At 47.5% G+C, this 123361-nt stretch overlaps 2 protein-coding genes across 12 annotated transcripts; one reads left to right on the forward strand and one right to left on the reverse strand.

Moving 5' to 3' along the window:
- Positions 1 to 16075: 16075 nt before the first annotated feature.
- Positions 16076 to 56541, reverse strand: LAGE3 (L antigen family member 3). 6 transcript variants are annotated; one of them, XM_063936578.1, is made up of 4 exons: positions 56436 to 56541; positions 28845 to 29022; positions 19856 to 19984; positions 16076 to 16396 (listed from the first exon to the last, which is right to left on the reverse strand). In XM_063936578.1, the coding sequence occupies exons 2-4, from the start codon at positions 28898 to 28900 to the stop codon at positions 16279 to 16281; spliced, it is 303 nt and encodes a 100-aa protein (XP_063792648.1). In that variant the 5' UTR covers positions 28901 to 29022; positions 56436 to 56541; the 3' UTR covers positions 16076 to 16278. The 6 variants fall into 6 exon arrangements, with proteins under 6 accessions (XP_063792648.1, XP_063792652.1, XP_063792650.1 ...); XM_063936582.1 differs by having other exon boundaries at positions 28845 to 29018; positions 56436 to 56540; XM_063936580.1 differs by having other exon boundaries at positions 56401 to 56488.
- On the forward strand, positions 56341 to 84067 carry RIBC1 (RIB43A domain with coiled-coils 1). Of its 6 annotated transcripts, none has more exons than XM_063936572.1 (8): positions 56341 to 56523; positions 66680 to 66798; positions 66888 to 66969; positions 69584 to 69928; positions 76930 to 77048; positions 77134 to 77361; positions 81795 to 81961; positions 83862 to 84067. In XM_063936572.1, exons 1-8 carry the CDS (start codon positions 56451 to 56453, stop codon positions 83941 to 83943), a joined length of 1215 nt encoding a protein of 404 aa, XP_063792642.1. In that variant the 5' UTR covers positions 56341 to 56450; the 3' UTR covers positions 83944 to 84067. The 6 variants fall into 6 exon arrangements, with proteins under 6 accessions (XP_063792642.1, XP_063792644.1, XP_063792646.1 ...); XM_063936574.1 differs by having other exon boundaries at positions 56489 to 56584; XM_063936576.1 differs by lacking the exon at positions 56341 to 56523 and adding an exon at positions 56593 to 56677.
- Positions 84068 to 123361: the final 39294 nt, after the last annotated feature.

The raw sequence follows: 123361 nt of genomic DNA on the forward strand, positions 1-123361 counted from the left end.
AGTTTCTTGTTGAGGCGGGATGCCATCGTGTCCACCTGTGGCAGTTCCCACCGACTTGCAACCTGTGCGAAGACTTCTTGATGAAGTCCCCACTCCCCCGGGTGGAGGTCGTGCCTGCTGAGGAAGTCTGCTTCCCAGTTGTCTACCCCCGGGATGAACACTGCTGACAGTGCGCTTACATGATTCTCCGCCCAGCGAAGAATTCTGGTGGCTTCCGCCATCGCCACCCTGCTCCTTGTGCCGCCTTGTCGGTTTACATAAGCCACAGCGGTGATGTTGTCTGACTGAATCAGAACTGGTTGACCGCGAAGCAGGGTCTCTGCTTGACGTAGGGCGTTGTAAATGGCCCTTAGTTCCAGGATGTTGATGTGAAGGCAAGTCTCCTGACTTGACCACAGACCTTGGAAATTTCTTCCCTGTGTGACTGCTCCCCACTCTCGGAGGCTTGCATCCGTGGTCACCAGGACCCAGTCCTGAATGCCGAATCTGCGGCCCTCGAGAAGGTGAGCACTCTGCAGCCACCACAGGAGAGACACCCTGGCCCTGGGGGATAGGGTGATTAACCGATGCATCTGAAGATGTGATCCGGACCATTTGTCCAGTAAGTCCCATTGAAAGGTCCTCGCATGGAACCTGCCGAAGGGAATGGCCTCGTATGATGCCACCATCTTTCCCAGGACTCGAGTGCAGTGATGTACTGACACCTGTTTTGGTTTTAATAGGTCCCTGACCAGTGTCATGAGTTCCTGGACCTTCTCTATCAGGAGATAAACCCTTTTCTGGCCTGTGTCCAGAATCATGCCCAGGATAGGCAGACGAGTCATAGGAACCAACTGCGACTTTGGAATATTCAGAATCCAGCCGTGTTGCCGTAACACTTCCAGAGAACATGCTACGCTGATCAGCAACTGCTCTCTTGACCTCGCTTTTATGAGGAGATCGTCCAAGTATGGGATAATTGTGACCCCTTGCTTCCGCAGGAGTACCATCATTTCCGCCATTACCTTGGTAAATATTCTCGGAGCCGTGGAGAGACCAAACGGCAACGTCTGAAATAGGTAATGACAATCCTGTACCACAAATCTGAGGTACACCTGATGAGGTGGATAAATGGGGACATGAAGGTATGCATCCTTTATGTCCAGAGACACCATAAAATCCCCCCCTTCCAGGATTGCAATGACCGCTCTCAGCGATTCCATCTTGAACCGGAACCTTTTTAGGTACATGTTCAGGGATTTTAAATTCAATATGGGTCTGACCGAACCGTCCGGTTTCGGTACCACAAACATGGTCGAAAAATAACCCTTTCCTTGTTGAAGGAGGGGAACCTTGACCACCACCTGTTGAAGATACAATTTGTGAATTGCAGTTAACACTATTTCCCTCTCTAAGGGGGAAGCTGGCAGGGCCGACTTGAGGTATCGGTGAGGGGACATCTCTTCGAATTCTAGCTTGTATCCCTGAGACACAATATCTATTGCCCAGGGATCCAACTGGGAGTGAACCCACTTGTGGCTGAAATTTCGGAGACGCGCCCCCACCGGGCCTAGCTCCTCCTGTGGAGCCCCAGCGTCATGCGGTGGATAAAGTGGAAGCCGGGGAGGACTTCTGTTCCTGGGAACTAGCTGTGTTGTGCAGCTTCTTTCCTCTGCCCCTGCCTCTGGCAAGAAAGGACGCACCTCGGACTTTCTTGTTTTTCTGTGATCGAAAGTACTGCATTTGGTAATACGGTGCTTTCTTAGGTTGTGAGGAAACATATGGCAAAAAATTTGACTTCCCAGCCGTAGCTGTGGAGACCAGGTCCGAGAGACCCTCCCCAAACAATTCCTCACCCTTGTAAGGTAAAACCTCCATGTGCCTTTTGAGTCGGCATCACCTGTCCATTGTTGAGTCCACAGGACCCTTCTGGCAGAAATCGACATAGCATTTATTCTAGAACCTAGTAGGCTAATGTCTCTCTGAGCATCTCTCATATAAAGGACTGCGTCTTTAATATGCCCCAGGGTCATTAATATAGTATCCTTGTCTAAGGTATCAAGTTCCTCAAATAAGGTATCCGTCCATGCTGCTACAGCACTACACACCCAAGCCGACGCGATTGCCGGCCTCAGTAAGGTACCTGAATGTGTATAAATGGACTTCAGGGTAACCTCCTGTTTGTGATCCGCAGCATCTTTGAGGGTAGCCGTATCCTGTGACGGCAGGGCTACCTTCTTGGATAAGCGTGTCAAAGCTTTGTCCACCCTAGGGGAGGATTCCCAGCGTAACCTGTCCGTTGGCGGGAAAGGATACGCCATAAGAATCTTTTTGGAAATCTGCAGTTTTTTATCTGGAGATTCCCAAGCCTTTTCACATAACTCATTGAGCTCGTGTGAGGGGGGAAAAGTTACCTGCGGCTTCTTTTCCCCATACATATGAACCCTCCTGTCAGGGACTGGGGTTTCCTCTGTGATGTGCAACACATCCTTAATTGTTATAATCATATAACGGATGGATTTAGCCAATTTTGGCTGTAACTTTGCATCATCGTAATCGACACTGGAGTCAGAATCCATGTCGGTATCCGTGTCAATAATTTTGGGATAGTGGGCGCTTCTGAGACCCTGTCGGCCTCTGCGACATAGGATCAGGCATGGGTTGAGACCCTGACTGTCCTGAGGTTTCAGCTTTGTCTAACCTTTTATGCAAGGAATTAACATTATCATTTAAAACCTTCCACATATCCATCCAATCAGGTGTCGGTGCCGTCGGCAGAGACACCACATTCATTTGCTCCCGCTCTGCTTCCACATAGCCTTCCTCATCAGACATGTCGACACAAGCGTACCGACACACCACACACACACAGGGAATGCCCTGTTTGAAGACAGTTCCCCCACAAGGCCCTTTGGTGAGACAGAGAGAGAGAGTATGCCAGCACACACCCCAGCGCTATATAACCCAGGAATAACACAGTAACTTAATGTTAACCCAGTAGCTGCTGTATATTGTGTTTTTAGTGCCTAATTATGTGCCCCCCCCCTCTCCTTTTACCCTTTTCTACCGTGATCTGCAGGGGAGAGCCTGGGGAGCTTCTTCTCAGCGGAGCTGTGGAGAAAAAATGGCGCTGGTGAGTGGAAAGGATACGCCATAAGAATCTTTTTGGAAATCTGCAGTTTTTTATCTGGAGATTCCCAAGCCTTTTCACATAACTCATTGAGCTCGTGTGAGGGGGGAAAAGTTACCTGCGGCTTCTTTTCCCCATACATATGAACCCTCCTGTCAGGGACTGGGGTTTCCTCTGTGATGTGCAACACATCCTTAATTGTTATAATCATATAACGGATGGATTTAGCCAATTTTGGCTGTAACTTTGCATCATCGTAATCGACACTGGAGTCAGAATCCATGTCAGTATCCGTGATCTGCAGGGGAGAGCCTGGGGAGCTTCTTCTCAGCGGAGCTGTGGAGAAAAAATGGCGCTGGTGAGTGGAAAGGATACGCCATAAGAATCTTTTTGGAAATCTGCAGTTTTTTATCTGGAGATTCCCAAGCCTTTTCACATAACTCATTGAGCTCGTGTGAGGGGGGAAAAGTTACCTGCGGCTTCTTTTCCCCATACATATGAACCCTCCTGTCAGGGACTGGGGTTTCCTCTGTGATGTGCAACACATCCTTAATTGTTATAATCATATAACGGATGGATTTAGCCAATTTTGGCTGTAACTTTGCATCATCGTAATCGACACTGGAGTCAGAATCCATGTCGGTATCCGTGTCAATAATTTTGGGATAGTGGGCGCTTCTGAGACCCTGTCTCTGTTGGCAAATGTACTCATATATACAGTTGGGCACTGTATATTGAAGAAAAATAGGCGGCACTCCAAGGACTTAAATAAAGTCATACTGTATTAAAAAAAAAAAATGTAATGGTGCAAAAAACAACGTTTCAAGGCTCAACAGCCTTTCCATCAGGTTATGCATTATAGGTGAGGTGAAAAAAACAGATGTATTTTGTTTATTTTTTTGACCTCACCTATAATGCATAACTAGATGAAAAGGCTGTAGAGCCTTGAAACGTTGTTTTTTGCACCATGAAATTTATTTTTTGAATACAGTTTGACTTTATTAAAGTCCCTGGAGTGCCGCCTATTTTTCTTCAATAGAGGTCCTATCACAGGCCCCAAGGAGGATTACCGTTTTTATATATATATATATATATATATATATATATATTCACAAACTCACACATGTAAACACACATACATGCACTCACACATGTAAACACACATACATACATACATACATACATACATATGTACTGTACATACACAAGCCTACATACATACATTCATATCATAAAAAAACACACTTAAACAATGATTTCAAACTTACATACAGGGGGCCGGCCGCGGCAGAGTGAGGACAGAGGGAGCTGCTGTGGCTGAGCATGCGCAGCCAGCAGCTCCCCCGGGACATTCTCTAAGCAGAGAGCTGCATAGCTCTCTGCTCTTGCTACAGCTCCGTCCGCGATCGCGGCTTTTGCTTTTGTTGAGACGGAGACAGCTGTGTCTCCGTCTCAAACATTTTTTGGGGTCATCAGGGGGGATTTCCAGGTACTCGGAACCCCCCCCTGCGTGCGCCACTGGGGGGGGGGGGGGGCAGATATAACATGTGCAGAGAGAGTTAGATTTGGGTGGGGTGTGTTCAAACTGAAATCTAAATTGCAGTGTAAAAATAAAGCAGGCAGTATTTACCCTGCACAGAAACAAAATAACCCGCCCATTATACCTTATAAAGGGCCAATGTGTTACACAGCACAGTGCAGTGAGTCTCATAATACCATAAGGTGGGGAAAATAAGAATTTACTCACCGGTAATTCCATTTCTCGTAGTCCGTAGTGGATGCTGGGTACTCCGTAAGGACCATGGGGTATAGACGGGCTCCGCAGGAGACTGGGCACTCTTAAAAGAAAGATTAGGTACTATATCTGGTGTGCACTGGCTCCTCCCTCTATGCCCCTCCTCCAGACCTCAGTTAGGGAAACTGTGCCCGGAAGAGCTGACATTACTAGGAAAGGATTTGGAATCCAGGGTAAGACTCATACCAGCCACACCAATCACACCGTACAACTCGTGATAACTATACCCAGTTAACAGTATGAACAATAACTGAGCCTCTCTCAACAGATGGCTCATACAATAACCCTTTAGTTAAGCAATAACTATATACATGTATTGCAGAGAGTCCGCACTTGGGACGGGCTCCCAGCATCCACTACGGACTACGAGAAATAGAATTACCGGTGAGTAAATTCTTATTTTCTCTGACGTCCTAGTGGATGCTGGGTACTCCGTAAGGACCATGGGGATTATACCAAAGCTCCCAAACGGGCGGGAGAGTGCGGATGACTCTGCAGCACCGAATGAGCAAACTCAAGGTCCTCCTCAGCCAGGGTATCAAACTTGTAGATAGAATTTTGCAAAAGTGTTTGAACCCGACCAAGTAGCAGCTCGGCAAAATTGTAAAGCCGAGACCCCTCGGGCAGCCGCCCAAGAAGAGCCCACCTTCCTCGTGGAATGGGCTTTTACTGATTTAGGATGCGGCAGTCCAGCCGCAGAATGTGCAAGCTGAATCGTGCTACAGATCCAGCGAGCAAAAGTCTGCTTTGAAGCAGGAGCACCCAGCTTGTTGGGTGCATGCAGGATAAATAGCGAGTCAGTTTTTCTGACTCTAGCCGTCCTGGAAACATAAAGTTTCAGGGCCCGGACTACGTCCAGCAACTTGGAATCCTCCAAGTCCCTAGTAGCCGCAGGCACCACAATAGGTTGGTTCAAAGGAAACGATGATACCACCTTAGGGAGAAATTGGGGACGAGTCCTCCATTCTGCCCTTTCCATATGGAAGATCAACAAAGCCGCCAATTCTGACACACGCCTAGTCCAAGCTAAGGCCAAAAGCATGACCACTTTTCACGTGAGATATTTTAGCTCCACGGTCTTAAGTGGCTCAAACCAGTGGGATTTTAGGAATCCAACACACGTTAAGATCCCAAGGTGCCACTGGAGGCACAAAAGGGGCTGAATATGCAGCACCCCTGTAACAACAACGTCCGAACTTCAGGCAGTGAAGCCAGTTCTTTTTGAGAGAAAAAGGGATAGGGCCGAAATCTTGGCCTTCATGGATCCTAATTTTAGGCCCATAGTCACTCCTGACTGTAGGAAGTGCAGGAACCGACCCCCCTGGAATTCCTCTGTAGGGCCTTCCCGGCCACACACCGAGCAACCTATTTTCGCCATATACAGTGAAAAAGTCTTGCTGTCACGTCTTTCCTAGCCTTTATCAGCGTAGGAATAACTGCATCCGGAATGCCCTTTTTCGCTAGGATCCGGCGTTCAACCGCCATGCCGTCCAACGCAGCCGCGGTAAGTCTTGGATCAGACAGGGTCCCTGTTGCAACATGTCCTGACTGAGAGGCAGAGGCCATGGGTCCTCTGAGAGCATTTCTTGCAGTTCCGGGTACCGAGTCCTTCTTGGCCAATCCGGAGCAAAGAATATTGTTCACACTCCTCCGTTTATTACAATTCTCAGCCCTTGGGTCTGAGAGGAAGAGGAGGGAATATATAGACCGACTGGAACACCCACGGTGTTACTAGTGCGACCACAGCTATCGCCTGAGAGTCCCTTGACCCAGCGTAAAACCTTTTTTATCTTTTTATTGAGGTGGGACGCCATGTAGTCCACCTGAGGCAGTTTCCATCAATTTGCAAAACTGCGTGAAGACTTCCTGATGAAGTCACCACTTTCCCGGGTGGAGGTCGTGTCCACTCCCGGAATGAACACTGCTGACAGTGCGCTTACTTGATTCTCCGCCCAGCGAAGAATTCTGGTGGCTTCTACCCTCGCCACCCTGCTCCTTGTGCCGCCCTGGCGGTTTACATGAGCCCCTGCGGTCTGACTGGATCAGAACCGGTTGGTTGCGAAGCAGGAACTCCGCTTGACTTAGGGCGTTGTATATGGCCCTTAGTTCCAGGATATTGATGTGAAGGCAAGTCTGTTGGCTTGACCACAAACCTTGGAATTTTCTTCCCCGTGTAACTGCCCCCCACCCGCGGAGGCTTGCATCCGTGGTCACCAGGACCCAGTCCTGAATGCCGAATCTGCGGCCCTCGAGAAGGTGAGCACTCCGCAGCCACCACAGGAGAGACACCCTGGCCCTGGGGGATAGGGTGATTAACCGATGCATCTGAAGATGTGATCCGGACCACTTGTCCAGTAAGTTCCATTGTCCTTGCATGGAACCAGCCGAAGGGGATGGCCTCGTATGATGCCATCATCCTTCCCAGGACTCGAGTGCAGTGATGCACTGACACCTGTTTTGGTTTTCAATGGATTCCTGACCAGTGTCATGAGCTCCTGAGCTCTCTCTATCGGGAGATAAACCCTCTTCTGGTCTGTGTCTAGGATCATGCCTAGGCGAGGCAGATGAGCTGTAGGAACCAACTGCGACTTTGGAATATATAGAATCCAGTCGTGTTGCCTTTTCACTTCCAGAGAAGGTGATACGCTGTCCAGCAACTGCTCTCTTGATCTCGCTTTTATGAGGAGATCATCCAAGTATGTGATAATAGTGACACCTTGCTTCCGCAGGAGCACCATCATATCCGCAATTACCTTGGTGAAATTGGTAATGACAATCCCGTACCGCAATTCTGAGGTACGCCTGATGAGGTGGATAAATGGGGACACGAAGGTATGCATCCCTTATGTCCCGATTCATTTCAGGCATGCAATGACCGCTCTTAGCGATTCCATCTTGAACCTGAACCTTTTCAGGTATATGTTCAGGGATTTTAATTCAATATGGGTCTAACCGACCCGTCTGGTTTCGGGATTATAACATGGTCGAATAATAACACCCTCTTGTTGAAGGAGGGGACCCTTGACCACCACCTGTTGAAGATACAATTTACGAATTGCAGTTAACACTGGCTCCCTCTCTTGGGGGGAAGCCCACCGGGTCCTCGGTGAGGGGGCATCTTCTCACAGTCCAGCCTGTATCCCTGCGATACAATTTCTATTGCCGGAATATAAGGCAAAATATCAGAATTACCAGCTATAACTGTGGAGTCCAGGCCCGAGAACCTTTCTCCACACAATCCTCAGCCTTCCATATGCCTCTTAAGTCGGCATCATCTGTCCAATGTATATTCTACAGGACACGTCAAGCAGAAATCGACATAGCTTTTGTCTCTAGGACCCAGTATACTCATGTCCCTTTGGGCATGCTTTATAATTATATATCTATCACTTAAGACAGCATTTTAAAATATTTATATGCATACTAGGGTCTCAATCTCTGCTGATAAGGTACCTGTCCACGCTGCCACAGCGCTATAAACCCATGCCGACACAATCGCCGGTCTGGGTAGTATACTAGAATGTGCAGCTATCTGCAGGATCCCTGAGAATAGCTAGTGCAAACAGGACACCCAAGGGGAAGATTCTCAACACATCCTGGCCCTAGTGGGGAAAGGATACAGCCTGAGAATTATCTTGTGGGAAGCTGCCGTCTCTTGTCTGGAGATTCACACTCTTTTTCCTCATGAGAGGAGGGAAATTTACCTCAGCATTCTTTCCCTTAACATGTGTACTCTCGTGTCAGGGACAGATGAGTCATCAGTAATATGCAAATCATCTTTTATTCCAATAATCATATATTGAATATCTTTTAGCCCTCTTGGCTGTAACTTTGCATTATCGTAGTCGACAGTGGAGTTAAACTCCGAGTCGATATCAGTGTCTATTATTTTGGATAGTGAGCATTGTGAGACTCTGAAGGACTCTGTGACATAGGGACAGACAAGGGTAGATTTCCTTTCTGTTCCCTAATCCAAACAGGTGTCGGCGTTGTTGACGGAGACACCCTCCCACACACATCCGCTCTATCACCTCCTTAGAGGAGCCTTTTACCTCAGACATGTCGACACACGCGTACCGACACACCACACACACAGGGGATGCTCTATTTGAAGACAGTTCCCCCACCAGGCCCTTTGGAGAGACAGAGAGAGAGTATGCCAGCACACACCACAGCGCTATATAATACAGGGATGTACACTATACTGAGTGATTTTTCCCCTATAGCAGCTTATATACACAGTTTTGCGCCTAAATTTATGTGCCCCCCCCCTCTCTTTTTTACCCTTTGTGTACCAGGATACTGCAGGGGAGAGCCTGGGGAGCTTCCTTCCAGCTGAGCTGTGAAGAGAAAATGGCGCCGGTGTGCTGAGGAAGAAGGCCCGGCCCCCTCAGCGGCGTGCTTCTGTCCTTTTATGTACTTTAATGGCGGGGGTTAATGCACATATACAGTTTATCAGACTGTATTACGTGCTTTTCGCCAAGTAAGGTAATCTAATTGCTGCCCAGGGCGCCCCCCCCCAGCGCCCTGCACCCATCAGTGACCGGAGTGTGTGGTGTGCTAAGGGAGCAATGGCGCACAGCTGCAGTGCTGTGCGCTACCTTAATGAAGACCGGAGTCTTCAGCCGCCGATTTTCAACTTCTCTTCGTTCTTCTGGCTCTGCAAGGGGGACGGCGGCGCGGCTCCGGGACCGGACGACCGAGGACTGGGCCTGTGTTCGATCCCTCTGGAGCTAATGGTGTCCAGTAGCCTTAGAAGCCCAAGCTAGCTGCAAGCAGGTAGGTTCGCTTCTCTCCCCTCAGTCCCACGTAGCAGTGAGTCTGTTGCCAGCAGATCTCACTGAAAATAAAAAACCTAACAAATACTTTCTTTTCTAGGAAGCTCAGGAGAGCCCCTAGGGTGCATCCAGCTCTGGCCGGGCACAGATACTAACTGAGGTCTGGAGGAGGGGCATAGAGGGAGGAGCCAGTGCACACCAGATATAGTACCTAATCTTTCTTTTAAGAGTGCCCAGTCTCCTGCGGAGCCCGTCTATACCCCATGGTCCTTACGGAGTACCCAGCATCCACTAGGACGTCAGAGAAATACTAGAAAACATATAAAACAATTTGAAAATCAATAGTTCAAAAGACTGGGGGGGAAAAGTTTCAAAAGAAAAAAAATCAGTATAATCTGAATTGCCAATAATTAAAAAATGTTGTTTCAAATGCTCAATTTTAGGTATGTTCACATTAATACCCATTTTCCACTGCCACCCAGTTTATTGCAGGGACTACCTGGGTTTTATTTGGTGTAAAGGGGTCCTTGAAAATAACCTGGATCTAGTGACTCGAGAATCTGGTAGCTACTAGGGTCGGTCCTGGGAAGGACCTGGCTAAGGATGCAGTGTAAACGGCGCTACCCTGGTTATCTGACCAAAGTTATGCTTAAAAGCTGCAGAGGTCCGCCTCAAGGGAGTGTCTGTGAGTAACATGCAGGGCAGACACGGGTTCAGTGTAAATGGGGCCAACCTAGGAATAACCTGGATCCAAGGCACTGGCGTAAATCTATAATTGGTGCAGTGTGTGCGGTGTACACGGGCCCCTGAGTCCAGGGGGGGCCACAACTGCACACGCTGCACCCATTCTTTTAATACTCACCCCGCCAAAGTCCAGCGTCGACATTACCGGCGCTGTTAAAACCCATTGAAAATGGTGCAGCGGCCATTTTCACGGAGTTCTATATGTGCAGCAGAGAAATAACTGGGAAAATGGCTGCTGCGCCATTTTCCTAGAGATCTGCGCATGAGCAGTAGAGTCTGAGCCATCTCGTGCTCAGACTCTACAGCGCTCCAGGGAGAGAGGAGTGGGCCCAAATGGAGGAGGCTGGACACGGGCCTAATCTCTTAAAGCGCCCCTGGTCCAAGGCGCAGTGTTACAGACATTCCTCTTTTGAGGTCAGCGGTTGACCGAAAGTGACCTCACCGCTGACCACAAAGTTCCCACCATTGGTTACAATGGAGCGCATAGGCGCTACATTGTAACACTGCCGTGTGCCGCCTGTCAGACAGTACAGGAGCACACAGCCGATCAGGAGGGTGCCACAACGTGGCGCTCCCTGATTGGCTGAAGAAACCCACTTAGACATCAGTCAGAGGGGGTTTCTGGCATTCGGGGAAAGGGGTCCCATGTGAAAACATGGGTCCCCTTTCAGTTCGTGGTCGGGTGTCCCGTTTTTTTATTTTTACAAGTACGTGGATTACAAATGGATTATCCGAGGAGCCCTCTACACTGGATTTGGTGAGTAGGATTTTTTCAACAGGTACACCATGGATTCTACTGGAGAAGAGGACCGACCCTCGTGTGAACATAAGGTAAGTATGTGTATATGGTGGTGTGTATGTATGCATTAAAGTTATACTTTCAAGGTGTGTGTGTAATGTCTTTATTGGGGTATTTTTTTAGTAGTACTACAGGTACCAGCGGGCCCGGTTTTCCGCCGCATGCTGGTACTTGTGGTTCTCCAAGTACCAGCTTGCAGGGGAGGCTTGCTGGGACTTGTAGCACTGCTACTAAAAACAATATTCATTACTTTCAACAAAGGCTATCAGCCCCCCATCCGCAGCCCATTGGATGGGGGGGGGGGACAGCCTCGGGCTTCACCCCATGCCCTTGGGTGGCTGGGGGGGGGGGGACCCCTTGATTGAAGGGGTCCCCACTCCCCCAGGGTACCCCGGCCAGGGGTGACTAGTTGGATTTTTGATGCCACAGCCGCAAGGCACTGTATAAAAGTGACCCCCGGCTGTGGCATTATCTGTCCAGCTAGTGGAGCCCGGTGCTGGTTTCAAAAATACGGGTGACCCCTACGCTTTTTGTCCTCCGTATTTTTGGAACCAGGACCAGGCGCAGAGCCCGGTGCTGGTTGCTTAAATATGGGGGAACCCCTGTCAATTTTCCCCCCATATTTTTGCAACCAGGGCCGGCTCAAAGAGCCCGAGGCTGGTTTGGCTTAGGAGGGGGGACCCCACGCAATTTTTTTTTTAAGTTTAAACATTTTTTATTTTTTTTACAAGGTGCACAATGAAGCCCTGCACGGATCTCTCAGATCCGGCCGAGATTCATTGTATTAAAGTCGGCAATGTTTTACAAGTCACTCACGTAAAACACTGCCTAAAAAAACGAATTACATCGACATCGGAAAAACCGAAAATGCAGAACACGGCAGCTTAGTAAATTAGTCGTAATCAATTCAAAAAGTTGCATATTTACACTTTCGATGTCATTCGTGATTGAACTTTGACCTCAAACGGGAAAATACGATTCTTAGTAAATTTACCCCATTGTCCGCGTTTGCTGGAGGTGCGGGATGCCGGTCGAACTTAGACTTTTTTTTTAAAATGGCAATCATTTACAAGGCAAAACCATGCATTGTAAATGATTGCTGCTTTAAATTCAAAAAAAAACAACAGAGTTCAGCCAGCATCCCACACCTCCGGCAAACTCAGACTCTATTACATAAGCCCCCAAATATTTATTTTGTTTATTTAAAGTTTCTTAATTGTTTAGGCAGTCAAGTTTAAAGGATTTGCCCACCAGATATCTGATTGAAAATGAGTTTACTTTTGCCTTCTCCAGCTTTTACTACATACTGTACAGGACTTTAACTAACTTAATTTTGTATATTTCAAGTTTTCAATAAAATTTAGCTTACTTCCATTGCCTTTGCATACGACACAGCAAGGCTCTGTATATTGCATTTGAATTGCATCCACAGAGCTGTTTTGTGTCATGTCTAAAGGCAATGATAATAAACATCTCTCACTAGATGACTTAAGGCTTTGATGAGAAGCACATATACGGCGGGATGTAACGCTGTCCAGCGGCCATGAGGTATGCCGGCTGAACGCGGATGGTTTTTTAAAGCGGCGATCACTTACAAGGCAAATTTGTAAGTGAATGCCCCTTTAAAAAAAAAAGTAGTTCATCCAGCTTCCTGCACGGCCGCCAGACTCAGGCGGCATTACAGTACATCTCACCAGTGGTCTGTAGAAGTAGTAAAGTAGATTTAGCATTACTACGGTATCTACTGGTTTGTTAATATTATGTGTACTAAACTGGTGTGTTATACTGTTTCAGTTTGGCGCGTGTTGGGAAGGTGGGTCCTATGATCGGCCAGTACGTGGATTCACAGTGGAGTTTGGCCAGTTTCACCATACCTGCAGAGTCTGCCTGTATCTGCGCATTCGGCAAAAACACCTCCAAAAATGTCTATTCTGTCATAGGTGAGACCATTACCTCCCTTTCCCACATCCCCCAGCCTCATACTACAGATGGGATAACCATGCTCTTTTCCATAGCGGTCTGCGTGGACGGAACGTTTCACAAGTATGTCTTCACCCTAGAAGGGAACTGTAACCGGGAGGCCTTTGATGGATATCTGGACATCTGCTATTGATGTGGCTGTGACTGTGTGTTGAAGATACAGAGTCGGGCCTGATTATTTGAGAACACTATGGGAAATGTTCTGCGAGTCTGCCCGTATTTTTACAGCGGCAATCATTTACAAGGCAAAAACAACCTGGTAAGGCCTTGCAAATGGTTGCAGATTTAAAAATACGGGCAGACTCACATAAATTCCCGAGCAGTCTGCACCCTGTAGGCCAGTGGTTTCCAAACTTTTTTGAATCACGGCGCCCTAAAATATCAGAATTTTTTTCACGGCACCCCTCGGCCAAAAATTTCTTATTGAGAAATGTAGAAAGAAATATTACATTAAGTAGATCGCATTTATATGTCATCCTTAGGGTCAGTTGTGTGGTGAGGGACAAGATTTGTTTCTGTTTGGCCACATATATTATGACTGGCAGCCACCAGCACTGGTTTTGCCTATTATATTGACCATAAATAATTTGAATTGGTCCTGGACCACCAACCCAGGGCACCCCTGCAAGTGTCCCGAGGCACCCCAGGGAGCCACGGCACACAGTTTGGGAACCTCTGCTGTAGGCGATTATATGTTGCCCTACAGTATGTAGCAGATCGTTCACTTAAGAGAATATATGGACATTGGGCACTAATGCTGTGTTCATGCTGTATTATTATTATTGTATATAGGATGGCATTGCTTGTATGTATTCTTGTAACAACTGATACAGTACAACTGGTTTTGCATAAATCAGTCGCTTAATTTGTCCAATTATGAAGCATTTTTTAACTCTCACTTTTGTTTCATGACACCAGGATAACTGGCGCTCACAAATGGGGATTGTGTAGCTATCACCATAGTCGTACAACCCCTCTACCCTAGTACAGAGACTACTCACCTGGTCACCTCTGCGTTGGGCACTGTTGTTGTCTCCTTCCAACCTCACAGCCGGCTCTCAGGGAAGAGGCAGCCAAGTTCTGAAGCCAAGATGGCTAATGTGAAACTGCTTTATATACAGAGTAGTTTCACATCGGCCATCTTGGATTTAAAAAAAAAAAAGTCTGCCTCTTCTCTCAGAGCCAGCTGAAATGAGGGGAGGATATACATTAAGTAGGAGTTTGGGCATAACAGGTATGTGAGAACACACCCTGCACACGCATATTGCTACCCTATGGGGCAACTTTACTAACCCTTATAGACTGATAAAGTGGAGAGATAAAGTACTAACCCGCTCCTGTAACTTTTCAAACACACCTTTCAACATAAGTTAGTAGCGGATTGGCTGGTACTTTCTCTCTCCACTTTATCATTTTTGGAGGCTTAGTACAATATGTCTTATACACCTGTTAATGCAAAATAATGGCTACATCAGGATTTCCCAAACTTGTTCATCAAGACACCCTACAAGTCTAAGTGTAAGGACATACATGCTTGTGCACATATGGTATAATCAAACTGACTGAGGTACTAGTTACCTGTGCTGAGGCATGGATGTTAAAAACCCACTGGGCAACACTACATGTGTGATTGGAAATGGTTCACATTGCTTACAATAGTTGGTATTGCCTATGGGTTGGGTATGTTATCTCGGCGGTCAGCATACCGAAACCGTGAGCCCGGCAGCAGAATACTGGTGGGAGGGCGAGCGCAACAAGGCCCCTTGCAGGGTCTGTGCGCTCACCATAGGTTCTTTACCCACTCTATGGGTGTCGTGGACACCCACGAGTGGGAATAGACCCTGTGGGTCAACATTCCGACTACTGTAATTTTTAGCGTTCTGGGTCCCGGCGTCGGCATGCTGACTGCTGAGATCCCGAGCGCCTTTAACCTAACCGCATCCCATTGCCTATATCAACAACAGAGAGCCCATCATTTTCTGGTAGTTTAGAAAATGAAAGCAAGTGTCTGGTCATTATGGGTCAGTTACATGTGAAAAAGATATACCCCTTTCATACCGCACAAATAACCTGGTATCGACACAAGTCAGTGTGCGGTGTGAAAGCGCCATGTCGGATTTCCCGGGTCGCCTGACCCGGTAATTCAACCCGGGTTATAAGCAGTGTTATTCCCGGGTTGAATACCGGGTCAGTGGCTCTGTAGACGGATTCCCGGGTCGAGCCGATCCGGGACCCGTTTACAAGATAGGGAGAAGCGGCGTTGGAGATGAGCTCATCAACCAGCGCCGCCTCCACCTCTGCTGCCGGCTCTGCCCACCGCCGCTATGGCAACCAACCTGGCAATGTGCCGGGTCGGGAAGCCACCAGAAGAGGTAGGAGAGTCTCCAATGCCGGATCCCATCCGGGAAGGACCCGTTTCCTATTCCCAGGTGGGATCCGGCTTTGGAGATGTGAAAGGGTTATAAGGTGCTAATTAAGTCACCTGTGGCCAAGCATGGATACATTTAAAACCTGGACTGTTGGGGTGCCTTGAGGACCGCAGACAGGTTTATATTAATCATTAACAATGAGCAAAATAATATCAGTAGGAAGAGACAAAATAGAAAACACAGGGGGGCTTCTAAAACAGGCAATAATAATGAGAAGAGATAGGAGGTGGGATGGGCAACTTTCCAAGGAGGCCACTGGCTACATACTAGCTGGGGACAAAGGGGTTTTATTTTTAATAAAAAAAATAAATCTTATTCTACAAGTATATCAAATCACAAAATCTGTATACAGATAACAGATAAGTAAAACAGCATCTTACTAATATAGAACATAGTTTACCATTCAAATACAACAGGTCATATAATAGCAGACAGAAACTATTAAACATAAGAAATGTATTTATTTTACATAAAATCTACAGAAAAATATTTTACAGTCAGATCTAATTACACGCGACAAGAAAGAGTCTCTGTGCTACTAGGCGCTGACAATGGCGTTACATCTCAGCAGGCTGCTGTACTTTGCAGGGTGTCACCCAACAGAAGGACTCGTCATCAGCGCAGCAAGGTGCCTGTAGAGGGCGTCAGGAGTCGGACACTGCAGGGCCGAATCTGTCCATTGTCTGGACCACAAGTGAGAGGTGCTCTAGGAAAGAGCTGACGGACACTCGGAGGATGCGGGCTTCATCTGCTTGCCAGTGTCTGCACAAATACAACATTACGCTGGAATCAGAGAGTCATTCGAAGATCACGTTGGTTAAATAACATGGGGGCAGACATTTTGCCAGCTACACCAACATCTATATAAGAATGCAGTCTACCCATACACTGAGGATACATAACAGCACGGCGCTACCGCTGCCTGTGGGTCAGCAACATGGGAACACTTGGGGGTTACTTAGGCCGTATTGCAGCAGTGACATTCATGCACGGTTGTGACGTCTCACCATAGAACAAAAATCTAGAACTTAAGGATGAGACAAGAAAAGCAGAGGATCCCTGCTATGTGGCGCTAAAACAGATCAGAGCTGCCCTAGAAGGTCTACCCTCCTAGATGTCACCAAACATCTGAATACATGAACAGATACAAAAAATTTTTTTTGGAAGGTATACCGCCCTGGGCGCTTAAATTAAATAATGAAAACAAACAATATAGTACAATCACTTATTCAAAAGGCTTCGGTGTTATTCCATCTGTTGATAGTTTGCTTGATTTCAATTCAGAAAGATGCAGTGCATGAAATAAAGAAAACATATATATATAGTGTAACACAGTTTAAAGTGAACAAAAATTTCTGCGTGATTATATAACGTGATCTGGCATTGTGAGTGATAGTGTCTAAAATGTAGCCAAGGCGTACCCCACTCACTATGTGAAAAATGCAGAATAAACACATCAAGGTATCTTTAATCAATGAAGCATGGCGTACCCAACTCACAATGTCACAAATGGTTTGAAGCTCATCAAGGTATCTTTCTTGTGGAATTTGGACCTTTGTCTTCCGACCCAAGTTGTTTTGATCCACATATACTCAAAATTGAAATGAAATGGTCTCATTCATGCTGTGAACGGGTCCATTCGCAAATGAATATCCCACAATAGAGTACTCCAACTTTAGGTGAACATCTAACATACATTAATTTAAGTATTTACACTCCTGTGTAGTGATGTGTCTGACTCCCAAAGTGGGTCGGAAGACAAAGGTCCAAATTCCACAAGAAAAATACCTTGATGAGCTTCAAACCATTTGTGACATTGTGAGTTGGGTACACCATGCTTCATTGATTAAAGATACCTTGATGTGTTTATTCTGCATTTTTCACATAGTGAGTGGGGTACGCCTTGGCTAAATTTTGGACACTATATCACTCACAATGCCAGATCACGTTATATAATCACGCAGAAATTTTTGTTCACTTTAAACTGTGTTACACTATATATATTTTTTCTTTATTTCATGCACTGCATCTTTCTGAATTGAAATCAAGCAAACTATCAACAGATGGAATAACACCGAAGCCTTTTGAATAAGTGATTGTACTATATTGTTTGTTTTCATTATTTAATTTAAGCGCCCAGGGCGGTATACCTTCCAAAAAATTTTTTTTGTATTAGAACTTAAGGATGTTCGCACATAAAATAATACAAAAGGGCATCATAGTCCCAACCCTTTAAAACATAGATAGCTGTATGTTTTAACTATTAAATTGCTGTACATGCGCCTAAACCACAAGCTCCACAGGTTTTAATAAATTGCAGAAATTATTGTAGCCTTAAATGTGCTGGGCCGCTGGAGGTTTAAATTAAGTAAACATTCTCTCTGTTGTGGTTTTTTAAAGATCCAGCTGTGAAAGTAAATGCTGCAGTACTCACAGACTTAAAAAGTAGAACTTAGCCCTTTAGCTTTCAAAGGCAGTAAATGAGAGCACGATACAAGAGACTTCATATGCTGACTTTGGGTCTAATTTTGAGTTGATCGTAGCAGCAATTTTGTTAGCAGTTGGGCAAAACTATGTGCACTGCAGTGGGGGCAGATGTAACATGTGCAGAGAGAGTTAGATTTGGGTGGGGTGTATTCAAACTGAAATCTAAATTGCAGTGTAAAAATAAAGCAGCCAGTATTTTCCCTGCATAGAAACAAAATAACCCACCCAAATCTAACTCTCTCTGCAAATGTTATATCTGCCCCCCTGCAGTGCACATGGTTTTGCCCAATTGCTAACAAACTTGCTGCTGCGATCAACTCAGAATTAGGCCCTTTATCTCTCAGGGTGCTTACAACTTGTGAGGAGAAGCAGAAAGTAACTGCAAGGCCTATGAGTATGTTCATGTTGGTCACCAAAGATATGTATCATTATTAAGCATGCTGATCACTCACTGGCCAGACATCTGTCTCTCCTCCGCTGCATATCAGCGGTTCCGGTGTGTCTTACGAGCCGTGTTGGGCCCAGACGTCCGGGCAGATAGAGGTGGTAGAACAGAGTCAGAAATCTGGCCGTCAGTGATCAGATTGCAAGATTTGCATTGGACTCATCACGGATGAACCAAGGAGAGCAGTAATTAATGTATGGTTAGTAATTTACAATACCCTACTGGTGTGACGTGCGCAGGGATGGGTCTGTCCCTATACCTAATAAAGTTACTGTGACTATGTGCCCGAGTGGAGCATAGCCAAATACTCTCTCACTTCCTTACGGCACAGCCTTCAACAGCAGAATATGCACGATGTAGCACTCTCCCTATTTTGGAATCCTGGGAGATACCGGATCGGAGAAGCACTAGAGTAGTGTGTGTGTATGTATCATCTACTACTACTACTACTACTACTACTACTACCACCACCATCCTTTATTTATATGGTGCCACAAGGGTTCCACAGCAATTACAGAGTATATAAACAAATAAGTAAAACAGGACAACAGTGATTTACAGTTGAAGAAAATAGAAGACAAATACAGGTTACATAAACATAGCTGCATCAGCAGCCGACACTGAAATGAAGTAATCTCCCAACATAAACTAGGGCGGTAATTCAGATCTGATCGCTCCTCAGCGAATTTGCACAGGTTTGCGATCAGATAGTCGCCGCCCAGACAGAGTGAAAACGTGCCCCATGCAGCGGGGAGATGGGGGGAGAGCAGCGCTACAGCAGCGGCTATAGCAGCGTAGCCGGAGGATGTGTCACAGCCGCCGCTCACAGCAGCGTCCACCCGGCTCCAGCAAGCGAGACCTGCTGAAGCCAGGTGGATGTTGCCGTGAGCGGCAGCTGTGACACATCCTCTGGCTACGCTGCTATAGCGCGGCTCTCCCCCGTCTTAGCTCCCGCATCTCAATTCGACTTTTTTTAAAGTTGAATTGAGAGGGCATTGAATAGCCCAGGTCGGATCCACTCCGACAAATGAATGTCGGAATGGATCCGACTTCAATTGAATATACCCCTTACTCTGTAAAATAAAGACAACCTAGGATTAGGCGACAGCGTCTACTATGTAAAGCTGTGCGGCGCCCCCATCTGTCAGTGCGCCCTCTGTCTGACAGTGACCCATTGAAATATACTGCCTATGTGACAAACAGTGCCAGACTATTACACCCTGATCAGACAGCAGAACATGAGCCCCGGCTGCCGCAGCTGAGGTAAGAGCTGGAGCGGCGTCACTTACACATGGAGAACGTTGTCTGTGACGCTCAACGTCTTGCTGACGCCTCCTTTCCTGGGCTCTGCGTCCGGGCACAACGTGTCGTGAGCGATCTGGGCTTCTCCGGAGCAGGGGAAGGGCACGTGCAGCTGGCTGTATGGTTGTTATGGAATGTAAGAGAATTCTCCGCAGACAGTAACATGGCTCTTTTAGGGGTCTACTCTTAGCAGTACACCATCATGCCTGACAGAAATCTAAGGAGTAAATTTACTAAAACAAAGAATTGGTGATGTTGCCCATAACAACCAATCAGATGCGGTCTACCATTTTCTAAAAGGCAACAGAGAAATTATAGACTTCATCTGATTGGTTGCTATGGAAAGACGGCAGCTTCCGACAGATTTCGGTCGGAAGGGGTTCCGACCTATTCAAAAAGTGCAGTTTTCTTTCCAACAAGTCAGGAATTCCTGACTTGTCGGAAAACACGTGAATCGGCGGAATAGCCGCCGATCCGCGTGCTTCTGTTGAAAATGGGGCCAAATCTGACAGGTTTTGGCCCCCTTTCCAACAATCTCAATCCCACTTTAAAAAAAAGTCGGATTGAGGTGAGGAGACGGGGAGCGGTGCGGCGGGCTATGGGGAGCGGGGATGAGAGGTACCTTGACGGCCGGTCCCCGGCCAGACACCTCTATTTCTGCAGCGTAGCACTGGGTGACCGTGATGTGCAGCTCCCTGTGTTCTCACACACGGGGAGCTGCTGACAGCCGCACGGACACCGGCCAAATCAGACAGTCGGATTTGGCCACTCTATTGAATAGGGGTTCCGACAAATGCATGTCGGAATGGATCCGGCTCTTATTGAATATACCCCTTAGTGTACTAATGGCTGATAAGGCTCTGGTCAAACATAGATATATTGCATCCTCCTGACATTACTATCCTATAGATCAGCGGTGGCCAACCCGCGGCTCTCTTTCATCCTCCACATGCGGCTCGATGCGCTCCCGGCCACCGCTGCCCGACACACCAGACTCGCAGCAGCATGTCTCCAACGGCGGAGTGCATCTTCAATTCTGCGGCGGCCCGTGAGCCAATCAGAGCTCGTGGACCGGCAGCTAAGGCTCCTGATTGGCTGCCGGTCCGCGAGCTCTGATTGGCTCATGGGCCCGCGCCGAATTGAAGATACACAGCGCCGCCGGAGACGGAGGGGTAGGAGAGGCGCGCGCTGCGCTCTCCTTCCCCTCACAGCAGCGCGGTAAGCAGCACTTTTTTTTTGTTTTGTTTTTTGGAGGGGGGGGGGGGGGGGAGTGAGGCACTGGAGGCATGTGTATCTGCACTGTGGGGGCATATGTATCAGCACTGGGGGCATGTGTATCTGCACTGTGGGGGCATATGTATCTGCACTGTGGGGGCATATGAGGCACTGTGGAGGCATATGAGGCACTGTGGAGGCATGTGTATCTGCACTGGGGCATATGAGACACTGTGGGGGCATGTGTATCTGCACTGGGGGCATATCTGGCACTGTGGGGGCATATCTGGCACTGTGTGGGCATATCTGGCCTGTGGGAGGCACTGTGGGGACATGTGTATCTGCATCGGGGGCATATCTGGCACTGTGGGGACATGTCTATCTGCATCGGGGGCATATCTGGCACTGTGGGCGTATATTTATCTGGCACTGTGGTGGCACCCATTTTTTGGCATTTTTATATGTATGTGGTACTGTACAACATGACTAAACAGGGTTATGACACAAGGTCACACTCCTACAAACATCATACCGAAAGGTGTGTGCACAAAAAATAAGAATTTACTTACCGATAATTCTATTTCTCATAGTCCGTAGTGGATGCTGGGGACTCCGTAAGGACCATGGGGAATAGCGGCTCCGCAGGAGACTGGGCACATCTAAAGAAAGCTTTAGGACTAACTGGTGTGCACTGGCTCCTCCCCCTATGACCCTCCTCCAAGCCTCAGTTAGGATACTGTGCCCGGACGAGCGTACACAATAAGGAAGGATTTTGAATCCCGGGTAAGACTCATACCAGCCACACCAATCACACTGTACAACCTGTGATCTGAACCCAGTTAACAGCATGATAACAGCGGAGCCTCTGAAAAGATGGCTCCCAACAATAATAACCCGATTTTTGTAACAATAACTATGTACAAGTATTGCAGACAATCCGCACTTGGGATGGGCGCCCAGCATCCACTACGGACTATGAGAAATAGAATTATCGGTAAGTAAATTCTTATTTTCTCTAACGTCCTAAGTGGATGCTGGGGACTCCGTAAGGACCATGGGGATTATACCAAAGCTCCCAAACGGGCGGGAGAGTGCGGATGACTACTGCAGCACCCAATGAGAGAACTCCAGGTCCTCCTCAGCCAGGGTATCAAATTTGTAGAATTTAGCAAACGTGTTTGCCCCTGACCAAGTAGCTGCTCTGTAAAGTTGTAAAGCCGAGGCCCCTCGGGCAGCCGCCCAAGATGAGCCCACTTTCCTTGTGGAACGGGCTTTTACAGATTTTAGCTGTGGCAGGCCTGCCACAGAATGTGCAAGCTGAATTGTACTACAAATCCAACGAGCAATAGTCTGCTTAGAAGCAGGAGCACCCAGCTTGTTGGGTGCATACAGGATAAACAGCGAGTCAGATTTCCTGACTCCAGCCGTCCTGGAAATATTTTCAGGGCCCTGACAACATCCAGCAACTTGGATTCCTCCAAGTCCCTAGTAGCCGCAGGCACCACAATAGGTTGGTTCAGGTGAAAACGCTGGAACCACCTTAGGGAGAAACTGAGGACAAGTCCTCAATTCCGCCCTGTCCGAATGGAAAATCAGATAAGGGCTTTTACAGGATAAAGCCGCCAATTCTGACACGCGCCTGGCCCAGGCCAGGGCCAACAGCATGACCACCTTCCATGTGAGATATTTTAACTCCACAGATTTAAGTGGTTCAAACCAATGTGACTTTTGGAACCCAAACTACATTGAGATCCCAAATTGCCACTGGAGGCACAAAAGGAGGCTGTATATACAGTACCCCTTTTACAAACGTCTAAACTTCAGGGACTGAAGCTGGTTCTTTTTTGGAAGAAAATTGACAGGGCCGAAATCTGAACCTTAATGGACCCCAATTTCAGGCCCATAGACACTCCTGTTTGCAGGAAATGTAGGAATCGACCCAGTTGAATTTCCTCCGTCGGGCCTTACTGGCCTCGCACTACGCAACATATTTTCGCCAATTCCGGTGATAATGTTTTTGCGGTTACATCCTTCCTGGCTTTAGATCAGGATATGGATGACTTCATCCGGAATGCCTTTTTTCCTTCAGGATCCGGTGTTCAACCGGCATGCCGTCAAACGCAGCCGCGGTAAGTCTTGGAACAGACAGGGTCCATGCTGGAGCAGGTCCCTTCTTAGAGGTAGAGGCCACGGATCCTCCGTGAGCATCTCTTGAAGTTCCGGTTACCAAGTCCTTCTTGGCCAATCCGGGGCCACGAATATAGTGCTTTCTCCTCTCAATCTTATCAATCTCAGTACCTTGGGTATGAGAGGCAGAGGAGGGAACACATACACTGACTGGTACACCCACGGTGTTACCAGAGCGTCTACAACTATTGCCTGAGGGTCTCTTGACCTGGCGCAATACCTGTTGAGTTTTTTAATCATGTGGACGACTTCTGGGTGAAGTCCCCACTCTCCCGGGTGGAGGTCGTGCTGAGGAAGTCTGCTTCCCAGTTGTCCACTCCCGGAATGAATACTGTTGACAGTGCTATCACATGATTTTCCGCCCAGCGAAGAATCCCTGCAGCTTCTGCCATTGCCCTCCTGCTTCTTGTGCCACCCTGTCTGTTTACGTGGGTGACTGCCATGATGTTGTCCGACTGGATCAACACCGGCTGACCTTGAAGCAGAGGTCTTGCTAAGCTTAGAGCATTGTAAATGGCCCTTAGCTTCAGGATATTTATGTGAAGTGATGTATCCAGGCTTGACCCTAAGCCCTGGATATTCCTTCCCTGTGTGACTGCTCCCCAGCCTCGCAGGCTGGCATCCGTGGTCACCAGGACCCAGTCCTGAATGCCGAATCTGCGGCCCTCTAGAAGATGAGCACTCTGCAACCACCACAGGATGGATACCCTTGTCCTTGGTGACAGGGTTATCCGCTGATGCATCTGAAAATGCGACCCGGACCATTTGTCCAGTAGGTTCCACTGGAAAGTTCTTGCGTGGAATCTAACGAATGGGATTGCTTCGTAGGAAGCCACCATTTTTACCCAGAACCCTTGTGCATTGATGCACTGAGACTTGGTTCGGTTTTAGGAGGTTCCTGACTAGCTCGGATAACTCCCTGGCTTTCTCTTCCGGGAGAAACACCTTTTTTCTGGACTGTGTCCAGGAACATCCCTAGGAAACAGAAGACAAGTCGTCGGAACCAGCTGCGATTTTGGAATATTGAGAATCCAATCGTGCTGCCGCAACACTACCTGAGATAGTGCTACACCGACTTCCAACTGTTCCCTGGATCTTACCCTTATCAGGGAATCATCCAAGTAAGGGATAACTAAAATTCCCTTCCTTCGAAGGGATATCATTTCGGCCATTACCTTGGTAAAGACCCGGGGTGCCGTGGACGATCCCTACGGCAGCGTCTGAACTGATAGTGACAGCTCTGTACCATAACCTGAGGTACCCTTGGTGAGAAGGGTAAATTTTGACATGAAGGTAAGCATCCTTGATGTCCCGAGACATCATGTAGTCCCCTTCTTCCAGGTTCGCAATCACTGCTCTGAGTGACTCAATCTTGAATTTGAACCTCTGTATGTAAGTGTTCAAAGATTTTAGATTTAGAATCGGTCTCACCGAGCCGTCTGGCTTCGGTACCACAATAGTGTGGAATAATACCCCGTTCCCTGTTGCAGGAGGGGTACCTTGATTATCACCTGCTGGGAATACAGCTTGTGAATGGCTTCCAAAACTGCCTCCCTGTCAGAGGGAGACGTCGGTAAAGCCGACTTTTGGAAACGGCGAGGGGGAGACGTCTCGAATTCCAATATGTACCCTTGAGATATTACCTGAAGGATCCAGGGGTCTACTTGCGAGTGAGCCCACTGCGCACTGAAATTCATTGAGAACGGGCCCCCACCGTGCCTGAGCTTGTAAGGCCCTAGCGTCATACTGAGGGCTTGGCAGAGGCGGGAAAGGGTTTCTGTTCCTGGGAACTGGCTAATCTCTTCAGCCTTTTTCCTCTCCCTCTGTCACTAGCAGAAAAGAGGAACCTTTTGTCCGCTTGCCAACAAAAGGACTGCGCCTGATAATACGGCGTCTTATTTTGAGAGGCGACCTGGGGTACAAACGTGGATTTCACAGTTGTTGCCGTGGCCACCAGGTCTAAAAGACCGACCCCAAATGTCCCTTTTCAAAGGCAATACTTCCAAATGCCGTTTGGAATCCGCATCACCTGACCATTTTACTGGTAGAATTGGACAACGCACTTATACTTGATGCCAGTCGGCAAATATTCCGCTGTGCATCATGCATAAATAGAAATGCATCTTTTAAATGCTCTATAGGCAATAATATACTATCCTTATCTAGGATATCAATATTTCCAGTCAGGGAATCCGACCATGCCAACCCAGCACTGCACCTCCAGGCTGAGGCGATTGCTGGTCGCAGTACAACACCAGTATGTGTGTGAATACATTTTTGGATACCCTCCTGCTTTCTATCAGCAGGATCCTTAAGGGCGGCCATCTCATGAGAGGGTAGAGCCCTTGTTCTTACAAGCGTGTGAGCGCCTTATCCCCCCTAGGGGGTGTTTCCCAACGCACCCTAACCTCTGGCGGGAAAGGGTATACACCAATACTTTTTAAGAAATTATCAATTGTTATCGGGGGGAAACCCACGCATCATCACACACCTCATTTTATTTCTCAGATTCAGGAAAACTACAGGTAGTTTTTCCCTCACCGAACATAATACCCCTTTTTGGTGGTACTCGTATTATCAGAAATGTATAAAACATTTTCCATTGTCTCAATCATGTAACGTGTGGCCCTACTGGAAATCACGGTTGTCTCTTCACCGTCGACACAGGAGTCAGTATCCGTGTCGGCGTCTGTATCTGCCATCTGAGGTAACGGGCGCTTTAGAGCCCCTGACGGCCTATGAGACGTCTGGACAGGCACAAGCTGAGTAGCCGGCTGTCTCATGTCAACCACTGTTTTTTTTATACAGAGCTGACACTGTCACGTAATTTTCAACAGTACATCCACTCAGGTGTCGACCCCCTAGGTGGTGACATCACTGTTACAGACACTCTGCTCCGTCTCCACATCATTTTTCTCCTCATACATGTCGACACAAACGTACCGACACACAGCACACACACAGGGAATGCTCTGATAGAGGACAGGACCCCACTAGCCCTTTGGGGAGACAGAGGGAGAGTATGCCAGCACACACCAGAGCGCTATATATATATATATATATATATATATATATATATATACATACAGGGATAACCTTATATAAGTGTTTTTCCCCTTATAGCTGCTGTATGTTTTAATACTGCGCCTAATTAGTGCCCCCCTCTCTTTTTTTAACCCTTTCTGTAGTGTAGTGACTGCAGGGAAGAGCCAGGGAGCTTCCCTCCAACTGAGCTGTGAGGGAAAATGGCGCCAGTGTGCTGAGGAGATAGGCTCCGCCCCCTTTTCGGCGGCCTTATCTCCCGTTTTTCTGTATATTCTGGCAGGGGTTAAATGCATCCATATAGCCCAGGAGCTATATGTGATGTATTTTTTGCCATGTAAGGTATTTTTATCATGTTTTATTGCGTCTCAGGGCGCCCCCCCAGCGCCCTGCACCCTCAGTGACCGGAGTATGAAGTGTGCTGAGAGCAATGGCGCACAGCTGCAGTGCTGTGCGCTACCTTATTGAAGACAGGAACGTCTTCTGCCGCCGATTTTTCCGGACCTCTTCGCTCTTCTGGCTCTGTAAGGGGGCCGGCGGCGCGGCTCCGGGACCCATCCAGGCTGGGCCTGTGATCGTCCCTCTGGAGCTAATGTCCAGTAGCCAAGAAGCCCAATCCACTCTGCACGCAGGTGAGTTCGCTTCTTCTCCCCTTAGTCCCTCGATGCAGTGAGCCTGTTGCCAGCAGGTCTCACTGAAAATAACAAACCTAAACTAAAACTTTCACTAAGAAGCTCAGGAGAACCCCTAGTGTGCACCCTTCTCGTCGGGCACAGAAATCTAACTGAGGCTTGGAGGAGGGTCATAGGGGGAGGAGCCAGTGCACACCAGTTAGTCCTAAAGCTTTCTTTAGATGTGCCCAGTCTCCTGCGGAGCCGCTATTCCCCATGGTCCTTACGGAGTCCCCAGCATCCACTTAGGACGTTAGAGAAATGGGGCGTGGCTTTGTGACAACTAGGCCACCCCCCCATTTTTGCGCGCGCGCGCCGAAGGCGCGTGCATGATAGTGGCTCTTGTGCTTACCTATGGATCTTTTCTGGCTCTTTGCCTCCGACTGGTTGGCCACCCCTGCTATAGATGCTATTTTGTGTACTATCTGGAAAGTGACACTCTGTTCCAAGAGGCCAGTGAAGCTATAAATTGATAATAAATCTGGACAAATCACTTCTACATCCTCCTTTACCCAGATGATCTGTCTCCTAGCAGGGCAGAGACAAAGAGTGGCAGAAGAGAAGGTGGGTGCAGAGGAATAATGTGGGCACAGATTCAGCATATTCAATAGGGACTTCCCAGCATCCTCTACTGCATTTGTATAGAGAGTGAGAGTGGCGGCGGGAGCTTCCATTTTGTCCCCACAGCAGTACCATGAGAGCCCCTTCCAGCCTCTGCTGGAACAGACATATTATGAGTGTCAACCGACATCTGCACTTTTATACCTTCACCAAATCAGAGTAACGTGGAAGCGGCTGTACCTGCATGTGATGTGGCTGCAGCTCTGCTTGAGAGAAGAGAAAGAAGGCAAGCCATGGGAGGTGCAGAGAGAGCACTATCACTATGGGGGTACAGGGGTAGCGAGGAGAATCTCCAGATAGCACCACCATCAGCAGTAATTAGCCTGACCGTCACCTTATTATGACAAAACACAAATCCTCTAAAATACAATAGAAAGAGCTCAGGCTTTTACTGCTCACACTAAAAAATACAACATACTGTATGCTGATATCTCAAGCCGGGTATACACTAGCCGATGTGTGTACCCGGCGATATTGGCTGCGTCAGGAAACCGGTGGGGTGCTGGTATCGGCAAGTGCGTAGGGAGCGATGGCTCGGGGTCCATGCTGCAGCATGGCCATCGTTAACGAGATTCTCCCTCGTCTGGACTGTTCAGACGAGGGAGGGGGCGGGGGGGTCGCTAACTATGTTCGGGAGCGCGCATCGTTAACGATACTGAGTGTACACACTAGACGAGAGAGTAATAGATATTGCTCAGAATGGCTCTTCTCTTCTAGTGTGTATGGGGCCTCAGGCTGTGCAAAATGGCAAAAGAACTGTTCTACTTTATCCCTTACACAGTGAAATTCTGAGAGTATATTTACTAAACAGTGGGTTTTCAAAGCTTTCACTGCTGAATATAAAATGGCTACAGCACTAACTGCAGAACCAGCCTGATTTATTATATTGCCGGTTTAAATTCTGCAAATCGGCAGCTTTGAAGAGCCGCTGTTTAGTAAATATATCCCTGAGTATCACTTCTCTCATGCTTGTGTTTCAATGTTCCCAATGGAGCGTGGTAAGCAAAAAACAGGGACCATCCTCAAACTGACCTAATAGAGTACAAATCACCTAACTACAAATGGCATAACACACACACACACACACACACACACTCACACACACACGTTACATGTGCAACAGGATGAATTACCGGAAACCAATGCTAACAAGCATACACCCCCCTTTCCTGGCTCATCTCTCTCAACCAGAAATCCCTCTTTCTTCAGAATCAGATCACCAAACCATGTAAAAGGATACAACTGCAGTGTGGGCGCTGACATCATAACTGCTGGCAAACTGTATTCATTCACCATAGAGAGAAGATGCACACAATAGACCGACACCTTACGTCAACAACGTTGAGGAGGACTTCACTTCTGCAGCAATCAGATACTTTCGACCTGGAGAAGTCCAATCATTTGGCGACCCCTTCTGGCTGTCAGGAGAAGTGGCAGATACATAATCAACGTTATGCTAGGCAGTGTGATACATCTGCTAATTGAGGGGCAGATGTATTAAGCCTGGACAAGTGATAAAGCAGTGATAAGTGCAAGGTGATGTCAAAGTCAGAAAAATATCTCTATGCACACTACCATATTTGCACCTCACACAGGTCCGTGCTGCGCATGCGTACGCTCTCCCGTACGTGCGCATACTCACAGTCGCGGGCACCCGCAGGCGCATGGTATGCGTATTTACGGTAGAGTTTATGCGATCGTAGCGTGCGACTCAATCATTACATATTTTCACTATATAATGTATTTTGTAGATCATGGTCCCTTTGATAGATTCTGCAAGTTTGGTTAATATAGAATGTTCATGAACAGAGAAATCCCTCTTTGTTTGATACGAAGGGTCAGACAGGAGTAATACAGTGGTGTTTAGTATCCATCGGAAGAATATTTAATTAGAAATATTCCGGTGTTGGTTTGAAGCAGATCAATCGCTCGTGCGAATAGTTATGGACATAAGAAGTTTATGAACATTTACTTTATTTGCACTTTATTACCCATGCGGCGGGAAACCCAGTTTCCCTCCCACCTGAGCTGTTGGAAATAGTCACAGCCCACCTGTATGAATCAACCTATGACCTTTTGTTATAATGCGAAGCCGAATTCCTGTGTCCAATGAACAATGAGATTGTAGGGACCATTGAATTGTATTGTGTGTGGGGCATAAATAGGCAGGCCGACCGTATCCAGTTCACTCTCTTCAACGGTTCTCATTGCTGATAATCGGGAGCTGGATATCGAGGCGCATGCGATCGTTTCCCCTTGTGCGTAAGTGTTTCTCCGCAATCATATTGTCTTGATGTTATTGTGAGCCATTTCTCTCTCTCTCTCTCTCTCTTCTATTTCTCCCGTATTTTTCCCTTAATTGTATTGTATTGTATTTCCTGTGTAGTTATCTGGTTAGTTAGTCTATGTTATATTGTAGTGTATGCTTTGTACTGTGATTCTTTTGCAAGTATAATAGTCATAATACATATAATAGGTTTTGGACCCTAAGCCCAGGTATCTGTGTATTTCTTATAGTGTTAAGTATTCCCTGAGCGTCGGTGACGGTCAAGCAGCTTTGTAGTTAATCAGGTTACACCAGGTTGCACTTACACTCTGTCACCACACTAAGGTTTACTGTATATTTCGTTGTTAAAGGTATAGATATAAAGGTTTAACGTTATAAGCGTCTGCACCGCTGGTGATCTCCTCGTGGTCCCGAGCGTCCGCTACGCTATAGCGAATCATTACGTTAGTCGGCAGCCAATAGCGTGCCTGCCTGTGATCTCTGGGCCGTAAGCGAACGTGACGCTTGAGCGTCTCGACTACGGTTGAGCGATCGTTACACAACTTGCGTACCCTTACGGTACTTCTTACGGAGATAGCGTACAGTGTTCTTAGAATTCTTAAAGTGTTTTATATACGATAAATATTTAGCTTTATCAATTGCGGGCTCGTCCAGTCCTTCACATATCTGCACTAGGTAGATCAGCAGACATTATCCCTCAGCAAAGGGCGGGAGGTTGTATCCCTCGTAGTGCTGACGGGATAAGCGTCTGCTTCGCTTAGGTAAAGGGTGCTGAAGGAATCCGGGAACCGGAGGTAAGAGCAAAACGCTAGTGTCTTTTAAAACTGTTTATTTTTCTATCTTGCGTACACACGCACACATATACATCTGCATTCCTTTTTCATTTGTGTATTTTCGTATATCACTCTCCTGTCTGCCAGTTTTATAGTTGATAAAAGTGCTAAAAGAGATTTGCTGTTATTTCATAATTTAAGAATAGAGGTAATAAAGTTAAAATATAGACAAACACACAGTTTTGCCTGGGAGATAAGGCGAAGTCAGTGTGGTGTGTGGTAGATGATCAAGGATCATCTACATTGATAAAAGTATAAATTGTGTTACGGTGGATCTTTGCTTTGCGTGCACGTGTCCCTAACAAAGACTTGCGTACGCAATCCAAAGGCCGACGCACGCAGCGTATATTACGCAACGGAGCGTCCGGTTACGCCCACGTAGCTCAAGTCACGATAAGTTGATAAATAACGCAAAGCGATAAATAACGCAAAGCGATAAATAACGCAAAGCGATAAATAACGCGAGGCGAGAAATAACGCAAGTCTATTTTTGGGTGTCCGAAATTTAAATTAACAGATCCTGCTCCTAATTGGTAACACATCTGGTCTAAAGAAAAATTTCTGCGCAGAAATAGAAATAGAAACAAAAGTGTACATGTGATGAGTGAGTGTTTTTGTATTACATAAGTTTATATAACTTGGAGGTTGAACCAAAAGAAATCACCGAGTACTCGTGAGGAACATACGTGTAAGTGACATGCACGGTGGCTAGGGAGGCATCCTTAGTTAAACATACAATTTGAGCATTAGAGTATAGCGGACCAGGAGGTCGTATAAAACAAGACCAGGAGGTCGTATAGAACAAGACCAGGAGGTCATAGTAGACCAGCAGGTCCAGGTACAGTAAACAAGGAAGTCCGCTATACAGTCCACAGGCACAACACCGAAAAGGGTTGGTGCAACACCCATATAGGCCATACAAGCTCTCGCTGAAGGAATTCGCAGCCGCAATTTTCGATTCCATTGGTCTTTCCGTACATAAGCTTAGTTGCTTGTGTGCTGAACGATTGGACCGCACGTAATTGTGTACAGTAGTTAGTAATCTGACCTAGTACCATTAGAGTAAAGGGGTCACAAACGCTATTTGCACATTCTAACGTGATTTGTGTAATTTTTTATTTTTTCAAAAAGGGAAGTTCGCTGGTCACTCAGGAACTATCTAGCAACCCCACCTTTACTGGAAAGGGTAGTGCTCTTCGGATCACACTCGCATTTTCCAGTAAACAAAGGTTTATAGGTGCCCTGGGTCGAGTGCGCCAGCACCATATCGGTGTGATCAGGTCGCATTGGTCGGCGTGGGCGAGCGAGTGGGGTGCTCGGTAAACTTCACCGTCTGCCTATCGTGAATACCTTGGTTTTCTGTAAAGGTTCCGTAACACCTGCAGATTATGGGGGCCAGTTGTTCAGGAAGGGGGCGATCAACCTCGGTTCGGGTTGACTCTATAAACCGACCAATCAAGTCGGCAAGGTGCGTAATGTGTGAAAAATACGGAAGACACACAGAAGCCTTATGTGACGAATGGGAGAGAATGACTGTACATGATGGGGAGAAGTTCCCAAATATAGGCAGCTTTAGCCCAAAAGTGTTACAAAATTTAAGGAGGAGGATATGTCTCATTAAACCAGCAAAGAGACGAAGCAAACATTATGATTATTTGCAGTTATGGCAACAGGAAAGTGAATTACAAAGAGATTTAATTGACTTATCTGACTCTTATCTTGAGAGGAGAGACATGGCGATGGAGGGGATTGTGGTTGCGGAGAAAAGCACAAGGGTGAACAATAAAAACGCTCTTAGCAACTGTAGTATAGATAATAAGAATAAGTGTAATAAATGTAACAATGATTATTGTAATACTGTTGAATGTACAACTATTAACCTATGCAAGTTGCACCCCATGTCAAACTTCCCTCAGGAATACCAACAAGAAAGTGAGCCCAGAACGATGTCGGCACCTCTTCCAGAAGCCATCCTACAAGACATCCAGGTGGACACGACCAAATCGGTAAAGGCAATAATCAAACCCCCTAACGGAGGGTCAGGTGAGGTCGTGTCCACAGGTACGTACAATGTTTTATATCACGCACAAACAAATGTACCCCATATTGTAAGACCAACACAAGATGATGTAGCTGAGTTTGATCCGGTCAGGGTGATTGCAGTCCCCAATGGGAAGACTGACGATCAGGGAATCATTCCCGTTAAGGACAGTGCAAAGCGCTGTCTCTGGTCCCGGACCGAATTAAGATCAATTATGTCTGAATTTCCTGATCCTAGGAAAAATCTAGTAGCCTGTCAAAGATTTGTTAAAGAACTAGGAAACTCCACAGAACCCACCAACAAAGAGTGGCGAGCAGTGCTGAGGACATGTTTGCCCTCCAGTGTTGACCCTGAAAAATTCATTGCTGATTGTAAATTAGACACGAAGGCACCTTGTACGGAGGAACACAATCAGGAATGTATTAAGCAGATCAACCAACAGTTAGAAGTATATTTCCCAGCCATTGTCGAGTGGAACAAAATCTTCTCCATAAGACAAAACGAAGGGGAAAGTATTTCTAATTATTTCAATCGAGCACTGCAAATAATGGCTAGAAACACTGGGATCACAGACATCAAGACAAATGCACAACATAAAGGAATAGCGGTTAAGGTATTAATGAATGGGTTAAAGGATGAATTAAGTACAAGGGTACAGACCACCAACCCAGACTGGAGAGATATCTCGGTGGCCGCATTAAGAGAGGCCGTTATTAATCATGATCAGAATATCACCAGATACAGAGAGTCACTAAGTAACAAATTAATGGCAACAAGTATACAGGCCCTAACTACAAGACCACTCCAACAAAAGCCCCACACCACTGCGAAAAATTCAAATATGGAAGTCTGTTATAATTGCCAGAAGGAAGGTCATTATGCAAGAGATTGCAGGTCTAGAAGCACACACAAGGTATATGCACCCCCTAGACAACAACATAACCAGAATATCCAAGGAAGCAGGGAGGTACAGGGAAAGCGGTTGAGGGTGATGAGCATCCAAGCGTTTGAGGAGGCATCAAACCAGCCAAGACTCCATTTCACTGACACTTGGAGGAAGCCCAGGGTTTGTTATCATTGTAGAAGAGAAGGGCATTATGCCAGCGACTGTAATAACCCACATAAAGTCAGACCCCCTAGACCAAGAAATGAGCAAAATTATAACACACACGATTATAATCAGGGATCACATAGGAAGAATTTTGGGCCACACCCATGATATGTAGTCAGGAAAAGGTGATCATTAGGACTGATGGAAAGCCTGAGGTAACGGTTAATAAATTGGGAGGTCATTCACTGAAGACACAGGAATGACCGGGTGAAAAGTTGTAAATGTATCTGTGAAATGTTTCTTTTTCTATCCCCATCTCTGACGATTATTGGTAAGAATTCAAACATTGCATATCCGCTTGGTCCTTGCAGAAGTCTACCAAACCCCAGCATGACCTATCCACCACAATGTATTCTGGCCAGATACAGACAGTGGAATATGGAGGTGCTGGTGGGGAGGGACTGCTCAAGGAAACCATTAGACACGTAGATATGACAGCCTGATAAATCTGACAATGTTTTCTTTTTTTTTTTTTTTTTTTCCAAATATGTTTATTAAATACCTCCAAAACATGGTACAGAAATAAGGAAAGAAAAACCGCATACATATCAGACATATCGACATCAAAGTAAGCAGATAAGAAAGGTAAAAGTACACAGCATATATGAGTAGGTGGAGGAAATTTTCCAATTTTCCATAACAATCAACAAGAACAAATTGTAAACCACCAGAAGAGCGGCGGTCAGGCTATAATATATTGAGAATGGGACTGAATATAACTGACTAAAAACTGACACTCAATTCCGGCAGTTCAAATTAAGAAAAAGAAGAGGTAAAAAAGAACATCACAAAAACGTTAGAACAAAAATAAGCAAAAACACCTACCAAGAGCCACAGGCCACCGATCCGTCCATAGAAGTGTCCATCCAATCCGCCAGGGAAGAAACAGCAGAAATAAGAAGAGAGGGGAAAGAAAAGAAGAAGTGTGTGGAGAGGGAAGTACGGATGAAGAAGAGGGAGGGGGGAAGATAGGAAGCTCAGTCAGCTAGAGAAGCTTGGTTATCAAGTTGTCGGAGAGAGTACCAAAAGTTAGATTGGAAACATTTATGTATTGCTAGTTTAGTGTGGGGAGGGAGGGTACAAATGTATTTATCCCAGCACTTAAAGAGTGCAGGAGTCAGGGTTTCCTTGTGGATAGAGGCCTCCAGCCAGTCCATATTAAATAAGAAGAGTAACCTAGAAGTAGCCATAGGGAGAGTCGGAGAGGTAGGATGGATCCATTGTTGCAATATAGCTTTTTTTCCCACTGCTGAAAGTAACACTATCAATTTTTTATCAGTGCGTGGAATTCCAGGCTGGTCCGACAGATGACCAAAGAGGGCCCAGGGAGCAGTGCATTGAAAGGGGATGCCTAGTGTTGAGGTGCCATAATGGTGTAAGGTATGCCAGAATTTTTGAATGACAGGGCAGGCCCAGAGACAATGGAAAAGGTCAGCTTCTACCGTTGAGCATTTATTACATCCGGCCCTATCTGATATACCCATTAGAAAACCTTGTTTAGGCGAGATATATGCCCTGTGTAGCAGTTTATAGGCCATTTCCTGATATATACTAGCCGGTATTAGTTTAAGGGTCATAAAAAAAGTATCTAATAGGGTGTCTACTGTGAGTGTAGGAACTTGGGAGATCCATTTAGCTAGATCAGGAAAATCAGTGTGGGGGTCCAGTTCAGTGCGGATACGCGCATAGATAGAAGATATGGAGTATGTGTTGGAGCGTAATAGGGAGTCTAAGGGGTTAACAAAGTCTTTTCCCGTGAGGTGAGGGAGAACGGATGTAAGATAATGTATAGCCTGGGAGTAGTAAAATCCATGCAGGGGTGAAATTGCATATTTCTCAATAGCCTCCTGGAATGGCAAAGGAGTGTGAGTAGGTGTCATCAGATTATGTAGAGTCTTTAAACCAGAGGAGCACCAAGCACCAAAAGGCAAAGAGGCAGTACCATTTTGGAACTCCAGGTTTCCAAGCAAAGGTAGAGATACTGAGTAATAATATTTGAGACCAAGAGCTTTCCTAGCCATTTTCCACGCTCTAATAGTGGAAGACAATAGCGGGTTATCAAATTGTGAAGATTTTATTTGAGAGGGCCGGGCATGTAGGAGGTAAGCAAGAGAGAGAGGAGCACAAAGCTGAGATTCTAACTTGGTATCTGTGAATACATCGTTGCCACTGAGCCAATCCATAGCGAAACGTAGTAAGCAGGCTAGATTGTATTGTTTAATGTTTGGTAGGTTTACACCCCCTTGGCGCACCGATTGCGACATTTTTTTTAGACTTATCCTGGGGCGCTTACGGTTCCATATAAACTTGGAAAGCAAGGTATTAAGTAAAGAAAAGTCGGAGTTAGTGAGAAGAATGGGAGTCATTTGGAGAATATACAGGAGTTTCGGGAAGCTTGCCATTTTAAATAGGTTGCATCTCCCTAACATATTAAGGGGAAGGTTTTGCCATAGGCTAAGTTCAGTCTGTATTTTATGTATGATCGGGGTAATATTACGTGCATAGAGGGTGGAGAGATGTTGTGGTAGAGCCACTCCTAAAAAGGTGATATGCGAGGGGGCCCCATCTAAACGGGAAGGGTCTAATCCAACCCAGTCTCGCCTGGCCAAATATGGCCAGGGCTTCAGACTTGGCAAAGTTAATGGAGAAGCCAGCAAAAGACGAAAATTTGTCAATTGCCTCTACCAATACAGGAAGGGAGCGTTTAGGGTCAGAGGTACATATAAGTAGGTCATCTGCGAAGGCTATAACTTTGAGTACGCGATCCCCAACAACAATGCCTCTAAACCCAGGTAGCAGTTGGATATAACGAATAAAAGGTTCCAAGGCCAAATTAAAAAGCAAAGGGGAGAGAGGGCATCCTTGTCTGGTGCCTCTCTCAAGAAAAAAGGAAGAGGAGGCCACATTATTAACTACCACCTGGGCCATCGGAGCAGTGCAGAGGGTCCGCATTAGACTACAGAAATTAGTGCCAAATTGCTGATGGGAGAGCACTCTAAAAAGGTGTGGCCAAGCGATTTTATCGAAGGCCTTTTCGGCGTCTAGATTAATAAGAATATTGTCTTCCAAATTATGAAGGCGGGTATGGGAAATAGCAGCTATCGCCGATCTAATACCTTGTACAGATTGTCTGCCTTTAATAAAGCCTAACTGGGCCGGGGAAATGAGATGAGGCAGACAAGACTGTAGACGGTTGGCCATTAGTTTGGTAAGCAATTTGAAGTCTTGGTTAAGAAGTGAGATAGGGCGATAGGAACCCACGAGGGAGGGATCTTTACCCGGCTTGGGTATTACGATTATCCGTGCCTCATTGAAGTATAAGGGTATAGTTCCGGAGGTAAAGATATGATTATATAATTTGGCTAGAGTGGGTGTGAGTTCAGCATTAAGTAATTTATAATATTCAGCCCCAAAGCCATCGGGGCCTGGGCTCTTGCCGTTTGGTAAAGATTTGATAGTTGTGAGTATCTCTGACTCAGTTATAGACATCTCGAGAAGGTCCCTGTCATCTCGAGAGAGGACAGGAAGCTGAGCGTCATGCAAAAAGGATTCACCTGTCTCCACGTTATCTGGCTCTGCTGTATATAGGGATTTGTAAAACTGCATAAATTCGGCGCAAATGGCTGTCGGATCTGATATAATAGTGTCTGAAGATTTAACCACCTCAACCCATGTGCGCGTGCGGGGTCCCCGAGCGAGGTTTGCCAAGAGTCTGCCCGATTTATTACCCCATCTAAAAAATTTGTTCCGCTGGTAATCATATCGTGTCTGGGCCTGCTCTGTTAGGAAGGTATCATATACTTGTTTAGCAGTCAGGTATGCCTCTTTATGTGCGGGAGTGTCGGAACGCTTATACGTTCTATAGGTTGAGGTGAGAAGGGAGCTTAGCTCATGGAGGCGGGAGTTAAATGTTTTGCGTTTAGAATTTACGTATGAGATAATGTGGCCCCGGATAACAGCTTTAGAGGCGCTCCAGAACAGTGAGACATCCTCCGCCTGGGTCAAATTATCAGCAACGTAAGTGTGCCAAGTGTGTCTAAGGTGTAAGAGAAAATCCTCAGAGTGAGTAAGATAAGCAGGGAATCGCCAGCATTTGGAAAAGCATTGGGGCAACGCAAGCTTAAGAGAAATCATAATAGGGGCATGGTCTGAGATAATATTTTTAATCGATGTGTGAGTGACTTTAGGGAAGAGATGTCGGGATAAGAAAATATAATCAATACGGGAGTGCGTAGAGTGGGGGTGAGAGTAGAAAGAGTAATCACGAAGAAGAGGGTGATGGATACGCCAAGGGTCGGAGAGAGCAAGTTGTGAACAGAGGGAGGAAAGAAGATCACAGCCGGATTTGGAGGATGAAGTACTCACCCCAGACCTGTCCATGGACGGATCGATGACCGTGTTGAAATCTCCTCCTAGGATTAGATTAGAGCTCCCCCAAGAAGAAAGTTTCTGTAGGACAACTGCAAAAAAATCCTGTTGAGAGACATTTGGGGCATATAGATTAAGGAGAGTATACAAGACATTATCAATAATCACATCTAGCAAAATAAATCTCCCATTAGGATCGAGAAACCTTCTGCGTATCGAATATTGTAGGGACTTGTGAAAAAGGATGGCAACTCCCCTGGTCTTATTAGAATAAGGGGCCGAGATACAATCCCCGATCCAGGGGGCACGTAGAGTGTTACGGGGATCGTCCAGCCAATGTGTTTCCTGTAGGAAGGTGATGTGAGGGGTCAAACGGTGGAGGTGGGAGAGCACTTTCTTGCGCTTCACTGGAGCGTTAAGGCCCTCCACATTCCATGATACTATATTGAAGGCAAGGAGTGGGGTATCCTCCGCGGCGGGGGGAGTAGGAGCAGGGTCAGCTATATCAGCCTATACCGATGGATGGGAATGCAAGAAAAAATATACTAGAGGTAAAGTAGGGCCCCTGCCCGTCCCAGCGAGCGGGAAGGGGTTGACCCATGGAGGATCGGGGTCGGCAGGTCCGGCAGGTGCAACCAACAATATTAAACAGTAACATAAAAAACAAACAAGAAAAACAAGAAAATTTACAGCTCATTGTATACACAGAGCTGCGCAATTATTCCTCTCCACGTGACCTACAGATGGAGAAAAACATAAGAGAGAAAAACATGTATGCAAGCAATAATAACAGTGCAACAGTCAAGTGGGTAAACTCGAGAAGTGGGCCTTGGCGAGTGTTATGTCGTCGAAGAACAACGGCTTGCCGTCCTCGAAGACCCGCAGCCGGGCCGGGTATAGGAGAGAGAATTTGATTTTGGCATTAAACAGTTGCTTGCACAACGGGGCAAACTCCTTGCGTTTAGCAGCGACAATGGTGGAAAAATCCTGAAATATCAAGAGCCGATCTCCGTTGTAGGTTAAGCTATCCGTCTTCCGGTAGTGGTCTAGGAGTCGAGCTTTGTCGGCATAATTAAGGATTTTCATGATCACCGGGCGAGGGCGACCAGAGTTTGTTTTACGTTCAGGGCCGATTCTATGTGCCCGCTCAATAGCCAGAGGGGCACCTTTGAGATCCATGGCCAGTTGTTGCGGTATCCAGTTAGAAAGAAGATCAAGTAACTCATGGCCTTTGACCGATTCGGGGATACCCACCACCCGGAGATTACTTCTGCGTCCGCGATTCTCCAAATCATCTAGCTTCTGGGTCAGATCCGAAATGTCACTTTGCTGTGAATTAATGGTGAGTTGTGCTGCATGCAAATCATCCTCCAGGGTAGACACCCTCTGTTCGACGTCATCTAAGCGGCCAGAGTGTTGAGTTAATTTGGATAGAGTAGAGTCGATAGCTTCTCTAATGCCCGCCAGTTTTTCATCTAGCAGAGGGCCCAGCACCGCCGCAATATCCGCAGGTTTCATTTTGGGAGGCTTACTGGCCGGAGCAGACTTGCGTTTTTGTAAGGACCTGGAACGGGTGACAGAGCAATCTGAATCAGACGAGTGTCCCCACACAGTATCGCCTCGGGTTGTAGAGGCGGGGTCAGCAATTGACATCGGGGTGGGTATGAGAAATTTTTCCATAAAAATAAGCGGGCAACGGAGGACCGATTTATACAGTAGGAGTCGCCTCACGCGAGGAGTAGGCTATAATGAGGTCACATGGAGAGGAAAAAAAAGGGGGAAGTATAACAGGTTACATCCCAGCGAGTAATAGCTCAGGACCGGTAGGCATCAGTCCGTGAACAGCGCACATGGGCGAGGAGAAATGTCACACAGGTGTAGAAGCCGGCATGGGTTTATGGGTGGAGCAGGTGGAGCGAAGCAGTCAGCCGGAGAGTCAGATATGCCAGAAGGCAGTAGGGGGAGAGCTGGTTTTATAGTGATAGGAGCAGCTGAGATAATCAACACGGTGTGTGGTCCAGGGGTAGTGGGCAAAGCAGCTCCCAAGTGTTGTAATCCTGCAGCAAACAGAATAAGAGGAGGTCTCCCAGCCGAGAGAATATCTGGGTACCTCAGGGGTCACAGCAGTAGGTAGCAGGTTCCGAGATAGAGGTGATCGCAGCAGCACCTATTCCAGCAGGGGTGCAGGGTCAGCTTTCTGCAGGGTGAAAGCCCCCGGGTAGATGGCGGCAGGGCTGTTAAAGTTCGCACCTGTTGTTTCAAGGTGTAATATGATGACTCCCCTCCGGCCGCTAAACAGGAGACATGAGAAAAGGCAGAAGTATAGAAATATATTTATAGTGGCTGTGAGTTGTCTAATCTAAAAGTCGCCACAAGAGGGAGCTAGAGTTACAGCCATTTCTAGCTATGGAGTGAAGAGAGAGTTGTGCCAGTCACAAGATGGCCGCCGCCTGTGAATGAGACACGGATCCTCCGGAGGTCCCCGGGTCGTTAATCCCCGCCAGTGAGGGGGGGAGATCTGTCTTGTAAGGATGTGTGAGGTGGGGGTCGGAGGGCAGGCGCCCGGAGAGGCCGGGGATCGGCAAAGCAGAGCTCAAAGTCCGGGCGGCGCCAACCACAAGATGGCCGCCGGCCGCCAGTCACACTCGTCCCGGCTCTCACCACCCGCAGATTGTCCGGACGCCGGTCTCCTGTGAGGGTCAGTGCCTGATGGGTGAGCTCTTGGGTGCCAGGGAGCGCCGCTCAGGTGGGGGAGGGGGTCCGCAGAATCGCCGCACCAGGTCCAGCGGACCGACGGCTCCACTCTCAAATCGAGGCCCCGGCTTCTTGAGGAGGGGAAGGCCGCAACCTGCAGAAGCCCTGATAAGGGCTCCCCGGCTCCGCAACCGAGCCCCTCTGGTGCTTAGCGGTCAGGGGGGCAGGCGGTCCAGTACAGAGGTGTTTGGGGACCCGTGAAACAGGTTTTAAATAGGTTTTATGAGCGGGGCCAGCAGGAGCTCACAAAGAAGGCTTCCTCTCAGCTTGCAGGCTAGGCCACGCCCCCTGACAATGTTTTCTTAATGCTGACCATGTTTTAAAAAAAATGTTTAATTTCTCTTTTCCTATTGGTGTTTATTGTTGAGTTATGTAATATGTATATATGCACATGAATTGTTCTCTATCTCTTTTGTTTTTTTTGTTTTCTCTCTCTTCTCACTCATGTTTTCATGGTTTAAAGATGGTATGTCACCCCTCAGTTGGACCAATGGTAATGCCAGATTTTTGCTCCTTACAGAAAGATCGCTGGTTAGGAAGGAATATTGCATCACCAGAATGTTCATTTGGAAGACTGAAGAGACAGCACCTTTTGAGAGGACAGCAGAACAAGAAGAACAACAAGACGAGAGAACTTATTATCGTAACAAGTTCTCTCCCCCACAAACTGTTTTCTTATACCCCCATTACAAATTTCTTCTTTTCTCCTCCTGTAAGATGGACTTGTCCCAAGAGACTGTGATATGGATTTTCATGTTGACCCTGATGTTGACCAGAGCAGTCTGTTTCGGTGAGAGTACCAGTGAGGTCGAGAAAGGATCCAGAAAGGTTCTGATGACTGAGACGGAGGTGTAAATTTCCAATAGCAACCCAATCACCAAGCAAAGGCGAGTACCGGAAACGATCCAGCAGCCATGTTATCTGTAAACATTTTTCTTTTAAGGATTGTTAGCTGAAGAAAACTGTATCTGTAGGCTCTGTAACAATGAAATTGGGAAGTGTCATGGAGCAACCAAACCATGACCTTTTCGCATAGAGCAGATAGAATGCCTACAGATACAGAGCTTGTACGCCACATAGCCAGTAGAGGAAAATCTTTCCGGTATAGGTATACCTTAGGAAATAGGATTACTAGAGTTGGAGAGGTATCACCAGGATACTGTGCACATATCATACAACCTGATACGTGTACTAAGCAGATGGAAGAATTAGGGTTAGGAGATTTCACATGGAAGGTGTGTAATATGGTTATGTCCTACTCCGTCCCATATGTTCTCCCCGATGATGCATATTTCATATGCGGGAGAAAGGCGTACAAGTGGCTTGCCCCAAACTCTGAAGGATTGTGTTATATTGGAAAAGTATTGCCTGAAGTAATGACTGTGTCACATGACAAAATGAAAGACATACACCGTGGTGCCCAAGCTCCTTATACTCACACCCATTACGAGCACGTTGTTAAAAGGCACCTGATAGAGAAGACAGAGCATCCGGCCTCTGATCTGATAAGTGAATCCACCGGGATTCAATTCTTAATCGCGTTAGATTTCACCCGCACCGCTAGAGGAGTGCTGAATTATAAATACATTTCTGCGCTCGCAAATTTGTTAGATAATATCACTGAAATGTATGATGACACGTTTAGATATACTGGAAGGGAACTTCAAGCTTATAAAACAGAACTGGTGCAGCATAGAATGGTTCTTAATTACCTCACAGCAGTGACAGGCGGATATTGTGTTACATTGGCAACACAGTATGGCGTGAAGTGTTGCACGTATATCACGAATAGCACCGAGGATCCGGTCGAGGTCATAGACCAAAAGATGGACGATATTCTCCAATTGAAGTGGGAATTTCGCAGGAGACACAATCTCACTCTTGCTGCTGTAGGTAATGAGCTGACTGGTTGGGTGTCATGGTTGAACCCGCGAAATTGGTTTTCTGGTTTAGGAGACTGGGCTCAAGGAGTCATAATGGATGTTGGGAAGTTTCTCCTATGTATCTTAGGTGTTGTCATATCGATTGGATTGATATTTAGATGCGGTCAGGCTTTAATGAAGTGCAATCATCGTACTAGAGTAATGAGTTTAAGGAGTGAGGAAACTGTAATTAACCTGGACTTGATTTATGACCCAAATGTAGAAACAATGATGTGATGAAAATGCGATTTCTACGGTCCGTTTCTTTCACCTGTTTTTCCGTTTTCTCCAAGGTAACAAGACCCACTTGGACAAGGAAGTTGACGAGACGCTATACAGACAACGGATTGACCAAAGAAGAAGTTTTGACCACTGTAGATACGGACATTTGATGAACTTTGCCATGGATCCCCAGTTTCCCTAGAATTCTTAAACTTACGCTAGCCCAACATTTTTTTTTGTAAATCTAATGGCATTGACAAAGCTTTTTGCTCGCACCTAATGGGCAAAACAGCGCAAAGAAGACGACTTTCAACTGATACCGAACAAAACTTCAACCGACAGATGTACATTAACCTGACATAGAATACCACTGCATTTTCCATAAGTGTTCTTTATCTTCATCTCTACAACCCTCAGGTAATGACACACATAGTCGATAGGGAATACAGGCACAGATATCAGCAATCACATATCTCCCCCATTCATGTATCATCAACTAAAATGTGCTCCCCCATTTTGTTACAACCAAAGCCAAAAAGAGCTCGGTAAAGTTTGACAGCCCATCCACAGACCCGTACCACGGGATAAGAAGGAATTCACATGTATACTTCGCAATACCTCGAAGCTTGATTTACAACACGTACGGCACGATGATACATGACCCCCCAAACATGGACTCATACACACATGCTTCTGCTATCTCACTAGGTCATACCCTCTTCCCACCTACTCCTCTCTCCTCCCTTACCCAACCATGTAAATGTATTAACCCCTAACATATATTTTTCTCCTTTTGAAATGTTTTCAGGAAGTGGCAGTTATTGTTGACTGCCAAAGGGTGGACTGTCAAAGTCAGAAAAATATCTCTATGCACACTACCATATTTGCACCTCACACAGGTCCGTGCTGCGCATGCGTACGCTCTCCCGTACGTGCGCATACTCACAGTCGCGGGCACCCGCAGGCGCATGGTATGCGTATTTACGGTAGAGTTTATGCGATCGTAGCGTGCGACTCAATCATTACATATTTTCACTATATAATGTATTTTGTAGATCATGGTCCCTTTGATAGATTCTGCAAGTTTGGTTAATATAGAATGTTCATGAACAGAGAAATCCCTCTTTGTTTGATACGAAGGGTCAGACAGAAGTAATACAGTGGTGTTTAGTATCCATCGGAAGAATATTTAATTAGAAATATTCCGGTGTTGGTTTGAAGCAGATCAATCGATCGTGCGAATAGTTATGGACATAAGAAGTTTATGAACATTTACTTTATTTGCACTTTATTACCCATGCGGCGGGAAACCCAGTTTCCCTCCCACCTGAGCTGTTGGAAATAGTCACAGCCCACCTGTATGAATCAACCTATGACCTTTTGTTATAATGCGAAGCCGAATTCCTGTGTCCAATGAACAATGAGATTGTAGGGACCATTGAATTGTATTGTGTGTGGGGCATAAATAGGCAGGCCGACCGTATCCAGTTCTCTCTCTTCAACGGTTCTCATTGCTGATAATCGGGAGCTGGATATCGAGGCGCATGCGATCGTTTCCCCTTGTGCGTAAGTGTTTCTCCGCAATCATATTGTCTTGATGTTATTGTGAGCCATTTCTCTCTCTCTCTCTCTCTCTCTCTCTTCTATTTCTCCCGTATTTTTCCCTTAATTGTATTGTATTGTATTTCCTGTGTAGTTATCTGGTTAGTTAGTCTATGTTATATTGTAGTGTATGCTTTGTACTGTGATTCTTTTGCAAGTATAATAGTCATAATACATATAATAGGTTTTGGACCCTAAGCCCAGGTATCTGTGTATTTCTTATAGTGTTAAGTATTCCCTGAGCGTCGGTGACGGTCAAGCAGCTTTGTAGTTAATCAGGTTACACCAGGTTGCACTTACACTCTGTCACCACACTAAGGTTTACTGTATATTTCGTTGTTAACGGTATAGATATAAAGGTTTAACGTTATAAACGTCTGCACCGCTGGTGATCTCCTCGTGGTCCCGAGCGTCCGCTACGCTATAGCGAATCATTACGTTAGTCGGCAGCCAATAGCGTGCCTGCCTGTGATCTCTGGGCCGTAAGCGAACGTGACGCTTGAGCGTCTCGACTACGGTTGATCGATCGTTACGCAACTTGCGTACCCTTACGGTACTTCTTACGTAGATAGCGTACAGTGTTCTTAGACCTCTTAAAGTGTTTTATATACGATAAATATTTAGCTTTATCAGTGATAACGCACCAGCCAATCAGCTCCAATATGTAAATTGACAGTTAGAAGCTGATTGGCTGGTGCGTTATCACCTTGCACTTATCACTGCTTTATCACTTCTCCAGGTGATACATCTGCCCCTTAGTATCTAATGAAAAATTTATGAAAAAGAAATTTCAGATTTTTATTATCACTTGTATATAAAATTAGGATAAAAGGTTTAATTAAAGTATTTAGTCACACTGGTCTGTACTTCCAGAGGAGTACTGTAAGTATTTGTCCTGAGATGTCAAGTTAGAGGGTGATCTACTTACTCCTTAAAGAGTTTGGCAATTTCCCTGATGCCCATTCCTCACTTGTCAGCTTTAGGGAGTTCACAGAGGGAAACCGCAGGTGGTCAGTGTGGGGTGCGTGTCTAGGTGCTTATGGTCACTGTGCTTCTCAATAGTGCCCAAGTCACTAGGAAGTTATTGGGGGTGGGAGGGTGACATAGGCGCCACAGAGTCTGTACGGACTTCTTAAAATTTGAGTCCCCAGGATGAGAATAGGAAAGCATGGCCCAGCCAGAATGAGATATTGTGGGCACAACACAATTTTTGTAGTCACGCTCCAGCCAACATGCGGGGTCATTCCAACCCCTTTGCACGCAGCGGTTCTTCGCTGCGGTGCGAATGGGTTTGGAATGCGCATGCGTGGTGTGCGCATTGCACACTGCGCCATTGCCGGCGACCCGCAACGACGCTGAGAAGAAAGCGGTCGCAGCGGCGACTGCAAGACGATGGACAGCAAGAAGGCGTTCCAGGGCGTCAACTTACTGTTTGCTGACGTTTTCGGGGAGTGGTAAGTAAAACGCAGGCGTGTCCAGGCGAACGGAGGGCAGAGGTGTGACGTCAAAGCCGGCCACATCATCGCTGGATCCGTCGCACAGGGTAAGTATGTCCAGGACTGGTCTTTTTTTGCAGGAAACTTTTTAAGCATAGCAGTGCTGCACAAGCAATCGCAGCCCTGCTGTGCTAAAATACACTCCCCCATAGGCGGCGTCAAGTTGATCGCATGAGCAGCAAAAAGTTGCTTGGTGCAATCAACTCGGAATGAGGGCCATGGTGTGATGTATTATTGCCTGCTCTTCAGGAATGTCTAGGACACTAGTGGATGTGAATCGTAAAGAGTAGACAAGTATTGTGTGATTGTGCATTTTTGTGTCATCACACTGCAGTGCGAGGAGGCTGACGATGCAAATTTTGTTATTGTGTCACAGTGGGCAAAGCGTAATGACACAATTCTTGCCATTATATCCTACCTGACTTCCCAGAGCTCCCCTCCTGAACTCCCTACTGTAGACCATAGCAGCCTCCCAAGAACTCCATGACTATGAGGGCAAAAGGCATCAGACCCTGGAGATCCAAAATAACTTTCAGCAGTACGTGTGTTATTCCTAGAATAAGTTTTCTAAATGAACAGTGAAGTGATGACATCACAGCATACAGGGTGCAATGACATCAGAACTTACCGTATGTGCAAATATTAGTTACGGGACTTTATACATACATTATCATCACTGGTGTCTTATACTGTATGTTGTATAAAATAAATAAAGGAAGTTTGTAACCTATTTAAAAAGGAACTCCTACCCCATATTTAAGTTGTATTAAATAAAATTGTATTCCTTGGGTCTGATAGAACCAATTTAAAAATCCTTATTTTGCTGTTGAAACTTTATTTAAATAATTGATTCTATGGTAATTAGGGTGTAGTACGGTATGCCGGCGGTCGGGCTCCCGGCGACCAGCATACCGGCGCCGGGAGCCCGACCGCCGGCATACCGACAGTGTGGCGGGCGCAAATGAGCCCCTTGCGGGCTCGCTGCGCTTGCCACGCTGCGGGCACGGTTTATTCTCCCTCCAGGGGGGTCGTGGACCCCCACAAGGGAGAATGTGTCGGTATGCCGGCTGTCGGGATCCCGACAGCCGGCATACTGAAGACCAAACGGTAATTATGCAGAACTAATTACAGTGCTTTACAAGAGGAAGGACAGAGAACATGCAATTGCTGGACTGTATACGTGCAGGACATTCTAGGAGGCCGTTGTAGATAGGAGCTGAAAGGATGGAAAGGTGAAAGTTTTAAAAAGTGGTCTCTCCATTATTCATGTGTCTTTTTATTTTGTCCATACTGTGAAAATCTGCATTCTCCACTCATGCAGGGCACAGTGACCATATTAATGGTTCATCACAGAAACTTAAGGGCCCTACACACTGGCCGATATTAATATAAGATATGAACAATAATTAATGAACGAGATACCGTTCATATCTTTCAGTGTGGAGGTTCCAGCGATGAACGATGGGCAGCCCCGTGCTCGTTTATCAATGGTGCCCTGTCGCTTGTGCATGCAGGCCAATATGGACGATCTCGTCCATATTTGCATGCACTGCTATGGAGCCGGGTGACGTGGGGGAGTGAAGAGACTTCACTCCCCCCATCACCGCCCCCCGCAGCCGGGTCGCCCGTATCCGCCGTCGGGCAGCTCGGCGGTGGATCTTCCAGTGTGTAGGGCCCAATAGAATGTGACGGCAGATAAGAACCACTTGGCCCATCTAGTCTGCCCTAAACATATGTACATGAGCACTAGGGTTAATTTTCTGTTGGAAGCCAATTAACCTACCAGTATATTGAAATGGTGTGATAGATCGGTCATCCAGTATATAATAAAGAGGCACATTACACATATGTACTAAGGCCCTGATTCAGAGCAGTACGCATTGCTGATTTTGCAGCAGCTGAGCGATTATTAGTCGACTGCGCATTCGAGTGTGGCAAAGCAGAATTACTTGCAAACTGATTGACAGACAGGGACCGCTTGTGGACTATAACAGTGCGGTGACTCAAACATAGGCGTGTCGCAGCCTTTTTTGGGGAGTATTTCAGCCTGTGACGCAGTAGAAAAGGCTCTGGCGTCTTACATCCTGTGGCTACGCTGTGCTACCAGAGTACTCGAAGCTCTGATAATCAAATCTGCAAGGGCCGCTGCGTGTTTGTGCGCAGGCGCCGAGATTTGTGAGGCTGCTGGTGGCATCACAGTACAGTTCGTGTCCGTATTTCATACTTCATTACAGGGGGGGCCCAAACCACAAATAAATATATTTATAGAGTACAACTGTTTATTATCGGGAGCAAATGGACAATAAATAACTCCAAAAATAAAAAAATAACATTTTAATTACGCTGACAATAGTACATAATATTAAGTGGCAAATCTTATTTATAAACTGAACAAAGGGGGTAATAATAAGATTTTACTTACCGATAAATCTATTTCTCGTAGTCCGTAGTGGATGCTGGGGACTCCGTCAGGACCATGGGGATTAGCGGCTCCGCAGGAGACAGGGCACAAAAATAAAGCTTTAGGATCAGGTGGTGTGCACTGGCTCCTCCCCCTATGACCCTCCTCCAAGCCTCAGTTAGGATACTGTGCCCGGACGAGCGTACACAATAAGGAAGGATTTTGAATCCCGGGTAAGACTCATACCAGCCACACCAATCACACCGTACAACTTGTGATCTGAACCCAGTTAACAGTATGACAAACGTAGGAGCCTCTGAACAGACGGCTCACAACAATAACAACCCGATTTTTTTGTAACAATAAACTATGTACAAGTATTGCAGACAATCCGCACTTGGGATGGGCGCCCAGCATCCACTACGGACTACGAGAAATAGATTTATCGGTAAGTAAAATCTTATTTTCTCTGACGTCCTAGTGGATGCTGGGGACTCCGTCAGGACCATGGGGATTATACCAAAGCTCCCAAACGGGCGGGAGAGTGCGGATGACTCTGCAGCACCGAATGAGAGAACTCCAGGTCCTCTTTAGCCAGGGTATCAAATTTGTAGAATTTTACAAACGTGTTCTCCCCCGACCACGTAGCTGCTCGGCAGAGTTGTAATGCCGAGACCCCTCGGGCAGCCGCCCAGGATGAGCCCACCTTCCTTGTGGAATGGGCCTTGACAGATTTAGGCTGTGGCAGGCCTGCCACAGAATGTGCAAGTTGAAATGTGCTACAAATCCAACGAGCAATCGTCTGCTTAGAAGCAAGAGCACCCAGTTTGTTGGGTGCATACCGGATAACAGCAAGTCAGTTTTCCTGACTCCAGCCGTCCTGGAAACCTATATTTTCAGGGCCCTGACAACATCTAGCAACTTGGAGTCCTCCAAGTCCCTAGTAGCCGCAGGTACCACAATAAGCTGGTTCAGGTGAAACGCTGACACCACCTTAGGAAGAAACTGGGGACGAGTCCGCAGCTCTGCCCTGTCCGAATGGACAATCAGATATGGCTTTTGTGAGACAAAGCCGCCAATTCTGACACTCGCCTGGCCGAGGCCAGGGCCAACAGCATGGTCACTTTTCATGTGAGATATTTCAAATCCACAGATTTGAGCGGTTTAAAATGTGATTTGAGGAATCCCAGAACTACGTTGAGATCCCACAGTGCCACTGGAGGCACAAAAAGGGGGTTGTATATGCAATACTCCCTTGACAAACTTCTGGACTTCAGGAACTGAAGCCAATTCTTTCTGGAAGAAAATTGACAGGGCCGAAATTTGAACCTTAATGGACCCCAATTTGAGGCCCATAGACACTCCTGTTTGCAGGAAATGCAGGAATCGACCGAGTTGAAATTTCTTCGTGGGGCCTTCCTGGCCTCACACCACGCAACATATTTTCGCCACATGTGGTGATAATGTTGTGCGGTCACCTCCTTCCTGGCTTTGACCAGGGTAGGAATGACCTCTTCCGGAATGCCTTTTTCCCTTAGGATCCGGTGTTCCACCGCCATGCCGTCAAACGCAGCCGCGGTAAGTCTTGGAACAGACCTGGTACTTGCTGAAGCAAGTCCCTTCTTAGCGGCAGAGGCCACGAGTCCTCTGTGAGCATTTCTTGAAGTTCCGGGTGCCACGTCCTTCTTGGCCAATCCGGAGCCACGAGTATAGTTCTTACTCCTCTACGTCTTATAATTCTCAGTACCTTGGGTATGAGAAGCAGAGGAGGGAACACATACACCGACTGGTACACCCACGGTGTTACCAGAACGTCCACAGCTATTGCTTGAGGGTCTCTTGACCTGGCGCAATACCTGTCCAGTTTTTTGTTCAGGCGGGACGCCATCATGTCCACCTTTGGTCTTTCCCAACGGTTCACAATCATGTGGAATACTTCCCGATGAAGTCCCCACTCTCCCGGGTGGAGGTCGTGCCTGCTGAGGAAGTCTGCTTCCCAGTTGTCCACTCCCGGAATGAAAACTGCTGACAGTGCTATCACCTGATTTTTCGCCCAGCGAAGAATCCTTGCAGTTTCTGCCATTGCCCTCCTGCTCTTGTGCCGCCCTGTCTGTTTACGTGGGCGACTGCCGTGATGTTGTCCCACTGGATCAATACCGGCTGACCTTGAAGCAGAGGTCTTGCTAAGCTTAGAACATTGTAAATTGCTCTTAGCTCCAGTATATTTATGTGGAGAGAAGTCTCCAGACTTGATCACACTCCCTGGAAATTTTTTCCCTGTGTGACTGCTCCCCAGCCTCTCAGGCTGGCAACCGTGGTCACCAGGACCCGGTCCTGAATGCCGAATCTGCGGCCCTTTAGTAGATGAGCACTCTGCAGCCACCGCAGAAGAAACACCCTTGTCCTTGGAGACAGGGTTATCCGCTGATGCATCTGAAGATGCGATCCGGACCATTTTTCCAGCAGATCCCACTGAAAAGTTCTTGCGTGAAATCTGCCGAATGGAATCGCTTCGTAAGAAGCCACCATTTTTCCCAGGACCCTTGTGCAATGATGCACTGACACTTTTCCTGGTTTTAGGAGGTTCCTGACTAGCTCGGATAACTCCCTGGCTTTCTTCTCCGGGAGAAACACCTTTTTCTGGACTGTGTCCAGAATCATCCCTAGGAACAGCAGACGTGTCGTCGGAAACAGCTGCGGTTTTGGAATATTTAGAATCCACCCGTGCTGTCGTAGAACTACTTGAGATAGTGCTACTCCGACCTCCAACTGTTCTCTGGACCTTGCCCTTATCAGGAGATCGTCCATTTTCTTTGAAGAAGAATCATCATTTCGGCCATTACCTTGGTAAGGACCCGGGGTGCCGTGGACAATCCAACCGGCAGCGTCTGAAACTGATAGTGACAGTTCTGTACCACGAACCTGAGGTACCCTTGGTGAGAAGGGCAAATTGGGACATGGAGGTAAGCATCCCTGATGTCCCGGGACACCATATAGTCCCCTTCTTCCTGGTTCGCTATCACTGCTCTGAGTGACTCCATCTTGATTTGAACCTTTGTATGTAAGTGTTCAAATATTTCAGATTTAGAATAGGTCTCACCGAGCCGTCTGGCTTCAGTACCACAATATAGTGTGGAATAATACCCCTTTCCTTGTTATAGGAGGGGTACTTTGATTATCACCTGCTGGGAATACAGCTTGTGAATTGTTTCCACTACTGCCTCCCTGTCGGAGGGAGACGTTGGTAAAGCAGACTTCAGGAACCTGCGAGGGGGAGACGTCTCGAATTTCCAATCTGTACCCCTGGGATACTACTTGTAGGATCCAGGGGTTCACTTGCGAGTGAGCCCACTGCGTGCTGAAACTCTTGAGACGACCCCCCCACCGCACCTGAGTCCGCTTGTACGGCCCCAGCGTCATGCTGAGGACTTGGCAGAAGCGGTGGAGGGCTTCTGTTCCTGGGAATGGGCTGCCTGCTGCAGTCTTCTTCCCTTTCCTCTATCCCATGGCAGATATGACTGGCCTTTTGCCCGCTTGCCCTTATGGGGACGAAAGGACTGAGGCTGAAAAGACGTTGTCTTTTTCTCCTTTATACGGCAATACTTCCATGTGCCGTTTGGAATCTGCATCACCTGACCACTGTCGTGTCCATAAACAACTTCTGGCAGATATGGACATCGCACTTACTCTTGATGCCAGAGTGCAAATATCCCTCTGTGCACCTCGCATATATAGAAATGCATCCTTTAAATGCTCTATAGTCAATAAAATACTGTCCCTGTCAAGGGTATCAATATTTTCAGTCAGGGAATCCGACCAAGCCACCCCAGCGCTGCACATCCAGGCTGAGGCGATCGCTGGTCGCAGTATAACACCAGTATGTGTGTATATACTTTTTAGGATATTTTCCAGCCTCCTATCAGCTGGCTCCTTGAGGGCGGCCCTATCTGGAGACGGTACCGCCACTTGTTTTGATAAGCGTGTGAGCGCCTTATCCACCCTAAGGGGTGTTTCCCATAACTTCTGGCGGGAAAGGGTATACCGCCAATAATTTTCTATCGGGGGAAACCCACGCATCATCACACACTTCATTTAATTTATCTGATTCAGGAAAAACTACAGGTAGTTTTTTCACACTCCACATAATACCCTTTTTTTGTGGTACTTGTAGTATCAGAAATATGTAACACCTCCTTCATTGCCCTTAACAAGTAATGTGTGGCCCTAAAGGAAAATACGTTTGTTTCTTCACCGTCGACACTGGAGTCAGTGTCCGTGTCTGTGTCGACCGACTGAGGTAAAAGGACGTTTTAACGCCCCTGACGGTGTTTGAGACGCCTGGACAGGTACTAATTGGTTTGCCGGCCGTCTCATGTCGTCAACCGACCTTGCAGCGTGTTGACATTATCACGTAATTCCTTAATAAGCCATCCATTCCGGTGTCGACTCCCTAGAGAGTGACATCACCATTACAGGCAATTGCTCCGCCTCCTCACCAACATCGTCCTCATACATGTCGACACACACGTACCGACACACAGCACACACACAGGGAATGCTCTGATAGAGGACAGGACCCCACTAGCCCTTTGGAGAGACAGAGGGAGAGTTTGCCAGCACACACCAAAATGCTATAATTATACAGGGACAACCTTTATATAAGTGTTTTTCCCTTATAGCATCTTAATATATATAATCATATCGCCAAATAAGTGCCCCCCCTCTCTGTTTTAACCCTGTTTCTGTAGTGCAGTGCAGGGGAGAGCCTGGGAGCCTTCCCACCAGCATTTCTGTGAGGGAAAATGGCGCTGTGTGCTGAGGAGAATAGGCCCCACCCCCTTTTCGGCGGGCTTCTTCTCCCGTTTTTCTGAGACCTGGCAGGGGTTAAATACATCCATATAGCCCCAGGGGCTATATGTGATGTATTTTTTAGCCAGAACAAGGTATTATCATTGCTGCCCAGGGCGCCCCCTGCAGCGCCCTGCACCCTCCGTGACCGCTGGTGTGAAGTGTGTGACAACAATGGCGCACAGCTGCAGTGCTGTGCGCTACCTCATGAAGACTGAAAAGTCTTCTGCCGCCGGTTTCTGGACCTCTTCACTTTTCGGCATCTGCAAGGGGGTCGGCGGCGCGGCTCCGGGACCGGACTCCATGGCTGGGCCTGTGTTCGATCCCTCTGGAGCTAATGGTGTCCAGTAGCCTAAGAAGCCAATCCATCCTGCACGCAGGTGAGTTCACTTCTTCTCCCCTAAGTCCCTCGTTGCAGTGAGCCTGTTGCCAGCAGGACTCACTGTAAAATAAAAAACCTAAAAACTTTTTCTAAGCAGCTCTTTAGGAGAGCCACCTAGATTGCACCCTGCTCGGACGGGCACAAAAACCTAACTGAGGCTTGGAGGAGGGTCATAGGGGGAGGAGCCAGTGCACACCACCTGATCCTAAAGCTTTATTTTTGTGCCCTGTCTCCTGCGGAGCCGCTAATCCCCATGGTCCTGACGGAGTCCCCAGCATCCACTAGGACGTCAGAGAAAATATTTGTATGTTAACTGATAATAGTGTGCATGCTTATGGCCCGTACACACTGCCCGATATATTGGTCGCTCTATTGAATGGCCGATATATCGCGAGTCCATCGGCCAGTGTGTACGGGCGATATGTCTGTGAACTCTGTCAGCTCTGCTGAGTTCCCCGCAACACTGGCTGTCCCAGCTCCCCGCTGCTTGTCTCAGCTCCCCACCGCCAAACGCCGGTGCTGCACGCAGGGCTGCTGAGTGACAGCTGACCAAAGAAAGTAAGTGTGGCTATATTTAAAGTGTAGGTTCTGGGTATATGTATATTTTTTATTTTACTTTGTAGGGATTATGATTTTCATTTTAGATCTTAAGGTGTGTACACACGGGTAAGATTTTCTTCTTACAATTTTGATTATATAGTCAAAATCGTAAGGATAGTGCAGATCGCAAGGTGAAAGTCACCTTGCGATACCAATGCACGGTCCCGCGAGGTCGGTATCACAAGCCTAGATAGACTGTGCAGGCAAGTCAATTTTGACTATCTCGTAGAAAAGTTAGTCGTAGAAAAGATATGTACGCCAAAATCGTACATAGTCAGTATCGCAAGCACAGTCATCTATGCTTGCGATACCGACCTAGTCCCTATTGCATAGTGAGAATCGGGGTTTAGCCCGAATCTCGCCATGTGTACACACCTTTAGGGCCCCCCTGTCGCAAGTACCCCAGGCCCCCCGAAGCCTTAATCCAGCTCTGCTGCCAACTATGCAGTGGCTAGCCATTGATGGACAACCCTGTTTTTTCACTGACTGGCCCATGGGCCAATCAGAATACAGGGGCAGAGCTTCGCATGTGATTGGGGGGGCGGAGGGCGGAGCTATGCTCCATGTCCCAACACTACATTAAAAAAAAATAATAATAATAATATTTGGTTATACCTTTCCATAGATGAATGAAAACCATCCGGTTCTCCCCTATTGATGGCGAAAGTTTCAAAGATGGTCGATGGCCATCCTTAGTAACAGCTGTGTCTGCGCCACCTGCATTATAGCAACAGCAGAGACTGTGCCACCTGCATTATAATAACAGCTGTGTCTGCGCCACCCATATTACAAAAATAGGACATTAGAGCAGGGGTGGCCAACTAGTCCGAGTCAAAGAGCCCAGAATTATCTCCAAGAAAGCTGAAGGGCCGGTATCAAAGGCGCGCGCGCAAAAGTGGGCGTGGCCTAGTAAGAATGGGTGTGATCTAGCTGGCACAAGGTCACGCCCCATCCCCAGCTCTCAGAAAACTCCTCTCTCCTCACCTTCCCCCCCAGTTCTCAGACATTACCTCTCTCCTCCCCCCATCCCCAGCTCTCAGACAGCACCACCCCCCTCTCTTCCCCCCCATCCCCAGCTCTGACAGCACCTTTTTCCTCTCTCCCCCCCCCCCCCCCATCCCCAGCTCTCAGACAGCACCTTTCTCCCCCCCCCCCCACCCAGCTCTCAGACAGCACCTCTCTCCCCCCCCCCCATACCCAGCTCTCAGACAGCATCCCTCTCCTCTCCCCACCAGCTCTCAGACAGCACATCTCTCTTCCCCCCCATCCCCAGCTCTCACACAGCACCTCTCCCCCCCCCCCCCAGCTCTCAGACAGCACCTCTCCCCCCCCCCCCCCCAGCTCTCAGACAGCACCTCTCCAGAGCAAAATAAACGGACCCCCCCCCCCCCCTGCACATCTTATTGTTCACACAATAGAGATCTCTCGCAGAGGAAGGGCAGAGCACCACACGCTCACTTACCATACCTTGTCGATCGTTCTCCCTTCTCTGGGCGCCAGCTGTCTGCAGTCTTCCCACTCCTGAGGTCCGTCTTCCTCGCGGCTCCGCCTCTCAAGCGCTGTGCGGCTCTGACATCATGAAGTCACTTTGCACGCGCGGAGATGAGCTGAGATACACATGAAGCCTCTTCTGAACTGCTGAACGTCAGTCAGAGGAGGCTTCATGTGTGTAATGGTGAGCAATGGCAGCCAGGGAGCCGGGAGCCGCATTAACAAAAAAAAAGAGCCGCATGCGGCTCAAGAGCCACGGGTTGGCCACCCCTGCATTAGAGTGTATCCCACCTGTACAATGATAAAGCACAGCACCAGAGTCTGCCGGGACTCTGCCCCAGCTGTACTATAACAAGGTATCAGTGCCCGCTCTCCTTGTAGTACAGCAACCTCACATCCGATTCTCCTCAGCCTATAGAACATTAACAATATCATTACCTACTGCCAGCCACAGCAATATCTGCTCACTGTACCTGCCTCCTTGTGCAATGACAGAAGGAAGGAAATCTCAGACCAGGAAAAAATGGCCGCAGCCACAGCCAGCCCAGGGAACACAATGCGGTAGGACTGGAGTGGTATACAAGAAAATGGCCGCCGACCTCCTGCATTGAGGACATGTGTGGTAATACTGCGTACTCAGGGAACTTTACAAGACGCTACAGATTTATATTAAAGAATGGGCGGGTCTATAGGGAGAGCTCTCAGCAGCAATCCGGTGAGAGTTGGTCCCTGACAGCAGGGGTGACATATATATTATAATCAAACCTACAGAGTGATAAAAACACTAAGATTTATTTTATCTACAATATCTGCAGCAGTTGGAGAAGTTGGTAACTATGTAACTTATACTCATGCAGTAGCTGCACACAGTCACTTCTCATGTCTAAAGTTTCAAGTTACTATAGCAACAAGGCAACACTATCAGGAGTCATGTGACAGGCTGCCTCACTGAGGGATCCCAGACAGGGGATTACAAATAACAAAAGCCCTTATTCTCCTAGTACTGTGCTACTCTGATTAGCTGGTTCCGCAGTTTCTCTTTTTTTTTTACTTTATTTTAAACTTATGTGTGACCTAAATGAAACATTGTATCAGTGGCAATAGCAGCATAGTGGTAAGTAGTGCTCAGCACTCCCCTGTCCCACCAGCACTTGCTTACTGGGAGAGGACAATAATGTTGCTATGGCAACGCATGGTGTTGTTGCCGAGAGGTGTCTGGGGTCACATCAATACCACCCGTCTGGGATAAGCAGGTCTGTACTGTGCCTATATACATTTGTATAATATATATATATATATATATATATATATATATATATATATATATATATATATATATACATACACTCTATTATCTGTTTCTCACTTCTGTTTCATTTTTTAAATATGTGTTTTATATTATATTTTAGATATGCAAATTATGGTATCATTTAAATACATAGATTCCCCTTCTCATTTACCTTGAATAATGAAAGGCAGCCAGTCACATAGTATTATTGTTATTATTATTATTATTATTATTATTATTATTATTACAGGTTGAGTATCCCTTATCCAAAATGCTTGGGACCAGAGGTATTTTGGATATCGGATTTTTCCGTATTTTGGAATAATTGCATACTATAATGAGATGTCATGGTGATGGGACCCAAGTCTAAGCACAGAATGCATTTATGTTACATATACACCTTATACACAAAGCCTGAAGGTCATTTTAGCCAATATTTTTTATAACTTTTTACATTAAACAAAGTGTGTGTACATTCACACAATTCATTTATGTTTCATATACACCTTATACACACAGCCTGAAGGTCATTTAATAGAATATTTTTAATAACTTTTTAATAAGTTTGTGTACATTGAGTCATCAAAAAACAAAGGTTTCACTATCTCACTCTCACTCAAAAAAGTCCGTATTTCGGAATATTCCGTATTTCGGAATATTTGGATATGGGATACTCAACCTGTATTACTATATTTTATTTGTTAGGTGCCACAAGATGTACACAGCGTCGTATAAAGGCTTAAATAACATAAATCATAAGAAGTCTAGTGAACATACAAATATACTGCAGTCTTTGCAATTAAAATTAGTGGTGCTTTAAATTAAAAAGTAGAGCAGGTTGCCTGCTGCCTGCTTCCATAAATGACCACCTGCAACATTGAGAAATGCTTATAGGACATATGGAAGGTGGAGTTAGCTGCAGTGGAAAGCCAAACAGCACATCAATTTCATTGTCCTTTACTTCTACTACGGCATACTTGCCTACCTGACCCTCTCCATGAGGGAGAAAATGCTCTGTTCCTGGAATTTCCTGGTAATGTATGATTGCCATCACCTGTGGTGAAACACCTTTCTCATTAATTAACTAGCTCACCACAGGTGATGGCAATCATACATTACCAGGAAAGTCCAGGAACAGAGCATTTTCTCCCTCATGGAGAGGGTCAGGTAGGCAAGCATGTACTACGGTTCTGGTATGAATGGTCGACCATGTTATGGTCGACAGTCATTAGGTCGACCACTATTGGTCGACATTGGCATGGTCGAAATGGACAAATGGTCGACACATGAAAAGGTCGTCATGTTTTTTTTTAACTGTTTTTGGTGTCGTTTTCTGCGTAAAGTGACGGGAAACCCCAATTAGTGCTCTGTCCCCTTCGGGCAAGGTGCCTCGCTGCGCTCGGCACAGATTACCGTTCCCAATCGTAGTCCACGTGGATCGTAAAGTATGGAAAAATTCCCCCAAATATTTTTTTTTAAACTCATGTTGACATTTTCATGTGTCGACCTTTCATGCGCCGACCATTTTCATGTGTCGAGCATGTGTCCATGTCGACCATGTCAATGTTGACCAATAGTGGGCGACCTAATGACTGTCGACCATAACATGGTCGACCATCCAAAAGGATACCTTCTACTGTATATCGGCAACATATTACACAGCACATACGTTGAGGGGATTATAATGTAAATAGATAGGTTATGATAAGATGAAATAGGAAATAAGGATGTCACTGTTGAAATGAGCTTACATGTTACTATAAATCATTTTATTTTTTTCAAAATTGGCCCCTAGATTTCTCTGTTGTACATAACTGTATATTGGGGGTAATTCCAAGTTGATCGCAGCAGGACATTTTTTTAGCAGTTGGGCAAAACCATGTGCACTGCAGGGGAGGCAGATATAACATGTGCAGAGAGAGTTAGATCTGGGTGGGTTATTTTATTTCTGTGCAGGGTAAATACTGTCTGCTTTATTTTTACCCTGCAAATTAGATTGCAGATTGAACACACCACACCCAAATCTAACTCTCTCTGCACATGTTATATCTGCCCCCCCCCCCCCCCCCCCCTGCAGTGCACATGGGGGGTAATTCTGAGTTGATCGCAGCAGGAACTTTGTTAGCAGTTGGGCAAAACCATGTGCACTGCAGGGGAGGCAGATTTAACATGTGCAGAGAGAGTTAGATTTGGGTGGGTTATTTTGTTTCTGTACAGGGTAAATACTGGCAGCTTTATTTTTGCACTGCAATTTAGATTGCAGATTGAACACACCACACCCAAATCTAACTCTCTCTGCACATGTTATATCTGTCCCCCCTGCAGTGCACATGGTTTTGCCCAACTGCTAACAAAATTCCTGCTGCGATCAACTTGGACTTACCCCCATTAAGTGACACATTACAATATCTTAGGGGATTTAAGGGTAAGATGAACTCAATAGTACTGACACATTGCTATGGGGCCTGAATCTGATGGATCTCTGTGCTCGGACACAAATTATGAGTTTTTGGATACATGCACAGATGGGATTTTATAAATTTTTGTGTATGTCCGTCCTATTCTAAGTCATACAGGACTTAGCCAGATCTGTGAAATTGGGCGTATCAGGGCAGGAATTGGGCGGCTACAATGCAAGCGCCAGGAATCGTGCAAACCTGTGGAAGTGTGGTGGACGTGATCCATACATGCCGACTTTCCGGGAGGGAGCAGCCAGGTCGGCTCAACAGGGGGCATTGTTCCAGAAAATGGTGGGATCCGTGGGCATGGAGCCGCGATTACGTCATCGCGGTTCCGCCCACCGCTGTACAATTACAATGCCAGTATTACCGACATTGTAAAGTGGGGGGCGGTACTGCAATTATGCATTTCAGCGCGAATCACATCATTGCCCCTCCCACTTTTCCACTGGATGCGGGTGGCTGCTGGGTGGAGCAAGGGACAGTGCGGGGGTTGCAGAGGGGGGCTGGGAGTGCCACCTGATTTTAGGGGACCTCCCGTCCATTTCGTGAGAGTAGGCAAGTATGTGTGTATCTAATGCTCCATGCGATTCTGAGTTGTACATATGGGGAAGGGAAGCTTGTTTCTGATGGATCTCTTACACCTTGCATGGGACTTGGGGCCTAATTCAGACCGGCTCGCTGTTGTGCGAATTCGCAAGGCGGGCGATTATCGAACGACTGCGCATGCATAGGGATCGTAGTGTGCAGGCACGAGGTCAAACTGTGAAAGAAATCAGCGTCTTTCTCTATCGTCCTAGTGGATGCTGGGGTTCCTGAAAGGACCATGGGGAATAGCGGCTCCGCAGGAGACAGGGCACAAAAAGTAAAGCTTTAGGATCAGGTGGTGTGCACTGGCTCCTCCCCCTATGACCCTCCTCCAAGCCTCAGTTAGATTTTTGTGCCCGGCCGAGAAGGGTGCAATCTAGGTGGCTCTCCTAAAGAGCTGCTTAGAAAAGTTTAGCTTAGGTTTTTTATTTTACAGTGAGTCCTGCTGGCAACAGGATCACTGCAACGAGGGACTTAGGGGAGAAGAAGTGAACTCACCTGCGTGCAGGATGGATTGGCTTCTTTGGCTACTGGACATTAGCTCCAGAGGGACGATCACAGGTACAGCCTGGATGGTCACCGGAGCCTCGCCGCCGGCCCCCTTGCAGATGCTGAAAAGAGAAGAAGGTCCAGAATCGGCGGCAGAAGACTCCTCAGTCTTCTTAAGGTAGCGCACAGCACTGCAGCTGTGCGCCATTGCTCTCAGCACACTTCACACGGCAGTCACTGAGGGTGCAGGGCGCTGGGAGGGGGGCGCCCTGGGAGGCAATGTAAACCTATTTTTTGGCAAAAAATACCTCACATATAGCCTCCGGGGGCTATATGGAGATATTTAACCCCTGCCAGAATCCGTTGAAGAGCGGGAGACGAGCCCGCCGAAAAAGGGGCGGGGCCTATCTCCTCAGCACACAGCGCCATTTTCCCTCACAGAAAGGCTGGAGGGAAGGCTCCCAGGCTCTCCCCTGCACTGCACTACAGAAACAGGGTTAAAACAGAGAGGGGGGGCACTAATTTGGCGTTAGAAATATATAAAAAGATGCTATAAGGGAAAACACTTATATAAGGTTGTCCCTATATAATTATAGCGTTTTTTGGTGTGTGCTGGCAAACTCTCCCTCTGTCTCTCCAAAGGGCTAGTGGGTCCTGTCCTCTATCAGAGCATTCCCTGTGTGTGTGCTGTGTGTCGGTACGTGTGTGTCGACATGTATGAGGACGATGTTGGTGAGGAGGCGGAGCAATTGCCTGTAATGGTGATGTCACTCTCTAGGGAGTCGACACCGGAATGGATGGCTTATTTAGGGAATTACGTGATAATGTCAACACGCTGCAAGGTCGGTTGACGACATGAGACGGCCGACAAACAATTAGTACCGGTCCAGACGTCTCAAAAACACCGTCAGGGGTTTTAAAACGCCCGTTTACCTTAGTCGGTCGACACAGACACAGACACGGACACTGAATCCAGTGTCGACGGTGAATAAACAAACGTATTCCTTATTAGGGCCACACGTTAAGGGCAATGAAGGAGGTGTTACATATTTCTCATACTACAAGTACCACAAAAGAGGGTATTATGTGGGATGTGAAAAAACTACCTGTAGTTTTTCCTGAATCAGATAAATTAAATGAAGTGTGTGATGATGCGTGGGTTCCCCCCGATAGAAAATTATTGGCGGTATACCCTTTCCCGCCAGAAGTTAGGGCGCGTTGGGAAACACCCCTTAGGGTGGATAAGGCGCTCACACGCTTATCAAAACAAGTGGCGGTACCGTCTATAGATAGGGCCGTCCTCAAGGAGCCAGCTGACAGGAGGCTGGAAAATATCATATAAAAGTATATACACACATACTGGTGTTATACTGCGACCAGCGATCGCCTCAGCCTGGATGTGCAGAGCTGGGGTGGCTTGGTCGGATTCCCTGACTAAAAATATTGATACCCTTGACAGGGACAGTATTTTATTGACTATAGAGCATTTAAAGGATGCATTTCTATATATGCGAGATGCACAGAGGGATATTTGCACTCTGGCATCAAGAGTAAGTGCGATGTCCATATCTGCCAGAAGATGTTTATGGACACGACAGTGGTCAGGTGATGCAGATTCCAAACGGCACAAAGGTGTATTGCCGTATAAAGGAAGAGGAGTTATTTGGGGTCGGTCCATCGGACCTGGTGGCCACGGCAACTGCTGGAAAATCCACCGTTTTTACCCTAAGTCACATCTCTGCAGAAAAAGACACCGTCTTTTCAGCCTCAGTCCTTTCGTCCCTATAAGAGTCATATTTGCACAGGGATAGAGGAAAGGGAAGAAGACTGCAGCAGGCAGCCCATTCCCAGGAACAGAAGCCTTCCACCGCTTCTGCCAAGCTCTCAGCATGACGCTGGGACCGTACAGGACCCCTGGATCCTACAAGTAGTATCCCAGGGGTACAGATTGGAATGTCGAAACGTTTCCCCCTCGCAGGCTCCTGAAGTCTGCTTTACCAAGGTATCCCTCCGACAAGGAGGCAGTATGGGAAAAAATTCACAAGCTGTATTCCCAGCAGGTGATAATCAAATTACCCCTCCTACAACAAGGAAAGGGGTATTATTCCACACTATATTGTGGTACTGAAGCCAGAAGGCTAGGTGAGACCTATTCTAAATCTAAAAAAATTTGAACACTTACAAAGGTTCAAATCAAGATGGAGTCACTCAGAGCAGTGATAACGAACCAGGAAGAAGGGGACTATATAGTGTCCCGGGACATCAGGGATGCTTACCTCCATGTCCCAAATTTGCCCTTCTCACTAAGGGTACCTCAGGTTCGTGGTATAGAACTGTCACTGTCAGTTTCAGACGCTGCCGTTTGGATTGTCCACGGCACCCCGGGTCTTTACCAAGGTAATGGCCGAAATGATGATTCTTCTTCGAAGAAAAGGCGTCTTAATTACCCCTTACTTGGACGATCTCCTGATAAGGGCAAAGTCCAGGGAACAGTTGGAGGTCGGAGTAGCACTATCTCGGATACTGCTACAACAGCACGGATGGATTCTAAATATTCCAAAATCGCAGCTGATCCTGACGACACGTCTGCTGTGCCTAGGGATGATTCTGGACACAGTCCAGAAAAAGGTGTTTCTCCCGGAAGAGAAAGCCAGGGAGTTATCCGAGCTAGTCAAGAACCTCCTAAAACCAGGAAAAGTGTCAGTGCATCATTGCACAAGGGTCCTGGTAAAAATGGTGGCTTCCTACGAAGCAATTCCATTCGGCAGATTTCACGCAAGAACTTTTCAGTGGGATCTGCTGGACAAATGGTCCGGATCGCATCTTCAGATGCATCAGCGGATAACCCTATATCCAAGGAGAAGGGTGTCTCTCCTGTGGTGGTTACAGAGTGCTCATCTTCTAGAGGGCCGCAGATTCGGCATTCAGGATTGGATGCTGGTGACCACGGAGGCCAGCCCGAGAGGCTGGGGAGCAGTCACACAAGGAAAAAATTTCCAGGGAGTGTGATCAAGTCTGGAGACTTTTCTCCACATAAATATACTGGAGCTAAGGGTAAATTTATAATGCTCTAAGCTTAGCAAGACCTCTGCTTCAAGGTCAGCCGGTATTGATCCAGTGGGAAAAACATCACGGCAGTCGCCCACGTAAACAGACAGGGCGGCACAAGAAGCAGGAGGGCAATGGCAAAAACTGCAAGGACTTTTCGCTGGGCGAAAAATCATGTGATAGCACTGTCAGCAGTGTTTCATTCCGGGAGTGGAAACTGGGAAGCAGACTTCCTCAGCAGGCACGACCTCCACCCGGGAGAGTGGAAACTTCATCGGGAAGTTTTTCCACATGATTGTGAACCGTTGGGAAATACCAAAGGTGGACATGATGGCGTCCCGTCTGAACAAAAAACGGGACAGGTATTGCGCCAGGTCAAGAGACCCTCAGGCAATAGCTGTGGACGTTCTGGTAACACCGTGGGTGTACCAGTCGGTGTATGTGTTCCCTCCTCTGCTTCTCATACCTAAGGTACTGAGAATTATAAGACGTAGAGGAGTAAGAACTATACTCATGGCTCCGGATTGGCCAAGAAGGACTTGGTACCCGGAACTTCAAGAGATGCTCACAGAGGACTTATGGCCTCTGCCGCTAAGAAGGGACTTGCTTCAGCAAGTACCATGTCTGTTCCAAGACTTACCGCAGCTGCGTTTGACGGCATGGCGGTGGAACGCCGGATCCTAAGGGAAAAAGGCATTCCGGAAGAGGTCATTCCTACCCTGGTCAAAGCCAGGAAGGAGGTGACCGCACAACATTATCACCACATGTGGCGAAAATATGTTGCGTGGTGTGAGGCCAGGAAGGCCCCACGAAGAAATTTCAACTCGGTCGATTCCTGCATTTCCTGCAAACAGGAGTGTCTATGGGCCTCAAATTGGGGCCCATTAAGGTTCAAATTTCGGCCCTGTCGATTTTCTTCCAGAAAGAATTGGCTTCAGTCCTGAAGTCCAGAAGTTTGTCAAGGGAGTATTGCATATACAACCCCCTTTTGTGCCTCCAGTGGCACTGTGGGATCTCAACGTAGTTCTGGGATTCCTCAAATCACATTGGTTTAAAACCAGTCAAATCTGTGGATTTGAAGCATCTCACATGAAAAGTGACCATGCTCTTGGCTCTGGCCTGGGCCAGGCGAGTGTCAAATTGGTGGGTTTTTTTCTCAAAAAAGCCCATATCTATTTGTCCATTCGGACAGGGCAGAGCTGCGGACTCGTCCCCAGTTCTCTCCCTAAGGTGGTGTCAGTGTTTCACCTGAACCAGCTTATTGTGGTGCCTTGCGCCTACTAGGGACTTGGAGGACTCCAAGTTGCTGGATGTTGTCAGGGCCCTGAAAGTATAGGTTCCAGGACGGCTGGAGTCAGGAAAACTGACTTGCTGTTATCCTGTATGCACCCAACAAACTGGGTGCTCTTGCTTCTAAGCAGACTATTGCTAGTTGGATGTGTAATACAATTCAGCTTGCACATTCTGTGGCAGGCCTGCCACAGCCAAAATATGTAAATGCCCATTCCACAAGGAAGGTGGGCTCATCTTGGGCGGCTGCCCGAGGGGTCTCGGCTTTACAACTTTGCCGAGCGGCTATTTAGTCAGGGGCAAACACGTTTGTAAAATCCTACAAATTTGATACCCTAGCTGAGGAGGACCTGGAGTTCTCTCATTCGGTGCTGCAGAGTCATCCGCACTCTCCCGCCCGTTTGGGAGCTTTGGTATAATCCCCATGGTCCTTTCAGGAACCCCAGCATCCACTAGGACGATAGAGAAAATAAGAATTTACTTACCGATAATTCTATTTCTCGGAGTCCGTAGTGGATGCTGGGCGCCCATCCCAAGTGCGGATTATCTGCATTACTTGTACATAGTTACAAAAATCGGGTTATTATTGTTGTGAGCCATCTTTTCAGAGGCTCCGCTGTTATCATACTGTTAACTGGGTTCAGATCACAGGTTGTACAGTGTGATTGGTGTGGCTGGTATGAGTCTTACCCGGGATTCAAAATCCTTCCTTATTGTGTACGCTCGTCCGGGCACAGTATCCTAACTGAGGCTTGGAGGAGGGTCATAGGGGGAGGAGCCAGTGCACACCACCTGATCCTAAAGCTTTACTTTTTGTGCCCTGTCTCCTGCGGAGCCGCTATTCCCCATGGTCCTTTCAGGAACCCCAGCATCCACTACGGACTCCGAGAAATAGAATTATCGGTAAGTAAATTCTTATTTTTTTGATGGTTAGGCGTACGCAGGCTGATTGACAAGAAGAGGACGTTTGTGGGTGGTGACTGGCCGTTTTCTGGGAGTGTCAGTAAAATAACAGGCGTTCCCAAACGTTTTTAGGGAGGGTGTGTGACATCAGCTCCAGCCCCGAACAGCCTGATTCTATCGCACTGTAGGAGCCGGTCCTGGGCTATGCACAGACTGGAAAAATCATTCGATGGTGAGTGAGTTGCGAACGGATTTGCAGCTGACCGGCGTTTGCAAAGCTTTTCGCACAGCGTACGCAGACTTGCACGGGGCAGATTTTCACTCTGTCTGGGCGGCGACTATCTGATCACAAACCTCTGCAAATTCGCAGAGGAGCGATGAGGTCTGAATTAGGCCCATAGGCAAGTATACATACTAATGATGGTGTAACAGTGGGAGGCCTGGCTTTCCCGCTTACCCCTACATTACCCCTACTGAAGCTTGCAATAGCATAAGATAGTAAATCTGTTCCTCACAGCTGCCCGCACCTACCGCCACTCTGCATGCTATTTAGAAACAGGCTCCTGGTATATATGTATTATTATTATTATTATTATTATTATTATTATTATTATCATCATTGGTGCATTAATCCTTTTATATGTGTCTGCAGCCATGTATAAGTTAGATCTGCCTATAGATCTGAAAGAAGTTGCTGCGATTGAAAGGAGAAGAAATAAAGAGCAACAAAGACAAAGCCGAATATTCAATGCCAAGTATCGGACAATAGGGGTACGTCTGTATTTTACTGCAGATGGCACATTCCTCCTCTATTATATTACTGTGTATGTCAGTAAGTAGGGTTTCTGTTCTTTCTCTAGGTGGATGTGGCCACTCTGGAGAGACAGGTAGAAGAAAGAAAGACACTGGAGAGAACTGAGAAAGCTCGGGATGAGGCCTTTGGTAAATATTCTTCGTTCTAGACCAAACTGACTCTTTTTATCCTGATTCTTGTCATTTACTGATTGCAGAGAAAACCCCTTTACTGAGCGTCTACGTGAAGGCATCCAGTTTGTCAATCCATGTTCCCTCTCATCTCCAGTCCTCAAGCCCCACTAGCAGCCCAGGTTTTTACTGGTCTATTGCTTGAGCTAATCACAATTACAGAGGCTCTAATTAAGTCACTCAAAGTATGTATATCTGTACTGTAATGCTTTATTTCTAGGGGCTTGAGGACTGCAGTTCAGTAATGGTCCCATACATCAGGCGGCCTATTTTCCCGATTCCCCGACTGCATCCACCAATCGGTGGATAGCGATGATCGTCGACCTGTTGGGGAAATTAAACATGTTAAAAATTCCAGATTTACCGATCCCAACTGTTTTCGTCTGGATCAGGGAACTGGGATTTTTGGGGATCAGAACATTGGGTCAATACATCTGTAATGTATGGGGACAATAGTGCTGCTTTAATGAGGACTCCACCCAAAAGGACCGCATTAGAAACCTACTGTTCAGTGCAACCCTGCACAATAGACGTAGTCTAACAAGTTTACATCTTTGTTAAAAATAAAACTACTACTTTGTTCAGCTTAGTGGGAAAGTAAAATGTGTTATTATAAGTAAAGTTTATGACATACCTAAAATTATTTGTTTCAATTAATAATGTTCTGCGTGCTGTCTCTTCTGTCCTTTAGAGCTGTGGTTTCCAAACTGTCTTGTGTCACGGTGCCCTAGAGTATTGTCATTTTTCTGATTAAGCAAGTATAATTACATTAAGTAACTTGTGTTTAATTGTCACCATTGGGATCAGTTATGTGGTGGATAGGATTGCACTTCTGTTCGTCCACATATTTTAAGACTGGCAGCCACCAACACTGGTTTGCTTATCACATTGACCATAAAGAATTTGATTTGTTCATATAACACCAACGCATAGCACCTCTGCAATTGCCCCATGGCACAAAGTTAAGGAACCATTGCTTTCGAGAAAGCAAACATTAGTTAAGTTGGGGGCACTTCTCTATATTGCATCAGTGCAGACAGAGATTACATGATAGGTAATATGTCTAATAGAAAATGCAGTTTACAGATTGCATATTTCTAGACAGTGGCATAACTACTGAGGGTGCAGGAGGTGCAGCTTCTATGGGACCCTAGCTGCTTCCAGGGGCTGCTGCTCCCCCTGCACCCAGACATCGACTGCCTCCAAGGCCCGCTGCACACCCCTTCACCCCCACCCACCCCACCCACAGAGAGAATGACCGCAGCAGCCATTAGCAGAGGATGAAGGTGTGGGAAGGAGGTGCGGGGGCCCTTCCTGGCCAGCTCCAAGTCCCAGCAGCTGGTGCCGTGACTTGCGGGTTTTTAGGGGGCGGGGCCTAATTCCGTGAAGTTCTCGCCCCCATCAGAGACTTCTGCTGTGCTCAGGAGGTTAGTTTATGTATTTCCTGGTTGTTCCCTCCGTCTATCCCTCTCTCTCACTCTTGCTCTTCTCTCTCTCACTGACACACTCCCACTGTCTCTCTCTGAGACTGTCCCTCTTTCCCTCTCTCTCCCTGACAGTTTCTCTCTCTCTCTCTCTGACACTATCTCTCCTTGATACTGTCCCCCTCTCTCTCCCTCCCTGACACTATGTCTCTCTCTCTCTCTGACACTTTCTACCTCTCTCTCCCTGATACTGCCCCCCCTCTCTAACAGTGCCTCTCCCCCTCTCTCCGAGAATCTCTCTCTGACACTATCTTTCCCTGATACTGTCCCCCCTCTCTCTCCCTCCCTGATATTGCCCCCCTCTCTCCCTCACTGATACTGTCCCCCTCTCTCTCTCTCTCTCCCTCCCTGACACTCTCTCTCTCTCTGACTCTCTCTCTCCTTGATACTGTCCGCCATCTCTCTCTCTCCCTCACACTGCCTCTCTCTTCCTGACACTTTCTCTGTCTCTCTCTGAAACTGTCTCTCTCTCTCCCAACACTGTTTCTTTACCCCTATTTCTCCCTGACACTATCACTCTCTCTCCCTCACTGACACTGTCTCTCTTTCCCTGACACTGTCTCTCTCTCCCTCTCTCTGACACTGTCTATCTCTCCCTGACACACTATCTTTCTCCCTCCCTGACACCCTCTCTCTCCCGTTCTCTCCCTCCCTCTCTTTTTCCCCCTGACACTCTCACTTCATCACAATAAGACAGGCATGTTCAAACTGCGGCCCTCCACCTATTGAGAAATTACACATCCCAGCATGCCCTGACACAACTTTAGCTTTCTTTGACAGCAAAACTGTGTCAGGGCATGCTGGGATATGTAGTTTCACAACAGCTGGAGGGCCGCAGTTTGGACATGCCTGCAATAAGAGAAGTGAAAACCTAATAGGAAGTCAATACTATTTTATTATTATTATTATTATTAGTTTACCACTTATATTGGTTGTAATATTATTTGCAAATCTTATTTGACCAATTTTCTAGAGTAGGGACGGGCTGTGAGCTTTTATTTTATTTTATAATAAGTCAAGTGACTACTTTAGTCGTAGTATTACTTATTACACAAGTCCAACTCTGTTACCTTATTATGACCCTACAGATGCAGATCGGCAACAGTATGATAAAATTGCTCTGATGCTGGAGCAAAGGGAACTGGAGGTAGCCCGAGACCTAACCCGGGCTGTACAGAACTTCAGCGAACAACATCAGCAGCCTGAGGACCGCAGGGAATTTGACCTGTATGACCCAGATGCTCTAAAGAAGGATAGGCCTGCTAGGGTTAGTGACGATGACCCCAGATGTGGTCCTGCCAGCTTGCAAATGTTTGCCGGAGAAGACCTGAGTGAAAAGGAACGGAAGAAGTTACAGACAGAGTTGTCCAAAAAGTGGTTGACAGAACAGAAAGATGAGAGGAAGAGGAGTGAAGCACAGCACAAATTTGCAGGTCAGACAAAGATTAGTGTGTGATATTAAATACAAGACAATCAGTATGTTATACTGACGTATAATAATATTCTGTACAGAGCAGACCGTGATAGGGATAACTACAAAGATGACGGTAATGATGCAAATGTCATACAGTGCTGTATAAATAATTTTTCAGGCTACAATGCTGATAATCTAAATCCCAAAACTAGTCCAGAGTTACTTCACATAATGAAAAGAGCACAAAAAGATCCTGTGCAAGATCAACAATCAGTGGCGTAACTAGAAATTTTTCTCCCCCAAGCCAAAAAATTCTTCGGCGAACCCCCCCCCCCCATCCCCCATAATTGGCACTAGTAAAGGGGAAAACATGTGCGCGGCGAAGGCACGCGCCGCAAAAAAATGGTGTGGCTTTGTTGAAATGGGCGTGGCTTCGCATAAAGGGGCGTGGCATTGCAGGAAAAGACTACCTTATACCCCAGTTTTGCACCCTGCACGCCCAGACGTTGGCCACCACAGGAAAGGAAAATAATCCTGATTCATGCCCCTTATATTATTTGTCATTTTTCCTCCTTATAGTAATGCCCAGTATACATTATGCCACATACTGCAATGGCCCTTAGAATTATGCCACACACAATAATGCACACACCGTAATGCCCCCGACACATTATGCCACACACCGTAATGCCTGCGACACATTATGACAGGAATCGCAATGCCCGTTATACATTATGCTACACACTGCAATGCCCCTGATACATTATAGCACATACAATGCCTGTGACACATTATGACACACACCGCAATGACCCTGAGACATTATACCACATACCACACAATGCTCGTGATATAGTATACAACACACCGTAATGCCTGACACATTATGACACACACCGCAATGTCCGTGATACATTATGCCACACACTGCAATGACCCTGAGACATTATACCACATATCACAATGCCCGTGATATAGTATACCATACACCATAATGCCTGTGACACATACTGCAATGCACGTTATACCCTATGCCACACACCACAATGCCCCTGAGACATTATACCACATACCACAATGCCCGTGATACAGTATGCCACACACTGTGATGCCCATTACACATTAAGTCCTACCTTAAGGCTTCTAATTACTTTTAAATTACCTGCTCATTGCCAGGAGTTTCATGCTCTTGGTTCCATGCACGGTGCCAGGGGTTTTCATGCTCGTTGCCAGGGGATTCATGCACTGGGTGTCATGCTCGTTGCCAGAGGTTTCATGCACTGGGTGTCATGCTCGTTGCCAGGGGGTAGGGCTTGTTGCTAGGGCTGTGCTCTCCCAGTGCAACATATGCCCCCAGTGCCAGATATTCCCCCACAGTGCCAGGTACTCACATGCACCCAGTGCCAAATATAGCCCCCCACCCCCATGTGTCAGGTACACATATACCCCTCCAGTGCCACATATGCCCCCAGTGCCAGATATACCCCCCACAGTGCCAGGTACTCACATGCCCCCAGTGCCAAATACAGCCACCTTCCCCCAGGTACACATATACCCCCCTCCCCCCCCCCAGTGCCACATATGCCTCCAGTGCCACATAAGCCCCCCTCCCCCTGTGCCACATATGCCCCCCCAGTGCCCCCCCCCCCCGCGCTCCCCCGCTGTTTTGTGTTGGAGGGACACGGAGGGCACAGCGCGCGCCTCTCCTGTGTCCCTCCTGGGTCTCCGGCAGGTCTGTTAAAGGAAGTACCGGTTCGTGAGCCAATCAGAGCTCACGAACGGCACTTCCTTTATTAGACCCGCCGGAGACCCAGGAGGGACACAGAAGAGGGGCGCGCTGTGCCCTCCGTGTCCCTCCTTACAGCAGCGGTTGGAAGGAGGAGACCGCAGGGAGAGGAGACCGCAGATTGACATGCGGACGCTCGTCCGCATGTCAATCTGCGCTAAATCAGTGGCGCCCCGCAGCCCCTCGCCCCCAAGCCACCGCGAGGGCTGCGGGGGCAGTAGTTACGCCACTGTCAGCAATACAATGGAACTAAAAGTATAGGGCATGATTCAGATGCCGTTGGAGGTAGTATTAGTGATAGCGCTGTATGGTTTTGCAGCAGGAGGCATCTATTACAAGCAGACGCCACCTACTGCAGTAGTAAACGATGGCGGCGCACTGCTGATTTCACAAACGGAGGCCATCACTGCCCCTGAAACGGCATCAGACTGTTAATCACTGACAGTCTGATGCCGGGTTACTTGCTACATCGCAGGACCCATTCACGCACGCGTAGAACGGGTCCTACGTAGGGTCCCCATAGTTTACCAATACTAAGTTGGATATCCGTGCCAGCCAGAATAACAACCTTATGCTAATGTGAATATCCGTGTAGCTTAGCCTCATATGTATGGTGGCACTGCCCACGATTGTTCCGCCTGCAGTCACAACTGGCATCATTAACACTGGCACTTACACCAGCCTTAAGCTTGGTGCTAAAGATCTGTCAGAAACAGGTGTCCCTTAAATTAAGGCAATTCAGTTGTTTCTCCACGCGTTCACCACTAGATGGCGCCCAACTGAGCAATTACAGTAAATTGTTGCTTCATTCGGGCCCGTTGCTGGCGAGCTGAAATGTGTGAAATGTGACCCACTTGGGCGCTCAGACGGCACTTTAGTTAAGTCGGGTTTAGCTGCTGTACGTGGCTAATCCCAATACTGAGGGGCGCAGTCTGCGTGATAAACAACATCAGTTGAATATCGCCTTTGTGATCTCCCATCACTTTAGACGGGAGATTGTGCAGCGATAACAATTGAATCCCCCCCTATGCCCGCATGCCAGACACTTGCACGGGAATCTGGCTACATGTTCACAGCACTCCTGTGACACTACCACAAGATGCATGTTTTCCCTGCATACGCCCTTTACACGGATGGAGAACCCTGGCCACGCATGGAACAAACCAGCCGTTTTTTTTTCTTTTTTCCAAAAATATTTTTATTCCAATTTCTCTCTCACAGTACAAAGAAGAAGATGCATATACAGCAATTCGATACATAGAATAGTGAGACAATGCGATATTGTAGTGCAGATACATTGCCACGAGAAATCGAATAGTCAATCTCATAGCAGAACAAGGAGAAATCAAAACCCATTTTCAAAATTTTCCTCAAATAAAACATTTAAACATTCTAATGAAAAAAGTCATATGTGTAACAAGTAACAGTGGAGAATAAAATTTATGAGCATAATGCAAAATGGCAAGGAGAAAACATATGTAGAACAGACGTCTTCCGCTGACACCAATATATTATATCAAGTTCTCCAGATATAGACACAATAACTAAAACACAATAAAATAAAATAAAACCGAAAATACTTAAAACATTTAAAGTAGTTAATGCCTGCTAGAGGTCACGGGCCGTCGATCCATCCACAGAGATATTCCCAAATCTCGGAGATCAGTTTCCCAATCAGCCCGGTATTACAGGAGAATAGAGAAAGAAATAGAGGGAGAGCTAAAAGAAGGGATAGAAAGGTGCGGTAATCAAAAGCCTAAGGGGTTAGGATGATCTATAGGCGGTAATTCTGAGTTGATCGCAGCAGGAACTTTGGGGGTCATTCCGAGTTGTTCGTTCGTTATTTTTTTGTCGCATCGGAGCGATTAGTCGCTATTGCGCATGCGCAATGTCCGCAGTGCGACTGCGCCAAGTAAATTTGCTATGCAGTTAGGTATTTTACTCACGGCATTACAAGGTTTTTTCTTCGTTCTGGTGCTCGTAATGTGATTGACAGGAAGTGGGTGTTTCTGGGCGGAAGCTGGCCGTTTTATGGGTGTGTGCGAAAAAACGCTACCGTTTCTGGGAAAAACGCGGGAGTGGCTGGAGAAACGGAGGAGTGTCTGGGCGAACGCTGGGTGTGTTTGTGACGTCAAACCAGGAACGAAACTGACTGAACTGATCGCAGATGCCGAGTAAGTCTGGAGCTACTCAGAAACTGCTAAGAAGTGTCTATTCGCAATTCTGCTAATCTTTCGTGCGCAATTTTGATAAGCGAAGATTCACTCCCAGTAGGCGGCGGCTTAGCGTGTGCAAAGCTGCTAAAAGCAGCTTGCGAGCAAACAACTCGGAATGACCCCCCTTGTTAGCAGTTAGGCAAAACCATGTGCACTGCAGGGGAGGCAGATATAACAAGTGCAGAGAGAGTTAGATTCGGGTGGGGTGTGTTCAATCTGCAATCTAAATTGCAGTGTAAAAATAAAGCAGCCAGTATTTACCCTGCACAGAAACAATATAACCCACCCAAATCTAACTCTCTCTGCACATGTTATATCTGCCTCCCCTGCAGTGCACATGGTTTTGCCCAACTGCAACAAATTTCCTGCTGCGATCAACTTGGAATTACCCCCATAGTGCGGAGTAAATACCATGAAGGAGATTGGAAGCAGTTTTGAATTGCCTGTCTAGTGGTCATGGGAAGTGTCCGAATATAATAAACCAGTCATTTTATATCCTCCGTTAGGGTGCGTATGCATGGCCGCGGAGCAGGCACAGTCTGAAATAGCTTTTTGCAGCGCATGGCCCATAAAGGGGGATGGTTGGCCCAAATTGTAACATTAGGACACTTCCTTCAAACATCATCCCTTTTATTTCCCTCCTGTCTCCTGTTGTGTCTCACTCACACCTCATATTAGGCCAATGTTTAATATAAGCACCCCCTGCCCTTCATGTCATTACCAAGAACACTCCTATTGTGTGTTATACTCTCCTGGTGTATCAGCAAGGGCATTCTGGAAAGGTTCTGGATGATTAGGGGCTGAGTCTGAGTGGGACGGACTGCTGATGTCAGACACAATTTTATATCACTGCTGCGTACAGAGGCGCAGTTGCGACTGAGAGACACAGTCTCAGAAATATCTTAAAAATGTATTTTGCGTTCCTGGGCGGAGACATTGCAGTGGCTGTGCGGACGCACAGTGAGGGTCTGTCTTATGGTGTATTATGGGGGGGTGACACGGACGTATAGCTGCGGTGGTTTGCGAAACTCAGATGCACAGTCGTTCACATCAGAGGCCATACTCTGACAGAGTATCTGGACCTAGCAAAGTGGGCGTCTCAGTCTTTGCACATCAAGGCGTATGGCTGTACACCAGGGAAGGACCTTAGCGTCACTTGCATAAATTTGCACACGTGCGTCCAGCAAAAGATGCAGACACGGACGGCTCTGCGAATGAATAAGCCTTTTAGGGTGGGAAGGGACATGAGAGCACAGGTGCCACAGTCATACAGTGGTGCTAAGAGGAGGGAGGGCAGGTACTAATTACCCAGGACAGAGCTTGTTGGAGGGGGACCGTGTCCGCTACTAAAGCAGATATTGGACCTAATTCAGGTGGTCATTCTGAGTTGTTCGCTCGCTGCCGTTTTTCGCAACGGAGCGATTAGGTGGAAAATGTGCATGCGCATGGTACGCAGCGCGCATGTGCTTAGTAATTTAACACAAAACTTAGTAGAGTTACACAAGCTCGAGCGACGTTTTTTCCTCGCTCGAGTGATCGTAGTGTGATTGACAGGAAGTGGGTGTTTCTGGGCGGAAACTTGCCGTTTTCAGGGAGTGTGCTAAAAAACGCAGGCGTGCCAGGTAAAAACGCAGGAGTGGCTGGAGAAATGGGGGAGTGGCTGGCCGAACGCAGGGCGTGTTTGTGACGTCAAACCAGGAACTAAACGGACTAAGGTGATTGCAATCTAGGAGTAGGTCTGGAGCTACTCAGAAACTGCTAGGAATTATTTAGTAGCAGTTCTGCTAATCTTTCGTTCGCTATTCTGCTAAGCTAAGATACACTCCCAGAGGGCGGCGGCCTAGCGTGTGCAATGCTGCTAAAATCTGCTAGCGAGTGAACAACTCAGAATGACCACCTCAGAGTTGATGGCAGCTGCAACTTTGTTAGCAGTTGGGCAAAACCATGTGCACTGCAGGGGGGCAGATATAACATGTGCAGAGAGAGTTAGATTTGGGTGGGGTGTGTTCAAACGGAAATCTAAGTTGCAGTGTAAAAATAAAGCAGCCAGTATTTACCCTGCACAGAAACAAAATAACCCACCCAAATCTTACTCTCTCTGCACATGTTATATCTGCCTCACCTGCAGTACACATGGTTTTGCCCAACTGCTAAGAAATTTGCTGCTGTGATCAACTCTGAATTACCCCCATTGTCCACCTGTAGAGTTGCTAGTGCTCCCTGTGCAGCAAGAAGGAAGGGACATGAGGATGGGGGACGTCAGTACTCAGTAGGAAGCCTTTTCCCATAGGGCCAGCTTCTGTGGGCAGGGTCACATGGCAACGCTTTCCTGGATTAGCCCCCCACCCCACCCCCACACCTCAATACCGGTGCCCGTGGCTGCACTCTGCAACCCTGCAGCCATCCACTATTCTCTCAGTCCCGTAAATGTATAACAGTGTATTCTCAGTAGTGAAAGGATCCTAGGGACAGACTGGAGTAATAATCAGGCAGAATAAGGACTTAAATTAGAAGAACAGTCAGGTATTTTTTTTCAGTAAATAATTATTTCTATGTCAGAAAAATAAGTGAAATAGGCCAAATCGGTGGTTTTCAACCTCAACCCTTAATATCCCCCAAAAGGTCATGTTTTCAGGAGTTCTGTCTGTGGAAGCAGGTGGGATATTTGCTGACCTAGAAAAATGGATTAACTCACTGTTAATGAATGAATAAAGAAATACAGAAAACATGGCCTGTTGGTGGCACTTGAGGACTGGAGTTGAGAACCACAAATTATTATTTCTCTTTGTGGTTTTCAACTCCAGTCCTCAAGTGCCACCAAATAATTTACACGAGCATGTAATTTTGTACTCGGGCACAGGTAAGTTTAGATAAACGTTTTTTTCATAGGCCGAGACCCTCACAAGAAAATCTTTGAACAAGTAACTGTGGTTGACAAACCCATGAGCAGAATAGAACTGGTATCTTTTCTCTGTATGCCCATCATCTATTTGTCTCTCCACCTCTCCATTTAAATAGATCATTTATATGACAAGAAGAGGGTGGAGTTGGATGAGAGAACCCAACACCTAAGCAGGATGGAAGAAGACTGCAGGAAGGCCGTAATCATGGCCACCAATAATTTTAACCAAGCCTTGGTAAGTCTCCCAGAGCGTTCTGACTGTACCTGACAACACCGGTGTTTTCTCATAGCACCTGACCTTGGTTTTATTCCCGGATTAGGCCATGGAGGCATCTGAGCGCAGGAGGCTGGAGAAGCAGAAGGAGGAAGATAATAACTTTGCAGAGATATACAACCACCTGACAGGGGACATCCTGACAGAAAACCCTGAGGCGGCGGTCAGTTCCTTTGGGGCACACCGGGTGGTGCCAGATCGGTGGAAGGGCATGAGCCCAGAGCAGCTGAAAGCCATCTTAGAAACTCAGGAGATGCAATGCCAAGAAAAACAGGTAGTACAATCAAAATACTCCGCTGTTATGTTTCCAATAGAGCATTACATTTCTATATGTTTATGTTTCAGTTATTGAGTTCCCAGAACATGCATATTGCCCCATGCCACTACAGAGCCGTATGCAGCGCCCACCACCGGAGCGGCCGGCGCTGGAGACGCTCCTCCCGGCTGCACACGTGCCGGAGGGCGAGCCCGCCCCCGGACGCCCGAGTCACCTCTGTCCCCCGCGCCTCAGGCCTGACTCAGCCTGCCTGGCATTAAACAATGGCTGCCAAGCGCGCGAGCAGACCCGCTCCGCGTCTGCCGGCACTAACAGCCTGCTGGATATATTCAGTACAACAATTATAGGAAAAGAAGGTAAAGGTAAAGAAATAGAAAGTAAGAGAAGCAAGAGAATACGTATGAGAGAGAGAGAGAGAGAGAGAAATGGAGCAGAAAATAGATAGAGAACACAGAGTAAACCAGTTAATAATAATACAGTAAAGAATCACACTACTTATCAGTCCGACGATAAAACTGGAAAGAGGCAGAAACTTCTAGGCTGAATTCCTACATCCCTAGCAGCACCACCCCTGACTCTATCACCACCAATCAAATCCAAACAGCACATACACAATGTTCCACCCCCAAAAGCCTTAACCCCACAGTGATGCTTTGGCTGACATGCTAAAATGCCCAGTCCGGTGAGTTTATGCTGTTCTAGCACACAGGATGCCCTACACAGTCTTATTCATCCTTCCCTAATACATCGTTTTAGCATCTGCTTTGCACCTTGCTAATGGCAGACGTCTGCAAGTCATTTTGGAGTTCCCCTTTTTACGGGACTGAATATATGTCACTGAAGACTGTAGGCTACAAAAATATGACACCCTACAGTCAGGACCGGATTTTCCGCAAGGCAACATAGGCAGCTGTCTAGGGCCCTATGGATCCTAGGGGACCCACCAAGTGCCCAAATGTAAAATCCTTATTAAATAAAAGGCCCTATGTGCATGGATTCTCAGGATGGGGTAGGCTACAGGACCTCCTGGGCCAGCACCGGGGTACTGGCTGGCTGCAAGCCCAACAGATCTGCTCATAATAACAGTTTAGTAGTGGCAGAGCTCCTTGCACAGCACTCTCTGTACTCTTAGCCAATCACAGGGGTCACGGGAGCATGTGCTAATTGCCTCCAGTCAGGGCTCAGCACATTCTGCTCTGACTCCACCTGCACAGCAGCATGGGGCTGAGGCTGAGAGCTGTGCAGTATGAGTATACAGTGGTGAGCTAGACACATGTAGCATATTACAGATGAGCTATGGACAGTGATCAGGTTACTGAGGATATAGTGATCAGTCAGGGGTGTATTAACAGAGGAGGAGGCGGCCGCGTTCATCCTCCTCCATCTGTGTCTCCTCCTCTGTAGCTAGCGCCTGTCAGTGCAATAGAGTCTGAGCACTAGAGGAGCACAGATTCTATTGCGCATGTGCAAATCTCTGGGGAAATGGCGGGTGGCCATTTTCCCAGAGATTTCCTTTTCCCACCATTTACCGGAGATTTGTTGAGAGACGCTGCCGCCGGCGGGGGACTCCGGAAAGGTGAGTATAAGAAAAAAAAATGGGTGCACGGTGTGTGGTGTGGGCCCCCCTGAACCCTGGGTGCCCGTCTGCAGCGCATATACTGCACCCATTATAGATACGCTACTGTGATCAGTCTGTTTCAGCTGTATGATATCAGTGTGACGTCAGTAGAGTGATCGGTGTGTATCATGTGTGTGATATTAGTGTGGCCTGTGTGTATGAGGCATGTGATGTCACTGTGGCCTGTGTATACTGATCAGTGTGCATCAGTTGTGTATGGGGGTAATTCAGATCAGATCGCTGCTGTGCGTTTTCGCACAGCGTGCGATCAGATCTGAACTGCGCATGCGTGTGAGCCGCAATGCACCGGCGTGTCGCATAACTGCACCGGGCATCGGTGCCTAGCGACGGGATGGTGCGAAAATGATGAACGCACGGGCGTTCGCAAGAAGATTGACAGGAAGAGGCCGTTTGTGGGTGGCAACTGACCGTTTTTACAGGAGTGCCCGGAAAAACGCAGGAGGGACCAGGCGTTTTCACGGAGGGTGTCTGACGTCAGCTCCGGTCCTGATCAGCAGGAAACAATCGCAGCGGCTGAATAAGTTCTGGGCTGCGCAGAGACTGCACATACTGATGTTTGTGCAGCTCTGCTAAAGAAGCGATCGCACACTTACACACAGTTTACACCCTCCCCCTGCATGCGGCGACTATCTGATCGCAGGCCAGCAAAAACTGCAGCCCAGCGATCAGATCTGACCCCCTATATCCAGTATATCAATGGATTGGAGGAGGGGGCCCTAAACCATTAGAGTTCCTAAGGCCCTGTGCAGTCCGGCTCTGCCTACAATCCACCCCACCTAAATATACAGTATGTGCGCTATACACTGTCAAATCCACAGTAGCAATTTCATTACTATAAGATCTCACAGAAAGTCTGCTAAACTTTCACAGCAAGAAAATGAGTATTATGAGCACTTCATTAATTCCCAACATTTTACTATCCCCCAAGATGTTCTGTCTGAGATAGATGTCTTAGTGTGCGTCAGTCAATGTAATTACACTCTGGCTGTAAATGCCTCATACACATCTTATCAGTAAGGTATAAGGACGGCAGGAACCCGGCTAAATAATGTGCCGCAATGTCTATTCACTGGTGTAAGTCACGGTGCAGAGCGCGGGTTCTAGCGCTAATGGGTCCAAATTTCTTTCTGTACAATGATGATCTCTCGTGTGATACCACTGGTTCCGGTATGAATGGTCGACCATGTTATGGTCGACAGTCATTAGGTCAACCACTACTGGTCGACATTGACATGGTCGACATGGACACATGGTCGACACATGAAAATGGTCGACATATGAAAAGGTCGACATGAGTTTTTTAACTTTTTTTTTGTCGTTTTTTGCGTAAAGTTATTGGGAACCCCAATTAGTGCACCGCGTCCCCTCGCATGGCTCGCTTCGCTCGCCATGCTTCGGGCATGGTGCCTTCGCTTCGCTCGGCACACTTTACCGTTCCAATCGTAGTCCATGTGGATCGTAAAGTATGGAAAAGTTCCCCAAAAGAAAAAAAGTTAAAAAACTCATGTCGACCTTTTCATGTGTCGACCATTTTCATGTGTCGACCATGTGTCCATGTCGACCATGTCAATGTCGACCAATAGTGGTCGACCTAATGACTGTCGACCATAACATGGTCGACCATGTGAACGGATACCGATACCACTATGGGGCATATTTATTAAACACTATTTGCAGGATGTTACATATATTAAGGTTCACACAAATTTACATGGATAGAACGCAGCAGATTTCACCAATATCTGCCACGGCCACTCCATTTCTAACCACAAAGGACCCCCAATAGGTTTCTATAGAGGCTGCTATACTGTCAGATTTGCCATGTTCCAGCATGTGAAGCATTCCAGAGCTTGTCTCCAGTAGCTAATGCTCCGGATCCCTCTCCTTCATCCCGTGGTGATGCATGCAGCGCCTGACGGCTGCGCATGCTCATTGTGCAGTATATACGCCATGGACCAGAAGTAGGAAGAAAAATTCTAGTGCTGAGGCTCAGTTTGATATACTACTCTGTGGCACCATGGCCCTCAGTCATATGTGGACAGAGCGGATGTAGTTATGTGACCGTCGACCAGGAGACCGCCGATCACAATACCGCCACCTACATCCGTCCCCTCACGATCCATATAGTTGGCATGCCGAGTAACAGGGACTACTCCCACTCAAGGGTATCCACGACACCCATAGCGAGTACAGCGAGCCAGCAAGGGTCTTCATTGCGCTCGTCCTCCCCACCGGGCATCTCAGTGCTGGGATCCCAGTGTCAGTACCAACCTGAACGGAGTAGTGGCTCATGCAGCAAAGTCCCAATGTTTGCTACTTTGCGAGCAGCTATGGCGTCCATTTCTCCAAATGGAAGCGTGTCATCGCCGTTACAAGGGAGGGATGAGCCAGGATGGAGATTTACTGGCCTCAAGGTAGGACTTGCAGTGACCGGCTTGCACGACCCCATATATCATGCAGCCAGCTGATGGTGCCACGGAACATCTGATACTACGTCCTTGGACGCAGTTTGGATCAGTAATGCAGCGGGAGGTGTGACGCCCCCTGCTGCATTAACAGATTAGTGCCATCGCTGCTGCTTCTATGTCTTGCCTTTTTGCTGTAGCCGGAGCTGTATGGTCACTGTCTTGTAGATAATAAGAAACCGCTGCTATATATTACCTGTCGCCCTGCTTTATGCACTGGTAATGCCTGTGGTTACTGAGGTGGGGGATGACAGAGGTGAGGGCCACACAACAAAATATTCCCACGTATCACAGTATTTCCTCATGATCACATGTTGCTTTTTCAGAGGCTGAAGGAGGAGGAGAAGCAGCGGAACACTGAGTGGGACAGGCAGAGGCTCCTGGCTGGACGTGCTGCAATGACATTGGAGCAGCAAGAGGAAGAGTTTAGCAGGGAGATAAGGAAGAGGCTGGATCAGCATAACCAGCAGCTGAGCAGAGAGCAGAAGGCACAGTGAGTAGCTGGCACCAGTCCCATTATCATGCTCATTAAAAGATATGAGATGACATGACCGGCGGCTGGGATCCAGGTGGTCAGGATGCCAATGCCGCGATCCCAATCCTTTGCAATGCTGATGGTCGGCATTCCGACACACAGGGACTACCCCCACTCGTGGTTGTCCACAACACCCATAGAGCGGGAATAGAACCTGTGGCGAACGCAGCGAGCCTGCTAGAGGCTCCGTTGCACTTTCCCTCCCTCCCGCCGGCCCATTCCCGACCGCCGGCACAACAACTCTATATACAGTATATATGTGTATTCAGTTAATGTTTTTAGTCATTTATAGACGCACCAGATAGTAATGCAGCGTCTGTAGATGCCGCAAGTGGGAGTCTTAGGGGCTCATTCAGACCTGATCGTAGCCGTGCAAAATTTTGCATGGCTACGATCAGCCACCCTGACATTCGGGGGGACGCCCAGCACAGGGCTAGTCCGCCCCGTATGTCTGGCCCTCCCCCCGCTGCACAGGTACAAAAACAGGGAACTACCTGTTGCTCTCCGGGTCACAGTGGCTGCGTGTGACGTCACGCAGCCGCCGCAGCCCGCCCCCCGCACGATCTGGGCACGCCTGCATTGCCCGGACCGCACCCATAAAATGGCGGCCCAACGCCGCCGGCCCGCCTGGTGAACGCTTCTGCCTCTGAATCAGGCAGAGGTGATCGCTGGGCAGAGATGCCGATCGCATCTCTGGCATGCGCCAGCGCACTGCGGCGCCGGCGCATGCGCAGTTTAGACCTGATCAAAGCAGCGATCAGGTCTGAATTAGGCCCTTATCCTTGCACATTAAGAAGCACATATGTATATACAGGGAAGGGCTTTGTAGTGTATTAGCATAATGTCTCAGACACGACTGCAGCAAAATACCATCCCTGCATTCCACTCGGAATCAGGCCCTCTTAGGGACAGCCTGCCTGCAACCAGTGGCGGCTGCTGCACCGAGCACACAGTGCACGAGGGTGGGGGTTTAACACATAAACATACATGTAATGTTATATGTAATATATATGTGCTGGCTGCCTTACCCCGGGGATCGGCAGTGCTGTGCGTGTCACAGCCACTGCTGTACCTGGGACTCAACATTCGGCTTCTCTTTTTGAACCTGCATAAGCCCGCCCCCAGTCTCCTGTGAAACTAGCCAATGGGAGACTGGGGGCGGGCTTATAGGGGAAGTAGAAGCGAAGCCGAATACCAAGTCCTGGGTGCAGCAGCGGTTGTGTCCCTGGGCTAAAGCAGACCGCACATATATTACATACAACATTATATGTATGTGGGTTACTGTTACTGGGGACCTCTTTTCAGTCTTGCAATGATCTAGTTGTGTAGTGGATCCTCGAGCACTGAGATGAATACAAATGTCAGGAATATCTCATCCTACAGTATATACTTGTATGGTGGAGGTGTTTAATTATGGTCCAATTAAAAAAAAAAAAAAAAATAGGGACTTTAAATATTGCACAGTGAATTCATTTTAACATTTACCTTGTATGGTCTGATACGGAATTGAATGTAAACCTGTTGCAGAGTCTGTTGCTGGTTTTCGCACTGCACCTGCTCCAGAACCAGGTGATGCAGATCGCTGCGCATTTCAGTCACACCTACACTTACATCAGAAAAGACAAAACTGGGCTGTAATGGGGCGTATTCATGTAGGCAAAGACCAGTGAGGGTGTGTAGATAAATCTGCGGTCTATGCAGAGTTGGACTTAAGCGTAAATGAAGACTTATTATTTGCGCCAAGTATGGAAGCACAATATGGGTAAATGGGAAGGTACAGTTCTATAAGGCATAAGAGTAACTGGATGTCTTCTTGCATATATCTCAGTATAAAATGTCCATCTGTGTGTCTATGCAGCCTGGAGTACCTGGATAAAGTAGTATACACCAACAACCCAACCGCACATTTCCACTCTCAATTCAACACCACCAGTCGCTGAATGAAGTGATCCTGGGAGAAGTTATCCGTGATCTGGCAGCCGATAAGCACGGTCCAATCTACGTCTCGCAGGTCCTCTCTATGGCCGGCCATGTTTGCATACAAATAAAAATACATTATAATAACATGCTTCATCTGTTTGCTGTTGAGTGGATTCTTTTTTACATGCAAAAATACCTAGTTTATGTCATAATACAAGTTTTACTGCATAATTCTTAACCAGGAAATGATTGGTTAGTGTGAGAGTGTGAAGTCTATGTGGTCATGTAACCAGTAAGCGCTGTGACAAGATGAGGGTGTCAGAGCCTTTACATATCAGTTTAGCTTTTTTAACATCCCTTCTTACCCATACTCTGTTAATATTACTTGTGTGGTAATGCGTTGTTTACCAAGGGGGTAATTCTGAGTTGATCGCAGCAAGAACTTTGTTAGCAGTTGGGCAAAACCATGTGCACTGCAGGGGAGGCAGATATAACATGTGCAGAGAGAGTTAGATTTGGGTGGGTTATTTTGTTTCTGTGCAGGGTAAATACTGGCTGCTTTATCTTTACACTGCAATTTAGATTGCAGATTGAACACACCACACCCAAATCTAACTCTCTCTGCACATGTTATATCTGCCTCCCCTGCAGTGCACATGGTTTTTACCAACTGCTAACAAAGTTCCTGCTGCGATCAACTCAGAATTACCCCCTATATACAGTACATATATGTTATATGTCCCTTGTAAAATGATTTAATACTGCCAGGTGGGGGTTGCACACTTTGCTACTACTGTATAAAAGCATGCCTTTTGTTTATGTACTGTAACATGAGTACTGGCCATTAAGCCTACTGGAGGCAGTTGGTGTTCCACAGAGCCGCATCCTACTTTAGCAGACATGCTGGAGCCACGCCTTGCAGGGTGCCTTCAAATAATCTGGGGGGAAGTCAACCCACAGTAAGTGAATACATGAGAGGGGTTTAAAAGGCAGACACAGAGTAGAGGGGGTCACTCTTCAGGACAGTGCTGACATGGAGCAACTATTACTGTTGATCTGGTCTAGGATTAGGCCAGTGTAAATTCCTCCAAATGGCTTAGATTTTTTTTGCCAGGACAACCCCTTGGTGTTGTCCCCTTTTTGTTATTATTGTGTGAAGTGTCTATTTATATTTAACAAAAGTGAGTTTCAGTCACCGTTTGTCTAGGTGATTTATTTACCCTATAGGGGATATTAAATTCTTGGTAGAAACTGCCATCTTGTCGGAAAGACGGCAGTTTCCGATTGTTTTAGGTCGGAAGGGGTTCCGACCTATTCAATAGGTTTGTTGTTTTCTTCCGACAGAATCCACGTCGGAATCCACATATTTTGTCGGAAGCGCGGCCAAACTTTCCGACAATGTCCATCCCACTTTTAAAAAGTTGGATTAACATTGTCAGAATGGCTAAAACCTGTCGAGTTTGGCCGAATCATTGTATACTGACCTGTCGGATCCTTTCCGTCAGAAAGGATCTGACAGGAATTGAATATACCCCTAAGGCGCAGTGCAGGGAGGGACAGGGGAGATATAAGGCTGACATACTGGAAGAGTAGTTGGCTGGTATGGAGAAAATAGCTAAACATTACCCCTATACCCTTAACAGATTCCCATAGCCATTTACTGTAGCTATAGCTTCTATTTCCCCTGAGCTTCCCAGTGCTGTTCCCAGGTTCCTCATGAAATCTTTATTTCATAATCAGGGCTGATTTAACAAAGGGACATAATGGGATTTTTCTCTAAGATCCCCAAAATAAGGATCCCTTCAGAATCCTAGCTAGAACAGCCTCTAAAAAGAGAATTTATCACAAACCACAGTCTCCTTCACATAGACCATGTATTTTAAAGGGAAGTCCCTCTGCTTTCAAATAAGAATAAAATATGTAGAAAAAGTAATGCAGCATAATTTGTCATCATTCATGTCGGCATTCATAAATAATGTTGACACTTATCACGGAGACACTGGACACTGGAGACACTGGTGTTATGTTAATATGAATAGAACGTCGATAAAACATCCACATTGGTCAAGTGGTGACGCACACTCTAGCATGTCTAGCATGTCTTCCGGGTCCAGCAGTGACGCCTTGATGACTTCTGGTGGACCTTTTGGAATAAGTATATCCCCAGCCCTCCCCCTAGTGTCTAACCCTAACCTCCCATAGCCTAACTCTCCCCCTAGTGCCTAAGCTGAATGCTAACTCTCCCCACCCACAGATGAACCCTAACTCTCCCCCTAGTTCCTAAGCTGATCCTAACCCTCCCCTCCCGCGGATGAACCCTAACCCCATCCAAAATTATACTGGTAGGTTACATAGTTACATAATCAGTGAGGTTGAAAAGAGGCAAAATGCCCATCGGGTTCAACCTGTATTCTGTGTCAATCTGTTCATATTATAATGCGCCTGCTGGGGTAATGGTTTAGTACCAATTGAAAGCTATGAATCTTACCACTCCCAGATAATTGAAAGTCAGTATGTTAGAAATTTGTCCAATCCGTTTTTAAATACATTTACAGAGTCTGCCATTAGTACCTGCTTCGGCAGGGAGTTCCAAATCTTAATTGCCCTTACCGTGAAGAAGCCTTTCCTACGTTGTGTACAGAATTGCCTCTCCTCTAGCCCCAGCGAGTGCCCACGTGACCTATACAGAGTTCTTTTAATAAACAAATCCACTGCTAGCTCCTTGTAATGACCCTTTATATATTTGAAGATATTAATAATGTCTCCTCTTAGTCTCCTCTTTTCTAGTGTATACATATTTAACCTAGTAAGCTTTTCCTAGTACTCCAGTGTTTCTAACCGTTTAATCAATTTAGTAGCTCTTCTTTGAACTCTTTCTAGTTCCCCGATATCTTTTATATAATATGATGCCCAGAACTGAACACAATATTCCAGGTGCGGACGTACCAATGATTTGTATAGCGGCAGGATTACATCCTCGTCCCTTGTCTCAATGCCCCGTTTTATACACGCAAGCACTTTACGTGCCTTCTTTGCTGCAATTTGACATTCTGTACTGTTTTAAGCCTATTATCTATGAGCACCCCCAAATCTTTTTCCACCATAGTTACCCGTATATTTTCCCCATCTAGAGTGTAGGATGCAAGTGTGTTTTTTTGTCCCAAAATGCATAACTTTGCATTTTTCTATACTGAACTGCATTTTCTATTTCTCTAACGTCCTAAGTGGATGCTGGGGACCCCGTCAGGACCATGGGGAATAGCGGCTCCGCAGGAGACAGGGCACAAAAATAAGAATTTACTTACCGATAATTCTATTTCTCGGAGTCCGTAGTGGATGCTGGGGTTCCTGAAAGGACCATGGGGAATAGCGGCTCCGCAGGAGACAGGGCACAAAAAGTAAAGCTTTAGGATCAGGTGGTGTGCACTGGCTCCTCCCCCTATGACCCTCCTCCAAGCCTCAGTTAGGTACTGTGCCCGGACGAGCGTACACAATAAGGAAGGATTTATGAATCCCGGGTAAGACTAATACCAGCCACACCAATCACACTGTACAACCTGTGATCTGAACCCAGTTAACAGTATGATAACAGCGGAGCCTCTGAAAGGATGGCTCACAACAATAATAACCCGATTTTTGTAACTATGTACAAGTAATGCAGATAATCCGCACTTGGGATGGGCGCCCAGCATCCACTACGGACTCCGAGAAATAGAATTATCGGTAAGTAAATTCTTATTTTCTCTATCGTCCTAGTGGATGCTGGGGTTCCTGAAAGGACCATGGGGATTATACCAAAGCTCCCAAACGGGCGGGAGAGTGCGGATGACTCTGCAGCACCGAATGAGAGAACTCCAGGTCCTCCTTAGCCAGGGTATCAAATTTGTAGGATTTTACAAACGTGTTTGCCCCTGACTAAATAGCCGCTCGGCAAAGTTGTAAAGCCGAGACCCCTCGGGCAGCCGCCCAAGATGAGCCCACCTTCCTTGTGGAATGGGCATTTACATATTTTGGCTGTGGCAGGCCTGCCACAGAATGTGCAAGCTGAATTGTATTACACATCCAACTAGCAAAAGTCTGCTTAAAAGCAAGAGCACCCAGTTTGTTGGGTGCATACAGGATAACAGCAAGTCAGTTTTCCTGACTCCAGCCGTCCTGGAACCTATATTTTGAGGGCCCTGACCACATCTAGCAACTTGGAGTCCTCCAAGTCCCTAGTAGGCGCAAGACACCCCAATAAGCTGGTTCAGGTGAAACACTGACACCACATTAGGGAGAGAACTGGGGACGAGTCCGCAGCTCTGCCCTGTCCGAATGGACAAACAGATATGGGCTTTTTTGAGAAAAAAACCACCAATTTGACACTCGCCTGGTCCAGGCCAGGTCCAAGAGCATGTTCGCTTTTCATGTGAGATGCTTCAAATCCACAGATTTGACTGGTTTTAAACCAATGTGTTTTGAGGAATCCCAGAACTACGTTGAGATCCCACAGTGCCACTGGAGGCACAAAAGGGGGTTGTATATGCAATACTCCCTTGACAAACTTCTGGACTTCAGGAACTGAAGCCAATTCTTTCTGGAAGAAAAATCGACAGGGCCGAAATTTGAACCTTAATGGACCCCAATTTGAGGCCCATAGACACTCCTGTTTGCAAGAAATGCAGGAATCGACCGAGTTGAAATTTCTTCGTGGGGCCTTCCTGGCCTCACACCACGCAACATATTTTCGCCACATGTGGTGATAATGTTGTGCGGTCACGTCCTTTCTGGCTTTGACCAGGGTAGGAATGACCTCTTCCTGAATGCCTTTTCCCTTAGGATCCGGCGTTCCACCGCCATGCCGTCAAACGCAGCTGCGGTAAGTCTTGGAACAGACATGGTACTTGCTGAAACAAGTCCCTTCTTAGCGGCAGAGGCCATAAGTCCTCTGTGAGCATCTCTTGAAGTTCCGGGTACCAAGTCCTTCTTGGCCAATCCGGAGCCATGAGTATAGTTCTTACTCCTCTACGTCTTATAATTCTCAGTACCTTAGGTATGAAAAGCAGAGGATGGAACACATACACCGACTGGTACACCCACGGTGTTACCAGAACGTCCACAGCTATTGCCTGAGGGTCTCTTAACCTGGCGCAATACCTGTCCCGTTTTTTGTTCAGACGGGACGCCATCATGTCCACCTTTGGTAATTCCCAACGGTTTACAATTATGTGGAAAACTTCCCCATGAAGTTCCCACTCTGCCGGGTGGAGGTCGTTCCTACTGAGGAAGTCTGCTTCCCAGTTTCCATTCCCGGAATGAAACACTGCTGACAGTGCTATCACATGATTTTCCGCCCAGCGAAAAGTCCTTGCAGTTTTTGCCACTGCCCTCCTGCTTCTTGTGCCGCCCTGTCTATTTACGTGGGCGACTGCCGTGATGTTTTATCCCACTGGATCAATACCGGCTGACCTTGAAGCAGAGGTCTTGCTAAGCTTAGAGCATTATAATTTTACCCTTAGCTATATTTATGTGGAGAAAAATCTCCAGACTTGATCACACTCCCTGGAAATTTTTTCCTTGTGTGACTGCTCCCCAGCCTCTCGGGCTGGCCTCCGTGGTCACCAACATCCAAAACTGAATGCCGAATCTGCGGCCCTCTAGAAGATGAGCACTCTGTAACCACCACAGGAGAGACACCCTTGTCCTTGGATATAGGGTTATCCGCTGATGCATCTGAAGATGCGATCCGGACCATTTGTCCAGCAGATCCCACTGAAAAGTTCTTGCATGAAATCTGCCGACTGGAATTGCTTCGAAGGAAGTCACCATTTTTTTACCATGGCCCTTGTGCAATGATGCACTGATTTTAGGAGGTTCCTGACTAGCTCGGATAACTCCCTGGCTTTCTCTTCCGGGAGAAACACCTTTTTCTGGACTGTGTCCAGAATCATCCCTAAGCACAGGAGACTTGTTGTCGTTATCAGCTGCGATTTTGGAATATTTAGAATCCACCCCTGCTGTTGTAACAGTATCCGAGATAGTGCTACTCCGACCTCCAACTGTTCCCTGGACTTTGCCCTTATCAGGAGATCGTCCAAGTAAGGGATAATTAAGACGCCTTTTCTTCGAAGAAGAACCATCATTTCGGCCATTACCTTGGTAAAGACCCGGGGTGCCGTAGACAATCCAAACGGCAGCGTCTGAAACTGATAGTGACAGTTCTGTACCACGAACCTGAGGTACCCTTAGTGATAAGAGCAAATTTGGGACATGGAGGTAAGCATCCCTGATGTCTCGGGACACCAGATAGTCCCCTTCTTCCCGGTTCGTTATCACTGCTCTGAGTGACTCCATCTTGATTTGAACCTTTGTAAGTGTTCAAATTTTTTTAGATTTAGAATAGGTCTCACCTAGCCTTCTGGCTTCAGTACCACAATATAGTGTGGAATAATACCCCTTTTCTTGTTGTAGGAGGGGTAATTTAATTATCACCTGCTGGGAATACAGCTCGTGAATTTTTTCCCATACTGCCTCCTTGTCGGAGGGAGACCTTGGTAAAGCAGACTTCAGGAGCCTGCGCAGGGGAAACGTCTCGACATTCCAATCTGTACCCCTGGGATACTACTTGTAGGATCCAGGGGTCCTGTACGGTCTCAGCGTCATGCTGAGAGCTTGTCAGAAGCGGTGGAACGCTTCTGTTCCTGGGAATGGGCTGCCTGCTGCAGTCTTCTTCCCTTTCCTCTATCCCTGGGCAGATATGACTCTTATAGGGACGAAAGGACTGAAGCTGAAAAGACGGTGTCTTTTTCTGCAGAGATGTGACTTAGGGTAAAAACGGTGGATTTTCCAGCAGTTGCCGTGGCCACCAGGTCCGATGGACCGACCCCAAATAACTCCTCTTCCTTTATACGGCAATACACCTTTGTGCCGTTTGGAATCTGCATCACCTGACCACTGTCGTGTCCATAAACATCTTCTGGCAGATATGGACATCGCACTTACTCTTGATGCCAGAGTGCAAATATCCCTCTGTGCATCTCGCATATATAGAAATACATCCTTTAAATGCTCTATAGTCAATAAAATACTGTCCCTGTCAAGGGTATCAATATTTTTAGTCAGGGAATCCGACCAAGCCACCCCAGCTCTGCACATCCAGGCTGAGGCGATCGCTGGTCGCAGTATAACACCAGTATGTGTGTATATACTTTTTATGATATTTTTCCAGCCTCCTGTCAGCTGGCTCCTTGAGGACGGCCCTATCTATAGACGGTACCGCCACTTGTTCTGATAAGCGTGTGAGCGCCTTATCCACCCTAAGGGGTGTTTCCCAACGCGCCCTAACTTCTGGCGGGAAAGGGTATACCGCCCATATTTTCTATCGGGGGGAACCCACGCATCATCACACACTTCATTTAATTTATCTGATTCAGGAAAAACTACGGTAGTTTTTTCACATCCCACATAATACCCTCTTTTGTGGTACTTGTAGTATCAGAAATATGTAACACCTCCTTCATTGCCCTTAACGTGTGGCCCTAATAAGGAATACGTTTGTTTATTCACCGTCGACACTGGATTCAGTGTCCCTGTCTGTGTCTGTGTCGACCGACTAAAGTAAACGGGCGTTTTAAAACCCCTGACGGTGTTTTTGAGACGTCTGGACCGGTACTAATTGTTTGTCGGCCGTCTCATGTCGTCAACCGACCTTGGCGCGTGTTGACATTATCACGTAATTCCCTAAATAAGCCATCCATTCCGGTGTCGACTCCCTAGAGAGTGACATCACCATTACAGGCAATTGCTCCGCCTCCTCACCAACCTCGTCCTCATACATGTCGACACACACGTACCGACACACAGCACACACACAGGGAATGCTCTGATAGAGGACAGGACCTACTAGCCCTTTGGAGAGACAGAGGGAGAGTTTGCCAGCACACACCAAAAACGCTATAATTATATAGGGACAACCTTATATAAGTGTTTTCCCTTATAGCATCTTTTTTATATATTTCTAACGCCAAATTAGTGCCCCCCCTCTCTGTTTTAACCCTGTTTCTGTAGTGCAGTGCAGGGGAGAGCCTGGGAGCCTTCCCTCCAGCCTTTCTGTGAGGGAAAATGGCGCTGTGTGCTGAGGAGATAGGCCCCGCCCCTTTTTCGGCGGCCTCGTCTCCCGCTCTTAACGGATTCTGGCAGGGGTTAAATATCTCCATATAGCCCCCGGAGGCTATATGTGAGGTATTTTTAGCCAAAAAAGGTTTTCATTTGCCTCCCAGGGCGCCCCCCTCCCAGCGCCCTGCACCCTCAGTGACTGCGTGTGAAGTGTGCTGAGAGGAAAATGGCGCACAGCTGCAGTGCTGTGCGCTACCTTTAGAAGACTGAGGAGTCTTCTGCCGCCGATTCTGGACCTCTTCTCGTTTCAGCATCTGCAAGGGGGCCGGCGGCGAGGCTCCGGTGACCATCCAGGCTGTACCTGTGATCGTCCCTCTGGAGCTAATGTCCAGTAGCCAAGAAGCCAATCCATCCTGCACGCAGGTGAGTTCACTTCTTCTCCCCTAAGTCCCTCGTTGCAGTGATCCTGTTGCCAGCAGGACTCACTGTAAAATAAAAACCTAAGCTAAACTTTTCTAAGCAGCTCTTTATGAGAGCCACCTAGATTGCACCCTTCTCGGCCGGGCACAAAAATCTAACTGAGGCTTGGAGGAGGGTCATAGGGGGAGGAGCCAGTGCACACCACCTGATCCTAAAGCTTTACTTTTTGTGCCCTGTCTCCTGCGGAGCCGCTATTCCCCATGGTCCTTTCAGGAACCCCAGCATCCACTAGGACGATAGAGAAAAGTAAGCTTTTAGGATCACATGGTGTGTACTGGCTCCTCCCCCTATGACCCTCCTCCAAGCCTCAGTTAGGTTTTTGTGCCCGTCCGAGCAGGGTGCAATCTAGGTGGCTCTCCTAAAGAGCTGCTTAGAAAAAGTTTTTTAGGTTTTTTATTTTCAGTGAGTCCTGCTGGCAACAGGCTCACTGCATCGAGGGACTTAGGGGAGAGAATTTCAACTCACCTGCGTGCAGGATGGATTGGATTCTTAGGCTACTGGACACCATTAGCTCCAGAGGGAGTCGGAACACAGGTCTCACCCTGGGGTTCGTCCCGGAGCCGCGCCGCCGACCCCCCTTACAGATGCTGAAGATTGAAGGTCCGGAAACAGGCGGCAGAAGGCTCTTCAGTCTTCATGAAGGTAGCGCACAGCACTGCAGCTGTGCGCCATTGTTGTCACACACTTCACACCAGACGGTCACGGAGGGTGCAGGGCGCTGCTGGGGGCGCCCTGGGCAGCAATATATAATACCTTTTATGGCAAAAGAATACATCACATATAGCCATTAAGGCTATATGTATGTATTTAACCCATGCCAAATGTCTAAAACTCCGGGAGAAAAGCCCGCCGGAATAGGGGGCGGGGCTTATTCTCCTCAGCACACAGCGCCATTTTCCTGCTCAGCTCCGCTGTGAGGAAGGCTATCAGGACTCTCCCCTGCACTGCACTACAGAAACAGGGTAAAACAGAGAGGGGGGGCATATTTTGGCGATATTTTTATATATTTAAGCGGCTATAAGGAACAACACTTATATAGGGTTGTTCCCATATATATTATAGCGCTTGGGTGTGTGCTGGCAAACTCTCCCTCTGTCTCCCCAAAGGGCTAGTGGGGTCCTGTCTTCGATAAGAGCATTCCCTGTGTGTCTGCTGTGTGTCGGTACGTGTGTGACGACATGTATGAGGACGATGTTGGCGTGGAGGCAGAGCAATTGCCGATAATGGTGATGTCACCCCCCAGGGAGTCGACACCGGAATGGATGGCTTTGTTTATGGAATTACGTGATAATGTCAGCACATTACAAAAATCAGTTGACGACATGAGACGGCCGGCAAACCAGTTAGTACCTGCCCAGGCGTCTCAGACACCGTCAGGGGCTGTAAAGCGCCCTTTACCTCAGTCGGTCGACACAGACCCAGACACTGAATCTAGTGTCGACGGTGATGAAACAAACGTATTTTCAAGTAGGGCCACACGTTATATGATCACGGCAATGAAGGAGGCTTTGCATATCTCTGATACTACAAGTACCACAAAAAGGGGTATTATGTGGGGGGTGAAAAAACTACCTGTAGTTTTTCCTGAATCAGAGGAATTAAATGATGTATGTGATGAAGCGTGGGTTAACCCAGATAGAAAAATGCTAATTTCAAAAAAGTTATTAGCATTATACCCTTTCCCGCCAGAGGTTAGGGCGCGCTGGGAAACACCCCCTAGGGTGGATAAGGCGCTCACACGCTTATCAAAACAAGTGGCGTTACCGTCTCCTGATACGGCCGCCCTCAAGGATCCAGCTGATAGGAGGCTGGAAACTACCCTGAAAAGTATATACACTCATACTGGTGTTATACTGCGACCAGCCATCGCCTCAGCCTGGATGTGCAGTGCTGGGGTCGTCTGGTTGGATTCCCTGACTGAAAATATTGATACCCTGGATAGGGACAGTATTTTATTGACTATAGAGCAATTAAAGGATGCTTTCCTTTATATGCGAGATGCGCAGAGAGATATTTGCACTCTGGCATCGAGAGTAAATGCGATGTCCATATCTGCCAAAAGGAGTTTATGGACGCGACAGTGGTCAGGTGATGCGGATTCCAAACGACATATGGAAGTATTGCCGTATAAAGGGGAGGAATTATTTGGCGTCGGTCTATCGGATCTGGTGGCTACGGCAACTGCCGGAAAATCCACTTTTTTACCTCAGACCCCCTCCCAACAGAAAAAGACACCGTCTTTTCAGCCGCAGTCCTTTCGTTCCTATAAGAACAAGCGGACAAAAGGACAGTCATATCTGCCTCGGGGCAGAGGAAGGGGTAAGAGAGGGCAGCAAGCAGCCCCTGCCCAGGAACAGAAGCCCTCCCAGGGTTCTGCAAAGCCCTCAGCATGACGCTGGGGCCTTACAAGCGGACTCAGGAACGGTGGGGGGTCGACTCAAGAATTTCAGCGCACAGTGGGCTTGCTCGCAGGTGGACCCCTGGATTCTACAGGTAGTATCTCAGGGTTACAGGTTGGAATTCGAGAAGTCTCCCCCTCGCCGGTTCCTAAAGTCTGCTTTGCCAACGTCTCCCTCAGACAGGGCGACGGTATTGGAAGCCATTCACAAGCTGTTTGCTCAGCAGGTGATAGTCAAGGTACCCCTCCTACAACAGGGAAAGGGGTATTACTCCACGCTATTTGTGGTACCGAAGCCGGACGGCTCGGTAAGACCTATTCTAAATCTCAAATCTTTGAACCTGTACATACAAAAATTCAAGTTCAAGATGGAGTCACTCAGAGCAGTGATAGCGAATCTGGAAGAAGGGGACTTTATGGTGTCCCTGGACATAAAGGACGCTTACCTGCATGTCCCAATTTGCCCTTCACATCAAGGGTACCTCAGGTTCGTGGTGCAAAACTGTCATTATCAGTTTCAGACGCTGCCGTTTGGATTGTCCACGGCACCTCGGGTCTTTACCAAGGTAATGGCCGAAATGATGATCCTTCTACGAAGAAGAGGCGTATTAATTATCCCTTACTTGGACGATCTCCTGATAAGGGCAAGATCCAGAGAACAGCTGGAAGACGGAGTAGCACTAACCCAACTAGTGCTGCAACAACACGGGTGGATTCTGAATTTTCCAAAATCTCAGTTGACCCCGACGACACGTCTGCTGTTCCTGGGAATGATTCTGGACACGGTTCAGAAAAAGGTGTTTCTTCCGGAGGAGAAAGCCAGGGAGCTATCCGAACTTGTCAGGAACCTCCTAAAACCAGGGACAGTGTCTGTGCATCAATGCACAAGAGTCCTGGGAAAGATGGTGGCTTCTTACGAAGCGATTCCATTCGGCAGATTCCACGCACGAACTTTTCAGTGGGATCTGCTGGACAAATGGTCCGGATCGCATCTGCAGATGCATCAGCGGATAACCTTATCGCCACGGACAAGGGTGTCTCTTCTGTGGTGGTTGCAGAGTGCTCATCTGTTAGAGGGCCGCAGATTCGGCATACAGGACTGGGTCCTGGTGACCACGGATGCCAGTCTGAGAGGCTGGGGAGAGGTCACACAAGGAAGAAACTTCCAGGGAGTATGGTCAAGCCTGGAGATGTCTCTTCACATAAATATACTGGAGCTAAGAGCGATTTACAATGCTCTAAGTCTGGCAAAACCCCTGCTTCAGGGTCAGCCGGTGTTGATCCAGTCGGACAACATCACGGCAGTCGCCCACGTAAACAGACAGGGCGGCACAAGAAGCAGGACAGCAATGGCAGCAGCTGCAAGGATTCTTCGCTGGGCGGAAGATCATGTGATAGCACTGTCAGCAGTGTTCATTCCGGGAGTGGACAACTGGGAAGCAGACTTCCTCAGCAGACACGATCTACACCCGGGAGAGTGGGGACTTCATCCAGAAGTCTTCCACATGATTGTGAACCGTTGGGAAAAACCAATGGTGGATATGATGGCGTCCCGCCTCAACAAAAAACTGGACAGGTATTGCGCCAGGTCAAGAGATCCTCAGGCAATAGCTGTGGACGCTCTGGTAACACCGTGGGTGTTCCAGTCAGTGTATGTGTTCCCTCCTCTGCCTCTCATACCAAAAGTACTGAGAATTATACGGCAAAAGGGAGTAAGAACGATACTAGTGGCTCCGGATTGGCCAAGAAGAACTTGGTACCCGGAACTTCAAGAGATGCTCACGGAGGATCCGTGGCCTCTACCTCTAAGACGGGACCTGCTTCAGCAGGGACCGTGTCTATTCCAAGACTTACCGCGGCTGCGTTTGACGGCATGGCGGTTGAACGCCGAATTCTAAAGGAAAAAGGCATTCCGGAAGAGGTCATTCCTACACTGGTAAAGGCCAGGAAGGAGGTGACTGCACAACATTATCACCGCATTTGGAGGAAATATGTTGCGTGGTGTGAGGCCAGGAAGGCCCCCACGGAGGAATTTCAACTGGGTCGATTCCTACATTTCCTGCAAACAGGATTGTCTATGGGCCTCAAATTGGGGTCCATTAAGGTTCAAATTTCGGCCCTGTCGATTTTCTTCCAGAAAGAATTGGCTTCAGTTCCTGAAGTCCAGACTTTTGTAAAAGGAGTACTACATATACAGCCCCCGGTTGTGCCCCCAGTGGCACCGTGGGATCTTAACGTAGTCTTGGATTTTCTAAAATCCCATTGGTTTGAGCCGCTCAAATCGGTGGAGATGAAGTATCTTACATGGAAAGTAACCATGCTACTGGCCCTGGCTTCAGCCAGGAGAGTATCAGAATTGGCGGCTTTATCATATAAGAGCCCATATCTGATTTTCCATACGGATAGGGCAGAACTGCGGACGCGTCCTCATTTTCTGCCTAAGGTGGTGTCAGCGTTTCACCTGAACCAGCCTATTGTGGTGCCTGCGGCTACTAACGAGTTGGAGGATTCCAAGTTGTTGGACGTGGTCCGGGCATTGAAAATATATATTTCAAGAACGGCTGGAGTCAGAAAGTCTGACTCACTGCTTATATTGTATGCACCCAACAAGATGGGTGCTCCTGCTTCTAAGCAGACGATTGCTCGTTGGATTTGTAGCACAATTCAACTTGCACATTCTGTGGCAGGCTTGCCACAACCTAAATCTGTCAAGGCCCATTCCACAAGGAAAGTGGGCTCATCCTGGGCGGCTGCCCGGGGAGTCTCGGCATTACAACTCTGCCGAGCTGCTACTTGGTCAGGGGCAAACACGTTTGCAAAATTCTACAAATTTGATACCCTGGCTGAGGAGGACCTTGAGTTCTCTCATTCGGTGCTGCAGAGTCATCCGCACTCTCCCGCCCGTTTGGGAGCTTTGGTATAATCCCCATGGTCCTGACGGAGTCCCCAGCATCCACTTAGGACGTTAGAGAAAATAAGAATTTACTTACCGATAATTCTATTTCTCGTAGTCCGTAGTGGATGCTGGGCGCCCATCCCAAGTGCGGATTGTCTGCAATACTTGTACATAGTTATTGTTACAAAAAAAAAATCGGGTTGTTATTTGTTGTGAGCCGTCTGTTCAGAGGCTCCTACGTTTGTCATACTGTTAACTGGGTTCAGATCACAAGTTATACGGTGTGATTGGTGTGGCTGGTATGAGTCTTACCCGGGGTTCAATATCCTTCCTTATTGTGTACGCTCGTCCGGGCACAGTACCTAACTGAGGCTTGGAGGAGGGTCATAGGGGGAGAGCCAGTACACACCATGTGATCCTAAAAGCTTACTTTTTGTGCCCTGTCTCCTGCGGAGCCGCTATTCCCCATGGTCCTGACGGAGTCCCCAGCATCCACTACGGACTACGAGAAATAGAATTATCGGTAAGTAAATTCTTATTTTCGACGCCCAGGTTTGAAGTTTAAATAAGTCATTCTGTAGAGACCCCACATCGCCTTCTGAATTAATTACCTTACATAGTTTAGGAACATCTGCAAAGATTGACACTGTGCTTTCCATGCCTATTCCTAGATCATTGATAAATATAGTGAACATCAGTGGGCCAAGAACGGACCCTTGTGGTATTCCGCTGATTACTGTTGCCCAGCTGGAGAACGTCCCATTGACCACTACTCCTTGCACTTTGTTATTCAGCCAATTACTTATCCATCTGCAAATAGTATATCCTAGGCCAAGTTCCCATAATTTGCTGATCTGTCTCCTATGAGGCACTGTATCGAAGGCTTTTTTCTAAATCTAAATACACCACATCCACTGATTTTCCCTGATCAAGATTCTTGCTCACTTCCTCGTAGAAGCTAACAAAGTTGGTTAATTGGCTCCCTACAAAATTAACCCTAGTGTGAATGTATGTGTGTGTACATGTGGTAGAGAATATAGATTGCAAGCTCCACTGTGGCAGGGACTGATGTGAATAGCAAAATATTCTCCTGTAAAGTGCTGCGGAACATGTGTGCGCTATATAAGTAACTGGTAATAATAAATAACCCTCCCCCTAGTGTCTAAACTTACTGCTGGTAGCCTACCCTCCCCCTATTGCCAAAGCTGATCCTAACCTCCCCTCCTGCAGATGAACCCTAACTCCCCCCCAGTGCCTAAGGTCACTGCCTGTAGCCTACCCTCCTCCTAGTGCCTAAACTCACTGCCTGTAGCCTACCCTGCCCCTAGTGCCTAAACTCACTGCCTGTAGCCTACCCTGCCCCTAGTGCCTAAACTCACTGCCTGTAGCCTACCCTCCCCCTAGTGCCAAAGCTGAATCTAACCCTCCCCCTAGTGCCTAAACTCACTGCCTGTAGCCTACCCTGCCCCTAGTGCCTAAACTCACTGCCTGTAGCCTACCCTCCCCCTAGTGCCAAAGCTGAATCTAACCCTCCCCTGCCGCAGATGAATCCTAACCCTCCCCCTAGTGCCTAAACTCACTGCCTGTAGCCTACCCTCCTCCTAGTGCCTAAACTCACTGCCTGTAGCCTACCCTCCCCCTAGTGCCTAAACTCACTGCCTGTAGCCTACCCTCCTCCTAGTGCCTAAACTCACTGCCTGTAGCCTACACTCCCCCTAGTGCCTAAACTCACTGCCTGTAGTCTACCCTCCCCCTAGTGCCAAAGCTGAATCTAACCCTCCCCTGCCGCAGATGAATCCTAACCCTCCCCCTAGTGCCTAAACTCACTGCCTGTAGCCTACCCTCCTCCTAGTGCCTAAACTCACTGCCTGTAGCCTACCCTTCCCCTAGTGCCTAAACTCACTGCCTGTAGCCTACCCTCCCCCTAGTGCCTAAACTCACTGCCTGTAGCCTACCCTCCTCCTAGTGCCTAAACTCACTGCCTGTAGCCTACCCTCCCCCTAGTGCCTAAACTCACTGCCTGTAGCCTACCCTCCTCCTAGTGCCTAAACTCACTGCCTGTAGCCTACCCTCCCCCTAGTGCCTAAACTCACTGCCTGTAGCCTACCCTCCCCCTAGTGCCTAAACTCACTGCCTGTAGCCTACCCTCCCCCTAGTGCCTAAACTCACTGCCTGCATCCTCCCCTCCCCCTAGTGCCTAAACTCACTGCCTGCATCCTCCCCTCCCCCTAGTGCCTAAACTCACTGCCTGTAGCCTACCCTCCTCCTAGTGCATAAACTCACTGCCTGTAGCCTCCCCTCTCCCTAGTGCCTAAACTCACTGCCTGTAGCCTACCCTCCTCCTAGTGCATAAACTCACTGCCTGTAGCCTCCCCTCCCCCTAGTGCCTAAACTCACTGCCTGTAGCCTACCCTCCTCCTAGTGCATAAACTCACTGCCTGTAGCCTCCCCTCCCCCTAGTGCCTAAACTCACTGCCTGCATCCTCCCCTCCTCCTAGTGCATAAACTCACTGCCTGTAGCCTCCCCTCCCCCTAGTGCCTAAACTCACTGCCTGTAGCCTACCCTCCCCCTAGTGCCTAAACTCACTGCCTGCATCCTCCCCTCCCCCTATTGCCTAAGGTCACTGCCTGTAGCCTACCCTCCTCCTAGTGCATAAACTCACTGCCTGTAGCCTACCCTCCTCCTAGTGCATAAACTCATTGCCTGTAGCCTCCCCTCCCCCTAGTGCCTAAACTCACTGTCTGCATCCTCCCCTCCCCCTATTGCCTAAGGTCACTGCCTGTAGCCTACCCTCCCCCTAGTGCCTAAACTCACTGCCTGCAGCCTACCCTCAACTAGTGCCTAAACTCACTGCCTGTAGCCAGGGCCGGTTCTTAGCCTTGTAGCGCCCGGGCAAAATATAGGGGCGTGGCTTCAAATGGGGGCGTGGTCACGACGCTGAAAGAAAAAATAAAATAAAAAAAAAGTATACTTACCATCCCCGTTCCTGATCCAGACCGCTGCAGTCCCCCTCCGCCGGCGCCGCCGCTCTTCTCTTCGATCTCTGGGAGAGACGTTATTACGTCTCTCCCATAGAACAGCATAGACACTAGAGGTCAATAATGACCCCTAGTGTCTGTGCCACTATGCTGTGCGGTGCGCGATGACGTCATCGCGCATCGCACAGCAAAGGTCCTCTCCATGAAGGGAAACTAGACCGTAGCGTCTAGTTTCCCTTCATGGAGAGGACCTTTGCTGTGCGGTGCGCGATGACGTCATCGTGCACCGCACAACTAAGGTCCTCTCGATGAAGGGAAACTATACGCTACGCGTCTGGTTCCCTTCAAAGCGGGGGGCACAGTGGCGGATCTTGCCCTGGTGCGGCGCCCTCCTGAAGGTGGCGCCCCGGGCAAAAGTACAGCTTACCCGTGGCAAGAACCGCCACTGCCTGTAGCCTACCCTCCTCCTAGTGCATAAACTCACTGCCTGTAGCCTACCCTCCCCCTAGTGCCTAAACTCACTGCCTGTAGCCTACCCTCCCCCTAGTGCATAAACTCACTGCCTGTAGCTTACCCTCCCCTAGTGCCTAAACTCACTGCCTGCATCCTCCCCTCCCCCTAGTGCCTAAGGTCACTGCCTGTAGCCTACCCTCCCCCTAGTGCCTAAGGTCACTGCCTGTAGCCTACCCTCCTCCTATTGCCTAAACTCACTGCCTGCATCCTCCCCTCCCCCAAGTGCCTAAGGTCACTGCCTGTAGCCTACCCTCCCCTAGTGCCTAAGGTCACTGCCTATAGCCTACCCTCCTCCTATTGCCTAAACTCACTGCCTGCATCCTCCCCTCCCCCAAGTGCCTAAGGTCACTGCCTGTAGCCTACCCTCCCCCTAGTGCCTAAGGTCACTGCCTGTAGCCTACCCTCCCCCTACTTCCTAAACTCACTGCCTGTAGCCTACCCTCCTCCTAGTACCTAAGGTCACTGCCTGCAGCCTACCCTCCTCCTAGTGCCTAAACTCACTGCCTGCAGCCTACCCTCCTCCTAGTGCCTAAACTCACTGCCTGTAGCCTACCCTCCTCCTAGTGCCTAAACTCACTGCCTGTAGCCTACCCTCCTCCTAGTGCCTAAACTCACTGCCTGCATCCTCCCCTCCCCATAGTGCCTAAACTCACTGCCTGTAGCCTACCCTCCTCCTAGTGCCTAAACTCACTGCCTGTAGCCTACCCTCCTCCTAGTGCCTAAACTCACTGCCTGCATCCTCCCCTCCCCATAGTGCCTAAACTCACTGCCTGTAGCCTACTCTCCCCCTAGTGCCTAAACTCACTGCCTGTAGCCTACCCTCCTCCTAGTGCATAAACTCACTGCCTGCATCCTCCCCTCCCCATAGTGCCTAAACTCACTGCCTGTAGCCTACCCTCCTCCTAGTGCCTAAACTCACTGCCTGTAGCCTACCCTCCTCCTAGTGCCTAAACTCACTGCCTGCATCCTCCCCTCCCCATAGTGCCTAAACTCACTGCCTGTAGCCTACCCTCCTCCTAGTGCCTAAACTCACTGCCTGTAGCCTACCCTCCTCCTAGTGCATAAACTCACTGCCTGCATCCTCCCCTCCCCATAGTGCCTAAACTCACTGCCTGTAGCCTACCCTCCTCCTAGTGCCTAAACTCACTGCCTGTAGCCTACCCTCCTCCTAGTGCATAAACTCACTGCCTGTAGCCTCCCCTCCCCCTAGTGCCTAAACTCACTGCCTGTAGCCTACCCTCCTCCTAGTGCATAAACTCACTGCCTGTAGCCTCCCCTCCCCCTAGTGCATAAACTCATTGCCTGTAGCCTACCCTCCTCCTAGTGCCTAAACTCACTGCCTGTAGCCTCCCCTCCCCCTAGTGCCTAAACTCACTGCCTGCATCCTCCCCTCCCCCTAGTGCCTAAGGTCACTGCCTGTAGCCTACCCTCCCCTAGTGCCTAAGGTCACTGCCTGTAGCCTACCCTCCTCCTAGTGCCTAAACTCACTGCCTGCATCCTCCCCTCCCCCAAGTGCCTAAGGTCACTGCCTGTAGCCTACCCTCCCCCTACTGCCTAAACTCACTGCCTGTAGCCTACCCTCCTCCTAGTGCCTAAGGTCACTGCCTGTAGCTTACCCTCCTCCTAGTGCCTAAACTCACTGCCTGTAGCCTACCCTCCCCCTAGTGCCTAAGCCAAATCTTAGTCCTCGCTCTAGTGCCTAATCCTAACACTCTTGTAGCTGAACCTTAGCCCACCACTGCAGCAGCCTAATCCTCCAGTCCCTGCAAGATAACAACATTTCTCATGTCGACATTATGAATATGTTGACTTTCTTTATACGTTTCATCAAGGTCGACATCATAACTGGCGCGATAGTGGTGGGGACGTTATGAATATTGATGTTGTAAATGATGACATTAAGCCCATATACTAGCATACATAATAACCTGAAGTGCAGCCTAACACTTATAATACTCTATGGGGTATATGCAATTGCGGTTGAATTCCCGAAATTGTCGAAAAACTGGACTTTTTCGCCAAAAAAATAATCGACAATGCAATTCAGTACTTTCCGTCAAAAAAACGGACTTTCCAAATTCGACTTTTTGAAATTCAACATTTGTCAAATTCGACATTTCTGCAATGGTACAAATGCGGCAATTCGCCAAAAGTATATTCAATTGAAGTTTGGAAATTCGACAACAGTGCTTTTAGACAGTAAATTCATCATTTTCAATCCGCCACACTTTGGTGGCGGAATCTAATAAAAAAATTTAAAAACATGTTTTTTTTGTGTTTTTTTTTATTGGTAATAGCATATCTATTTATATTAGAAGGGATTAGGTACTTGGTTTGTCTATTTTGGAGGCAGAAGTATTATTTATATATTTTAAAAAAAAAAATATATATATATATATTTTTTTTTTAAATGGAATGGTAAAAATCAGAAAAAAAATTGCGTGAGGTCCCCCCTCCTAAGCATAACCTGCCTCGGGCTCTTCGAGCCGGTCCTGGTTCTAAAAATCCGGGGGGGGGGGGGAAATGACAGGGGATCCCCCGTATTTTTAAAACCAGCACCGGTCTCTGCGCCTGGTGCTGGTGCAAAAAATACGGGGGACAAAAAGAGTAGGGGTCCCCCGTATTTTTTACACCAGCATCGGGCTCCACTAGCTGGACAGATAATGCCACAGCCGGGGGTCACTTTTATACAGCGCCCTGCGGCCGTGGCATTAAATATCCAACCAGTCACCCATGGCTGGGGTACCCTGGGGGAGTGGGGACCCCTTGTATCAAGGGGTCCCCCCCCAGCCACCCAAGGGCCAGGGGTGAAGCCCGAGGCTGTCCCCCCCATCCGAGGGCTGCGGATGGGGGGCTGATAGCCTTGAGAAAATTGAAAGAATATTGTTTTTTCCAGTAGTACTACAAGTCCCAGCAAGCCTCCCCCCGCAAGCTGGTACTTGGAGAACCACAAGTACCAGCATGCAGGAGAAAAACGGGCCCGCTGGTACCTGTAGTTCTACTGGAAAAAAATACCCAAATAAAAACAGGACACGCACACCGTGATAGTAACACTTTATTTCACACATGTCGACACATACATACTTACCTATGTTCACACGCCGACCTCTGTCCACTTGTCCAAGTAGAATCCATGTGTACCTGTGAATAAAATTATACTCACCTGATCCAGTGTCCAGATTATAATCCACGTACTTGGCAAAAACAAAAACCTAACACCTGGACCAAACGGACTGAAAGGGGTCCCATGTTTACACATGGGACCCCTTTCCCTGAATGCAGAGACTGCTGTCACAGAAAGGTCTCTTCAGCCAATCAGCGAGCGCAACGTCCTGGCACTCTGCTGATTGGCTATGCGCGTCTGAGCAGTCAGACAGTGCATTGCAAAGCCTCTCCATTATATTCAATGGTGGGAACTTTGCGGTCCCTGATACATACCCTTCCCCCTCCCCCTTGTCTTTATTAGTTCTGTTGTGTACGTGTCTTCTCCCCCATCTTGATTTTATTTACCTATCTCAATGTAACTGTAATTTGTATGAAAACTCAATAAAAATTGAATATAAAAAAAAAAAGAAGAGGACCGATCTACACTGGATTTTTGTGAGTATAATTTTATTTTCAGGTAACCCATGGATTCTACTTGGAGAAGTGGACCGACCCTCGTGTGAACATAGGTAAGTATGTGTGAATGTAGGTGTGCATGTATGTAATAAAGTTTTACTTTTAAGGTGTGTGAGTTCTGTTTTTATTTGGGTATTTTTTTGTAGTAGTACTGCAGGTACCAGCGGGCCCGTTTTTCCACCGCATGCTGGTACTTGTGGTTCTCCAAGTACCAGCTTGCGGGGGAGGCTTACTGGGACTTGTAGTACTACTGCTACAAAAACAATATTCTATTTTTTTCACAAGGCTATCAGCCCCCCCATCCGCAGCCCTTGGATGGGGGGGACAGCCTCGGGCTTCACCCCTGGCCCTTGGGTGGCTAGAGGGGGGGACCCCTTGATTTAAGGGGTTCCCACTCCTCCAGAGTACCCCGGCCAGGGGTGACTAGTTAGTGATTTAATGCCAGGGCCGCAGGGACCTATATAAAAGTGTCCCCCGGCTGTGGCATTATCTCTCTGACTAGTGGAGCCCGGTGCTGGTTCCAAAAATACGGGGGACCCCTACGCTTTTTGTCCCCCGTATTTTTGGCACCAGGACCAGGCGCGGAGCCCGGTGCTGGTTGTTAAAATATGGGAGAACCCCTGTCAATTTCCCCCCCATATTTTTGCAACCAGGACTGGCTCAAAGAGCCCGAGGCTGGTTGTACTTAGGAGGGGGGACCCCACGCAATTTTTTTCTTGATTTTTAACACTTTCATTTTTTTTAAAAAGGTGCACAATGAAGCCCTGCACGGATCTCACAGATACGGCCGGGATTCCTTGTGTTTTGTCAGGCAGTGTTTTACTCATCACTCCCGTAAAACACTGCCTGACATTACGAATCACATTGATATCGGAAAAAACGAATGTGCAAAACTCGGCAGCTTAGTAACTGACTGTATCAGGATTCAAAAAGTTGCAGTAAAATGCACCCAATACCATTTGAGTTCAAACACCCTTAAAAACGGCTAAAACACGAGTATTAGTAAATATACCCCACTGTGTTATGTGCGGGTGTGGTATGATAGATAGATAGATAGTGTCTAGTTAGATAATCAATAGATAGACACCATGGGGTAAATTTACTAAGATTCGTGTTTTCCCGTTTGAGGTCAAAGTTCAATCACGAATGACATCGAAAGTGTAAATATGCAACTTTTTGAATTGATTATGACTAATTTACTAAGCTGCCGTATTATGCATTTTCGGGTTTTCCGATGTCGATGTCATTCGTTTTTTTTGGCAGTGTTTTACGTGAGTGACTTGTAAAACACTGCCGACTTTAATACAATGAATCTCGGCCGGATCTGAGAGATCCGTGCTGGGCTTCATTGTGCACTTTGTTATAAAAAAAAATAAAGTTTAAATGTAAAAAAAAAATTGCGTGGGGTCCCCCCTACTAAGGCAAACCAGCCTTGGGCTCTTTGAGCCGATCCTGGTTGCAGAAATATGGGAAAAAAATGGACAGGGGTTCCCCCATATTTAAGCAACCAGCATCGGGCTCTGCGCCTGGTCCTGGTTCCAAAAATACGGGGGACAAAAAGAGTAGGGGTCCCCCGTATTTTTGAAACCAGCACCGGGCTCCACTAGCTGGACAGATAATGCCACAGCCGGGGGTCACTTTTATACAGTGCCTTGCGGCCGTGGCATCAAATATCCAACTAGTCACCCTTGGCCGGGGTACCCTGGGGGAGTGGGGACCCCTTCAATCAAGGGGTCCGTCCCCCCAGCCACCCAAGGGCCAGGGGTGAAGCCCGAGGCTGTCCCCCCCATCCAATGGGCTGCGGATGGGGGGCTGATAGCCTTTGTGATAAGTGTTTGATATTGTTTTTAGTAGCAGTACTACAAGGCCCAGCAAGCCTCCCCCGCAAGCTGGTACTTGGAGAACCACAAGTACCAGCATGCGACGGAAAAATGGGCCCGCTGGTACCTGTAGTACTACTACTAAAAAAATACCACAATAAAGACATTACACACACACCTTGACAGTATAACTTTAATACATCCATCCACACCTCCATATACACATACTTACCTTATGTTCCCACGCAGGTCGGTCCTCTTCTCCAGTAGAATCCATGGTTGAAGGCTCCTCTGTAAATCCTTTTGTAATCCACGTACTTGAAAAAATAAAAAAACGGAGACCCGACCACGAACTGAAAGGGGCCCCATGTTTTCACATGGGCCCCCTTTCCCCGAATGCCAGAAACCCACTCTGACTGATGTCTAAGTGGGTTTCCTCAGCCAATCAGGGAGCGCCACGTTGTAGCACCCTCCTGATCGGCTGTGTGCTCCTGTACTGTCTGACAGGCGGCACACGGCAGTGTTACAATGTAGCGCCTATGCGCTCCATTGTAACCAATGGTGGGAACTTCAGGTCAGCGGTGAGGTCACTTTCGGTCAACCGCTGACCTGAAAGTTCCCACCATTGGTTACAATGGAGCGCATAGGCGCTACATTGTAACACTGACGTGTGCCGCCTTTCAGACAGTACAGGAGCACACAGCCGATCAGGAGGGTGCTACAACGTGGCGCTCCCTGATTGGCTGAGGAAACCCACTTAGACATCAGTCAGAGTGGGTTTCTGGCATTCGGGGAAAGGGGGCCCATGTGAAAACATGGGGCCCCTTTCAGTTCGTGGTCGGGTCTCCGTTTTTTTTATTTTTTCAAGTACGTGGATTACAAAAGGATTTACAGAGGAGCCTTCAACCATGGATTATGTGAGTATAATTTTTTCTACAGGTACACCATGGATTCTACTGGAGAAGAGGACCGACCTGCGTGGGAACATAAGGTAAGTATGTGTATATGGAGGTGTGGATGGATGTATTAAAGTTATACTGTCAAGGTGTGTGTGTAATGTCTTTATTGTGGTATTTTTTTAGTAGTAGTACTACAGGTACCAGCGGGCCAATTTTTCCGCCGCATGCTGGTACTTGTGGTTCTCCAAGTACCAGCTTGCGGGGGAGGCTTGCTGGGCCTTGTAGTACTGCTACTAAAAACAATATCAAACACTTATCACAAAGGCTATCAGCCCCCCATCCGCAGCCCATTGGATGGGGGGGACAGCCTCGGGCTTCACCCCTGGCCCTTGGGTGGCTGGGGGGGGACCCCTTGATATAAGGGGTCCCCACTCCCCCAGGGTACCCCGGCCAGGGGTGACTAGTTGGATATTTGATGCCACGGCCGCAAGGCACTGTATAAAAGTGACCCCCGGCTGTGGCATTATCTGTCCAGCTAGTGGAGCCCGGTGATGGTTTCAAAAATACGGGGGACCCCTACTCTTTTTGTCCCCCGTATTTTTGGAACCAGGACCAGGCGCAGAGCCCGATGCTGGTTGCTTAAATATGGGGGAACCCCTGTCCATTTTTCCCCCATATTTCTGCAACCAGGATCGGCTCAAAGAGCCCGAGGCTGGTTTGCCTTAGGAGGGGGGACCCCACGCAATTTTTTTTCTGTAAATTTAGAACATTTCCCCCCCCTTCCCACTGAAAAACATGCACGGATCTCATGGATCCGTGCATGCCTATACAAACACGGGATAAAAAAGCAGGTCTGTTTTTTTTTAGCACTTTTTCACGATTTGTATTTTATCACGGCAGTGTTTGGCTATTGTCGGCAGTGTTTGTGTTTTGCACTTTTTAGTAAATTCCCGATTTCTAGCAAATTGCAGGCGTATTTGACCGATGGTGTATTGATTCGTGATTTTTTCCTAGGACTTCCAAAATATTACGAATGCCCTCATCACTGCCGTGATTTTTGCTTAGTAAATTACCGAGATGACACTTTGATGAAAAAACGGCATCTTGGTCAAAATCGGGACCTTAGTAAATATACCCCCATATGTTAGACAGACCTTAGGTAGACAAGGTCAAAAGGTCGACAGGGTCAAAAGGTCGACATGAAAAAGGTAGACAGTACAAAAGGTCAACATGGTCAAAAGGTCGACATGAAAATGGTCGACATAAAAAAGGTAGACACCATGTTTTTTGCATTTTTGTGGTTTGTGTGGATAGTTTTGCCATCTGGGACCTCCAATTGTAGAAAGGCATACCCTCGTGGGGCTCGCTTCGCTCGGCAAGCTTCGCTCGCCACGCTTCGGGCTCTGTGGCTCGCTGCGCTCACCACAAGGTTTATAACCAACTCTATGCCGACATGGATAGAGAAGGTATGAAATAGTCCAAAAACATGTTATATTTCAAAAATAGGATTTTGGTTACCTACCGGTAAATCCTTTTCTCGTAGTCCGTAGAGGATGCTGGGGTCAACATTAGTACCATGGGGTATAGACGGGTCCACCAGGAGCCATTGGCACTTTAAGAATTTGAGAGTGTGGGCTGGCTCCTCCCTCTATGCCCCTCCTACCAGACTCAGTCTAGAAACTGTGCCTGAGGAGACGGACATCTTCGAGAGAAGGATTATACACAGATAGTGGTGAGATTCGTACCAGCTCACACATACAAGGCACGCCAAGCCAACGTAGCTTGAACATTCAGCAACTGCTGAAACATTACTTACCAAGTAACAATGCAGTACTCAACTAAAACGAAGTGGTACTGAACCAAATAACATTTGCCGGAAAACGAAGTGCTGGGCGGGCGCCCAGCATCCTCTACGGACTACAGGAAAAGGATTTACCGGTAGGTAACCAAAATCCTATTTTCTCTTACGTCCTAGAGGATGCTGAGGTCCACATTAGTACCATGGGGATGTACCAAAGCTCTCAGAACGGGAGGGAGAGCGCGGAGGCTCCTACAGAACTGATTGATTGAACTTCAGATCATCAGAGGCCAAAGTATCAAACTTGTAAAAATAAGATTTTACTTACCGATAAATCTATTTCTCGTAGTCCGTAGTGGATGCTGGGGACTCCGTCAGGACCATGGGGATTAGCGGCTCCGCAGGAGACAGGGCACAAAAATAAAGCTTTAGGATCAGGTGGTGTGCACTGGCTCCTCCCCCTATGACCCTCCTCCAAGCCTCAGTTAGGATACTGTGCCCGGACGAGCGTACACAATAAGGAAGGATTTTGAATCCCGGGTAAGACTCATACCAGCCACACCAATCACACCGTACAACTTGTGATCTGAACCCAGTTAACAGTATGACAAACGTAGGAGCCTCTGAACAGACGGCTCACAACAATAACAACCCGATTTTTTTGTAACAATAACTATGTACAAGTATTGCAGACAATCCGCACTTGGGATGGGCGCCCAGCATCCACTACGGACTACGAGAAATAGATTTATCGGTAAGTAAAATCTTATTTTCTCTGACGTCCTAGTGGATGCTGGGGACTCCGTCAGGACCATGGGGATTATACCAAAGCTCCCAAACGGGCGGGAGAGTGCGGATGACTCTGCAGCACCGAATGAGAGAACTCCAGGTCCTCTTTAGCCAGGGTATCAAATTTGTAAAATTTTACAAACGTGTTCTCCCCCGACCACGTAGCTGCTCGGCAGAGTTGCAATGCCGAGACCCCTCGGGCAGCCGCCCAGGATGAGCCCACCTTCCTTGTGGAATGGGCCTTGACAGATTTAGGCTGTGGCAGGCCTGCCACAGAATGTGCAAGTTGAATTGTGCTACAAATCCAACGAGCAATCGTCTGCTTAGAAGCAGGAGCACCCAGCTTGTTGGGTGCATATAGTATAAACAGCGAGTCAGATTTTCTGACTCCAGCCGTCCTTGAAATATATATTCTCAATGCCCGGACAACGTCCAGCAACTTGGAATCCTCCAAATCGCTAGTAGCCGCAGGCACCACAATAGGCTGGTTCAGATGAAACGCTGACACCACCTTAGGCAGAAAATGAGGACGCGTCCGCAGTTCTGCCCTGTCCGAATGGAAAATCAGATATGGGCTTTTATACGATAAAGCCGCCAATTCTGATACTCTCCTGGCTGAAGCCAGGGCCAGTAGCATGGTTACTTTCCACGTAAGATATTTCAAATCCACCGATTTGAGTGGCTCAAACCAATGGGATTTGAGAAAATCCAAAACTACATTAAGGTCCCACGGAGCCACAGGGGGCACTACCGGGGGCTGTATATGTAGTACTCCTTTAACAAAAGTCTGGACTTCAGGAACTGAAGCCAATTCTTTCTGGAAGAAAATCGACAGGGCCGAAATTTGAACCTTAATGGACCCCAATTTGAGGCCCATAGACCATCCTGTTTGTAGGAAATGCAGGAATCGACCCAGTTGAAATTCCTCCGTGGGGACCTTCCTGGCCTCACACCACGCAACATATTTTCTCCAAATGCGGTGATAATGTTGTGCAGTCACCTCCTTCCTGGCTTTAACCAGTGTAGGAATGACCTCTTCCGGAATGCCTTTTTCCCTTAGAATTCGGCGTTCAACCGCCACGCCGTCAAACGCAGCCGCGGTAAGTCTTGGAATAGACACGGTCCCTGCTGAATCAGGTCCCGCCTTAGAGGTAGAGGCCACGGATTTTCCGTGAGCATCTCCTGAAGTTCCGGGTACCAAGTTCTTCTTGGCCAATCCGGAGCCACGAGTATCGTTCTTACTCCCCATTGCCGTATAATTCTCAGTACTTTGGGTATGAGAGGCAGAGGAGGAAACACATACACTGACTGGAACACCCACGGTGTTACCAGAGCTTTCACAGCTATTGCCTGAGGGTCTCTTGACCTGGCGCAATACCTGTCCAGTTTTTTGTTGAGGCGAGACGCCATCATATCCACCTTTGGTTTTTCCCAACGGTTCACAATCATGTGGAAGACTTCTGGATGAAGTCCCCACTCTCCCGGGTGTAGATCGTGTCTGCTGAGGAAGTCTGCTTCCCAGTTGTCCACTCCCGGAATGAACACTGCTGACAGTGCTATCACATGATCTTCCGCCCAGCGAAGAATCCTTGCAGCTTCTGTCATTGCTCTCCTGCTTCTTGTGCCGCCCTGTCTGTTTACGTGGGCGACTGCCGTGATGTTGTCCGACTGGATCAACACCGGCTGACCCTGAAGCAGGGGTTTTGCCAGGCTTAGAGCATTGTAAATCGCTCTTAGCTCCAGTATATTTATGTGAAGAGACATCTCCAGGCTTGACCATACTCCCTGGAAGTTTCTTCCCTGTGTGACCGCTCCCCAGCCTCTCAGACTGGCATCCGTGGTCACCAGGACCCAGTCCTGTATGCCGAATCTGCGGCCTTCTAACAGATGAGCACTCTGCAACCACCACAGAAGAGACACCCTTGTCCGTGGCGATAAGGTTATCCGCTGATGCATCTGCAGATGCGATCCAGACCATTTGTCCAGCAGATCCCACTGAAAAGTTCGTGCGTGGAATCTGCCGAATGGGATTGCTTCGTAAGAAGCCACCATCTTTCCCAGGACTCTTGTGCATTGATGCACAGACACTTTTCCTGGTTTTAGGAGGTTCCTGACAAGTTCGGATAACTCCTTGGCTTTCTCCTCCGGAAGAAACACCTTTTTCTGAACCGTGTCCAGAATCATTCCCAGGAACAGCAGACGTGTTGTCGGGGTCAACTGAGATTTTGGAAAATTCAGAATCCACCCGTGTTGTTGGAGCACTACTTGGGTTAGTGCTACTCCGTCCTCCAGCTGTTCTCTGGACCTTGCCCTTATCAGGAGATCGTCCAAGTAAGGGATAATTAATACGCCTCTTCTTCGCAGAAGAATCATCATTTCGGCCATTACCTTGGTAAAGACCCGAGGTGCCGTGGACAATCCAAACGGCAGCGTCTGAAACTGATAATGACAGTTTTGCACCACGAACCTGAGGTACCCTTGATGTGAAGGGCAAATTGGGACATGCAGGTAAGCATCTTTTATGTCCAGGGACACCATAAAGTCCCCTTCTTCCAGATTCGCTATCACTGCTCTGAGTGATTCCATCTTGAACTTGAATTTTTGTATGTACAGGTTCAAAGATTTCAGATTTAGAATAGGTCTTACCGAGCCGTCCGGCTTCGGTACCACAAATAGCGTGGAGTAATACCCCTTTCCCTGTTGTAGGAGGGGTACCTTGACTATCACCTGCTGAGAAAACAGCTTGTGAATGGCTTCCAATACCGTCGCCCTGTCTGAGGGAGACGTTGGCAAAGCAGACTTTAGGAACCGGCGAGGGGGAGACTTCTCGAATTCCAACCTGTAACCCTGAGATACTACCTGCAGGATCCAGGGGTCCACCTGTGAGCAAGCCCACTGCGCGCTGAAATTCTTGAGTCGACCCCCCACCGTTCCTGAGTCCGCTTGTAAAGCCCCAGCGTCATGCTGAGGGCTTTGCAGAACCCGCGGAGGGCTTCTGTTCCTGGGAAGGAGCTGCTTGCTGCCCTCTCTTACCCTTTCCTCTGCCTCGGGGCAGATATGACTGTCTTTTGCCCGCTTGTTCTTATAGGACCGAAAGGACTGCGGCTGAAAAGACGGTGTCTTTTTCTGTTGGGAGGGGGTCTGAGGTAAAAAGGTGGATTTCCCGGCCGTTGCCGTGGCCACCAGATCCGATAGACCGACGCCAAATAATTCCTCCCCTTTATACGGCAATACTTCCATATGCCGTTTGGAATCCGCATCACCTGACCACTGTCGTGTCCATAAACTTCTTCTGGCAGATATGGACATCGCACTTACTCTCGATGCCAGAGTGCAAATATCCCTCTGAGCATCTCGCATATAAAGAAAAGCATCCTTTAATTGCTCTAAAGTCTGTAAAATACTGTCCCTATCCAGGGTATCAATATTTTCAGTCAGGGAATCCGACCAGACCACCCCAGCACTGCACATCCAGGATGAGGCGATGGCTGGTCGCAGTATAACACCAGTATGTGTGTATATACTTTTTAGGGTAGTTTCCAGCCTCCTATCAGCTGGATCCTTGAGGGCGGCCGTATCAGGAGACGGTAACGCCACTTGTTTTGATAAGCGTGTGAGCGCCTTATCCACCTTAGGGGGTGTTTCCCAGCGCGCCCTAACCTCTGGCGGGAAAGGGTATAATGCCAATAACTTTTTTGAAATTAGCCCTTTTCTATCTGGGTTAACCCACGCTTCATCACATACATCATTCAATTCCTCTGATTCAGGAAAAACTACAGGTAGTTTTTTCACCCCCCACATAATACCCCTTTTTGTGGTACTTGTAGTATCAGAGATATGCAAAGCCTCCTTCATTGCCGTGATCATATAACGTGTGGCCCTACTGGAAAATACGTTTGTTTCTTCACCGTCGACACTAGATTCAGTGTCCGTGTCTGGGTCTGTATCGACCGACTGAGGTAAAGGGCGTTTTACAGCCCCTGACGGTGTCTGAGACGCCTGGGCAGGTACTAACTGGTTTGACGGCCGTCTCATGTCGTCAACTGATTTTTGTAATGTGCTGACATTATCACGTAATTCCATAAACAAAGCCATCCATTCCGGTGTCGACTCCCTAGGGGGTGACATCACCATTACCGGCAATTGCTCTGCCTCCACACCAACATCGTCCTCATACATGTCGACACACACGTACCGACACACAGCCAGACACACAGGGAATGCTCTATTGAAGACAGGACCCCACTAGCCCTTTGGGGAGACAGAGGGAGAGTTTGCCAGCACACACCCAAGCGCTATAATATATATGGGAACAACCCTATATAAGTGTTGTATCCTTATAGCAGCTTAAATATAGTAATATCGCCAAAAAAAGTGCCCCCCCTCTCTGTTTTACCCTGTTTCTGTAGTGCAGTGCAGGGGAGAGTCCTGGGAGCCTTCCTCACAGCGGAGCTGAGCAGGAAAATGGCGCTGTGTGCTGAGGAGAATAAGCCCCGCCCCCTATTTCGGCGGACTCTTCTCCGGAGTTTGTGAGATCTGGCAGGGGTTAAATACATCCATATAGCCTCAAGGGCTATATGTGATGTATTTTTAGCCATAAAAAGGTATTATACATTGCTGCCCAGGGCGCCCCCCCAGCGCCCTGCACCCTCCGTGACCGCTGTGTGAAGTGTGCTGACAACAATGGCGCACAGCTGCAGTGCTGTGCGCTACCTCAGGAAGACTGAAAAGTCTTCTGCCGCCTGCTTCTGGACCTCTTCCATCTTCGGCATCTGCAAGGGGGGTCGGCGGCGCGGCTCCGGGACGAACCCCAGGGTGAGACCTGTGTTCCGACTCCCTCTGGAGCTAATGGTGTCCAGTAGCCTAAGAAGCCAATCCATCCTGCACGCAGGTGAGTTCACTTCTCTCCCCTAAGTCCCTCGATGCAGTGAGCCTGTTGCCAGCAGGACTCACTGAAAATAAAAAACCTAAAAACTTTTTCTAAGCAGCTCTTTAGGAGAGCCACCTAGATTGCACCCTGCTCGGACGGGCACAAAAACCTAACTGAGGCTTGGAGGAGGGTCATAGGGGGAGGAGCCAGTGCACACCACCTGATCCTAAAGCTTTATTTTTGTGCCCTGTCTCCTGCGGAGCCGCTAATCCCCATGGTCCTGACGGAGTCCCCAGCATCCACTAGGACGTCAGAGAAACTTTGCAAACGTGTTCGACCCAGACCAAATAGCAGCTCAGCAAAATTGCACTGCCGAGACACCACGGGCAGCCGCCCAGGAAGACCCCACCTTACGAGTAGAGTGGGCCTTAACAGATTCTGGACACGCAGACCTGCCATAGAATTAGCGTGCTGGATAGTGAGCCTGATCCAGCGAGAGATTGTCTGCTTAGAAGCAGAACACCCAATTTTCTTGGGATCATATAGGACAAACAGAGAGTCCGACTTTCTGTGACAAGAAGTTCTCTTCACATATATCTTCAGAGCCCTTACGACATCCAAGGGCTTTGATGTAATTGAGGAGTCAGTAGCCACTGGCACCACAATAGGTTGGTTGATATGAAATGCCGACACAACCTTCGGAAGAAACTGCTGACGTGTCCGGAGCTCAGCTCTATCTTTGTGGAACATCAAGTAAGGGCTTTTACAGGATAAAGCCCCCAACTCGGACATACGTCTAGCAGAAGCTAAGGCCAACAACGTGATCGCCTTCCATGTAAGAAACTTGACCTCTACCTCCTGTAGGGTCTCAAACCAATCTGACTTGAGGAACTGCAACACCACGTTAAGATTCCAGGGCGCCGTAGGCGGTACAAAGGGAGGTTGGATATGCAGAACTCCCTTCAAAAAGGTCTGAACCTCAGGGAGGGCAGCCAATTGTTTCTGAAACAAAATGGACAGGGCCGAAATCTGGATCATTACAGAACCCAACCTCAGGCCCATATCCCCTCCTGCTTGCAGGAATAGGAGGAAACGTCCCAGTTGAAACTCCACCGTCGGAAACTTCTTGGATTCACACCAAGAGACATATATCTACAAAATACGATGGTCATGTTTAGACGTTACCCCTTTCCTAGCCTGTATAAGGGTAGGAATAACCTTCTTTGGAATACCCTTCCAAGCAAGTATCAGGCGCTCAACAACCATTCCGTCAAATGTAGCCGCAGTAAGTCTTGATAGGTGAATGGCCCCTGCTGCAGCAGGTCCTCTAGAAGAGGAAGAGGCCTAGGCTCTTCTTGCAGTAGATTCAGAAGGTCCACGTACCAAGCCCTTCTTGGTCAGTCAATGAGGCAATGAGTATCGCTTGAACCCTTGTTCTCCTTATGAGCTTTAGGATTCTTGGGATGAGTGGGAGTGGTGGAAAAACATACACTGACCAGAACACTCACGGAGACATCAGGGTGTCCACTGCCACTGCCTGTGGGTCCCTCTTCCTGGAATAATAACGCCGAAGCTTCTTGTTGAGACGAGAGGCCATCATGTCTATTTGGTGCAAACCCCAAAGGTCTGTTATTTCCGTAAACACCTCCGGATGGAGACCCCACTCCCCTAGATGGAGATCGTGTCTGCTGAGGAAGTCTGCTACCCAGTTGTCTACTCCCAGAATGAAGATGGCTGACAGCGCCAACGTGTGCTTTTCTGTCCAGAGGAGTATTCTTGTCACCTCTGACATTGCCGCTCTGCTCTTCGTTCCGCCTTGTCGGTTTATGTAAGTCACTGTTGTTACGTTGTCCGACTGCACTTGAATGGCCCGATTTCTTAGAAGAGGGGGCGCTTGAAGAAGCCCGTTGTAGACGGCTCTTAGTTCCAGGATGTTGATGGGTAGGCCAGCTTCCAGGCTTGACCACTGTCCTCGGAAGGTTACTCCTTGAGTGACTGCTCCCTAGCCCCGAAGGCTTGCATCTGTGGTTAGAAGGACCCAGTCCTGAATCCCGAACCTGCGGCCCTCTAGAAGGTGAGGCAATTGGAGCCACCAGAGGAGTGAAATTCTTGCCTTTGGCGACAGACGAATTCTCTGGTGCATATGGAGATGAGATGCCGATCACTTGTCCAGAAGATCCAGTTGAAAGGTCCGAGAGTGGAACCTCCCGTACTGGAGAGCCTCGTAACATCATCCCTGCTGATTGAGCGGATATCTACTGAGCCACGGACCGTTACAGCGTTCCATAGATGAGCTATTTGCAGCTGGTATTTGCTTACATCTACACCCACCATCTGTGTGCTGAGACGGGCCAAGTGCAGTGGCAAACGCAGGATTTCTAGAGAGGGGTTTCCAAATGCAATCCATAATCTCCCACTCTGCGGAGCAAGTGCGGGAGTCTGGGGGAACGGTAGAAGAACCTAGTAATGACCCTGAACATTGGTACTTTTTATACATTGGATACTGTATGGAATAGAGTATTATTATTTAACGCTATAGATCAGAGGTGGCCAAAAAGTAGATCGCGATCTATCTGTAGTTCGCGGAGCATCCGCCGGTAGATCGCAACAGACTTAACAGAAAATAACTGTAAGGAGCCTGCAGTGGTGGTCATTCCGAGTTGTTCGCTCGTTATTTTTCTTTCGCAACGGAGCGATTAGTCGCTAATGTGCATGCGCAATGTCCGCAGTGCGACTGCGCCAAGTAAATTTGCTATGCAGTTAGGTATTTTACTCACGGTTTTTTCTTCGTTCTGGTGATCGTAGTGTGATTGACAGGAAGTGGGTGTTTCTGGGCAGAAACAGGCCGTTTTATGGGTGTGTGCGAAAAAACGCTACCGTTTCTGGGAAAAACGCGGGAGTGGCTGCAGAAACGGAGGAGTGTCTGGGCGAACGCTGGGTGTGTTTGTGACGTCAAACCAGGAACGACAAGCACTGAACTGATCGCAGATGCCGAGTAAGTGTGGAGCTACTCAGAAACTGCTAAGAGGTGTCTATGCGCAATTCTGCTAATCTTTCGTTCGCAATTTTGATAAGCTAAGATTCACTCCCAGTAGGCGGCGGCTTAGCGTGTGCAAAGCTGCTAAAAGCAGCTTGCGAGCGAACAACTCGGAATGACCACCTGTGTGCGAGTGCGCAGGTGACATAATTACATCACCCGCGATGTGAGGAGCCTGGGCGCTAGTTGGATCCAGTTTGATCCAGCCGGCGGTGGCAACGACAGGAGAATCAGCCATGCAGCGTGAAAGTGGGAGCAGTGACTGGGGAAGAGGGAGGACTGAAGCTAGGCAGCGTGACAACTTGTTAGGTAAGTTATGCAAAGGGGGGTTTCTTCACAGGGGAGGGCGATCTGCAAAGGGGGGATCTGCACAGAGCGTATTATTGTACAGGGGGCTATTATGCAGGGGAGCGGAAGGGGGTATCTACACAAGGGGGGGATTTGCACAGAGGGGGGGTTATTTGATGTTGTCATTCTTAATGCTATTCTTAAATGTGAGCGTTATTATTGGTGTTATTTGACGCCGGTAGATCATGGGTAAGTAAGTGGACAAAAAGTAGATCCCAGGTCCCAAAAGTCAGGCCACCCCTGCTATAGATTGTCTATAGTATAGACAGTATCAAACATATTTAAACAATATAAATAAGATCATAGAAAAGAAGCGAGTGCAGACGCGCTGTCACAGCTGCCAGCAAGGGATTGTCAGTCCCAAAGACATTTTAAGTGAAAAGAATAAAACTGGCGCTAAGTGTTTCTCCAATAATAAATAAATAACTGTGGATGAGTTTCAATAAAATCACATTTAGTTTATTATCTAAACATCATATACTAAAAACAAAGAATAAAAATTCAAATATACACATGAAACTTGGGGCATGAATTGAGCTAAGAATGAAATAGTAATGGCTGCTAGTGAGTGTCCACAAAGGCAGAGCCAGATTAAGGTCCACATGGGCCTGGAGCTGAAATTTATAAAGGGCCTATTGTGTGCTGCCACAGGGGGTGTGACCACATCACAGGGGTGTGGCTAGTGAGGGGTGTGGCCAGTGATGGAGGTGTGGCTTGCACAGGGTGTGTGGCCTGTGCATATGGTATGACTAGTGCCTACCTTCGAAAACCTCAATCTCTACCATTCATTTATATGAATAGTGTAATGTGAGAGTCTACAAATGAACAAACCCCTTGATAATGTGACTCTAGTATGACAAGAAGGAAAATGTCACTTGATGTAAATTTGGAATCCCCCTCTTTCTCTTTATATAAATGAGACCTTACCTTATAAAAAGCTGTAGGAGAATATTTTTATAATATGCAGTCTGCCCCCCGAAAATTAAGAATCTTTATTGCCGCATACCACTGCAATAAGGATTCTTCATACACTCAGATGTATACATTTTATTTGGCTCCAATAAGAGCCTGTCCAGGCAATCGGGAGAAATAAATTGATTGCGTCCACTATCACTGTACTTCTATCTACATTCCTCTTGCAGCTATTGAGCATGCACAACTTTCCAGCTGCTTAATGCTGCAAGAGTCACAAATTGCTTTGGGACATCCTGCAGTCCACTGAAGAGTGATCACAGGGCAGGCAGCCCCATAGCAGGTAATGCGCTTATGTGGCGTTAACTCACGTCGGCAAAATCTGCAAATCTTGTTAAATATGATCCCCATAGAAAACTAGGGAGGATTGGGGAAATTCCACATGAGCTAACACCCTGAAGACTAAACTGCACTGCCAGATGAGTAGACACTACTGGAGCTGCCAGACCAGGTAAGGAGATTGCAGGACTGTTATGTTGACATTCTAATCATGTCAACATTTCATCAGTGTCAACATGATGAATGTCGACATAACATACCAAACCAATATTTATAAGAATGTTTTAAATATTCAACATTCATCTCCCTAAATACCCCTAAAATGCCCCTCAGTATTCTCCACATGCCATAAGGCCACCCATTTGTCCCTTCAATGGACATCAGAAATGCCCTTTTAAGGGCACCATAGTTTTCCCCATATGGCAGGCATGTCCAAACTGCGGCCCCCCAGCTGTTGAGAAACTACACATCCCAGCATGCCCTGACACAGCTTTAGCATTCTCTGACAGCAAAACTGTGTCAGGGCATGCTGGGATATGTAATTTCACAACAGCTGGAGGGCCGCAGTTTGGACATGCCTGCCATATGGCATCAGACCATAATTCATGGCGTGTAGTGCCCCACAAAGTAAATGGACCTCTGTGCAGGAGAGAGGGAGAAAAGAACTGGACACCAGAGAGGGGATATGCAGATTGCCAGCTAAGGGAAGCAGTGATGGGATCAGCGGGTCTCTGCTGCAGTCAAAGATGTACTGAGTACACTGCAATTCCAGTTGTCTCCCGATAACCACACAAGAGTCTGTGTATTCAAATCTACCTTTCTCCTGTCACTATTCCCACTGCTGCCTGTTACTCTATCTCCAGGTCTGCCCAGAACTTCACGGCAAACAGTCCCTCCGACAAAGGCGCCCCCTCTTCAGCTCTCTGTGTGGCAGTAACACCTCCTGACTACAACAATGTGGCTCTCTGCAGTGTAATGTTATTGCTTTGGGGCCCAGGAATGCATCTAGGCAGGTGATGATCGCGCTCAGCATTGAGGAGTGCCCACATCAGTGCGGAGCTCTGTAAAAGGGCAGGGCACATCTCTCTGCTTAAACAGTCCAGCGGGAACACTACATATACAGTTTTCTAACATTATATATATATATATATATATATATATATAGAGGAAATATAAGACCTTTCTCGCGCTAATGATATATAGAGAGCTGCACCTTAGGGGAAATACCCCCTGTTAGACGGGGTACACTGGTTATGAACAATAAAGGAAAGGTTTCCCCAGGGAGCTAATGATATTCTTTGGTATGTAAAAAAATTTCAATTGTACAATAAAACAGTCATAAGAAATAGACTGTGACACAGCAGCTAGGAGTATTGCTAAATGTGGAGAGGTACTTTTACGATTATCTGCCTTGTGTTAATCCACGCTTGGATGCGATTTAGTGAAAAGCTGCTCTATGAGCTAATTTCAATATAATTGGTTTGAATTTACTTCTGGAAATCTCCAAACCAAGTTTGGTTTAGTGGGAAATCACAGAATGGGTTACATCCATTAAATGTTGAATTGATATCCCATGTGGTGAAATCTGGTTCGATATCACTTTTAAGTGTTTTTATTTGCCTTTTGAAGACACGTTAAGTTGCTTGTTCGCATTGTGATTTCTTGATTATAATAAACCCCTGATGAAGTCTGTAAGACGAAACGCGTTGGACTGAGACAGCGATTTTGTCATTCCTTCAAGGAGGATGAATCATCATGTCGATATGTGACTGAAATGAATTGTTACCAACATATGTATTTGTACGAAACATCATTTATTGTCACTTTGGACACATTGTGATACAGCTCATTTTACTGTATTTTATAAAATAAATAAGTCTATTTCTTATGACTGTTTTATTGTACAATTGAAAATTTTTGACATACCAAAGAATATCATTAGCTCCCTGGGGAAACCTTTCCTTATATATATATATATATATATATAGCCCCGTCGTTTGCCAACTGTTTTATGTGGGAAGTAGAGAGGGGATTGTTTTTTGAGGATGCGAACATTTCAGGTAACATTCTGCTGTACTTTCGCTACATTGATGATCTCCTCATTCTCTGGAGTGGCGACATCCAGATTTTGACTGAGATCATCAATAGACATAACAGCTCAGACAGTCCCATTAAACTGACCTGGAACCATAGCATGTCCGAGATTTGCTATTTGGATGTATGCATACAATTGAAAGAGGGACAGCTGGGGACGACTCTATATAAAAAACCTACGGACAGGAATACCCTGCTCCGAGCTGAGAGCTCACATCCTAAAACAATGATTCGTAGCTTGCCCTATTCTCAGCTACTCAGGGTATGTAGGAATAATACTGATTCAGACACACGGATGTTGCAACTAGAAGAGATGATACAGAAATTCTCAGAGAGTGGATATTCTCTATCAGAACTGAAAAAAGCACGAGAAAGAGCTCTGTGCAATTTTCAGAAGCAACCAAAACGTCATTCTAAAGCGTTATCTAAAGAGACCATACCCTGGGTGACTGAATACAACTCTAACAGTCCAACTTTGATGAAGCAGGTCAAAGGGATGTGGCAGATGGTCACCTCTGATCCTGACCTGAAGTGTTTCCAAAATAGCAAATTGATGCCCAGCTTTTCTAGGGGCAGAAATTTGAAAGACCTGGTGGTCAAAACTGACATTACAGGTTTTGACGCCAAGAGTTCATCCAGGCACTTTCTGAGTAAGAAAAATGGGTGCTTTAAATGCCTAGGATGCACTACTTGTTCCTTTTTCATTGTAGGTGAGTCATTCCCTCATCCACACACGGGCCAACGGCTAAAAATCAGGTGGCCACTAACCTGCACATCCCGGTTCGTAGTCTATGTGATAGTTTGCCCATGCGGGCTCTACTACGTAGGCAAAACTGAATGCCAATTGAAAGTACGGTTAACTCAACACAGGTCAGCCATTCGTGCAGCCCTGATTACAGGGGCCAGTGAGCAGCTGGTGGCAAGACACTTTGTCACACATAAACACAGTTTGGCCAGTCTGAGATATAGAGCCATCGACCATGTGCCAGCATCTGCACGGGGGGGGGGGGGGGGCGACAGAGGGAGAAAATTACTCCAACTTGAATCCAAGTGGATTTTTCGCCTCGATTGCCTGGCCCCTAGGGGGTTAAATGAGTCCCTGGGCCTCATTAACTTTTTATAAATTAGTCTCTGCTATTGTCACCAACGTCCATTAACGCCTTACCATTAGCCAGATGTTCACAAACCACATTTGTAATGGTTTGTACTATGCATATTTTGCTCTTTTTCCCCTGATACACATTGTAGGCTAGGGCTTCGGTGTGGGGTCACACCAGGTAAGGGATGGTGCCCTCATCATTAATTTACCCTCTGGTTGATCCGCCTCTCAGATTTAATGGCCTTCATAGATAATGATATTTGTTTATATAAAACAGAACCTATAAACATCATTGTGATTACGATTTGGCTGTTTTCAGGGTGGCATAACACACAGGTTGTTTTTAATGTTTTAAGCTATTACATGTTGTATTGTAGTTTTGCACAAGAGTAATGATCAGTTTATTAGGCGCACTCTAGCTCAGTTGAGCGCTATATTTATTTGTGCGCCCG

Source organism: Pseudophryne corroboree, chromosome 8 (genome assembly GCF_028390025.1).
Source record: "Pseudophryne corroboree isolate aPseCor3 chromosome 8, aPseCor3.hap2, whole genome shotgun sequence".
In the NCBI taxonomy this organism is placed as follows: domain Eukaryota; kingdom Metazoa; phylum Chordata; class Amphibia; order Anura; family Myobatrachidae; genus Pseudophryne; species Pseudophryne corroboree.

What these genes read in the sequence shown, in the direction of transcription:
- LAGE3 (XM_063936578.1), bottom strand. Translation starts at nt 28,900, where the DNA reads ATGGTGAATGAATACAGTTTGCCAGCAGTTATGATGTCAGCGCCCACA. An exon ending in TCAGCGCCCACACTGCAGTT is followed by an intron (nt 19,985 to 28,844) that starts GTATCCTTTTAC and finishes ACAACCATACAG; the next exon opens with CCAGCTGCACGTGCCCTTCC. An exon ending in ACAGACAACGTTCTCCATGT is followed by an intron (nt 16,397 to 19,855) that starts GTAAGTGACGCC and finishes GTATTTGTGCAG; the next exon opens with ACACTGGCAAGCAGATGAAG.
- RIBC1 (XM_063936572.1), top strand. Translation starts at nt 56,451, where the DNA reads ATGACAGAAGGAAGGAAATCTCAGACCAGGAAAAAATGGCCGCAGCCA. An exon ending in AGCACAGCACAAATTTGCAG is followed by an intron (nt 69,929 to 76,929) that starts GTCAGACAAAGA and finishes CCATTTAAATAG; the next exon opens with ATCATTTATATGACAAGAAG. An exon ending in AGCAGAGAGCAGAAGGCACA is followed by an intron (nt 81,962 to 83,861) that starts GTGAGTAGCTGG and finishes GTGTCTATGCAG; the next exon opens with CCTGGAGTACCTGGATAAAG.